Source organism: Aedes albopictus, chromosome 3, assembly GCF_035046485.1.
Source record: "Aedes albopictus strain Foshan chromosome 3, AalbF5, whole genome shotgun sequence".
NCBI classification, from domain to species: Eukaryota; Metazoa; Arthropoda; class Insecta; order Diptera; family Culicidae; genus Aedes; species Aedes albopictus.
Genome location: NC_085138.1, coordinates 10,790,373 through 10,934,551, shown reverse-complemented (window position 1 = coordinate 10,934,551; position 144,179 = coordinate 10,790,373). Strand labels below are relative to the sequence as shown.

Genomic DNA, 144,179 nt, shown 5'->3' with positions numbered 1-144,179 from the left:
CCACCAATGACCACGGTACTCAATCCTACTAGTGCGCTTGATAGCGAATCCAGCGTAGACGAGAACTGGTCTATCGGCCACCTGGAAGGAGCATAACCACTTCAGTGCGTTGGTCTTCGCTATTGCGAAGCCCTTGTGCGACGTGGAAATTATTTCCTGGACCGGAAAACGACCGGCTGTACAGATCTCCGCTAGCTTGGCCTTATCCGCTTACAGTTTCCGTTATCGGGAGTCCGAGAGTAGGGCGATTTCTGTACCTGACTCCGGGACTGACTGCTACAGCAACTGTTGTGCGGCTTCACAGTGGTTCAGGTTTAGCTGTGTAACCTGCATTATCGTCGGTTGATTCGACCTCCTCGTGTGCCTGGACATTTGGGCCCACCCGTCGTGTCACCCGTGTTCACCGTGCAAACCAGACATTTTGGTACCGAGTTGCATTCCCTGGTGATGTGGCCTTCCACTCCGCACTTCCTGTAGAGTTTGCTCCTGTCGGGTCCTTTACACGCCCATGCTTGCTCGAAGCACTTGAAATACGCCTCTGGCGGCGCGTACATGCTTAGCGGGCACACTGACCAACCAACTTTGCTTTGCCGACTCCAGTCGCCATGTTCACCTCTGCTACGGGGAGCTTGTTCGTGGCAATCTGCGTGTCGGCCGGGCATTTTCGCAGGCGGATCGATGCACTTGGTGCATCTACCTCGCACTGCTGCTTAACTGCGGTGATCTCGTCCAGGTGTTTACACTGGAGAGTCGCCTCCGCCGTTAGGGCTGGTCTTCAAGCTCGTCGCTCCGTTCGCTTGCGGGCTGGTTTCACTTTTCTCAACTTCTTCTTCTTCTTTCCAACCGTAATCCAAGGGTTATCCTTATCTTGATCCGGTTAGACCCCGTTTCTCTTAGGGTTGGCTTCTTGGGACTTGGTTTCCCTGATGCCCCTTCCTTGTTTCGCAATCGACTTGGCAGCCTGATCACTCGCGCTGCAGTTCCTTTCTTCTTCTTTGACTTTTCGCCCGCCTCTGTCGGACGCTTCTTGTGCCGCATCTCCTCGGCAGGTTTTGACCATGCAGCTCGATCCGAAGGGCGGTTTGGCCTCTCCGCTACGGTTCCGGCAAGCTTGTGCGGAGCTTCAGAAACTCTGTTTCAGATCCTTGCTGATGGTAGTCCGCCCGCTCGTATAGCCGATCAGCTCGTCCAGTTGTTCAGCAACTACCAACATCTTTGGTAGACCGCTCCAGTTGCGGTTCAGCGCCCGCGTAAGGTCCGCGCCAGTCATTTGCGCTTCCTTGGCCGGTGCTGCGCCGCCTTGTGCTCCTCCCGTTGAACCTCCTGCCGCCTGCTCGCTGGTGGGTACATCAGCTCCTCGTAGTGGTGATCTCGCCAATCCTCCTTGTGCGAACGGGGTTAACGTCGTTCCTCTGCCTTTCCACTTTCGATCACATTGCTGTTTATTCATGGATTTAGTAGTCGTCATTTCTGTTGGCCACTATCGCTCACTGCAAATGAAGTAGTCATCAATGATCCCGGTGGTAATCTATACAAGCAGGGAGGCAACTCGAGGGTTGGCCCAGGCCCTTATGAGGACTGAGTTCAGAGCCGGATCAACGTTAACCAGGAGTGTTCATCTGAACCTACTTCCACCCAATTGATTGCCCAAGCTAGGCAGTAGGCACAGGTCAGGAACGTACTTTAAAGTCACGCCACGGTTTTATGGTACGGATGACAGCGCCGACATTAGCCTATCCGCCGTTTCAAGTCAGTGTCACCCGACCTTACTAAGAGGATAGAATGCTGTCGCAACCAGCTCGCTAGTGCGTAGTTACCTAAGCGTGTACCAATTACAAAGCAAGACCAGTATGCCGTAATAAGAAATTTACTGGCGTCATTCCTAATGTGCCCGAGGCATTCCTAGCTGAGCTGTGACTGATGATGCCCAGCAGAGGCCGCCGTCACGCCTTGGCCTACTCTGCTCGAGAAATCCGTATGCCCCGGTGCTCAGTCAGCTCCCGGTGCCAAAGGTGGTAAATCCACATTGGTGTGTGGATATGGTTAGCTTAGGAAAGAATCCTAGGCTCCCATCTGACTCGCAGAAGGGGAGGGGGGCTACGTCAAGCCACTGAACGCCTGTCCCTGCTGCCCTGCTGCAATTCTGCTTTGACAGGTTTGTAAGATACTTTGCGGCCTTGAAAATGGCTCAGATTAGTACTTTACAATTCCGTTGGACGACATGACTCCAAACTATTTCAGTATTGTTTGTGCTGAGTGGCAGATCAGGTGTCAATCTGGAGCTTTACCCAACACTTGGATACCGGAATAGCTGACTTAGGGTCAATGAAGCTATGTAATGCTCCAGTGCGAGCTGACTTATCAGCCAATTCATTTCCAGCGATGGAAGAATGGCCTAGTACCCACACAAAGTGAACAGCATTTGCTGAATTCAGCTCCTCGATTTGAGTTCGACAAGTTCGGCAAGCAGGTGTGTGTTGATCTACGGTGCCCAGGAGTTTCGTCTAGTAGACCGAGTACCCGTAGACGGTAATTGCAAGAAAGAACTTCTTGTTTAAGATGAATGTGTAGTAAGGCATCGTTAAAGAGAACTTCAAAGGCTCCCATGGGAGTTGAAGAAACGCCATTAAGCACGTCCTTTGGCGATGGCCGTTATCATTTCGCCCTTTTTCCACGACATCAGACGTATCTGCTACGAGATTCCACAAAAGCGGTGACAGGACTCCCCCTTGGGGGCATCCACAAACACTCAATTTCCCAATTGCTGTGTGACGCAATGTCGAGAAGAGATGTCTGTTTTTGAGCATTTGGTATACCTAATAGGAAATCATAGGAGTTATACCATGACCCCGTGCGGCTTCCAATATGGCATCGAAAGACACGTTGTCAAAAGCACCCTTGATATCATAGAAATCAACCTGGCAAGATTGTTTTTGACTGAGTAAATGCTTTCTCAATAACTTTAGGAAAAAAAAGTCATAGTGGACTTTCCAGATTGGTAAGTTGTTGGTTCACATCATAAAGAGGCACGTTGTCTAGATAAACATCACGGATGTGGTATTTCACAATGCGTGTTAAGCATTTCAGAAGAAAAGAGTTCAAACCCGAGCAGGAGAAGAAGATACTGAAGGACTCTGTATAAGAGTTAAAAAACCAAAAATAATTATTTGGTTGCGAGCTGACCTGAAAGCCTTCGAAACAAACCCGCCGTCTCAGTCTGAATACGACCAAAGTTCCCACCAGAGTTGGTTACCCGATTTCCATAAGGTTGCTCGTATCCCGGGACAGTTCCAACTAGGAGGTAGAGTTCGGAGTTACATAACAGGGAGCTGAAGCCGGGATATCTTCGAGAAGGGGGGACCATACATGAATACGTACTCTCTTTTGGTAAGCGTTCTTCCAACTACCGCCTTAAGTAGTTCCCTCTTCACTGGAAGATTGGATTCTGGCTAGTTATACAGACTACCCGTTGGCCTCAAGCTCCTGGGTGGGAGGACCATGGAAGTAATGGATTCCTTTAACATATCCTTAAAACAGTGTTGTCCGAAGTGATGGCGCTACCTCGGGCTCTACCGCATATCTCCTGCACTCCTGAACTTTGCTTCACGCAGCGTTGGCATTCAAAGAGCACATGCTTCGTGGTCTCTTCACAACATCCGCACTCCGGACATGCGGGAGAGCCTGCATGTCCGAACCTGTTCAAATACTACCCAAAGAAGCCATGGCCTGACATTAATAGCGTAAAGTGAAAGTTCACCTCGCCTTGGGGCCTGCTCAACCTCCTCAAGCTAGCTGTAGTCATAATGACAACAGTGTCTAGAATGCGCTTCTAGCAAAGGACATAGGGGCTGTCCATAAACCACGTGGTCATTTTTTTGGGACTTCTCGACCCCCCCCCACCCCCCCCCCCCCCCCCGCGTGGTCATTAGTCCTTACAAAATTTTTTATTCGTCCATACAAAATGGTCATTGGCCGAACCCCCCCCCCCCCCCCCCCTCATGACCACGTGGTTTATGGACAGCCCCATACAGCCCATTAAGTAAGTTAACACAAAAACCAGGCTTGTTCTTAATTGGGACCTTACGCCGAGTCGTAGAAGAAGAATGTCACAAAGGAATTCATTATCTAAGCATAATTCAATCATATTTCCCATTCTACAAACCTCTATAACGACATCACATTGTTTTACTATTTCACTCTAAGAACTGGATACAACATTGCCAAATTTCAGCCCCAACATCGCATAACCACTCCATTAGAGGCACCGTATTGGATTTCATAATTTGATAAAGCATTATTCGCCATGGTACTCAACACCAGTTCTTGTTCAGTGTGTCGTCGTCGTATGTGTGCCATTATTGTTATTATCAGAGCAAATGTACATTACACATCATCGTCGTTCGTTGTCGCTTCACTCCATTCAGAAGCATCATCGTTATCCACTATACCAGTACCCTACCCACACGTTCTCTTCTCTACAGTCAACGATCCAGCCATTCCACACACCGGGGCCAGGATCCACGGAGCGGACTAATTCGCACGGGTATCGGTTTCGAGCGAGATGTATTCAACCGCGAACGCCACATTTGGAGCCAGCTGCGAGTTCGTCGGTCGTTTGGTCGGTCGGTCGGTCGTCATTGAGATGAACAGCAGCAGCGCGAAAGCGAACTGGTGCGTGTATCAATTAAGCTTCTGCCGGAAACCCATCCCTGGAGGGCCCCAACCAAAGTGCGCGTAATAAGCGAGTTTGTAAGCGATGGCGGTATTCATGCCCCTCTCTGTATCATCATCACTCACTCAACTTTCAATGATGTGTATTTCAGCATTCTGTTCGACACGGCGGCGGCGCACTCCATAAGAGTGTTTCATTGCAAGCTGGAAAATGCCCGTTCGCTTGGATGCCCGTCATCGATAATCGCTAACCGAATGTGTTCTATGTTTCCGGAGCGGACTGCGCGGTTGCCCATTGGAATCGGCTCGACGACTTCAACCAATGCAGAGGTTAATTAAAACCTTCAGTCGTGATATTCGGTACGGATATGAAATAAATTACATAAAACGTGATAAGGGGTCGTCGTGTCCACGTGCTATAACAGTTTGAAATGGAGGGGATTCGAGATCTCGAAAAGTTCAATCTTGTCCACGAAGAAGGATGGGGGTTTGTCAAAAGTCACATGGACTTGTGAATTTAAAAAAAAAGCGAACATTCGTCAACGAAGCATATCATGTTGCATCATTTATTTGAGTCTCCTACCACTTGTCGTATAGCTTTCGATAGTATAATGTCAATTGTATTTAGTTGGATTTGAGGAAAAAGTCATGACGTAACATAACAATTTTAAAATTACACTAGCTGAATTTCCTGAAAGAAATATGAAAATTCCGAAAAATCTCGTGGTTCTTTTTCTGTTTCGAAATAAAACGTTGGCCATAACAGTACTGGAGTTTCTGTCTGAATTTTCGACGATGTTCTATATAAATTTCCTAAAGTTTGAATTCTAAGAACTATTTCGAAATTTTATAATATCTTCAACTTCAGCATAATAAAAGTGACACCTCCTAGTCCAGAAGCACTGATGATGACAAGGACGCATTCTAGATGCAGCTCGAACGCGAGTACGACCGCTACCCAAGCCACGACGTCAAAATCAACACAGGAGATCCAAACGCTCAGGTAGGCCAGGAGGGTGAATTTGGACCAATTACGATTGGAAAGTTCAACGCCCACAAGCTGACGAACGAAATGGCCAACGACTTATTGATAACGCCGCTTCCAAGAAATATGGCCATGCACATTTATTCAACACAGTCTCCCTCATCGTTACAACCTGGATATCACCACAGCAGACGGAATCTCAAATCGACCACGTTTTAATTGACGGACGGCACTTCTTTGACATATCGACGTCAAGATCTATCTTGACGCTAACATCAACTCTGACCACAACATGGTGATGATCAAACTGCGTCTAAAACTCTCCGTTATCAACAATGTACGGTACCGGCGATCGCCGTGGTTCAACCTAGAACGACTGAAGCAACTGGATGTCGCCTAAGCATACGCGCAGAATTCTTGAGGAAACAATTACGCCAATGCAGCGAAGGACGAAATTGAGTAAACTCCCACGCATTTACCAGCTTGAAACCAATATTGCAGCTGGTAAGGATGGTATCGCAGCTGAACTCATTAAAATGGGCTCTGAAAAGTTGGTCACCTGTCTGCACCGATCGATAGTCAGGATCTGGGAAACCGAACAGCTACCGGAGGAGTGGAAGGAAGGGGTTATCTGCTCCATTCACAACAAAGGCTACCATTTGGAATGTGAGAACTTCTTTTTTTTCAGATCATCTTCCGTCATCTGTAACCCAAACGAACGAGTTCATGGGAAGTATTCAAACCGGCTTCATCGACGGCCAGTCAATAACGGACCCGATCTTTACTGTACGGCAGATCTTCCAGAAATGCCGTGAATATCAGGTCCAAACGCATCCCATGTTCATCGACTCCAAAGCGGCATACGACAGTATCGACTACACAGAGCTACGTAAAGTCATGGACGATCACGGCTTTTCTAGGAAGCTTACTAGACTAATTAAAGCAACGATGGATGGTATGCAAAACTACTTTGCGGACGACATGGACATTATCGCCAGAATATTTGGAATGGTGGCAGAACTGTGCACCCGGCTGACAACAATGTCAGTCGTACCATTCGAAGGCGCATCATCAGTGGAAATCATGCCTACTACAGGCTTCAGAAGAAGCGGCGATCTAAACAGATTTACCCACGCACCAAATGCACCATGTACAAATCGCTAATAAGACCGGGGGACCTCTACGGATTAGACCTGTGCGCCGCCGCGCCACGCCGCCGCCGCCGACATTTTTGTCCCACGCCGACGCCGACCAAGGTATCGGCGGTGCGCCATACGCCGCTGTTTGTCACGCCGCTGATTTTCATTTTTCGCGCCGATGATCAGTGCACAAACAAAATTAAGTTTACATCAAGTTGAGATAAAAAAAAATCTCACGATCATTATCACAAGAGTTTGATTACAATAAATGATTTCTCAACTCTCAGAACACACATTCACATCTCTCCAGAAGTTTCTTCAGAGATTTTTTCATATAGATTCAGTGGTGCCTCCAAGAGATCCTTCAGGATGATTTTTTTTTCAGAAGTTCTCTCAGGAAGATCTCGTAGTACCTTCATAAATTCTTTCAGGAGAATTCAGGGATGCCTCTTACAGATACATCAAAGATTCGTCCAGAATATTCTGTAAGGATTCTCATGGGAGGTCCTTCACAGATTAGTATGAAAGTTCCTTCATGGATTTCTTCAGAAGTTCCATAAGGAATTCCTACAGGAGTTTCTTTAGGAACTAGTCCAGGAGTTTTCTTAAAGATTCCAGGGAATCTTCCAGAAATTTTTGGAATTTGTTCAAGAATCCCTCTAGAAATTCCTTCGGGGATTCCTCTTGGAATACCTTGGGGATGCCTCAAGAAAATTTTTCAGAGTTTCTTTCAGGACTTTGTTTCAAGAATTGCTCCAGAAGTTCCTTCAGTGATCTCTGAGGAATTTCCCAGTGATTCTCTTCAGGGATTTCCCTAATAGCTCCAGGAGGATTCAGGGATGCCTCCACGTGTTCATTGGGAATACCTTCAGAAGTTCCCTAAGCTATTTCAACGGGAGTTCGTTCAGGTATCCTTCCAGAAGTCCCATTAAAGATTCGTAAATGCCACCTGAAGAAAAATTCCGTGAGTAGTTTCTTCAGAAATTCCTCCAGGAGGTCTTTAGAAATTAGTTCCTGCAGAGATTCCTTCTGAACTATCTTTAACAATTCCAACAGGAGTTCTTTCCAAGAATTCCATCAGAGATTCTTCCAGGTGTTTCAGGAATTCTTGCAGATGTTTCTTCAGAGATTCCTCCAGATTGTTTTTTAGGGAGTTCTACAGAGAAATTTATACAAAGATCCAAAGATACCTCCAGAAGAATTCAGGGATTACCCCAGTAGATTATAGAGGGACTAGCTGTCCCCGGCAAACTTGTCTAGCCTACTGCGTTTTTTGACGTTTTAAGTCTCCATCCAAGACTAAGTCCCCGGTCACAAAACGTATGTAAGATCGATTTTTAAAAACTCTCAATTTTTCCATGTTTTTTGCCTCATAAACCTTCCTTGGGTGAAAACTAACAGAACAAAACTAAGACGATTAGAATCGGACCTTCCGTTCGCAAGTTATGCACGGTCCCACGTATGCCACTGCATTTTTATATATATAGATTCCCATATAAGAGTTCTTTCCAAGATTCCTTCAGAATATTTTTAGTAGATTGCTCGAGAAGTTCCTTCGGAAATTCTTCCAGAGGTTCTTCCAGAGATCTCTCGTGGGGTTCTTTCAGATTATAGATTGAGATTGAGATTTTTCCAGGAAGACTCACGGATGTCTCCAGGAGTTACATCATTTCTCCAGAAGCACATTCAAGAAGTCCTACAGGAGTTGCTTCAGGGTTTCTTGTAGGAGCTTTTTCAAGTATTCCCTAAGGATTAAATTCAGGCACATCTTCAGGGTATTCTTGGGGGATCTTTCATGGAGTTTCTTCAATAATTCCTCAAGAATTTCCTTCTGGAATTCTTTAGAGAATACCTCCTGCAAATCCTTCCTACCGGAATTCCTTCAAAAATTCACAAGAGACGAATCAGCCAAGTCAATCAATCAATTGAGCATTCCCATGGAATCCCTGCAGGGATTTCTCCTGTAATTTCTTTGGGGATTCTTCCTAGAAAATTTTCAGAGGTTCCCCTGGACTTCCTTCGTGGATTCCTCCTGGCTTTATCCTGGAATTCTTTCAGGAATCCCTCCGGAGATTCTTCTTAGATTTTCTTTCGAGGTTTTCTCCTAGACTTCCTTCTAGGATTCCTCCTGAAATTGTTTCGGGGATTACTACTAATATTCCCTCGAATTTCTTTGGTAATTCCTATTCGAATTTTTCAGAAATTCCTCCTAGATTCCTCATGGAATTCCTCCAGGGATTTCTCCTGCACTTCATTTAGGGATTCCTCTTGGACTCTCTTCGGGGATTCCTCCTAGAATTCATTCTGGAATGTCTCCTGGATTTTTTTTTGGGAATTCCTCCTGGAATTCCTTTAGCTATTACTCCTGAACATCCTTCATGAATTTCTCCTGATCTTATTTCGGGGCTTTCTCAAGATATTTTAACGTGAATCTCTCTTGAAATTTTTTCGGAGTTTCCTCCTGGAATTTCTTTGATAATTTATCTTAGAAATCCTTCGGCTCGGAGATTCCTGTTGGATTTGCTTCAGGGATTCCTCATGAAATTCTTTCAGGAGTCCTCCTGGAACTCCTTTGGGGTTTCCTTCTGGAAGTGCTTCATAGATTTCTCATAGAATTCCTTCGGGGATTCCTCCTGGAATTCGTTCCTGGACTTCCTGTGGGGATTCCTCTTGAAAATCCTTCGAGTATTCCGCTTGGAAATCTTTCGGAGATTACTCCCAGAATTCCTTCAGGGGTCCCCTCTGGGATTCCTTCAGATATTTCTCCTGTAAATGTTTCGGGGATTTCTCCTGGAATTCCTTAAGGAATTCTTCCAGGAATTCCGTCGGGTATTCCTGCTGGACTTCTTTCGGGGATTCCTCCTGAACGTTCTTCGAGGATTGCTCCTGAACTTTTTTCCAGAATTCCTCTTAAAATTTCTTCGGCGATTCCTCCTAATACTCCGTCGGGGATTCCTCCTGAAATTTCTACGGGAATTACTCTTCGAATTTCTTCGAGGATTCCTCCTGGAATTATTTCGGATTTTGCTCTTGGAATTTCTGCGGGAAATCCTCCTAGATATATTTCAGGGGTTTCTCATGGAGTTCCTACGAGGATTTCTCCTGAATATTTTTCGTTGGTCCCTTCTAGAAACACTTAGATGATTTCTTCTCGAATTTCTTTAAAAAAAAAACCTGGAATTTCTTTGGGGATTCCTCCTGGACTCCCTTTATTAAATTCTCCTGGGATTTTTTCGAGGATTCCTGTTGATATTCCGTCGTGGATGCCTCTTGGAATACCTTCGGGGTTTCCTCCTGGGATTCTTTTGGTTATTCCTCTTAGATCTTCTTCGGATTTTCTTCATGAAATTCCTTCAAAAATTCCTCATGGAATTACTTCAGGATTCTTCCTGGAATTCCTTCGGGATTTCCTTCTTGAATGTTTTCGGTGATTTTCCTAGAATTCCTTCGGAAATTTCTCCTGATATTCGAAGATTCTTCCTAGAGTTTCTTCGAGGATTCCATCTTGAATCCATCATGAATTATTCTTTGGAAATTCCTCCTGGACTTTCTATGGGGATTCCTCTCAGTATTCCATCGGGGTTTCCTCTTTGAGGAATCCGCTTGTGATTCCTTCGGAGCTTCCTCCCGCAATTCCTTCGGAGGTGCCCTCTGGGATTTCTCCTGTAATTTCTTCGAGGATTCCTTCTAGACTTCCTTCGAAGATTCCTTCAAAAATTCATTCGGAGATTCCTCCTGATATTTTGTCGAGGATTTGCGGAATTTCCTCATAAAATTCCATTGGTGATTTCTCTTCGAATTTCTCCGAAGATTCCTCCTGAAATTCCTTTGGGAGTCCTCCTTGAATTCCTGCAGGGTTTCCTCCTGGAATTCCTTCGGTGATTTTTATCGGGGAATTTCTTCGAAGATTCCTGCTGGAGTATTTTCGGGGATTCCTCTTATTGCTTTTCGGGGGTTTCTCTTGAGGGGTTCTTCCTTCGAGCATTTTTCCTAAAATTCCTTCGGAGATTTCTCCTGATATTTCGTCGGGGATTCCTTCTGGATTTCCTTCGGAATTCCCTCTTGGGATTCCTTTGGTGAAACTTCTTCAATTTTCTTCGGAGATTCTCCTATAGTTCCTACGGGGATCTCTTACGGAATTTCTCCGGGTGTTCCTCTTAGAATTCCTCTAGGGATTCTTCCTAGAATTACTTCGGAGTTTCCTGCTGGAATATTTTATGGGATTTTTCATAGAATTCTTACGAAAATTCCTCTTAGTATTCTCTCAGGAATATCTCCTGGAATTCCTTTAGAGATTCCTTCTCGATAGTTTTTGTTGATTCGTCCTAGAAATTCTTTGGGGATTCCTTCTGGAATATCTTTAGAAATTCCCGCTGGCATTCCATCGGGGATTTCTCCTGGAATTCCTTTGTAAACTCCAGCTGTAATTCCCTTGGGATTCCTGCTTGAATTCATTTGAGGAATCCTCCTGGAATTTCTTTCGAAGTTTCATCCTGGATTTTCTTTTGAAATTCCTCGAAAACTTTAATCAGGGATTTCTTCAGAATTTTCTGCATGGATCTCTAAAAGAGATTCTTGAACCGCCAGAGACACCTGCAGAAGTTTCTTCAGGGGTTCATACAGCAGCTCCTGCAGAGATACGTCCACCATTTTCTTCATGGATTCCTTCAGTACTTTCTTCAGGAGTTCCTAAAATTCCTCCCTGAAAATATTCGGGGATTGCTTAATGAAAATAGTGTTACTTAATTATCAAGTTCGATAGCTTCTGAAGGTTTTGAGAAAACAAAATAAAAAACTGTAGTAAAATCAAAATTTTATTGCCCTTCGTTTGCAATGGAATAACGCAACATGCATTACACTGGGGATACCGGTAATGTCTCAATATTCCATTCATATTATAAATATTTGTCTGCTCCATAAACAAATATAGTATTAAGGCTGTCAAAAATTTCAAAAATGTAAACAACGTAAAAACCAAAAATCATTTCGGGTCTGTTATGCCCATATGTGACGCCTGATTTTTCCAAATAAAATAATAAGTTAAAAAAGCCTAATCACTGGTGGCAGTGCGGAGCCGAACAGAAATAAAAAAGGTATTCATTCTAATGTAATAGTTTATGTCATCAATGGTCATGAAAAAGCCCATAGAACGTAATGACAACTTTTTTGCTTTGCCAATGTTGAAATTATGGTCAAATTTTGGTCATGCCGATTCACGCCGCCGCTGCTGCCGCCGAGAGCTGCTTCCGGCGTGACGCCGATGACGCCGCCGCCGCCGGCCAAAAATGACCCTCACGCCGCCGCCGCGCAAAATATAGTCGGCGCACAGGTCTACTGCAGATACGAGACATGAACCATGCTCGAAGGAGACCTGTAAGAACGAACTTCGGCGGTGTACAGGAAAATGGGGTACGGTGAAGCAGGATGAACCACGAGCTCGCTGCATTGGGTTGCGATGCGAACTCAGCATCCAGAAGGTGATCAAAGCTGAAAAAATACTGTGGGCAGGGCATATTACAAGATTGCCGGGTAACAGCCCTGCAATGTTGGTATTTGCTACTGATTGGGTTAGCATAAGAAGGCGTGGAACACTGAGAGCACTATATGCGGACCAAGTGGGGCGTGATCTGACGAGCATTGGGCGTGACCGATTATAGCGGCAAAACAAAGTTGAACGGTTGCATTCAGCATGTAGAGTCTGATAAAAGCTGAGGAAACATGAGCCGATATGCGTAACGAATAAAACGTTGTTTGAGTCGATCAGTCACAGAGAAAAGTCAATGCAATTTAATTAGGTATGCGTGTGAGGGTCTCCAGTTGCGCTAGTGGTTAGGACTATGGATCGCCAATCCGGAGACGGTGGGTTCGATTCCCGTTCCGGTCGGGAAAATTTTCTCGACTCTCTGGGCATGTTGTATCATTGTGCTTTCCTCACAATATACTAAATCATGCAAAGCTAGCCCTCCGAATAATAACTGAGGAAGTGCTCAAAGAACACTAAGTTGGAGAGAGGCAGGCCAAGCTTCAGTGGGAACGTAGAGCCATACAGAAGAATAAGCATACATTGCGCGGTGATCACATAAGAACAGTAATCCTTAGAATAATTTGTGAGCAAATCCTGCTTCCTGGATTCCTGATGGAATTATTGGAGGAAGTCTTCAAAGAAATTCTAAAGATATTTCTGGAAAAAAAAATGAGGCGTAAGTTCCAATGAAAATCTGAGAGGAGTTTGTGAATCAACCTTTTGAAGAATTCTTGAACGGGCTTGGTGGTCTAGTGGCTACCGCTTCTTATTTATATGCAGAAGGTCCTGGGTTCAATCCCTGGCCCGCCCCTTCCTCCTACTTTGTATCTTTCTATATACTTTCTCTGCTCTCTACATATACAACTCATGTATATAAACATGTTCATAGCCGTCGCTAGAACAGAAACGGGTTGAAAAAGCCGTTTCCCTTCCTTCCAAAAAACTTTCACAGCACAGTGTCACAATCCTATTAGAAAACGCCTACAAGTTATGCAATCAAGCGAACTGTGCCGCACATCTTCAAAATAATAAAAACACACAATTCTATCACCTTCCCCTGGTATCCACACACCAATGTGTGAACCTTCTGCCAACCAATTCCCACCAACACTCCAACATCCGCATGAATTTGTGCTGGCGCAGAGGTATATTCGGCCAGATGTGGATACAAACGAATGCAATCATCACTTCCTTACCCCTTCCCCACATTGACCTGCAACCTGACGTGGCAGGCGCCATTGTCGCCTAAAAATAGAAGATCACCAACGCTCACACACTGAAGATGCCTGCTAGTCCCCGGCAGTTATCTCATTGGTCCTTGTGTGAGTGTAGCTGGTCTGGCGATACTGGAGTAGCATCCACGGGCGGTCAATCAAGCTCAAGCTCAAGCTCAAGCTCAACCTTTTGAAGAATTCTTGATTATCAGAAAGAATTCATGGCGGAATTTCATAAGGATTTTCTATGAAACTACTGAAGGTATCATGGAAAAAAAATCTGAAAGAACCCATCCAACTTCCGAACAAATCACTGAAGGAGTTGCTAAAGAAATCCTTGAAGCAATTTCAGTATGAATAATCAAAGGCCTTTCCGAAGGAATCTTTTTGAAGAAATCCTTTAAGGATTTGTTGAAGAAGCTCTATCAAAAATCATCTGTAACCTTTCAAGTAAAAATTTTTCAATAAAATCTCAAAGAAATCTGCAAGAGAAATACTTTTAAAATCTTCAGAACAATCCTTGAAAGTACTACACGGCTTGACACAATGAACGGCCTCTAAGGCATATATAAACCTTGTAGAGTAAGGTGGGGCAAAAGTTCGACCTTAGTTGAAAATTAAACTTTTTTCAAGAAATCGAAGCAGATAAAATAATTGAATACCGTGTGGTGATTCTACCATCCGTGAGCTAAAAATTTGCTGAACAAAGTTATGCCAAATGTCTTTTCAATTTTGAGTTACAACACTTTTTGTATGTGTGTGTCTAATTCGAACTCTTGCCCCACCACTGGGGCAAAAGTTCGAATCTAGTGTTTGTGGAATTCCACTAACCGTAGCACACTATTTCGACACTTTGGTAATCTGAATACCGAAAACCAATTAATATTTGATATTGGAACTGAAATACACTTTAAAGTTCGATCTGGATTTTACCCAAATCTGGGTTAAATTTACTACGCCAAAAATTATTAGTTTTCCGTCAAATTCAGATGAAACGACATTTTTTTTTCAACTTTGATCGAATTTTCCCACTAATTCCATCATTTTTAGAGATAATATATACATTTTGCAGAATTTTAGGTTTTTACCTAAAGTTGCTACATGACTCGAACTTTTGCCCCACTATGTGTAAAATATGATTTCCAAATCTTTTTTGCAAAAAGTTATACATGCTAATGCATCTTCAAAATATACCTAGTTACACCCCAAAATAAAATATCGAATTCGATTTCATAACAATTCCATTCCATACGTTGGAAGGACCATCGCATATTACAATTTTTTGATCAAAAACCAACATTTTGTCATAACTTTTCGAATTATTGATCAATTTTCATAATTTTTGGAGTGAAAGACTCTTTTTCAAAAAGACTTCGAACAACCTTGACACCCAAAAAAAATGAATTGAGCTCAAAAACTTCAAAAGAAACTCTTGCCCCACTCGAACTTTTGCCCCACTTTACTCTATTTAAAATGCCGCATCCCGGTTTAATTTCATACAAGGCTACCCTTATCTACAGGGGATAGACAATATGATTGACACAGGCAAAATTTTCACTGTTTAAAAAAATATCAACTAGCTGTAAGTTTTCCGCCACAATAGATCAAATTACTGATCGCAGTGGTACTATATCCCCAACAGAAAAAAAAACTTTTCGAAAAATGCAATAAAAAATCTCTCCAAAGTCCATACAAGTTACCTTATTTAACACACTTGCCAAATACAAGACTTCCGAGCAACCTAATTTAAGACATCAACTTTGTAGGTGATTATGACCATAAGATGCAATATCAAAAAATATCCACATCAGCGCCACGTAGTGGTGGAATTGCTACCATACTTTCCACCATTTCAGAATCTTGAGCTTTCTGTACAAATTTGCTGAAAATACATTTTTTTGGTAAACATGATCATTTAAACATGTTTTGTTTTCAAAGTTCAACAGCGCTACTCAGCGGTGAAATTGCGAACCAAACACTACCGATAAAACGTTCATTTATAAAAGGTATATTAAAAAAAAAGAAAAGAAAAAAAAAAGACACTACACCGTCTTCAGCCAGAGGCTGCACAGACTGAACACATACACGAGACACGAGACAACGGACAACACACATAACACCCAGTGGCCCAATGGAGAATTTTCCGTTCGACGAAAAATTTTCCCCGACTGGAGCGGGAATCGAACCCGCACTCCGAGGCTTACGAAACGCCTAGACGACTGACGCCGCTAACCGCACGGCCACGAAGCCCACATATTGTATTTTCAAACCTATAACTAAGTTTATTATAATGTTTGTATGGAAATGATAATAGTTATTTATGTAACGAGTCGCAAAAAGTTGATTTTTTCTGCATGAGTCCTACATTTTCCGAGTTGGATAAATACGAAGAGTGCTAAAAAAATCGAGTTTTGCAACGAGTTCCATACAAAATTTTATGCAATGATTTTTTTTTTCATTATACAACTCATTTGAGTTGCATAATGTTCATAATGCAACTCATATGAGTTGCATTATGATCATTATGCAACTATTTTTTCATTATGCAACTGATTTCTGCTGCATAATGAACCGGTACGGAAAAGTTGGTCATTATGATACTGAAACGAGTAGTAAAAAAAAGAAATAATGATGCTGAGTTGCATAAAGATACATTTAAATTTATTGCAGCTGGTCATCTTATAATTCTGGTGACATTAAAAAATGTTTTAGGAACAGTTTTATGAAATATGTATCCCGAGATTCGCTGCCTATGATGTAGCGCGCAAGCTGCGGCCGACCAACACGTGCTGCATATAACAACCGAGAGTAAACGGGGGAAGATGTCCTCATCCTGGTTTCTTTGGATAAAACCGCAACTAAATTAAGTTTTATCATGATATGGTCTTCTACAAAGTTGTTCATTAGGGTATCAACTGCTATTCTTTCAATTCTGAGTCAAATCGAACTTGTCAAACCGACGTGCTGTATGAGAGACTGCAGGGCATGCAATTTCCCATATATTTGGATTGAGAATCCCATACAAACCTTCAACTCATTTGCGCCAGCTCAGTTTTCAACCGATTGAGCTGAATCTTTCACAGATTGTTCTTCTTATCCAAAGGCACGATTCTAGAGGGTGCACCGTGGAATTTTTCGACATTTTTGTATTTGGGCCGGTCTAGGGGACACTCCCTGAAATTCCTGCTAGATTTTTTACGAAATTCTAGGGTAAATCTCCACTAGACTCCACGAGGCTACAATGGGAATCTCGTGCAGATTCCCCCTAGAATTTAGTGGAGATTCCTTCTAGAATGTCGCGAAAATTCCTCCGGAGATTTTTATTTTTTGTAATAATGTTCCACACTCACGCTATTCTGGAGGGAAAAAAGAGCATCCATCAGAGCATCATTTTTTGTACGGGAATAAGTGGTAGTCGAACGAAATTATTAATAAACTCTTGAAAAGAGTTATAAGTAATTTGTTTTGAAACCAACGCGAAAGACTAAAGTTTCGCTCGAATAATCCTTTGTACAGTAATGTATACAATTTCAATTCAGGTACAATAGCCATTATTAAGCAATAATTTAGTTAACATGCATGCTTGTTTGAAGCTTGTAATTGTTAGTTGGGACTGTTGTAGTGTTTTTGGAGAATAATTAATCGGAATCAATTGAACAACTAGATTTTTTATACTTCCACATATGATAACATGATCAAGCACCATAAATTGAATATAAATTTCCATGTAACTGTATGATGGTCCACCACAACATCTCTTCCCCGCGCTGTTAATTAACCACATGCTTGGGAAATAATTTACATCGACTCCTAAGCGAAAAACTGTTCTCGAGTGGGGCTCTCCTATGCTCTTCCGGGCTCACGTTAAACGGCAAATTGACTATAAATCATGTTAATTACGACCAATTAATTTACCACACCGTTTGTCTCTTGGGCGGGCGGGACCCACATTCACGTAGCTCTTACGCCACAAAGCAAACACAAGCAGGTAGGTTCAAGCGTACACACACGACCCCCATACAGGTTGGAAATCAGGCGGAACGGCAACCTAGGTTGGGAAGTCAAAGCTTCCTCGGAATGCCACTAGAACCATAAGAAGATTTACGTCAACCGAAAATCTGCGTCAAACGTGACCTGGCCTAGTACTAGTATGTACGCTGCTGGGGCACGTGCTTGTTCTTCTAGGATCGTGGATATATTTCATTTTAATGAAGCACATTTAGGTTTACTTTCAAGCGGTTGCCTACTTACGGTATAATCTGTGGGTTGAACAAACGTAACCATAAGAAAGATTAATATCAAAAATTCATACTTTATCGCGACCCTCAATCCGGATCATTGGCGTAGGCAATCAAAAAAAAACTAGGAGTGTGTAATGTCTGAGACATAACCGCAATGTTGACGCACGGTGTCAAAATTTTGATTATTATCGAACTTTCATGTACCTCGGATTTTTCTTCATAGAATGTTAGAATTTCGGTTATAATGTATAAATGCAAAATTTGAAAATATTCTATCGGGGAAAATTTGAGTTAGATCAGTTTTCGTCTATTTTCCATACTAAAAATCAATAATTACTATTTTAGCCCAAAAAACGTTCCATACAAAATGTATGGAAAAATTTTCGCCGATGAAATATTTTCTAGTTTTCCGATTATGAATACATAGCCCAAATACTAATCATTTTCGGAGAAAAATTCGAGGTACACGAATGTTTGATAATAATCGAAATTTTGACACCGTGTGACGTAGGACTAATTTTTAACGCATAATAAAGAATTTCTGGCTCACAGATGAAGTAAACGTGTATCTATTCAGCAAAAATAACGGCCAGAGTAAAATCACTATATGCTAAAGACTCGAAATCTGGCGATTGTTGCTGGTAATGATGATTCCCGTATCATGACGATGATGCTGCCGAGCAATGCCTTTAAAGTTGAAGGATTCGTCATTGAAATAATCGTCATCATTGAAAATTCGAAAGCAGTTTTCTCGTACAAAGCTGAAATTTCCGCAGTGAAAATGTATTCACTGTATTGCGGCTGAAGATTGGAGTACAGTGAACTTATTTTCACTGCAGAAATTTCAGTTTAGAATGAGAAAACTGCTTTCGAACTTTCAATGATGACGATTATGTCAATGACGAATCCTTCAACCTTAAAGCGCATTTGACAGGTATCCTACTCGATTGGAATGACATTGACAGCAAATTTGGAATTTCAAATACCAAATATACAGCGGTGTATATTTAGTATAAAAATTAAACTTTATCGATAAACTAAACTATAAAAATTAGAATTAGTTGAATTTTTAGAAATAATTGAATAATGCTCCAAATAACTCTTTCGGAAGCTTTGGGGCCCTTAAAAGAACCATTTTGGTATAATTCATTGCCACCCATGCCGCCACCACCGATTGATCCGAAAAGAATCGAGGCTTCATTGTACAGAGCGCGGTGCCACCCGCTTGCTCATCCGTTGAAGCGGATCTTTTTTGGGATCTTGCTGCTGCTGCCACCGAAAATCCATGAAAGAATCGGGGCCCCGGCAAACGAAAAGTGACGCCAATCGAATTTTCGTTTGCCGAGGCGGATTTTTCTTTGGATGTTGCTTCCGCTACTGCCTCCACTGCCGATGGATCCGAAAAGAATCGAGGCTTCATTGGACAGAGGGCGGTGCCACCCGCTTGCTCATCCGTTGAAGCGGATCTTTTTTGGGATCTTGCTGCCGCTCGGTGCTGTCCGTCCGCTGCTGTGTGTGCCGATGAAATGATCGAAATGAGTGTGTGCACCACTTATATAAGTTTCGTCGTGTCGCCTCACAGAACTATGCTTGATTGTGATTGGTTGGGTAAGACTGATCTCGAGCTTTTACTAATTTTCAGCTCCAGCCTCAGTCAAGGCACATCATTCAATTGAGCCCCAGCTAGGAAGCATAAATTTGTGGTGTTGTAGGTTTAAAGCTTTTACCATAGTTGATGACGTCAAACCCGACATCAACCTATCATTCACCTATTTTGATTTTAGCCACCAAACCTAACATAGACCCAATAGTTGATCGATGTTGGTCCAACAGTGGCCCAACATTCGATAAAAATTGACCCGACATTCGACATTTTTTCAGTCTGGTGGAATCCAGAAAGAAATCAGAGGGAACAGCTTTTATACCCCTAGATTAGCAGATGCAGCTCCTCCCATTCGGCTGGCTTTCCAGAATATTTCATTTGCATGGCCCGCCCCGCCTGCTTCAGACGCTTCAAACGATTAATCAACCCAGAAATGGAAAAAAAAAATTCATTAAGCGTTAAAGTAAACAAAATATTGGATGATTTAGATCATTTTAATTCGAAAATTGTTAGAGTTAAACAATGTTTTACGGAAAATAGTTCTGATAGGGTAATGCGTTGCTGAATTCTGGGTGGAACCATTAGTGGCCGGAATTCAATCATTCATTTTTCGGGTGAACCACACTTTTCTCGATTGATGGAGTAAAATTATCTGATTTACAACTCTTGAAGAATCATTTTTTGGTGATCCTGATAAGGACCGTTTGATAAAGTAACGATTTCAGGAAGAAAATGGCATGAAACCGCCTTGCCACGCAATGCGTGTTGGCTTTCTCCGTGCTAATCCTGCAGGATGCCACCGAAAATTGGTAGGCCGCTTTCTGCCGTGGATAAGATTCATGACGCTATCAGCACGATAGCCGAGAGTCGCCGATGGGTAGTGCTCAGGTGTGGAGGTGACATCCACCCTGCTTGACTGATCCAACGAAAATGACGAAAGAAATCAGAGGGAGTAGCTTTTATGCCCTAGATTAGCAGATGAAGCTCCTCCCATTCGGCTGGCTTTTCAGTATATTTTATTTGCATGACCCGCCCCGCATGCACCAGACGCTTGAAACGGTTAATCAATCGAGGAATGAGAAAATTTCCATTTAACGAATAAGGTAATCAAAATATTGTAAGGTTAAGATCATTTTAACTCGAACAACGTTATAATTTATCGATGTTTCACGAAAAATGGTTCGGATAGGGTTGATAAATTCCGGATGGAACCATTAGTGGCCGGCATCATCATTCTTGCGGGGCCACCAAGCATTCAATCTTTCACTTTTCGGTTGCACCACACTTTTACCGATCCATGATGGAATGAAATAATTATCTGATTCACAGCTCTTGATGAATAATTTTCTATGGTCCTGAAAAGAACCGATTGAATATTGAAAGATTTTAGACAAAAAATGACATGAATTTATCATGCCACGCAATGCGTGTTGGATTCCTCCGTGCTGAATGCTGAACGCCGTCGAAAATTGGCCCGCCGCTTGTTGCCCTGGATGTTCCTGATGCTATCATCAATGCGCCACCGCCAATCAATCGGCGAAAGGACCGAGCCCCGAGGACAGCGACGCAACTCGCAAATTCGTATGTCGCTGATCTTTCTGTGGATTTTGCTGCCTCTGCCACCACCGCCGAGCAATCGATGAAACGTATTCTTTCCTTCGTCTGCCGCGTTAGACGGTTAGAAGGCGAATGTGCAACAGCACCCTTGCCGACAACCACCGACGCCGAGCCAACACGGCCGTCAAAGAATAATGAGCGAAAACGCAAACGAAGAAAGTGGGCAGCTCTCGTTCGATGCGTTCACCTCGAGACGACAAAGGCAAATGAGGGAAGATGCGAAGAAGCAGTAGCTTTTATATTCGACGGGAGCATCCAAAATGTGCTCCAAAATGTGCTCGATCGTGATTGGCTGGAATAAACATGGGTTCACTTTTCCCAATTTTTCAAAAGTTTGTTATTGAAAAACAGCAAATATTATTATTGGACATAATTGGTGTAAAGATTTGCAATCGATTGGTGCCAAAATTTTGAAAATTCAACAAGAAATGGCTGAGCTATTAACGCTCAAAATCTCCACTTTAAACGTAACGCGGCTGATTTCTGAAAATTTAGAATGACACCCGGTATAGAAAAGAGAGACGTAGTCCTACGTCAAAACATTGCAAATTCATTAACCGCTCGACCCGCAAATGAAAACATACAATTAAAAAGATTATCCCGAGAAGGAAAATAAATATCATCTGCACCCCATCGCCGACTGCCCATTCCCGGTTTATTGATTGGATAAAAGGGCACCCGAATTCGCCACTCACTGATGTTGTTCATGTTCGAGTCGGGGGAAAAAATTGAAGTGAATTGCACAACAGTTATTTAATGAAATTTCCAGCTTATCGCCGGAGATAATAATAGTCGATTCAATTTACCTCATTCCTCCGGCATGCATTGCCTTTTCGGAACCAACAAAAACTGCAATGGGGAAATTATGTAACAATTGAGTGTGTGCTGTTCAATATGGGAAAATAAACCCTTTTTTGTTTTGTTGCTTTTTTATGTTGTTAGGTTATGTTTTATGAAGGCTGATGAAGTGAGTGGAAAATAACCCGAATAAATGTACAGAAAGTTGTTTTGAAAAGCACGCAAATACTGACCTCCATTTACATATTATTGAGTAAGAATAAAGGAGCTAACATCGACTTTGATGGTCGAGCTGCACGAAAAACTATCCGTCATCATCAAAATACGGTACCGGCGACCGCCACAGTACAACCTCGAGCGAATGAAGCAACCGAAAGTCGCCGCAGCAAACAAGTTTTTGACGTTTCTTTGCCTTGTTATCTACGATTCGGACTTGGTTTGGTTGGCTTCCTCGGGTGGGGTGTTTAAAATTGAAATCATTTGCATAACTGGGTGAAACCCAAATTGTGCGATTTGATCAAAGACATTTTGTTTGAAGCGTGGAATCGACTGTCGGAGGGCAAGTCACATATACCAATCAACTCAGTTCGACGAATTGAGATGATGTATGTATGTGTGTATGTATGTGTGTATGTATGTCTGTGCGCAAAAACAAGTTAACTCACTTTTGAGGCACTTCCCATCGGCCGATTTTTCGGATTATAGCTCGAATCGAACTTGAATTTCACCGTGATGTGTGCTATTAACCTTCACATACCCGCACCTTGACATCTCATTTTCAAAATGCTGGCATTTCGTCAATTTTTAGCCGATTTTTTTGAAGTCGCCCTCAATCGATCATAATTTGGTGCTAGTTTATTATACTCAAGTGGCCATGCAACATCCGGAACCATTCCGGAGATATTCCGGATTGTACTGGGGTCAGGGGGGGTGCCAAAATGGCAAAAAGTGATTATTTCGTAGGTTATTGTATTTGAATCATCAATTTTCAGCGTAATTTTTGTTGCGAGCAATAAAACACAACTGCAATAACCAGATTTTTATAAGTTGACCGATCCGGACCACCGTGACAGGTTCCGCGGGGGCCTCATTGGGGACACTTTTGGTTTTCAACCAAAACATGTCATGCGACGTATCAAACTTCATGATTTTGAGAGAATGAGACAGAAAAGTTACACTGAAGTATGTATCAACTGATATGGCCGCTCCGGAACACCTGAAACAGGTTCCGCGGCGGCCTCATTGGGGACACTTCTGTTTTTCAACCAAAACAAGTCGTGCGACGTATCAAACTTCCTGATTTCGAGAGAATGTGACAGAAAAGGTAGACTGAAGTATGTATCAACTGATATGGCCGCTCCGGAACACCTGGAACAGGTTCCGCGGGGGCCTCATTGGGGACTCTTATGTTTTTCAGCCAAAACAAGTCGTACGACGTATCAAACTTCCTGATTTCGAGAGAATGAGACAGAAAAGGTAGACTGAAGTATGTATCAACTGATATGGCTGCTCCGGAACAACTGGAGCAGGTTCCGCGGGGCCTCATTAGGGACACTTCTGGTTTTCAACCAAACCATGTCGTGCGATGTATCAAACCTCATGATTTCAATTGAATAAGCCAGAAATGATAGACTAAACCCTGTATCACCTAATATGACCACCCGGAACATCTTGCACAGGTTTTCCGGGGCCTCATTGGAGACGCTTCTTGTTTTCAATCAAAACATGTCGTGCGCCGTACCAAACTTCATGATTTAGAATGAATGAGCCAAAAATGATAGACTTAAGTCTGTGTCAACTAATATGGCCACCTCGGCATATCTAGCACAGGTTCCACGGTGGCGTCATTGATGACACTTCTGGTTTACAATCAAAACCTGCCGTGCAACATATCAAACTTCATGATTTCGAATGAATAAGCCAGAAAAGATAAAACTAAGTTAACTCGACTCGGTATCGACTTGAAAGGGCGCTCTAGAAAACTTCCCATAGGTTCCTTTTAAATTTAGATTAAGCAATCCACAAGCTGTATATTTTCTGATAAATCGGCATATGTTTGAAAAAAATAAAAGGTTTGATGTTTATTACCAAAAATACTTTTTATACTTATAATATGAGTTGATATATACTTCAGTCTACCTTTTCTGTCTCATTCTCTCGAAATCATGAAGTTTGATACGTCGCACGACTTGTTTTGGTTGAAAAACAGAAGAGTCCCCAATGAGGCCCCCACGGAACCTGTTCCAGGTGTTCCGGAGCGGCCATATGAGTTGATACATATTTCAGTCTACTTTTTCTGTCTCATTATCTCGAAATCTGGAAGTTTGATACGTCGCACGACTTGTTTTGGTTGAAAAACAGAAGAGTCCCCAATGAGGCCCCGCGGAACCTGTTCCAGGTGTTCCGGAGCAGCCATATCAGTTGATACATACTTCAGTCTACCTTTTCTGTCTCATTCTCTCGAAATCATGAAGTTTGATACGTCGCACGACTTGTTTTGGTTGAAAATCAGAAGTGTCCCCAATGAGGCCCTCGCGGAACCTGTTCCAGGTGTTCCGGAGCGGCCATATGAGTTGATACATACTTCAGTCTACTTTTTCTGGCTCATTCTCTCGAAATCAGGAAGTTTGATACGTCGCACGACTTGTTTTGGTTGAAAAACAGAAGTGTCCCCAATGAGGCCCCCGCGGAACCTGTTTCAGGTGTTCCGGAGCGGCCATATCAGTTGATACATACTTCAGTCTACCTTTTCTGTCTCATTCTATCGAAATCAGGAAGTTTGATACGTCGCATGACTTGTTTTGGCTGAAAAACAGAAGTGTCCCCAATGAGGCCCCCACGGAACCTGTTCCAGGTGTTCCGGAGCGGCCATATGAGTTGATACATACTTCAGTCTACCTTTTCTGTCTCATTCTCCCGAAATCATGAAGTTTGATACGTCGCACGATTTGTTTTGGTTGGAAAAACAGTAGTGTCCCCAATGAGGCCCCCGCGGAACCTGTTCCAGATGTTCCGGAGCGGCCATATGAGTTGATACATACTTCAGTCTACTTTTTCTGTCTCATTCTCTCGAAATCAGGAAGTTTGATACGTCGCACGACTTGTTTTGGTTGAAAAACAGAAGTGTCCCCAATGAGGCCCCCGCGGAACCTGTTTCAGGTGTTGCGGAACGGCCATATCAGTTGATACATACTTCAGTGTAACATTTCTGTCTCATTCTCTCGAAATCATGGAGTTTGATACGTCGCATGACATGTTTTGGTTGAAAACCAAAAGTGTCCCCAATGAGGCCCCCGCGGAACCTGTCACGGTGGTTCGGATCGGTCAACTTATACAAATCTGGTTATTGCAATTGTGTTTCATTGCTCGCAAGAAAAATTACGCTGAAAATTGATGATTTAAATACAATAACCCACGAAATAATCACTTTTTGCCATTTTGGCACCCCCCCCTGACCCCAGTACAATCCGGAATATCTCCGGAATGGTTCCGGATGTTGCATGGCCACTTGAGTATAATAAACTAGCACCAAATTATGATCGATTGAGGGCGACTTCAAAAAAATCGGCTGAAAATTGATGAAATGCCAGCATTTTGAAAATGAGATGTCAAGGTGCGGGTATGTGAAGGTTAAAAATGTACCGGAACGGTCAAGGCGTTCCGGAGTTATGACCAGGTCAGTGATCCGGACCGGCACCGGTAGTACTGGTTGTATAAAAAATTGAACCAAGCCCCATCATGCGACACATCAAACTGCGGCGATTTTTATAACCTTTAGCATGGTTGACGAGTTCTGTGCGGAAATCAACATTAGAGATCAGAAATTCCATGATGTCGGCCTTCAATTCAACGTGGCAGCCTAATATTCGAAATAGCGATTTCAAATTCAAGATGGCGGCTGTTTAATATAGTTTTACCCTCTCTAAAGCCATGCAATATGGGTATATTTGAAATGAGGAAGAAACCTGGACCCCACAAATGGCTACCAGAATATCCAAGATGGCGGTCTAAAATCCAAGATGGTGGCTCCAAATTCAAGATTGCGGCTGTTTAATGGAGATTTAGGCCCTAAACCTATGCAATATGGGTATATTTGGTATGGAGCAGGAGACGGGAGTTAAAAAATGGTGACCACAATATCAAAAATAGCGGCTTAAAATCCAAGATGGCTGTTAAGCAATATGTGTATATTTGGTATGGGGAAGAAGCCTGGACTCCAAAAATGGCGATCAGAATATAAAAAATAGCGGTTCCAAATTCAAGATGGCGGTTTTTTAATATAGGTAAATTTGGTATGGGGAAGATGTCCCCAGAATATCTAAGATGGCGGCTCCATATTCAAGATGGCGTCTGTTTAATGAAGCTTTAGGCCCAAAAACCTTGCAATATTTGATATGGGGAAGATGTCCAGAGTCCAAAAATGACACCCAAAACAACCAAGATGGTTTCCCAAAATCCAAGATGGCGAGTCCAAATTCAAAATGGCGTCTATTTAATGAAGTTTTAGGCTCTAAATACATGCAATATGTGCAAATTTGGTATGGGGAAGATGCCCGGAGTAAAAAAATTTCGACCAGAATATTTAAGTTGGTGGCTACAAATTCAAGATGGCGATTCTAAATTGAATATGGTGGCTGATTAATGGAGTTTTAGGCCCTGAAACCATGCAATATGGGTATATTTGGTAAAAATTGCGAAGAGAATACCCAAGATATCGGTCTAAAATGCAAGATGGCAGCCAATTAATCGTCCCATGATAAATTAAAAAAATTCCATAAATAATTCGAAAATTGCCAATAAATAAATAGGGGTGGAAGCAATAATAAACTATAAAAGTTCCATAAACAATTCAAAAAGCGCATAAACAAATCAAAACTTCCCATAAATAATTGATTTTCAAGCAATAAAAAATGTCAGAATTTCCACAAATAAATCAACAATTGCAATAAAAAAACTATATTTTTTCCAACAAAAAAAATCGAACATACTTCATCATAGAACTATGATAGAAAAACTGAAACTATTGTGCAATTTAACAGACAATCGCTTGCTGTCCGAACTCGCTAACGCTCGTCGGACTTTAAAAAAGGATAACATCTCTGTTTGCATTATACCGGGCAAATTCTTGGATCTGTGGATTGCCTAGAACCGAATCGACGCAGTTACGGCGCATCGGATTTCGGAAACTTCGGCGGCCTTCTGCCGCCTCAGTTCCTCAATCCTCTATGCGGCTTCGCCGCATGGCTCAGTCGATACTTTTACTTTGCTCATTAGTTCGTATTTATTGCTAAATTTTCAATTGCTTTTTTGATGTTTTTCAATTGGAAATTTTTAAATTATTTATGGAAAAATCAGATTTATTTATGGGAAATTTAAACGTTTTTGTTGGAAAAAATATAGTTTTTTATTGCAATTGTTGATTTATTTGTGGATTTTCTGACATTTTTTATTGCTCGAAAATCAATTATTTATGGGAAGTTTTGATTTATTTATGCAATTTTTGATTTGTTTATGGAAACTTTGTAGTTTATTATTGCTCCCACCCCTACTTTTTTATTGGCAATTTTTAATTTTGATATGGAAAATGATCACTTTTTTATGAGTCGTTTATATTTTAGCCAATGCAAGATGGCGGCTGTTCAATGGCGTTTAGGCTCTAAACATGCAATATGGGTGTACTTGGTATAGAGAAGATGTCTTAACTCCAAAAATGTCGACCAGAATATCCAAGTTGGCGGTGTTAAATCCAAGATGGCGGCTCCGAATTCAATATTTCGACAATTTAAAAGAGTTTTATGCTATAAAACCATGCAATATGGGTATATTTGGTATGGAGAAGGAGACGGGAGTTAAAAAATAGTGACCAGAATATCCAAGGTGGCTGCCTAAAATCCAACATGGCGGCTCCAAATTCAAGCTGGCGACTGTTAAACGAAAGTTTAGGCTCTAAAAGCATGAAATATGGGTATATTCGATATGTAGCTTCCCGGATAAACTGATACGATTGATCGAGGCGACGATGCATCGAGTGTTGTGCGTAGTTCGAGTATCAGGGACACTCTCGAGTCCCCTCGAATCTCGCAGATGGTTACGGCAAGATGGTCTTTCGTGCTTGCTGTTCAACATTGCGTTAGAAGGTGTAATAAGGAGAGCGGGAATAAACACGAGTGGGACGATTTTCACGAAGCCCGTTCAGCTGCTTGGTTTTGCTGATGATATTGATATTATTGCTCGTAAATTTGAGACGATGGCGGAAACGTACATCCGACTAAAGAGTGAAGCCAGACGAATCGGATTAGTCATTAATGTGTCGAAGACAAAGTACATGATGGCAAAGGGCTCCAGGGAGGAATCAGCGCGCCCGCCAACCCGAATTTATATCGACAGTGATGAAATCGAGGTGGTTGAAGAATTCGTGTACTTGGGCTCACTGATGACCGCCGACAACGACACCAGCAGAGAAATTCAGAGGCGCATTGTGGCAGGAAATCGTGCATACTTTGGACTCCGCAGAACTCTACGATAGAATAAAGTTCGCCGTAACACGAAGTTAACTATCTACAAAACGCTGATTAGACCGGTCGTCCTCTATGGACACGAAACATGGACCCTACGTGCAGAGGACCAACGCGCCCTTTTAGTTTTCGAACGGAAGGTGTTGCGTACCATCTACGGTGGAGTGCAGATGGAAGACGGGACTTGGAGAAGGCGAATGAACCACGAGCTGCATCAGCTGCTGAGAGAACCAACCATCGTCCATACCGCGAAAATCGGGAGGCTACGGTGGGCGGGTCACGTCATCAGGATGTTGGATAGCAACCCGTTCTTGAGAGTCATCCGACCGGTACAAGAAGACGTGGAGCGCAGCGAGTTAGGTGGGTCGACCAAGTGGAGGACGATTTGCGGACCCTACGCAGAGTGCGGAACTGAAGACAAACAGCCATGGACCGAGTGGAATGGAGACGGCTACTATGTACAGCAGAGGCCACCCCGGCCTTAGCCTGATCGGTAATGTAAGTAAGATTTCCTTGTGGCAAACCAACACGGTTGATGGAATTCCTTTAGGAGTTCTTGGAATAATCTCTAGATCGGATTCCTGGATTACACACTAAACTACTGTTCCGAAAATTTCTGATACAGTTAACTCCTGAATTCCCTAAAGGAATATTTGAGAATTTCCTAAAGAATCAAAAGAAATCTATTAGGGAATATAGAGGAATCCAGAGAAGGTATACAAGATAGAATCCTTAGCAAGAGTTACTGGATGAATCCAAGATTTCATCTTCTAATGAGTGTAATCAGTTTCGTACCTTTTAATTCCGCCCTACTTGCTTATCCTTATGCTTATGGGAGTTATCACTGCCATCAGAAAGAAGATTCGAGTGAATCAAGTGCGTTCAATGTGGAAAAAGGCGAAGATTTGCGATTCTACGGCACGGAAAATAGAAATGAAAGTTTGTGGGACCCTGGCTACGAACCCCACATTTTAGGGAATCCAAAAACATTTGTCGTACTGAAAATTCGTTTTGATTTATTGTATGAAATCGCTCGTTCATCTTACAAATATCATTCGTTGTGCCTGCAACGAAACAGTTCGTAAGATGACAGCGTTTACTTCTGCTTTTTCTTCGTTAAAATTCGAAATAATGGCTATAATTAAAAACACTTAAAACTGTTTTTTGCTCAACGCTTTTGTTGTACAGAAAAGCCTTCAATTCCGCTCCAGCCCCAGACCCAAGTCAACCTTAATCCAGGCCTGACCAGAGAGCAGCCATGCAAATATTCTGTTCATAAAAGATGCTGTTAGTACAAGACGGACGTAGAGCACAGCAGGTAAAATAAGTGTGGAACAGTCCTGAGGTCGAAAAAATGAAACAAATGGCCGTTATCTGTATTCTTGCTCTCGTCATTTTAGAAGCTAATAACACATTAAATCCTGCGTTGACAAAAAATCCCTTCAACATCATAATATGATTAAAATTGTATTCTTTGTATAATAAAATGTATAGTAATGTAAATGTAAAATGGGCCCATATAGCCGAGGCGGTAAACGCACGGGTATTCAGCATGACCATGCTGAGGGTGACGGGTTCGATTCCCGGTCGGTCCAGGATCTTTTCGTAAAGGAAATTTCCTTGACTTCCTTGGGCATAGAGTATCTTCGTGCCTGCCACACGATATACGCATGCAAAATGGTCATTGGCAGAGGAAGCTCTCAGTTAATAACTGTGGAAGTGCTCATAGAAAACTAAGCTGAGAAGCAGGCTTTGTCCCAATGAGGACGTTACGCCAAGAAGAGAGAGAGAGAGAGTAATGTAAAATGTATATAAAAATGTATAGTAAAATTGTATCTTTGTATAATATTATTAAAATTGTATCTTTTCTGCAGAAATTGCTTTGCCGCCATATCTTACTGAGAACCCACTGAAACGACCTATATTTACATCCAATTCAAACTTATATTCACCACGGAACTCAACGTATATGATGTGGCTTTTCGTGTGCAATTTTCTCACAAACTCACTCTTCTCACCAGATCCTTCTTCTCCATCTCACCGGGAGAGCAACTCTCAACCGATGGGAGAATTTCCCAGTTTTCTCCCGCTCTTCACCACGAGTGCATTTTCCAGTCCCCGACGGGAAAATTCCTCTCACGTCGTCGTGGTCCGGAGGACTCAACCTCACGCACGCCTCGAGCCAAGGCAAGGCTAATAGTTGCGTTCCCATCATCATCGGTTTAGCGGATGGAAACCTAGGTACATGTGTGTCCTCCAGCGAGCGAGCTCAACTCAGCTCAGTTCCAAACATCGGCATTCATATTTAATCGTCGCCAGTTTCACTCGAGTCGCAATTCGAATCGGACGCGTCCCGTTTTATCCTGAGGTGTAGCTAGCCGAACGCTCGCTGTGTCCGTGTGTGGGAAAAACTCGCAGAGTGCAATCAACGACAGGAGGGAAAAAAAGTACGTTGAAGGTGCATGTTTCTGCCACCTCGCCAGGTACAGCTACCTGCAACTAATAACATCGGACATCGTTTGGTGTGCAATAATCGTCGTCGCGGTACGGCACTAGGGAGGGTGGCTCTCGCTCTGAATGGGGAACCAGCCAGTGTTTTTTGTACCGACAAATTCCCGGATCCTGTGCGAGACGAGAAGTGTGTTTGTGGGTGTTGTGTGTGCGTCGTCGTCGTCGCCGTCGACCAACCGGGACAAAAACACAATCGAAATGAATCAATTGGCATGGCAGAGGGGTTTGAGCGCCAAGTGGAAAACTGCTCGGCAGAATAACAAATTGAAAAGTGCTTAATTGAAAGTGAAAACGGTTTCTCGGTTGGAATTCTGTTCATAAGTTGAAGGGATTATTGGATACATAAAGCAAAGTAAAAACTAAAGCTGGATGAATGTTTGTAACTACACATGTAAAAATAAATGGCATTAAATGCCGTGTAAACTTCATTTGTTTGTAAATTCACACTATTCTTTCCATCTGCGTATAGCTAACGTTTTCAAAAACAAAAATATAATTTTCAAAAAAATGTTTATGCTTTATCCTAAAATACAGTTTGACTGATAGAGCTGAAACTTGTCATGGTTCATATGAATCCCAAAACGTGCACAAATTCAAAAGAACTGATTTACTCTCTCTACCTTATAGTTGTAGCCAAGCCTGACCTGCAAAAGTGATACAAATGGATTGTGTTATTATTTCCACAAAGTTAAATTGAAAAAAGTTGAGCATGATTAACGAAAACTTTAAGAAATTTATTTTTGAGACAGTCTTGAAATTATTATTTCTGCAATTCAGAATCATACATTCAGTATCATAATGACCCACTTTTTAACTGGTTTTACTGGTTCAAATGACTTGCATAATAAACATTATGCAATCCAAATAAGTTGCATAATAAAAATTCAATGCATCAAGGTTACTATACAACTCGTTGCAATGCTCGATATATTCATCACTTGTAGTCTTAAATTTAGTCCTCCTGTTTAAGTATGAGCACCGTCGACTCTCGGCGATATCAAAACCAATGAAATTAGATATCTGTGATGCAATACACTAGTTGTAGCGTCGTTAAGGTAACCAATAACAAGTTTTAGTTTCAGTAGTTTAAATATTCTGACAGGGTATAAACTACATGCCTAAGACCGTTCGCAATGCTGTTTTATTTTGTATGGCGAGTTTTAAAAATTTTAAAACTCGCCATACAAAATAAAACAGCATTGCGAACGGCCTAAGTCTGAGGAAGCTGGAATCATCAGGGAAGTTTAATCCGGAGGCTGTTTGGTGTAGGGGTCTCCAATTAGCCTAGTGGTTAAGGCTATGGATTGCTAATCCGGAGACGGCGGGTTCGATTCCCGTTCCAGTCGGGAAAGTTTTTATGACTCCCTGGGCATAGTGTATCATTGTGCTTGCCTCACAATATACAAATTCATGCAACAGCAGGCAAAGAAAGCCCTTCAATTAATAACTGTGGAAGTGCTCAAAGAACACTAAGTTGAAGAGAGACAGGCCAAGTCCCAGTGGGGACGTAGAGCCATGCAGAAGAAGAAGAAGAAGCTATTTGGTGTATTATTTGAAGAAGATTTTCATGGATCTTACTGATTGATTTCGCATTAAGTACCAGAATAAGCAGTTGGCGAAAATGGTGCGGCATTTCTCGAAGGATTTTTTGGCCAAAAAATCGAGTAGCGAAAACTGAGATTCCTGGACATTTCAGTGGAGCTTGGAATTATTTTGGACAAGCGAGTGCCCCTAGGAAGTACCTATCAGGTATCAGAAGGCCGGCTCCAGAGGCACGTTATCCTCCATTTGGGACATTTGTGCCATCGCCAAAATAACAGCCTATTTCATCATCTACCTGAGGGAAAAGGAAGGAAAAAGGATTTGGATGGGGATAGGGACAGGTAGGGAAATAGGAAAAATACCCTGGAAGAGGGTACTAACGCACAAGCGTACCACAATGGGTTCAAACAGCGCCCTGAAAAGGGCACTGTAATTACGCATAAAGCGAAAGAGAGCCTATAGCTCTTTACCACAGCGGGTTAAGAACAACAGAATATCCTGAAGATTCAGGTTTCTGAAGTCAGTTTCACTTAATAAGTGTTTACCGAATACTCGGAAACGCAGTTGCGCGAAAACTGGACAGTTACATATCAAATGATACGAAGTTCCATAATCGGATTCACAGCTATCACAGGCAAATGAATCAGCTTGCTGAATATTCGCCATGTGATAGCTGAGTCGGCAGTGGCCAGTCAATGCTTTGACCAGCATGCTGCAATTCTGCTTAGACAGATTAGTTAGATACTTCGCCACCCGTAGAGATGGCTCAGCACTATACAATTTGGTTTGACGACATGACTCCAAACTATTCCAATATTGTCTGTGTTGAGTGACAGCCCAGGTGTGAATCTGAAGCTTAATCCAACACTTCGATATCGGAATAGCTGGCTCAGGGCCAATGAAGTCATGTGATGCTCCAGAGCGAGCTAACTCATCAGCCAATTCATTTCCAGCGATGGAAGAATGACCAGGTACCCATAGAAGGTGAACAGCGTTTGCTGAATTCAGCTCCTCGATTTGAGTTCGACAAGCGATAACTATCTTCGACCTGGAGTTGGCCGAAGCAAGTGCTTTAATAGCAGCCTGGCTATCTGAACAGAAGTATATTACTTTGCCCATTACGTGCTGCTGAAGTGCTGATTGCACTCCGCACATAAGAGCAAAGATTTCGGCCTGAAAAACGGTGCAGTGTCTACCAAGTGAATAAGACTGATACAGCCTTAGCTCACGAGAATAAACACCAGCACCTGCTCGACCTTAGGGCCCATATAGCCGAGGCGGTAAACGCACGGGTATTCAGCATGACCATGCTGAGGGTGACGGGTTCGATTCCCGGTCGGTCCAGGATCTTTTCGTAAAGGAAATTTCCTTGACTTCCTTGGGCATAGAGTATCTTCGTGCCTGCCACACGATATACACATGCAAAATGGTCATTGGCAGAGGAAGCTCTCAGTTAATAACTGTGGAAGTGCTCATAGAACACTAAGCTGGAAAGCAGGCTTTGTCCCAATGAGGACGTTACGCCAAGAAGAGAGAGAGAGACCTGCTCGACCTTCGAGAAGAGAGCCATCAGTGTAACATACGATGCCGTCTGAAATACTTCTTTCCAGATAACCAGATGTCCACTCTTCCCGGGAAGGGAATTTCGTGGAAAATGTCCTATATGGAAAATTACAAGCAATTGTAAGATCACTTGGAGCAAGGACAATTTTGTCCCAATTCACCAAAAGTGGAAACAACGAGGTGTGTGTTGAACTGCGGTTCACAGAAGTTTCCTCTAGTAGACCGAGTACCCGTAACCGGTAAGTGCAAGAAAGGGCTTCTTGTTTGAGATGAATGTGTAGTGGGGCAACGTCAAAGGGAACTTCTAGCGCTGCCGTAGGAGTTGAAGAGAACGCTCCAGACATCGCCATTAGGCACATCCTTTGGAGATGGCCTAATTTTGATTGGACCGTTCTCACTTCACCCTTTTGCCACCACACAAGACATCCATAGGCCAATATTGGCCGAACCACAGTTGTGTAAATCCATTTGATATTCTTGGGTTTTAGACCCCAAGTTGTACCAAAAGTACGCCGGCATTGCCCGAAGGCCATACAAGCTTTCTTGATTCTGAACTCAATGTGAGGTGTCCAGGAAAGCTTGGAATCAAGAATGACTCCAACGTACTTTACCTGTTCAGTCACATCGATTTCAGAATCAAAGAGACGCAAAGGTCGAACGCCATTACGGTTTCGCCTTTCCGTGAAAAGAACAATAGATGTTTTACTCGGATTAACCGAAAGGCCATATTGGCGACACCAATCCTCAACTACCTGAAGGGCGTTTTGCATCAGGTCGAAAAGGGTGCTGATGCACATACCAACTAACAATGTTAGGTAGTCGTCGGCAAAACCATAAGTAGGAAAACCGCTATTATTGAGTTGCCTCAATAGCGTATCTGCTACGAGATTCCACAAAAGCGGTGATAAGACTCCCCCTTGGGGGCATCCACAAACACTCAATTTCCTAATCCCTGCTAGACGCAATGTCGAGAAGAGATATCGGTTTTTGAGCATTTGGTGAATCCAATTGGAAATCATTGGAGATATACCATGACTCCGTGCGGCTTCCAATATGGCATCGAAAGGCACGTTGTCAAAGGCACCCTCGATATCTAAGAAAACACCCAAACAAGATTGCTTTTGAGCGAATGCTTTCTCGATATCGTAAACAACCTTGTGTAAAAGAGTCACAGTGGACTTACCAGATTGGTAGGCATGTTGGTTCACATGAAGAGGCACGTTGGCCAGATGAACATCACGGATATGATGATCCACAATGCGTTCTAAGCATTTCAGAAGAAAAGAGGTCAAACTGATAGGTCTGAAACTCTTTGCTTCTTCATACGACGCACGACCCACTTTCGGAATAAACTTTACAGTAATATCCCTCCAGGATTTGGGAATATACCCTGTAGCAAAACTGCAAACAAGTAGTTTTTTTCAAAACATGTTTGAAATAATCAAATCCCTTCTGAAGCAAAATAGGATAAATCCCATCTGCCCCAGGAGATTTGAAAGGAGCAAAGCTATTAAGAGCCCACTCAATCGATTCTATAGTTACAATACTCCGAGCCGAAGCTAAAGAATCATAACTACAAGAAAAGACATCAGGATCATCCGAAGATGTAATATCCACACATCCAGGGAAGTGTGTGCTGAATAAGCATTCCAGAACTTCCTCATCAGAGGAAGTCAGATCGCCATTTGGCAAACGAAGTTCGTTCACCCGGAAATCCTTAGATTTCGCAAGGATTTTGTTTAATCGACTGACTTCACTCAAGCTGGAAACATTTGTACAAAGGTTTTTCCAGCCGGATCGTTCAGCAGACCGGAGAGCTTTCCTGTAGGCCTTGCGAGCCGACCTGAAAGCCTCCGAACCAGCCGAACGTCGTCTGTTCCAACTCTTTCTACATTGTTTCCTGAGTTTCGCCAGATCAGAGTTCCACCAAGGGGTTCCTCTTGTGATCTTCACAGACCGTAGAGGGCATGCTTCTTCAAAAGCTTCCATGATGAAGGTCGTTGTAGTATCAACGGCATCATCTAAATCACTTGGAGTGTCAATGGATGGTGAATATCCATGAAATTTGGCTGCAACCAAATCAGTATAAAGATCCCAGTTTGTTGACCGAGGATTCCTGAAACGCAATGTTTGCGAAGTAACATTTAAATGTTCAAAAAAGATATAGCGATGGTCAGATAAAGATTCTTCATCTGACACATGCCAATTGGTCAGCTCGTGACTAATTCTGCTAGAGCAAAGCGTTATATCTAACACTTCCTCTCTAGCAGATACCATGAAGGTGGGGCGGTTGCCTATGTTAAGTAATGCAAGATCTGTACTACTTAAGTACTCCATCAAACTGGAGCCTCTCAAGTTAATGTCTGAGCTGCCCCAGATGATATGGTGAGCATTAGCATCACTGCCAACAATTAGCGGAAGGCCTTTTGAAGTGCAGTATGCGATGACTTGTTTGAAAGCATCCGTAGGGGATGGTTCATCATGTGGTAAATACACAGAACAATAGACGTATTTCCTGTTGAGGTTTCCAACAGATACATCAATTGTGATAGCACATACATCTCTGGTGGTTAGTTCAGAGATGAGTGTAGCAACTATTGCGTTGTTGACAAGCACACAGGCTCGAGGCATGACACGCGAGTTTGCCATTTCATGTTTACTGAAAGTGGCAAACACCGGGTTCACAAGGTTTCCTAGATAGAAATTTCCCTTACGAAAGTAAGGTTCTTGTACCAAGGCCACTTGGGCTGTACCATTTTGCATAAGTCTGCAAAGATTGATCGTTGCTGTTCTTTTATGCTGAAGATTGATCTGAGCTATCCTAACCGTAGCCACTACCCAAACTAGGTAAGATTAAACTCTTCGCAACAGCAGCACAACAAAGAACAGCAACAATAAAACCAAATCGGTATCGATTGGAAAACGCCAAAGGCGAGGATACATAGAATACACTGTGTAAATCGCATAATGCGAAACCATATAGGTGAAAATTTAAACTAATTAACAACATCTTCATAATCCCGCCCTTATTTAGCCTCAAGTGAGACTAAAGAAGGGCAGCTGATTGTCTCGGAGAAACACAAGGTCCACTGCACCATTGCTCCGGTTAGCGCAGTAAGGGCTACATACTGTGGAGGGCGCCCTGGTACTCCACAGGCTCCGTTAGCGGTTAGGTTTTTATTAGACCCCCCTAGCCATTCATTCCTAGGCACGGTAAGCATAAAGCCGCATCACACCATGAATTAGGGGTCACCTGTTGGTGGATTCTTACCACCGGAACAGGCGGTCCGTAGTGTTATTCTTAGCCAATTGAGACAATCGCTACCGACACTACACAGCTATCTAGGCTGATCGAGAAAAGAAGTTAATATTCCTGGACATTTCAGTGGAGCTTGGAATTATTTTGGACAAGCGAGTGCCCCTAGGAAGTACCTAACTTGTGTTAGCACTTCGACGTTCGTGAAGTAGGCTTAGGGACAAAACGTCGAAAGACAAAACGTCGAATGCCAAAACGTCGAATGCCAAAAGGTCGAATGCCAAAACGTCGAAAGGTACAAAACGTCGAAAGGACAAAACGTCGAAAACGTCGAAAACGAGTAATCTGAGCAAATAGTGAGTTCTTTATTCTTTTAAAGGATACTCATTCTTTCACTTGTATCTGCCAACTAGTTCAGAGAGGAGCCTTCCTGAGGCTGCCTGAAACAACACCTCATGGTGGGCATGTTTCTTGACCAGTTCTTCGCGGGTAGGGCATATTCGTACTGTCATATATAAAAACTCACATCACGTCACGTTAAGTGTAACATTATTTATTCCCGGACTTTCCCGGCCTTTTCTTCTCTTACTTCTTTGAAGCCCCTTCTACTGGCACCCAGTATTGCATTTGAACTAAACGCGAGCCAAAAATGAACTGAGCTTGGATGTGTCATCAAATCTTATGTGCGTCCTGACCAAGGTGCTGCCCTGGGACTTTGTGACGCATCTGCTCTGCATACATGCGTTGTTGCGTGAAAATATGCGCCACAATGAAGTGGTATATTTTGGCATCGGGCATTAAGATTCTGCACCGAAATCCGGATTTTCCACTAATTCACGGTGACCGAACCAGTTCCCCCTCTCAATAGAGGGTGAGTTTCTGAATTGAATCAGTCCAAAATTGCTAGAATTGGTGAAAAAATGGTAGAAACATGACCATTTCAGTTTGCCAGGTACCAGGGTACCATGTTGGCATGTTGGCATTCAGCGGGTGAAGTTCTTGCTCAAGTTGCGTTCACTGTCGAGCTCACGTGCGTTATGTTTGATCGCAGCGTGCCGTTTTTGAACTTCAACGCAAATTGATTGCGTTCAATGGGCCTTTTCATTTGACGTCTTAAATCAGCTGATTTTTCGGGCCTTTGACAGTTCTCCTATGAAAATGACAGTTTAGCGTTTGCGCCTTTGTTCGGCGGTTGCAAACAATGGCATACACGGACCTATCAGCTGAAAAGGCCTATCGCAACACTGCGAGTGGCACAATGTCAGTGGCACCTTCCACAAATGTTCAGCATAACGTCATAACTTGCTTCAGGGTGACTACGATGGTGGTCTCTAGCTATCGTCGGCCGGGTATCTGGCACATTTAGGGTGGCGATGGCGATCATCGGGCGCATTATTCCTTCAAGGGCGTCTGGTTTGGTTGCGGCTGTACTTCTCCGCAATTCATCCGGAATCCCAGAATATGGTACTAGCACAACAATGCCAAGCATCAACACAATAATCTTTACACAGCTGGTGGTTTCAACTCGGGTCTGAAGCATCATAGAGTGCAAAATGAGTCACTCTCTTCTCAGCGCTTGGGCAGAGACCCGAGATAATGAGACATAATGAGTGTGTCCCCGTTAATTAGTTCGTCATCCTGCCATCTTGGTGGATCTACCATATCGCCACCCCTCTCAAGCTATCAACAGGATTAACTCGATCCACACAAAATCAAAAAAATCCACACTGAACTGCGAACAGTTACACACTTTTCGACGTTTTGTCCTTTCGACGTTTTGTCCCTTCGACGTTTTGTCCTTTCGACGTTTTGGCATTCGACGTTTTGGCATTCGACGTTTTGTCTTTCGACGTTTTGTCACCCATTCAGCGTTCGTTGAAAGGCTAGTCGAATTACAATGCAGCTTTAGTATACCACACAATTTCCTGGAAAAAAGGTGTCTGATTGGTGGTTTTTGAAGTGGAGTTTCGGAAAATTGCAGGAAAAAAAGGAGGGATTTTCTTATGAATTTTCTGTTACTTGATGAATCTGTAAAGAAGTTTGTAAGGTTTATAAATGATTTCTTAAAGATAGAAAATAAATAATATTATTCTTACACACAGGAAATAATTTCAAACACAATATTGGTAAAACATGTCATGATTTATCGATGATGATGTGTTTTTATGTTATAAAAATACACCATAAAAATCAACATGATTTTATGACTTGTTCTACCATAACATAGCCTCGACCTAGGCCTCGACGTTTCTTTTTCCATATTTAGTGCTAAAAGTGATTAATTATGGCATGGAATTATATCGCATGTATTCCAGAATCATCTAAAACTATGGCCTTAATTCATGTAAGCCTTATTCATTATTATTATTGGTGAAAAGTGGTTAAGGTACACCGGGGCAAGTTGAAACGGGTGGGGCAAGATGAAACAGTGGGTTAACATGATGTTTTCTAATGATGATAAACAGTTTGATCGCCATAACACATAGTTTTTGATTCAAACAATCTTTTAGCGAAGGATAAATTTCCAAATTGTATTGAAATCTATTTCAAAACTTCGTGTTTCATCTTGCCCCACCCGTTTCAACTTGCCCCGGTGTACCTTATCTTAGTCATAAAATCATGACGTATGATAAGATTATAACACTTTGAAATAAATGTAAAAAATGGTTAAGTGTCTTACCACGAAACACCATTCATCAGAATAGACCAAATAAAATACATGGCTTCACAGATTCTACTAACGAGCATAGAGCTCACACCTGTATGTTTTGGTGTATGATTTCATGACGCTGCTTTATGATTTACGATCCAGTAGCATGGGTTTATGTATCAATGTTATAATGCTTGATGAATGAAAACAGGAATAGGTTTATCGTAACGCTTTTGGCAACCATGACTTTTATATGAAAAGTGAAAGAAATATTCATGATAACTGTCGTTGTCGTCATGACTCGTAGTCATAATACTATGAAGCAGCATATTTTATGACTTCATGACTTTTACATCTTGAGTTCAGAAACGTATTTTTGGTGTTAGGCCATTCGGCCGAAGGTCATTAGGCCGAATGGTCATTAGGATGAAACGACAGGAAAGATGTTGTAAAGGAAATTATGATGAACTTTTCATAGAAGCCATAATACAAAGCTATTGTTAAAGCTTTTGAAGAAAAGTTTATATTTTTTTTATCTGCAATAACGGGATTTTTAATCCTAGGCTAGTTCATCTTCCCTTCCGAAGGTAGAACTCACATTTTGTGATTTTGTCAAGAATTGGATTCACTTTTGAGAAAGGCCTAAGCAAAAAATAATGAAAATATTCAAAAGATTTATCTTAGAAACGGATTGATGAGCTGTCTTCGGAAATATTTTTGATATGGGCAATTTGGTTCCGGGTCGTTTTGGCCGAATGCCTTTGTTTCAGTGGCGTCAACTAATCTCTGAATGGAAGAATTAGAAACAATAGCCCATGACAGCGTTTCTCAAACTGTGGGTCGCGGATGGATTTCTAGTGGGTTGCGAAGTTTTGGACGAATTCATAGTAATCATAGAACTCATAGTATCCAAAGTTTCAGTCAAATGTTAACGTCAAATAGTGTTTTCAATACTTCTCCAAAAATGTTTTGTTAAATCAATAGATTCATGTTTAGCTATCAAACTTCATTCTACCGAAACTTTTATTCTATGAGTCGTTAACTGTGTTCTCAAGTCGCTTCTGTTCGATGAAGTTTATGTTGAAAAGTTTGTCTAAATTTAAGAACGCTTTAAAAGTAATGAAATCTGCTTACAATTTGGCTCTAAATCTAAGTTTGTTCCTAAGAACCTGTGGACTTAAGTAACTGTCTGTTGCCGCTATTATATTTTTATTCTTAAATTGGTTGTGAGAATTTAAGAAAAAATCGGAACAGTTCTGAAATAGATATAGCAGTTTATTGTATTATGGGTCATGGTGGAAAAATTGTGGACAAAAAAGTATTTTTATTTAACACCCTAATACCCAACCCCACCCTAAGATGGGGGTGCACACTTAGAAAAAATCACCGACTTCGGTAATATTTTACCGAAATCTCAACCGTTAAGTGTTTTACCGGAAAAGTTCGGTGATGTTTCCCGAACTTCGTTAAAATTTGACAGATAAACGATAACATTTTACCGGAATTTGGTAATTTTTACAGAATTTTGATAAACAACCATAACCGAACGCTCAGCAGTTGAGGACTGTTCTGCATATCTCAAAATAATTTTTGATGTCCATAACGCGTACTTACATTTTTTAATCAATAAAAAAATTATGTTTTGGTCACCTTTGAGGTTTTATTTTTTTTTGTATTGAATTGTAACAATTAAGATTTTTTTAATTTTTTTTTTAATCACTCTATTATAAAGAAAAAGTTTATGGGAGCTGAATACAAAAATTAAATTTTCCATAAAAACATATTTTGACTATAATCATGAAGTTTCAAAATTTTCTCCATCTTAGAAAATCGGTATTCCAAATAGGCTTCCAGGAAAAATTTAAAAGTGCAGGGATGTTCAAAAAATAAAATTAGAAAAATCTAAAAACAATAATCACTTTCCAAATCCTATTTACACCGATTTTAGATGACGAAAAATGATATTTAGATCAACGCTAGTTTACAAAATAAAACGAAAGTCGTGGGCTCTGATTTCGAAACCGTGCTTCGAAAAATTTAAAGTAGAACAGTTTTTGAGTTTAGCTCAATATTGGGTTTTACAACTAACTAACGGTGCTCGAAGTTGATGGCCATATTTTCAACATAGATCTTCCTTCTTTGCGCATATGTTGTTCTTTCTAGCAATACTACTGAGGAACTTTTGGGAATTCCAACTGCTAATGTGATCATCAGATATGTATCCTTCTTTCAAACATAGGCTATTCTTTCTAGTTATTCTTTCAAGGAATTTGTTAGAGTTTCAACTGGTGATACTTTTATCAGTGATTTTTTCTTCTTTTAATCAAAGGCTATTCTTTCAAGGTGTACTGTCATATAGAATAGTGACAAGACCACTAGTTTATTATTCTTATTATTCATTATTATTCTTCGATCGTATGATCTGAAACCAATAGTTCAATAATGATATTTTCCTTCTTGTGGCTTTTGGTAGTTCTTTGGTGTTCCAGGATTTGAATATACTCTTCTCTAAGTGAATCAGTTCTCTAAAAGGCAGAATGAAATATTATCAACCTAGCTAGTTCATTTCGGGGCTAACGGCATGGCTTTCCTTCATTTCAGCAAATTGAAAACTAATTATAGAGAAAAAAATATTCGGGGTAATGGGTCGTTCGGGGTAATGGAATTCGGGGATATGTCATAGAGTCTTACAACTTTCTAAAAGATGAAATTTAACAAAATTCAAATATCTTGCGTTTGGTTCAACCAATTTTAAATCTTTTTCCATAAATTAAAAACTGAATATAATACCATTCGATCATCTGAATGCAGGTTTTGCGTCAGATTGATGAAATTCAAGATATTGGCGAGTTTTGGGGTAAGGAGATCGACTTTCAGCTAGACCTGTGCGCCGCCACGCCACGCCGCCGCCGCCGACACTTTTTGCCCCACGCCGACGCCGACCGCGGTATCGGCGGCGCGCCATACGCCGATGTTTGTCACGCCGCCGATTTTCATTTTTCACGCCGGTGATCAGTAGTGCACCGGTCTCCAATTAGCCTAGTGGTTAAGGCTATGGATCGCCAATCCGGAGACGGCGGGTTATTCCCGTTCCAGTCGGGAAAATGTTTTCGACTCCCTGGGCATAGTGTATCATTGTCCTAGCCTCACAATGTACAAATTCATGCAATGGCAGGCAAAGAAAGCCCTTCAATTAATAACTGTGGAAGTGCTCAAAGAACACTAAGTTGAAGCGAGGCAGGCCAAGTCCCAGTGGGGACGTAGAGCCATAAAGAAGAAGAAGAAGAAGAAGAAGAAGAAGAAGAAGAAGAAGATCAGTAGTGCACGAACAAAATTTTGTTTACATAAAGTTAAGATAAAGTACTAATTTTCTTTCAAAGATTCCTCTAAAATTCCAATCAAAGAATTCTTCAGAAGTTCCTTCAGAGATCTCTTCAGGATATTCTTCAAAGATGTCTCCAGTAGTTCCTTCAGAGAGTCAGGGATGCCTCTAGGAGTTTCAACATGCATTTTTCTTCAGAAGATCTCTCAGGAAGATCTCGACAGAAGTACCTTCAGATTTTTTTTTCAGGAGAATTCAAGGATGTCTCCTAGAAATACATCCGAGATTCATCCAGAAGATTCATCAGGGATTCCCATAGGAGGTCGTTCAGAGATTAGTTAGAGAGTTTCTCCAGGGATTTTTTTCTGAAATTCCTTCAGGAATTCATTCAGGAGTTCCTTCAAGAAATAGTCCAGGAGTTTCATCAGAGATTCCTCTAGGAGATCTCTCAGGAATTCCTCTAGAATTCCAACAACGGGTTCCTCCTGGCGTTCTGTGTTCTTTAAAAGTTCCATAAAGCGTACCTTCAGGAAATCCCTCCTGGATTTTTTTTTTCAATATTCCCTCCTGAAAATCCTTCAGGGATTCCTCTCGGTATGCCTCATGGAAAATTTTCAGAAATTCTTTCAGCAGTTCTTTAGGGATTTATCTAGGAGTTCCTTCTGATATTCCTACAGAAGTTCTTCCATAGATTAATTCATGAACATTTTCGAGGATTCATGCAGTATATGTAGTAGTTCTTACAAGGAATCCCGAGCAGAGGAAAATATCAAAATAATAACAACGGAATCACAAGACCTGTTTTTATATCTCGGTTTGTTATTATTAACTTATCAAGTCATCATCGTTCCATAACATGTTCTGTTGGACAATCTTATTTTGTCATGATCGTGCTCTTGGTATATTTTCTTTCTTACATTTCAATAACATGTTTTGTTGTAGCACAAGTTCAGTTATTATTGAGTCATTGAGACTGTACAAACATTTGATCATTAATATTACAACATAACTAGCTTTGCAATCAAAACTACACCATTCGAGGTTTTCGTTGTTCACATCATTCCGTGAGGAACTGTAAGAGAAAATATTATTTTGTCATCATTCTTTCTGTTACGTTTTAACTGTGACAGAGCCAACTTATCAGCCTTTTGTTTTATAAGCACTTTGAAAAGTATACCTGTTTTTGTTTGTCCCAATTCCAGTTAAGTATGAATATGAATATAGAGAGTATAATAGAGTGTTAGCCATTTTATGAAACATTTTGGATCAACTGGTGGAATTCAAGGACGAACAACACTTTATCGACAAAAATGTTAAAAAATAAGTCATCAAGAAGAAGAACTCTATTGATTATTATTTTTAGACATTTTATTTTTATTGATTTCACTGCATCGATCCCACTTAGATTCACTTGGATAAATGTGTCAATCAATGAGGTAATAATGTAAATTAATCTTATAAACAATGAATCACCTAATAAAGGGCTTCTAAACGTCGGTAGTTTTTCATCTTAAGTTGTTCCTTTAGGAGTTCCTTCATGAGTTCATTTGGAATTCCTTCAGAGGTTCTCTGAGCTATTTCAACAGGAGTTCGCTCGGGTATTTTTTCAGAAGTCCCTTCAGAGATTCTTTCAGGAGGATTCATAGATACCTCCTGGAGATCCATCAAGAGTTCCGTTAGAAGTTCTTTCGGGAATTCTAACAAACGGTCCTAGAAATTAGTATAGGAGTTAAATAAAAAAGAAAATCGGGTTAAGTACGGTTCCTTTGAATTCCACTAAGAATTTGCATCCTTTTGACAAATACGTATTTCGACCTCAACTGTAAGGTCGTCTTCAGTGTCTTGTACTTGATTCGACTCAAGTCAAGTACAAGACACTGAAGACGACCTTACAGTTGAGGTCGAAATACGTATCTGTCAAAAGGATGCAAATTCTTAGTGGAATTCAAAGGAACCGTACTTAACCCGATTTTCTTTTTATTTACAGATATTCCCCTAACAAGCCCAGGTTAATCATCATCAGTATAGGAGTTCCTGCAGGGATTCCTTCTGAAGTTCATTTGACTTTGTGATGGCTTTTCCAGTCTTGACAAATTTCAAATACAGCTATTAAATCTTGTCCGACGTTTCGGTTACATTTGGTATCTTCCTCAGGAACTCGACTATTTCCGATTTTTCGTCCATTGTTGTTCTGTCGAACAATGGTTGTCGAACGGATTGAGTTTTCTCTCACAGCAGTTAACGATTTTTTCAGGGATTTCTACAGAAATCCATTCAAAAATTAGTATAAGAGTTCCTTTTAAGAATCCTTCAGGATATCCAAAAGGGTTTTCTTGGAGAAGTTCATTTAGGAATTCATCCATGTGTTCTTCGAGGTATCGCTCTTGGAGTTCTTTCTGAGATTTTTCCAGGAGGACTCACGGATGCTCCAGGAGTAAAATCAGAGATTTCCTACAGGAGTTCTTTCAGGGAATCTTGTTAAAGTTCCTTCGAGAATTTCCTTAGGAATATAATCAGGCATATCTCCAGGATATTTTTGTTGGATCTCTTATGGAGTTTCTACAAGAATTTCTCAAGCATTTCCTTCTGGAATTCCTCCAGGAATTCTTTTGGGAACTCCTCCTGACAATCTTTCGGGGACTCCTCTTGGAAATCCTGTAGGGATCCCTCTACCCAGAAAGATTCCCTCGGGAGATTCCGCTGAAAATCCTTCAAGAATTCCACCTGGAAATCGTTCGGAGATTGCTACAGACATTCTTTCGGGTATTCCCCCTGGCATTCCTGCAGCGATTTCTCCTGTAATTTCTTCTGGGATTCCTCTTGGACTTCCTTCGGAGGTTCCTCATGGAATTCCTTCGAGCATTCCTCCTGAAATTCCTACGGGAATTCCTCCTGGAATTTATTAGGAGATTCTTCAAAGAAACCATTCGGAAATCTCTCCTGGAATTATTTCGAGGATTCCTCTTGGAATTCCTACGGGGATTCTTCCTAGATTTCCTTCAGGGTTTCCTCCTAGACCTTCAAGAATTCCTCCTGATATTCTTTCAATGATTCCTCCTGATATTCCGTCGTGGATTCCTCCTGGACTTCCTTTGGGGATTCCTCCTGGAATTTCTTCGGGATTCCTTCGGGAATTCTTTCGAAGATACAACTTAAACATGCTTCTTGGAGTTCTTCCGGGGATTCCTCGTACAATTTCTTCGGGGGTCTCTGCTAGAGTTCCTTCAGGAAATCTTCCTGAAATTCCTTTGAAGATCTTTTCTGGAATTCCGTCGAGGATTCGTCCTAGACTTACTTCATGGATTCCACCAGAAATTCTTTCAGAGATTTCATTTGATACTCGGTCGTGGATTTCTCCTGGAATTTCTTTGATGATTCCTCTTAGAACTCCTTTGGATTTACTCATGGAATTCCTTCGATAATTTCCACTAAAATTCATTCGGGATTTCTCCTGGAAAAAATTTGGTAGTAAAAAAAACGTGTTAAGTACTGTTTTGTTGAATTCCACTATCGAGGATTGCGGTTTGAAATCCTTTGGAGATTCCTCCTGGAGTTCTTCGGCGATTCCTCATAGAATTCTTCCAGAGATACCTCCTAGAGTTCCTTCGGAAATTCCTCCTGGACTTTTTTCAGGGATTTCTCGTTGAATTCTTCCGGGGATTCCTCCTGGAGTTCCTTCGGAGATTCCTTCTAGAGTTGTTTCTGGGATTCCTCCTGTAATTTCTTCAGCGTTTCCTCTTGAAAATACTTTGGAGCTTTCCTTTCCAATTTCTCCGGAGAATCCTCACGGAATTCCTCCCAGAATTTCTTCGGGGTTTCCTTCTAGAATTCCTTCGGTGAGTCCTCCTTCCTGAGTTGTCCTGGAATTCTTTCGGGGATTTCTCTTGTAATTCCTTCGGTCCTATTAGATTTTCCCCCGGAATTTATACAAAGATTCCTCCTGGATGTATTTCGTTGGTTTTACCTCAAAATTCTTTGGGGATTATTTTTTGAATTCTCCTTGAAATTCCCACTGAAATTATTTTAAGGATTTTTGCTGGAGTTTCTTTGGTGTCCTGCTTGAATTCCTTTGAGATACGCGCTGGTATTCTTTCGTGATTTTCTCTTGGAATTGCTGCGGGAATTCCTCACAGAGTTCTTTCAGGGATTTCTTCAGGGATTCCTCCTCTTGAAACTCCTTCGAGGATTCCGCTTGGAGTTCCTTCGGAGATTCCTCCCGGAATTCCTTAAGGGGGTTCCCCCTGGGATTCCTGCAGGGATTTCTTCTGGAATTCCGTCGGGTATACCTCCTTCGGGGATTTCTCCTGAATTTCCTTCGAGTAATCCTCCTAAAATTCCATCGTTGATTCCTCTTGGACTTTTTTCAGGGATTCCTCCTGGACTTCAACGAGGATTCTTCCTGATTTTTTTCCAGAGATTTCTTCGGAAATTCCTTTGATGCTTCCTCCAAGAATTCCTTTTGGGGTTTCACTTCATATTTCTTCGGGGATTCCTTCTAGGATTCCTCTTGGAATTCTTTCGGTTATTCCTCCTAGAAATCCCTCAGGGACTTCTCCTGAAATTCCTTCAGAGATTCCTCTTGGATATTTTCGTTGATTCCTCCTAGAAATCCTTACGGGATTCTTTCTCGAATGCATTTTGAAATTCCCACTGGAATACTTTCGAGGATTCTTTCTGAAATTCCTGTTTGGATTTCTTTGGAGATTACTGCTGGAATTTGTTTGGAATTCTTTTGGGATTTCCTTGTGCAAATTCTGCGGGAATTTAATTTGGACTTCTTTCAGGGCTCCCTCATGGAATTCCTACGAACATTCCTCCTGGAACTCCTTCCGGGATTACTCCTAAAATTTCATTGGGGATTCCTTCTGAAATTCCTCCGGGGATTCCTGTTGGAATTCTCTTGGGGAATCCTCTAGGAATTCATTAGGGAATTCTTCATAAGTTTTTCTAGGGATCTCTCTAAGAGAAATTCTTGAACTACATGTAAGTGATTCCAGCAGAAGTTCCTTAAGGGTTTCATACAGCAGTTCTTGTAGGGATTATTCCAGAAGTTTCTTCATGGATTCCTCCAGGCTCCTTCTGGAATTCTTTTGGAGATTATTCCCGGAAATTTAAGAAAACAAAACGAAAACTGTAGCAAAACTATATTTTTGTCCTTAATTTGCAATGGAGTTATGTAACATGCACTAAAACGGATACGGGTATAGGTCTAATTACTGGCCACAGTGACGGACCCGAACAGGAATAAAAAGGTGTTCAGTTCATTCAAACGTAAGGTTATAAGTACACAGGGTCAAATATTTGACAAATGAACTGAAGAAAAAACATCTGTTTGACACTAATGAAAATTAGTTGTTCGAGTCAAACAAGATGTTTGAGCATTGGTTTCTTTTTGGTTACATACTTCATCCTGTGTACCTGTCATCAATGGTTAAGAACAAGCAAAGATTGGACTACAAATTCTACAGCGTAAAGACAACTTCTTCGTTTCGCCAATGTTGACATTACGGTCAAATTTTGGTCACGCCGACTTACGCCGCCGCCGCCGAAAGCTGCCACCGGCGTGACGCCGATGACGCCGCCGCCGCCGGCCAAAAATGGCCCTCACGCCGCCGCCGAGCAAAATAAAGTCGGCGCACAGGTCTACCAGCAAATTTTCCAAAAAAAAAAAATGATGTTGATTATCCTTCACATACCCGCCCCCCGACAACTCATTTTGAAAATGCTGGCATTTCGTCAATTTTCATCCGATTTTTTGAAGTCGCCCCTAATCGATCATAAATTGGTGCAAGTTTATTACACTCAAGTGGTCATGTAATATCCGGAACCATTCCGGAGATATTCCGGATTGTACTGGGGTCAGATGTGTGGGGGAGATGTATGTTTTGTCAAATGGCTAAAAGTGATTATTTCGTGTGTTATTGTGCTTGAGAGGCCCCCGCGGAACCTGTTTCAGGTGTTCCGGAGCGGCCACATCAGTTGATACATACATCAGTCAATTTTTTTCTGCCCCATTCTCTTGAAATCATTGATACGTCGCACGGCATGTTTTGGTTGCAAAACCAGAAATGTCCTCGATAACACCCCCGTGGAACCTGTGCTAGATGTTCCGGGGTGGCCATATTAGTTGATACAGACTTCAGTCTATCGTTTCTGACTCAGTCATTCGATATCATGAAGTTTGATATGTCGCACGACATGTTTTGGATAAAATGTCCCCAATGAGGCCCCCGCGGAACCTGTCGTTGTGATCCGGATGGACCATCTTATTCAAATCTGGTTATAGAAGTTGTGTTTTATTGTTCGCAATAAAAATTCCGCTGAAAATCGATGATTCAAACACAATAACACAGGAATTAATCACTTTCAGCCATTTCGGCACACCCCCCCTCCCAACAATACAATCCGGAATATCTCCGAGATGGTTCCGGATATTGCATGGCCTCGGGTGTAATAAACTTGCACCAAGTAATGATCGATTGAGGGCGACATCATAAAAAATTGGATGGAAATTGACGAAACGCCAGCATTTTGAAAATGAGATGTTGGGGGTCGGGTACGTGAAGGTTAAGGATTATCCTAGAATCCTGAGAGAGATTACTCCATATTTATGAGACGGATTGTCTCAGAGTCTCGAGAGGAATTCTCCCAGAATGCTGTGATAGATAGTCTCAAAATCCTAAGTGAAGCTTTCCCTTGGGATTCTCTCAAAATGTTCCAGATTCGTAATTATCCTAGAATCCTAAGATGAAGCCTCCCAAAATCATAAGAGGAATTCCAAGAGCTTTTCTTTCACATTCTTGAGAGAAATTCATCTAAAATTGTGAAAGAGATTCCCACAAACAAAAAGATTTTCGGAATTCTAAGATGAATTCCCAAACAATCTTAAAAGAAATGACCAAGAATCCTAAAAGGCGTAGCTTAGAACCCCAAGAAGGATTCCAAAATTCTGAGAAAGGTTCCCTCAAAATACTGGACGGGTTTGCCAAAGAAACCTGAGATATACTCTCAGAGAATTCTGGAAGATACGATTCCCCCAGAAACTTGAGAAGAATTCCTCCAGAAGTATTCTCCCAAAATTCCCCTAAAAATCTGGGTGGTATCCTTTAGAATGCTGCGAATAAGTCTGACATAATCCCGAAAGGTATTCTCTATAGAATGGACTTCCTGAGAAGGATGCTCTGGAGTTCTGAGAGGTAAACAGAAAAATTACCGCAGATTCCTGAAAGACATTGCCCAGAATCTTTGAAAGGACTCCCCTAAACTTCTGAAGGGATTGTTCCTGAACTCTGAGAGTGATTCCTCTAGAATACTTTAAATTATTACACCAGTATCTCAACAGAATATTCCTATAATCAAGACAGGAATTTTCCCTGATAACTAAGAGGGATTCTCCCTAAATTTTAAGGTACACCGGGGCAAGTTGAAACGGGTGGGGCAAGTTGAAACGCGAAGTTTTGAGATAGATTTCAATACAATTTGCAAATTTTTCTTTCGCCAAAAGATTGTTTGAATCAAAAATTATGTGTTATGGTGTTCAAGCTGTTTACCATCATTGGATAACATCATGTTAACCCGCTGTTTCATCTTGCCCCACCCGTTTCAACTTGCCCCGGTGTACCTTAATAGGAATTCCTGGGAGCTACTGCTCCAGCATACAGAAAACAGAATTCTATTGGAATTCTCGTAAAATGCTGAGAAGGATTTCTTCCGAAGCCTAAGAAGAATCACAATTTTTTTGCGAGGGATTCTTCAAAAACCCAATTTCTCTAGAGAACTCTGCCCAGAATCTCGTGAGAGTTTCTTCAGTAATTGATAATTCTGAAAGAAAGTGCCCTAGAATCTTGAAAAACATAGCCCCAGAATCCCAAGGATTTCTCCAAAATCATGAGACAAATTCCCCAGAATCTTGAGAGATATTTTCCCAAAATTCTGGTGGCATTACCCCAGAAAGCCGAATTTTCAGAGAATCTTGGAAAGAGTACTTAGTGATATTATCCCAGAATCTTAAAAGGAAAAAAAGAAAAGAATCCTGAAAAGAATACCACTAGAGTCCTGTGTGGGAATCCCTCAGAACCCTAGGAAATATTCCCACAGAATTCAGAGAGGTATTTCGCCACAAGTCTGAGAATGCTGAGTATGATTCAACAAGAATTCTGAGAGGAGTTCCGGAGAATGCTTAGATAAATTTCCTCTGAATTCTGAGTGGGATCCTAACTGAGGGTCTTCCAGAATCCTTAGAGGGATCAACCCAAACCATCCAGAAATTACTTATAATCCTAAAAGGGATATTGCCCTTGGTAGGGAATACCCCAAAACCCTGAAATGAACTGAGAGAGATTCCCTAGAATCACAGACAAACAGACGTAATACTCTTCGAAAGACCTTGGTACATGAATTTAACTATGAATTTAAATTTCGTTTGATTTCCGCGATCCTTCCACCGGAGGTGCTAGAGTTCGATCGCTTTGACGTTTGCTAGTGTACACGTTCTTGAATGATGCGCATGAAATTTACAGGAGATTTGTGTAGTACTATGCGTGTGTCTCGCGTGGTTCTACCAACATGGATTGCCTCAGAATCCTAAGAGAAGTTTTTCCTCGGTATTCCCCCAGAATGCTTCGACGGATATCCCTGAAACTCCCTGGCGGGTTCTTCCATAATCCTGAGAGAAATTCAACTGCAGTATTGAAAGGCATCCTCAGAGGGGATCTTCCACATTATTAAGAGAAATTTATCTAGAATACTGAGAGGGATTCTCAAAAATAAGGTTCGGAATGCTGAGACCATAAGAAGGACTACTCCAGAAATCTGAGAAAGATTCACTTAGACTCCTGGAAGGGATTGCCCAAGAAACCCGAGATATACAGGTATACCTCGATTTAGTGTACCCTCGATTTTATGTACTTTGATTTCATCTACATTCTATCTACGATTTTATGTACATTTTTTTTATTAATGGTAAAAAAAGAAATTTGATATTTTTGAATCGAAAGAAAAATCGAATGTAAAAAATCGATTCGGTCGTTTTCGTGGGGCTTCAACATCTATTCAAAAAATCGATTAATCGGAACAAAAACATCGATATTGCGAACATCGATTCAAAATTGCCCAAAGCTCCTCTCTTTTCCGTTACTGTTTAAGTATGAGCATCGTCGACTCTCGGCCATATCATAACCAATGAAATTAGGGTATTAACTACATGACTAAGACTGAGAAAGCTGGAATCATCAGGGCAATATAATCGGTAGGCAATTTGGTGTATTATTTGAAGTAGATTTCCATGGATCTTACTGATTGATTTCGCATTGAGTACCAGAATAAGTAGGCAACAAATTTGAGTAGTAAAAAATGAAATTCTTGGGCATTTCCTGAGAAAAGGTGCCTGATTGGCTCTTGAAGTTGAGTTTCTGAGAATTGCAGGAAAATTTCAGAAGGGGTTTTAATTTTCTGTTACCTAATGAATATGATGACTTCTAAACGATAGAAAATTAAAGAGTTGTTCTTACTCACGGGAAATAATTTGGAACATAAAACTGGCAAAACATGTCATGATTTTGAAATGAAAATGTGTTTTTATGTTATAAATATACACACTAAAAATCAACATGATATTATGACTCGTTTTGCCATAACATTGTCTGAAGTTTTTAGTTGCTAAAAGTGATAAATTATGTCATGAAAACATGCCGCATGTACTCTAGAACCATGACCTTAATTCATGAAAGCCTTATTCATAAAAGTATTATTCTTCATTTAAGATTATAATTCCATTGGTGAAAAGTGGTTATATGAGTCATAAAACTATGACGCATGATAAGATACACTTTGAAATAAATATAAAAAAAAAATACTTAAGTGCCTTACCACGAAACACCATTCATCAGAATGGACCTAATAAAATACATCGCTTCACAGATTCTACTAACGAGCCTAGAGCTCACACCTGTTTATTTTGGTGGATGATTTCATGACGCTGCTTTATGATTTACGATTCAACAACATGGGTCCATGTATCCCAAGCAACACACGTGGACATTAATAAGTTCCTGTAATTTGTATGTAACTATATTGAAAGTTATGCCTTTTGAACCAATCGTCTTATTAACGACTAAATTGTAACCAAAAAAGCGCAAGAGGTGGAGTCAATATGAATCATCCATTCGTGATATGAACGGTTTTAATACGCAATCGATTTATAACCGAGATACAACTTATAGTCGACTTAAAAAATGGTGACCGATTCGACAACTAGTCAGCTAGTCACCACATTCGTCACTGCCAGTAATAATGCATCAACAGTTTCGTTCATGTGATTATTAAATTGTGTGCATAAATATACCGCAAATAAGGCTGACCGAGAACGTCAATTTGTGTGCCGTTTCAGATTTATTGGTAAGTTACGCATTTTAGCTCCGTATTCTCAACGCGCCTCAGTCTACCTATCATTTTGCGAGTGAAAATTTAGGCATTTGTGGTAAAAATTAACTCGCCATATTGCTTTGACGGAGTGCATTTCAGCAGCTTATTTAATGCACCCGTAAAATGCTGAAAATTAATTTTAGAACTTAGGAAGATACTATTTGCTAAACCATGTCTATGGGAATCTGTATTGACAAAGTACAACAATGCTGCACGCGGTACACGGAACCACCAAACTACCAAAAATTGGATGCTTTTGACGCAATCCCATAGTTCGGCCCAATAAGTCAACATTTGAGTGAATCGATTAAACTCACGCAAGGTAAATTGCCTCTACCTCCAGCTAAAAATATACTCAAGAGTAGGTAAATTCAACCCAAGACCCCCTTCATTCAACCCAAATTTGGGTTAATCTGCATTTACTCAAAATTGGCTAATTGGCCTCAAAGACTCCAGTTGGATAGACGCATCTCTGTTTATTTACGACAACTTCTGTGGGAGAGAGAGGAAAAACAACCTAATTTTGGGTAACTGATCAATTTGATATACTCATTTTAGGGTAAAATCGACCCAAAATAAGGTATTTTGAATTTTCCGTGCAGAACATAAACAACCAAAAAAGCAGACATTTGGACGTGTACTTCTCATTTACGTCGACAAGAGGCTGTCCATTTATTACGTAACGAAAATTTCACGTTTTTTTGTAAAAATTGTTAACCCATTGTAAAATTTTTCATGGAAAACATCCAATATTTTTGTACGTTACGTAAGATTTCTCAAAACCCCATATATTCAAATCTTCCCTGTGGTAGATACCAGTCGTTCAGTACTGCGAAAATGAGGCAGATTTTTTTTATTGGGTCAATATTATACTTTCAATCAGATTTTTTTTTCTATTTTACCACTTTAATTTTATAATATTTGGAATATGTCGAAATATTTATGAAGAAAAGGTTACATTTTATTTGTACATAATTTCGTTATTTTTGAAACATTTTGGTTTTTTAAAGTGCATTTTATATTTTTCATGGTCACAAAAAACATTTTGCTGCACATTTTGCAACTTCTACCTCTCCTGTCAAAATTGTTCGTTATGTTCTAAATAAGTTCCAGGTGCAACATGTTTATAACAATCAGAATCAATGTTTTGGTTGATTTGGTTTGTAAACGGTTGTAACTAAGATTCGTTGAAACAATCAGATTATACTTCAGTTACAAATTGGTTTCGCAAGTTTCAACTAATGATGACGTTTGTTTTCATTTTGGTAGTTGTTATAAAACTGTTACACCTCAGTTTGGCATTAACAACAGGATTTTATTAGGTTTTAATTTTGTTTGTTTCATGAAAACTCAGTTGCAACATGTTTGCAACGATGAGCATTTCCATTTTAGTTGCAGGTGCTACTTGGGATCAATGTTATAAAAAGTTTATCGTAACGCTTTTGGCAACCATAACCTTTATATTAAAAGTGTAAGAAATATTCATGATAATTGTCGTTCTCGTCATGACTCGTAGTCATAATACTATGAATCAATCCTAAAAAACTATTATCTCAAAAACCTTTTTAATTGATTAATTTTTAATTTTTATTTTAGTGGCTGACAGGCCTTCGCCCATATAGCCGAGGCGGTAAACGCACGGGTATTCAGCATGACCATGCTGGGGGTGACGGGTTCGATTCCCGGTCGGTCCAGGATCTTTTCGTAAAGGAAATTTCCTTGACTTCCTTGGGCATAAAGTATCTTCGTGCATGCCACACGATATACGCATGCAAAATGGTCATTGGCAGAGGAAGCTCTCAGTTAATAACTGTGGAAGTGCTCATTAGAGTGGGTCAACGTTGTATGGAGAAACTTTAAATTTGATCGTATCAACCCGGAACAAAGCTTTTTCAATCTATATCAGCGCCCAAAACAACTGTGCAAAATTTGGGAGCGATTGGTTGCGTCCCCGTTTTCCGCCTTGCGATTGAAATTTGTATGGAAGTTAATATGGGAAAACGTACTTTTTTGTATTTTTCTCATAAGTTGAATTCTTTTGTCTAATACCATGTAAATAATGACGTTAAAGTATAGCCTAAGATATGCCGAAAAACTTTGCCGAAGACCGAAAAGTGATCCGATACTTGTGAAAAAAGTTATTCGCCTGGTAACTTAGGCCAAAATTTGAGATTTTATTATTGATGTTATTCCTTTACATGTTAAACGTTAAGCACCACCGGACAATCTGTACGTTATAACTTTTTTTCACGAGTGTCGAATCACTTAGCAGTCTTCGGCAAAGTTTTTCGGCATATCCTAAGCTATACTTCAACATCATTAGTTGTATTGTTTTAGAGGGAAAATTTCAATTTATGAGAAAAATGCAAAAAAGTACGTTTTCCCATACTAAATTCCATTCAAATTTCAATCGCAATGCGGAATACGGGGAAGCAACCAATCGCTCCCAAATTTTGCACAGTTGTTTTGGACGCTAAAAGGAATTGAAAATGCTTTGTTCCGAAAAATCGACTTTATTGACCCAGTCTAGTGCTCATAGAACACTAAGCTGAGATGCAGGCTTTGTCCCAATGAGGACGTTACGCCAAGAAGAGAGAAGAGAGAGAGGCCTTCGCCCCTAAATCTGCTAACCCTGCACCTAGCGACGATGATCCGATTGTCACTTTGTCCAGGTTAGCTGCTTTCTTTGGATGTCCGATGTCGTCCGGCAGTGATTGTGCTAACAGATCTATTTGTGTGCATGTACAGTAGGCTGCAGCCTGTTTTTGAAAAGTTGTTGAAACCTGGAGTTCGTAAGCGTTTCTGGATTCAAATGACATAAAACAGAGACGGATGCCCTACAGGTTAAGTCTCTCTGAACAGAAAAAAATGACATAAAAAAAGAAATGTATGAGTTTGAACCGAAAATATTAAGATTTAGAGAAGGCGCAAACGCTTTAAAGTCGGTATTTCGAGTAATGAAAATGTGCTTTCACTTTAAGTGCTTTAAATGTGCTTTAACTTTGTCAATTTTCGATCTTTTTTGTGAGTCTCTGACGAACGTGCCGGGGCTGGAATTGAACCCATGACTTATGAAGCGAACGTGTGACCACTTGCGCCACGGGCCCCGTAATCGTAATTTTTCAAAATTACACAAATGTGGAGCCGCATAGCCGTGCAGTTAGAGTCACCAAGCTTCTAATCGCACCATGCTGTGAGGTGGGGGTTCGATTACTGCTCCGGTCGATGACACTTTTCGTAACTTACGAATCGTAAGAACTGGTTTCTTTTCCAAATCCACTAGTGCATGATCTGTGTGTCGCTTGTCTAGTGTTAAGTTTCGTTTAGTCTGTACTGCCTCTGGCCGAAAACGGTGTCCGCGTCTTAAAAAAATGAGTTTTTTGAGATTTCATTTATTTTTTTTCATCCAAAAACTAATAAAAAAAATAATTGCTTGGCCAGTTTCAAAGATATTTGCTCATGACATGTGTGTTTATTCTATTGTTTCCTGGCTATCGTTCATAAGAACATATTTCTTTTCTCTGCTCGACAAACTATCACTACTAGATAGGGCAGTTCGATTGGCCAACTGCAGACAACAGGCACCCTAAATTTTAAATTTTATGTTGAGTTACCATAAGGTTTCAGAAACATGATGAACTACTTTGCTGCTGTTTTTTTGGAATTTATACATATATATCGTAAAAAGATTTTTTTGTTTGTGTTTCTTTTACTTAATTAAATTATAATATTCTTGTCCATATTTGTTTACGTTTTAGCCCATGCACAGTGAGAAAAATAGCTATAAAACGCGAATAAATTCAATATCTCTGCTCGGAGTGGATGGGTTCGAATGAATTTTTGAAACAAGCTGCCAAAATCTCTACAGGTTCATATAAGGATGGTGCCCTTTGTCGCACGGTGCTAGAAATCAGTGTATTGAGCTCGTTTTATCCCACGCTCTCTCTCTCACACATCTTTTGCAAAATGGGCTGATACACTGATATCCAGCATCGTGCGGCGAATGACACCCTCCTTACCTGAAATTGTAGAGATTTTTGCCGTTTTTGTTAAAAAATCATTCGAATCTATCCTCTCTGAGCAGATATATTGAATTCATTCGCGGTTTAAACATATTTTTCCCATTGTGCTATGGATTAAAAAATTATATAAAATATTCCCGAAATAAATCCTTATGACTTGGAAAATATTCGAAAACGACCGATAGTTGAATATTTTCAGTATATTTTTTAGTAAAATCACTGTATCTCGAAAACGGCAGCATTTCACAAAATTTAACTAAAACTTTTTCTATCACAAATTATGCGTACGTTGGGTCGAACAATATTTATGGCGCGTATTTTGACAAATAAAAAAAAAGGTGTTTTTTTTTCAATAAAAATTATTTTTTGTCCAGCGTAATAAACTGCATATAATTGAAAAAAAATCAACAACTATTTTAGGATTAATTTTAAGGTTTTATTTTTCAATCAAAATAAAAAATAATCAACTTTTTTTGTACTGTGTAAACAAACTTAAAATACCTAGTTTCATGAATTGTCTAAAATAATGTCTTCGGCATCAATCGGACATGCCGATTTTGTAATGTATTTTTATTTTTTCTTTTTTTTTTTAAACTTTCGACGACGTTTTGCTTTAGACCCTTCTCAAGAGTAACGCTACTACAGTCAAAATAGCAAACTCATGGTGAAAAAAGTTTCTTTTTATTAATTATACATGTTTATGCAAAATTTAAGATAAAAAAAAACACAAACATAAAATTTTAAAACAAATTCGACATTTTCGATTAAAAAGACTGTCTAGAGCACTCTATAATTTTATTAGGTTTGTGCAATTTGTGTATTCTATGAACCTTTTTAAAGGCTGCCAAATCGATTCGCATACACCGGATCAACCGATTTCCATACACACAATAGCCCAACGACCTACCCTAGTCGAAGCGGTGAGGTCACAAGTTTGAGGCTCTCCAGGTGCCAAACGAAAACAAAGAAAGAAAATTCAAGCAAAAAGATGTGAAAAAATTGAATTCAAAATTTATGAAAGTGCACTTTTTTCATGAAGCATGAGAACGGCCAGCGTTCGTGTGCACACGTGAACCGATCGAATCCAGTGCCGACGGCGATGATGTGATGACGTTCCAGGTATGGTAATCAACGAACGTGAGTCTTAATTGGCGTTTCGACCGACATACCTACCTTCGACTAGCCGTCGTCATCATCGTCGTCGTCAGTTCATGCCAGGAAGTAAAATCGAAGCGTTTGATTATATACCTTTCCATCCGTCTGAATACGGGAAAACTGTAAGACCAAAGTTTCTGTGTGCAGTCTGGGTAGCGTCAGCTAGGGTATCGCGCCACTTGGGCGGTGGCTTCTATATTCGTCTGTTTTCCACTATAACTCAGTCAATTTTGAACCAATTGACTTGAATTGTTGTACACGGGTGGATACTATACCTATCTCACCGCCTTCCAAAAATTGTGTCAATTGGTTCAAATTTGACTGAGTTATAGCGGAAAACAGACGAAAATAGAAGCCACCGCCCAAGTGGCGCGATTCCCTATATACATATGTAGGTAGGTTGGTGGAGACAGAAGAAAAGGTCAGAATTAATATTCAAACCGATTTCGCTCGTTAGGAAAATCGTTATCATCTGCAGGCGATGGTCGCCCTCGAGGGATGGGGATGTTGGTTTACGTGGACTTTACAAGTTCAGGGAAGATGAAGTCGAGACGTCTGATCAAAGACACAACATTTGTGAAAAGAATGAAGAAAGCCATGGCTTTATGTCATTGACTTAATCAAATCAGAGGCTTTACTTTCGCATAGTTGACTTTTGAAAGTTGCTTTAAAGTCAGTAAACATGTTTTCCGGATGTAAGATGCGGATTCACAAACATATGCAACCTTGCTACAGTTATGCTCTTAAATATCCAACATTCATAAAATATAACATTCAACGATAGGGCTATCAGTGGTCTACTATTACTTACTTTTAGGCAGCCTATTTAATGCACGCATAGATAAACGAAAATGCCCCATAGAAAAATCAAAATGCACCATAAACAATTAAGCAATGTACCGATAAAATGCACAGCATTCTCCATAAATAAATAGAAATGTTCCATAATAAATTAAAAATGTAGCGGTAAACCAAAAAAATTTCTTGTTAAAAATGAAACATTGTATCAATAAAAAAAATAAATAAAACACCATAAACAAATAAGTTTGCTCCATAAAAAATAGTATTAATATCCATAAATAATGAATATTTGCTCCATAGTTATAGCATATTTGATCCATAAAAAACTTAAATTGCACCATAAATATCATCAATTTGCACCATAAACAAATTGTAAATTTTACCACAAAGAATGTAAAAGCTACATAAATTTAATCTAATTGTACCATTGCTGCAGTGTCTAACGACATATCGTACTTTAGGATGTGGATTGGAATATGTTAATATGAAAAGTAAAAAGAGAATATACAGAAATCATATACCGAAGCACACATCTATGATAGAACGACTTAAAAGATGGAAAAACTATGGATGCATTTTACCGTATAATCGCTTGCTGTTCGAACTCGCTAACGCTTGTCGGACTTAAAAAATGGATAACATCACTGTTTGCATTATACCGGGCAAATTCTTGGATCTGTGGATTGCCTGGAACCGAATCGACACAGTTACGACGCATCCACAGGCTACGCCACATGGATTAAAAGAATCCGCATTTTGAAAAAGGGTTAACCATATTCTTGTAGTTTACATACATTTATTGATGATTCCAATTTGATCGGAAAAAATATCAAAAAGGGTTAATTCTTGTTCTCTTACTTTACATCTGCATCGATTAATAATAAATCCATGTTTTAAAATAAATATAAAATAAACTAAGTATCCTGATAACAACTGACGTTATTTCTATTAGATTCTTTTTACATTATCATGGCAGAAGGAGCAGAATATTGCCTTTTAACTTCCACATATTAACATATATTTATATATTTACATTGATACTAGTCGTTGCAATACTACTAATGATGCAGAATTTGATTAATTTTTGTAGATTTTGCATTGTTTGAGGTAAAATTTACAATTTGTTTATGGTGCAATTTCAATTTTTTATGGAGCAAATATGGTATTATTATGGAGCAAATGTTCATTATTAATGGATGTTTTTATTATTTTTTATGGAGCAATCTTGTTTGTTTATGGTGTTTTATTTAATTTTTTATTGATACAATGTTTCATTTTTAACTAGAAAATTTTTTGGTTTACCGCTACATTTTTAATTTTTTATGGAACATTTCTATTTATTTATGGAGAAAGCTATGCATTTTATCGGTACATTGCTTAATTATTTATGGTGCATTTTTATTTTCCTATGGTGCATTTTATAATTATTATGGCCGCAATAACCTTTTACCCTTACTTTTACTTACTATCCTTCCAAAGGAAGTCGTGATCGCATCATAAGTGGATAGTCATGGGTTCAATATATAGCATAGCGACCAATATCTGTTTGTCAAGGCGACACAAGACGTTAAATCCTGAAATAGATTTTAAAGTGTTACCTTAACTAAATGCAACTGTGACACCTGTAACGTTAGAAGACAGGATAAAAAGGGAGAATGGATGATGCATTCGCTCGTCCACAGAAAACAGTGAAATCCCCTGCAAATTTTGAAACAATTCGATGTCAAAATTTGTTAAATTTCCTTGTAATTCCTTGACCTTCATATTTTTTGTTGTCTTCTAGTAGAATTGTTCCTGGCATCTTTATAGATCGATCCCAAGAACCAAAAAAAAAGTCAATCCTTCCCATACTATATGCATCAAACGAAATGGGGTCATCCAAACGCAATTGGCTTCCTCGCACAACCCCAAGTGTACAACCCCCGTTTTGAATTTGACAAATTAAAGTGAATCTTAAGTGCACATAGCAGCCAGCCATAACCGTCAGCATCTCGTTAGGAAACGGCGACCAAAGTTCCCCTCGATGGCGCAAAAGTTAACCCTTTCTAATCGTGCTCCAGGTTTCTCTTTTGCAGTTTTACCTTGCCATTTCCTTGCCCTAACATGACGAGGTTGGCTGACTACTAGCATTCAAATACAGGTACTAGGTATTCAACCGGGGCAACTCCGGAAAGGGCGACGAGTGCCAAACGAAAACCATTGCACCCGGGAATAGAGGGGAGAGAAAGAGGTGAGGCCCCTGTGTGTTGACTATGATGGTGGCGTGGTGTTGACGCCGACCATGTCTGACCACTGTTGGCCTCTTCTCCGTAGAGTGTTGAATCCAAAGACCGACCTCCCGATGCGGATCTGGGCTGCGTTGCGTATGGGGGGATCAGGCATAAAATGTACTATCTTATAGTGAAAAGTATTTTTTTTTTTCGGTCAGAAAACCATATTTGACCGTAATATGCAATGAAATTGAGATTTTCGTACTTAACTGAGTTTTGGATGCTATTGGAAATTCTAAACTGTATGCTTGGCATGAGTATTCTTGATGATACACTACCAGTTCTTCCCTATGAATTCTATCAGAAGTTCATCAAGGCTTTGATTAGAATTTCTCTCAGAGAAAAACCCCCTGGAGCATCGCTGCTACTCCTTGGAACACCCCTGAAATCTTTGAAAACATCTCCTCCATTCCTGAAATCACCTGAAACATATTGGAACACCCTTGAATCCCCCTGAAACTCTATTGAACGCTCTTGAAAGATTTTAGAACACTCGTGACACTCCCTGGAACGCACCTAAAACCTCATAAAAAAAACTTTGAACGGTCATGGCACCCTCTGAAATCACTTTTAATACTCCTGGAACGCTCCTGAAAATCCTTGAAACTCGCTGAAACATCCTTAAAACCCCATGGAACCCCCCTAAAATACCCTCGAAACACCCCTAATATTCTCATAAACCCCCTGGAACACCCTTGAATGCTCATGGCACCCCTGAAACCGTTCAAAAACTCCTGAAACGGTCCTAAACTCCTTACAAATTCTCTGGAACTCCCCTCTTTGAAGCTCTCTAGAACAGGGATGAGAAATGTACTGGAAAAAACAACTACCGGCTGTACATTTGACATTTTTCCACACGAACATCATAGGCCCAGCCAAACTCAAACTGTTCGAAAAATAAATGTCATAACATTTTTTTTCCTGCAGCCTTCTTCCTCGAAACGGTTTCCAAGCGTGGGAGCGCCTGTACTCGAGCACAACGACGACAGAAATTTCTGTCTCTCCCGTTTTCGCATTTTCTGCGTTTCAAACCGCTTCTAGACAAACTTCTTTACATGCATCACAATGCTAGGAGTGTGCTCTAGAAATTTGTGCAAATCGATTTAAATTATTTATTAAAACAAGTGAGTTATTAGCAGTTGAAAATATGTGACATTTTTCGCAATCACCCGCCTCAGCATGACTGATCATAAATATTTTCGTGGGGATGCAAAAACCATCAAGCGTCTGCTTGACTGCCGTCGGCGCGGCGTCTGATGGTATTGGTGCTGCCGTTGTTTTGTTTTTATTTTACTGTCAGTATCGATGAACGGAAAAGAGAAAAAAATATTTTTGCCATCCCTGCTCTAGAATACCCATAAACCCATTGAAACCCACCAAAACATAATTTCAACCGCAAACCGCAGGAACACCCTGGAACGCCCTTGAATCCCGCTGGAACACGCTTGAAACCCCCTGAAACATCCCTGAAACTCCTTGGAACACATTTGAAACCCCTTTGAAATTTCTGGAATGCCTCTGGAACCCCCTGAAACCCCCTATGAAACGCCCATAAAACTCCCAGGAACGCTTTTTAAACCCCATAAATAGAACATCCTCGGAACGCTCGTGTCTCCTTTGAAACCTATTGAAATACCCCTGGACCGCCCCTGAAGCCGATTTACCCTCTAAAATCTTCTGAATTTGGATGAACATCCATGAAACCCCCAAAAGTCCCTCGAACGCCCCTGGAATTCCCCTAAATCGCCCTTAGGACCCCCCCCAAAACCTCCTGGAACAACCCATAGTGCACCCGAGCTTTGATTGAAATTAAAAACAAATCTGGCAGTCATGCTAACAATACAATACAATTGTTCAACAATTAGATCTCGGATGCATAAAGGTATTTTTACCGGATCATCCTGGGATTTCTTTATTGATTTCTCCCAGGGTTTCTCAAGAAACTCTTCTCAAAATTTATTTACTTATTGTTTCAAGAGATCTTCCCGGAAATCCTTTAGCGATTTCTTCTGTTTTTTTTTGAGATCTCAAGCAACCAAAAGTTCGGTATATACCATCATCGATTTCCATCGGGATTCCTTCATTGATTTCTCCCAGAATTCGTTACAAATTCTGCCAAGGATTATACCTGAGATTCCATCAGGAATTCCTACAGGATTTTTACGGGTTTTCTTCTGGGATTCGAAGATTTCTTCCCCGCTTATAAATTCCTCCCAGAATGCCATCATTGGTACCTCCCGAGACTTCGTCCATTATTTTTACCGGGATTCTTTTATTGATTCTTCTATAGATTCATTTAGGGATTCTATCACCAGTTCTTCAGGGTATTCTTTTGAAGATTTCTCCCGGATTGTTTCCGGTATTCTTCCATTTATTTCTCCCGGGATCCCTTTGGGGATTTGTTCTGGAACTCTTTCCGGCATAGACCTCTGCACCGACTATATTTTACTCGGTGGTGGTGTGAGAGCCATTTTGTGCTGGTGGAGGTGGCGGCATGAATTGGCATGATCGAAGTTTGACTATGAAGTCAACATTGACGAGGCAAAGAAGTTGTCAGCACGCTATAGAATTTGTAGTCTGAGCTTTTTCAGGAGCATTGATGACATAAACTATTACGTTTGATAACCCATTTTTTATTCCTGTTCGGGTCCGACACTACGACCAGCTAATAGATTTATTGTGACATTACTCGTATCCATAGTGTAGTACATGTCGCATTACTCCATTGCCATTGAAGGGCACTAAAGTATCGATTTTTATACAGTTTTTGTTTGGATTTCTTAGCAGCTTCAAAAACTATCAAATTTGATTACAAGGTCACACTATTTAGACTTTGGAATCACCGAAGGATTTTCAGGAGAAATCCCTGAACACATTCCAGCAAGAACATTGCAAGAAGTGCGAAAGGGATTCCTGAAAAAACTCCTGGAGAAATCTCTGAAAGAACTTGTGGAGGAATCCCTAAAAATAACTCTTGGACTCTTCCCTCAATGACTTTTTTCAGGAACCTCTGGTGGTTTAAGCATCTTTCTTAAAGAGATCTCTGCAGAAACTTCTGAAGAAATCCCTGATTAAAATTTTAAAGTTCCTAAAACCAGAGAAAATTCTAGGAAGAATCCTCTAAGAAATTCTAAGAGGAAGAAAAACTCAAGCAGGAATATCCAAAAGAGTTCGAAGAGGCATTCCCGAAGGATTTTCAGGGTGAATCTATGAAGGATTTCCAGGAGTTATCCTCGAAGGATTTACAAGGGGAGTCGGCGATGGATTTCGTGGAGGAATCCTTGAAAGATATCCAATGAAAACCTCTGCAGAATTTCCAGGAGGAATTCTCGAAGATTTTTCAGGAGTATTCTCCGTAAGACTTCCTGGAGAAATTCAGGATTACCTTAAACAAATCCTGGAGGAATTCTTGTAGAAACTCCATGGGGATATGCCTGATTATAGTCCAATAGAAATTCATGAAGAAACTCTAACAAGAATTCCTAAAGGAACTCCTGTAAAAGTTCCTGGAGAAATCCCTTATTTGTCCAGGAAAAATCTTCAAAAGAACTCCATGAGCGATCCCTGGAAGAATCCAGAAAGAACTCAAAATCTATTTAGGGGTTCCTATATAGATTCCTCCTAAATTCTTTCAAGAACACCTTAAAAAATTTCGTGTTTGATTCTTCCCGGGTTTTCTTTGGAAATTTATCCAAGTATTCCCTAGAAATTGCTCCCCGAAATCTTCTGATTATTGCATCAGGTATCCTTTCAGGATTTCATCCCAGGATTCCTCTAGAGATTTTTTTAGAAATTAGATTCCTACTTTATTTTTGTTTAAGATTCTGTTGCTGCCAGCACTGCTCCGTTCCCTAAGCGAAAGAAATTTGAAGGGTTTGTCTAAACTATTGTGTAGAATTTGGCAAATGACCACGATCGCGCAGTTGAAATACAATGGCACGGAAAAAAATGTACATTCCCACGCAAATTGTGGGATTTCAAAAAACATAGTTTTGTATGACATCGAGGAAAATTCGATGGGAATTTAATGGTGGCTCCAATGAGGATTTGTATAAGCTAATGTTGGAAAACTATAGTGGTATAATGGGAGAATTCCAGAATAAACTTCCGGAGGAATTACAAAGGAATCTGCAGAAATTGCAGAAGCAGCTCCCAGGGTAATCTTGGAAGAAATTAATTAAAGTAGCTGCTGGAGAAATTCCAGTACGAACTTCCGAAGGAATCTCGGATGAAATTCGTTGAAGAGTCCTGAAGAAATCTCGGAATGAGCTCCTGCAAAAATCCCGAGAAAAAAAACCTTGTGGATTTCCTAGAGGGATCCTAGAAGGAGCTCCTGGCTCAACCTCAGAAGAACATGGAGGAATCCCAGAAGGAACTATGTGAGGAACCTTTGAAGGAACTTCTGGAAGAATCGTTCAAGGAGACCCTGTAGGAATACCGGAAGGAGTTAATGGATCAATCCTACAAGAAGAAAGCCCGGAAAGACTTCCTGAAGAAATCCCAGAAGCAGCTCCTCAATGAATCACTGGCAGGAACTACTAGAAGAATCGAAGAAGGAACATCTATACCAAGAGGAATTCAGGAAGAAATCCCAAAAAGAATTTCTGGAGAAATCCCAGATGGAGCTCCTGGATGAATATGAGAAGGAACACCTGCAGGAAGATCAACTTCCTGAGGGAGTGGGGTCCTACATGGAACTTCTGGTTAATCTCAGAGAAAAAAATCCGAAATAATTTTGAAGAAACTCCTGGACGAATCCAAGAAAGGGAGCAAAATTTTGAATTTTCAATCCTGAATCTATTGGGTTTTCATATAGGGCTCATTTTCACATCCCATCATAACAGACGGAAATCATTGAGGAATTTCAGAAAGCATTAAAACTAGAGGAATCCAGGAAGAAATTCTAGGAGAAATTGTAACAAGAACTCTTGGTCTAGGAGAAACCTCGGAAGTATTTCCTGGATGAATCTTACAAAGATTTCCGGGAGAAATTCCAAAAGAAACTCCAGGAGTAATACATTCAATTCTGTTTTTACACAATTGATGCATCCGCGTGAAAAAGTTCGTGTAAAAAAATTCGTGTTAAAAAAGTTTGCGTACCTTCGAGAAATCACGCAAAAGAAATTAAAAGCACATTTTTTACACGATTTGCTCTTCCGCAAATTACCAAAATAGCGTCAAAAAAAAGTCGTGTTACTTCGAGAAAATCGTATAAAAAAAGTCGTGCAAAATAAAATCGCGTAGAAAAGACGTGTAAAAACAGGATTGAGTGTACAAGGTGCATTTCTTTTGAGGTGTGTAACAATTGGCGATTTACCCTACTATCTGGGGATTCCATCTAGGACCCCAGAAGAAGAAAAAAAACTTCGGAAGAACTGCTAAAGGAGCCCCTGAAGGATCTTCTATAGGAATTTTGAAAGGAATTCCTAAAGAAATCCTGGAAAACCCGCAGAAGGAATCCTGGAATGATATTTTGGAGCAGTGCTGTCATAGTAAAATCAGATAAAGAGAAGATTCTCCAGGTATTTCTTTACATTCCATTTCTTTCCATGTATTTCTTCGAACATTTCTCCAGGATTTTTTCAAAAATCCTTTCGAAAATTCCTTCAGGCATTTTCCTTGGGTCTCCTTCAGGAGTTTCTAAAGAAGGTAGTCCACGGGCTTCTTAAGATCTTTCTCCTGAGGTTACATCGGGGATTCTCTAGAATTACGGAAATTTCTTCAAGGATTGAAACAGAAGTTCATGCATATGTATGTCTTAAACAATTTTGAAGGAATTCTTCCACGAGAATAATCCTAATTTTCTCCAGGAGTAGAGATTCTTCTGGATATTCCTCGGGGGGTTTCTCCAAAAGTTTCTCCAGGTATGACTTTGGTTTAATTTGGACCTTTCTTCAGGGATACTTTCCGATTTTTTTTTCCGTAGACGCATCAAAAATGGCTCCAAAGATACTCTAGTTCTTCCAGATATTCTTTAAACTTTCTATCAGTCCTTCCTCTGCAGTTTTTTTCCGGGATATCTGCAGAAACTTTTGAAATATTTCTTCAGAATCTCCCTCAAGGATTTGCAAAGAGTTCTGCAAATTTTGTGTTGTGCAACTTTTGAAGGAACTTCTGAAAAAATCTCTGAAGAAGAACCCTTGGAAGAATTCCTAAAGGAATCTCTGGGGATTTTTTAGGAAACTTCAAGAGGAATTTCCAAAGACCTTCATGAAAAAAAACGTTTTGAAAATCTCTTGCTGAAATTCTTGAACAAATCCCTGAAGTCCAGAAAAAGTCATTTTAGATATATTTGAGAGTATCCCTAAAAGTACTTCTCATTGTACTTCAGAAGAAATACGATGAGGAATTTCTGAAAGAGTCCTTGAAGAAATATCTAAGAAAAATCCCAAAGAAATTCCTAAAGGAATCTTAGGAGGCATTTTTGAAGAAATTTTTTGAGAAATATCTGGAGAAAAGCCTTAGGAAACTCTAGGTGGAATTTCTAAAAAAAGGTGTATTGAGGACATTTAAAAAAAAAATCCTGGAGAAATCTTTTCATAAAGTTTTTAGAGTATCTTCTGAAATCCTGGAGCAATCTGTGAACGCATTTTTGAAGGATTTTTTGTAGAAATACTTAATAAGCTTCCGCAAAGATCCATAGAAACAAACTTTTAAGATATTTCTAAGGAAATTTCTGTGGTAATTCCTATGAATATGAGGGATTGTTATAATTTTATTTTTCCTACCTGGTCACGATTTATTCGAGGCACTTTTTAAGAATTTACGCCACAAACTATTCTAATAAATCTACAAATAATAAATGAAAAGTATAATTTATTTATTTTATCCCCAATGACACAATTCACCCAATTCCCCAGCCCAAAACGACGAGCAAGGACGTCTGTTGCACACATTTATATCCCGTGGGAGTGAAGTGGTATTAAATTTGCAAATCCCCTCCCTGCAGACCACCATGACCGTGAGTATTTTCTTTTCCAAAGGGTCTCTGTCTGTTGCTGGTGGCACACTAACTTGAAAGGTGGGGGAAAGGATCTTGTTGCGATATGTTTCGGTCGGTTGCGTCAGCACCTGGCTGGCTTTTTCTACCGTCTGGCCTCTGTTCCGGTTCTGGTGTGGTCAATTCGAGAAAAGGAAAAAATCCTCCTGACCGCGCGGGATAGGATTTCAGTGTGTAAATTGGGGTATCCTCTTTTTTTTGCTCGCTAGACGAGATTTTCGCTGTTTGAACAGGTGTTCATCGTCGGGAGCAGACCGAATAGAATAGGATTTTAGAGCACGACCGCTGCTGTTGCTAACCTCGCTGACAACGAGCTGCTGTTTGCATTCCTTAACATACTCTCTTTTTAGTAGGGTTAGTTGGGCTACGGAAAAAAACGTTAGATGAACTGCGTGAAAAGGTGAAAACCGCGATGTTTGCAATGAAACCTGATTGTGGTTGACAGTGATAAGTGTTAGGTAACAAAACTTTCTGTTCAACATTGGGCTTTGGCATTAACTTTAATTTCCATCACCCCATACGATCCTGGTACGTAAAATCAAAACCTTCATATCTTGGTATAACAAGTGCAGAGAGTTGTAGACCACGGAACACCATCTTTTGTGCAACTATTCGGTCGCGAATTTTCGCCTATTCTTCACTTAGCATATTATTTCTTCCCATGCTTTTTCTACCACTTTCCATCTCCCTTCCCGAAAATGCTCGGTTTGTTCGTATCCCAGAATGGATCCTGCAGGAATCCTTCCCACATAAGTAACTACCATCTCACATCGACTCTGTCTACCACCACTCTCACACACCGCACTGCACTGCACTGACTTAGATCCACAGCTCTTTATTCGAACAGCCAGCCACCACGATGACGGTGAGGGCTCAGCTCAGCGAAAGGATGTTATAACAATAAAAAGTAATCATAATATCCGCTATTTCTACGCCCGGATATATCCGCTGCTTGCTGCTGCTGCTGCTGCCACGCCGCTGTGTAGGTGGATCGGTGCTGGAACGATACCACGCGGCGAAGGCGATATCGCTTTTCCTTTTATCCTTTCACGTTGACTCGAACCACGGATGGCTTCAGCATCAGCTCAGCCAGCATTCGCTAGGTTACCCACTAGCCTAATGTCTACTGTTTAGTTCAGTTCAGATGCGCTGTAGTAGGAGGACGATGCTGGCTCTTAGGAAGGAACCCCATAAGATTCACTGTAATCTGGCTGGCCGGACCGGGATGGACAAATTCCGGTCGTGGAATGCGAGCATGTCCTACACTCTCAGCTTCAGTCTCAGCAGAGCAGAGTGTGTCTGTCTAGTGGTTGGTGTGTTCCTATACCTTTGACTGGGCAGAAGAATTTGACTCTTGAAAAAGGACTTATCAACCGGCCGGCACAGACACACGAAACGGTAGTCGTGTCGTGCGGAGTGTGGATGAGATGGCGGAAATTGCCACTTGGTGAGTAGGTTATTGCAATAGTCGGATAAGCTGCTTGCCGTTTATGTGCCGAGCCAATAAAGTTCGGAAAATTTCAATGGAATTGATATTTATTTGACATCTAGGAGTGACAATGCGGGCATTTATTTTACCAATAATTGCTACATTCAGTATTGGGTCTTTACACAGCAAATAATTTTGTAATATCCAGGCGCGTAATTTCCGGCGATGAATCCACTTTCGAACGTAATTTCATTCGGATACATCGTTTTCCAATAATTATCACACTCACCGTGTACACCCTGGTTCGTACAGGAAAGTGTCAACAAACTCGTTCCAGCAGAAACCTAGAAGCAGTATCATCCACCTTCCAACTCGGTGAAATAGTCGAGAGGTAAGGCGGATCACAATCAACCGATCCGTGTACGAATCCATGCCAATATTTTACTTATATATGATTCATCTATCGATCCGGTTCTTGCGATTGCTAGAACCACTTTCATGCTGCGGCGGCTAATTTGCTGTGTGAAAGTGATGTGATTTTTACACTACTTTTACGACGCGACTGATGTGCAGCTAAAATGCTGTGATATCACAAGAATCATTTTGCTGTGTAGCTGAGTTTTTCAGTTAGGGTGCCTGTACCAGTTATCGCACTACCTAAGGAAAACTACTTCTACATAAATAAGAAGAAGACCGACGAATATCGTCGATATGTCAAATGATAGATTTGTTTACATACTTTACAGGAAAAATATAAAATCTGAGTCAAACCCACTTTTACTATTTATTACGGCGTGTGCCAATGATAGGAACCCTGTACCAGTTATGGACATACTTTTTAATTTCTGTTCCACTTCGCACTATTTACATGCATTCCTTATGGGATTTGCCATAACTGGTACACTATGGCGAAATAGGGTGCAAGGAAGCCGAAATTTTAAGGAATATGATTTATTTCTATCATAATTTGAGCAAAATGTGAAATTTAAATGAGTGCAATCATCTTTTATGAACGTGATCTATTGTTCACATATTTTTTCTTGATGATTTGCATCGTTAAAAGTTGAAAATCAACTATTGCGAATTCGAGGTACTATAGCCATAACTGGTACAGTGAGCCTAGTTTCAAAGTTTTTTTTGTATTTGGAAAATTTTAGCCTAGTGTGGTAGAATAATCTGAGCTGGTTATCAAAGCTTATTTCGGTGAACCCCTATACTGCCACAACTCCTATGGAAATGATAAGGCAAATGAGGGGCCCAGAATCAAAGGGGTACACACTGCACAGCAATAAGATTCTTGTGATAGGGTATATGTACCATTCCTTGGCCTAATTTGCAAACCGCCTTGACAATTTACTTTATTAAGTTGAAAAGATTCGATGCGATGGTATGCAACGTTGGTCCATGGGACAAAATTTGGCCTATTAGTGGATACAACGTTGGCCTATTGCTTTCCATACACTAGAACCACTTATTATCTCATTTTTTTAATATTTCTGCTGAAGTATTATCTCTGTTTGTTCACCAATCTTACTTGTAAATTACATTTTCGGCGCCAAATTTTCAAAAAACTGTAAATGAATTACTTAAACTAAAGTTCTTTCTTAATTTATCAACGGTAACAACGCAACCCTATTATTGTGTTATATTTTTACACTCACCGTACACAAAATCTTTCTTCCTGTTCGTTCTATCTGGTTCTCACGCAAGCAATGTTGTTGACGTCACTTTATCGGTGTTGTTGACGTCACTTTAGTGATGGGCCAAGATTTGGGTACATAGTGAAAAAATGTCCACAATGTTCGGCCCACATTCTATTTGTAAAATATTTATTATTCGTTGAAAACAAATATACAAGTTTAAAATAGAGTCTTTCACCGTCGCATCAAATGTTCAGTTATTGGAAAGTCAGTTCGAAATGTTCCAGATTCATGCCATTTATGATCATGTGTATAGACTACCCACTAAGCCGGAGAATCATGGCGTCTACAAAACATAAACAAAGAGACATTTTCATCCAATTTTAATGCTCCAAAGTGCTAAAATTGAAACAAAATGTTACACTTGTTTGCCGCATAGCTTTTCCGATATCCAGTTATGCGTGTTTGTTTGAGTTTCTCGTTAACGTTGAGATAGGCCGAACGAGGGGACTATGCCAACGAAGCATCCCGATACCCTATCACATCATTTTCGCTGCACATCAGACGCGTCGTAAAAGTAATGTAAAAATCACATCACTTCCACACAGCAAATTAGCCGCCGCAGCATGAAAAGGGGTTCTAGCAATAGGTGTCCTGATGCATCACCAAGTTTTCAAACGAATCATTGATTTTTTGCTTTTCAATGATTGTTTGCCTCGCGTTTTTGAAGTGATAAAAACTGCCAGTTCTGCAGCAACGCAGCTGAAGAGGTATCATCCCGAGCAAAAGCGGATAACAAAATGATAACAAGTTCTGTTACCTGGTTATTATTCGTTTGATAATTGAGTATGTTATCATTTAGGTTGAATTAAGAGCCAACATAACAAAAATGATAACTCATATTTACTTCTCGAATACCAAAATGATAAGAAGTTAAGTTATCAATGAGTTCAAGTTGATAACTAGTTTTGTTATACAATATTTTGTTCAACATTATATTTAGTTATCAACATGAAAAAATACAGCTGATTGATAACTGGTTTTGATATCAATTAGTTATCTTCTTCTTCTTCTTCTTTTTGGCGTAATGTCCTCATTGGGACAAAGCCTGCTTCTCAGCTTAGTGTTCTATGAGCACTTCCACAGTTATTAACTGAGAGCTTCCTCTGCCAATGACCATTTTGCATGCGTATATCGTGTGGCAGGCACGAAGATACTCTATGCCCAAGGAAGTCAAGGAAATTTCCTTTACGAAAAGATCCTGGACCGACCGGGAATCGAACCCGTCACCCTCAGCATGGTCATGCTGAATACCCGTGCGTTTACCGCCTCGGCTATATGGGCCCTATCAATTAGTTATCATTCAGTGCTATTTTATCGACCAACATAGAAAAAAATCTACTTTACCGACATTGTCACCTATTGAATAAAGTTTCTTATAATTTACAACCAATAATGTTTTCAACTATTGCGCCCAGGCGGGCCTCGAACCCTGATCGAGTGATTGTCGGTCGCAGCCGATAGCCCCTATATTAACGGGACTCATTGAGAGTGAGAGTAATAAAAGAATACGCTTTCGTACTGCAGTCGCATTGAAGGTGAAAAGCGGAATCTATTTTTAGATTCGAGGTTCATCAGACTCTCAGTTTTGGGAAAGCTTTGAAATATGCGTATGGAAACAGATAACATATTTTGTTATCATTTAGTATTTTTATGTTATCGCGATGTACCAAAATGATCGATAACTAAATTGATTATCATCTGGTTATCATCAATTGAAAAAGATGGTAACAAAAATAACAAATTGATATCACCGATAACACAGTTTATTATCAAAGAGATATCACTTTGTTATCCGCCTTTGCTCGGGATCGCAATCACTGCGAGTGAGCATATAGGATGATACTTTTTCATACGAATATTCGCTTTGGTTGCAGAAAATTACCACTTTGAAATTTCGAGCCACATATCCAACATGGCTGCCGATTCTGATGATGCCGTAAAAAGCCTTAAAATGTACATACCTGAATGGAATAAAGAGAGTGTCGGTTGTTGATTGAGGTGTCTTGTGTTCTTTTTATTTAAATATTATTAAGAAACAGTCATCGACGGAGCTAGCCTCGCTAAGGCCTGCATGGCTATGGTGGACTAGCTCGAACAAAAACTGCTCAAGAATAGTGAAACACACATAATGTGATAGAGAGAGAGGGTAAAAGTTGAGAAAAAGTATTCCCTGCAATGCAATGCGGGAGGTATTTGTTAGGTTGTGAGTATATTGAAGGTACGACACTTGAGTGACTACCACTAATCTGGTCGCATCTAAATTCGCCAGTAAATCATTGTTTATGCTAGAAGAAAAATGTTTTTGATTCTGAGAAAATATGGGGGGAACAAGTCTCCCCAGGGATCAAGTCTCCTCAGTCTCCCCTATAGGAAAGTTTCATAGAAGAACGTCCGAAGAGGTCGGAAGAGGAAATATTTTTTCCGGTTTTTGTCAATTTTATAAATAAATTTATGGTAAATATCGATTTCAACTATGTAAGAATCGAACACAATCAACCAAATACAGTGATAGACATTCGTTTAGCCGAGGCTAAAAAAATTTCAAAAAAGTGCCAGGAAACTCATACAAAAGATTTTATGATAAAACTTTTTTATCGTAGTGATAGTATATCTAGTACTGTTTTATAAAAATGCGATACATCACACTTACATATACACTGAAACAAAAACGAGGGTAAAAACCCTTCATATGTCATTTTTTGCCTAGACATTCGTTTAGCCGAATTGTACAATTTTTAGAATTCCATAATAAAAAACTATCTAATTTCGAAAAATATCCAACAAAGTCATTTTGTATGGTGATCTGCATTATAGATCGATTTGTAAATCATGAATTAGATCGTTTTTGGAAGTGTTGCCATATTAATTTTACATGCATCTCATATAAGTATGTCATAATATTGTAAATGTTTCCAAATTGATATTTGATGTAGTTATTTTTATCGAAAGTGTTTCAAAAGAGTCTAATAAAAGTTTCATGACCAAAGCAGGTTGAAATTTTGCGAAAAACAACGTTTTTAACAAAAAAAAAATAACACAAACCATCAAAAAATCACGTATTTGAATATTGTTTTGATGAAATATGATGGTTTCACTTGCATAAATCACAGCGTTTACTACTATTACGTCTTCTAATAGCTCCCAATATCTTCTAGACTGTATTCTGGCTGAAATAATATACATTGGACGGCTCATATTTCGAGAAATGGCACCGAAAGTATTCAAATTTCTAGCATGAACTACTTGTTTCATAATTTAGACATTCTTTTCAAATAAATCATGTTAAAAATGAATGTGGTTCACAACTAAGACTCATTTATAATGTATTTCTTCAGATTGAATGAAATAAGCCGATTATTTAACCAAATCTTGCATTTTTGTATGAGCATCTGCTTTTGAATAAACAGGGTACCGTGATTTCGGGTGAAATTGATCAGTGGGGTGAAATTGATCGACGTGAGGGCAATTTTTATTTGTCAAAAATAAAGCTTTGAACTTAAAACAATTTGTAGAAAATGACCATCATCTGGGTCAAGGGTTATTGAATGATGAGTTTACATGTTTTACAGATAATTAGTCACATATTTCTGTATTAAATTTAATATTTTCCGAAACTGTGTGTTTGGCGATTTTCAAACACACTTTCAAACTTGTGTTACCGTAGCTGTATCGCACATGGAATAAATATTCGAATAAATGTTTATAGCTGCCAAGTGTTCGCTAAACCCGAATTCGTCATCAAAAGTTCTATAAATACTGATATATATGCATAAAATTGTATCTTTTCTAATGCAATGACTTGTCCAGTATAGTAATTGCATACTTTTAGGCGTTTTCGTTAGATTTAATAAAATTTAAATTTAAATAATTAAGAATTTACTAAACTTGTATAAGTTTTACAAAGCTTTTCGCATTCTGGGGTGGATAATTCAGATAGAAAATTTATTTCCAGCACTTACAAAGACATTTCAATGACTGATCAATTTCGCCCCGAAACTAAAATTTCTGATTTTTTATTTTAAATGATATTTATTGCAATAAAATGATTTACAGTAAAAGTTTCAACCTCGTTGACTAATGAAACCCGTGGTCGTACTTGTTTTGAAGCAATGAGTTTGACCATATCGATAACTATTCAAAAATTGGAAGGCGAAAACTGTGAAAAGTGATCAATTTCACCCGAAATCACGGTACACAAAATCTGACACTTCTTGCAGTTCTTTCACTTTGCAGTCTTCTAACTCATTTATTAATGGTAGTATCAAACAGGTATACTCCACAGGCATTAGGGCACGTATTTATTTCAATACAGAACTATTTACTTTAGCTTTTATCAATCCCATTTTAAAGTTTAACCAACCAAAAACCAATATACTTATTTTTTTCATGACATTTTATGCAATAATTTGAACATTTCTTACAATAATTCTGTGCCATATTTTCAAAACTGCTAATCTAGCTTACGTTTGAGTGTTTACAAAAATCAGTTTTCTTAAATAAATTTGTTTATCGTCGCTTCTCCTTATCTGGACATTTTTTTATAATATTTCGCTGAATTTCACAAATAAATAAACTTTTAAGGTCAAATATCTTGCTAACACGTCATAAACTAAATGCCTTGAAGTATATTCTCGAAATATATTCACGAAATTGCAAAAAATCTATTGGAAACCAATTTTTCATTTACCTCGGCTAAACGAATGTCTAGGCAAAAAATGAAATTTGATGGGTTTTTACCCTCGGTTTTGTTTCAGTGTATATGTAAGTTTAATGTATCACATTTTTATAAAACTGTACTAGATATACTATTACTACGATAAAAAAGTTTTATCATAAAATCTTTTGTATGAGTTTCCTGACACTTTTTTTGTTCTCGGCTAAACGAATGTGTATCACTGTACATGTCGAGAGGATAAGTCTTTTTAATAGAGTAGTGAATGCATAGGTCTGAAATTCGAAAAATTCAAATATAATGTCTACTCAATTACATCTTCTTTCATGAGCTCTGCGGAAAAGTTTCGGCATGCATTTGATAAAAGTAATGATTGATTTAAATATTAAACTTTATACTGTTGTAAATGCTTTGACATCCATGTGCACAACAGAACATGTGCTCGATGAACAAATTGAGAGTTGAAATTATGAAAAGAAATCCACGTACTGAGTGGTGAGACTCGAACTCACGACTCCCAATTCGCTACACGGGCGCTTCTATTCCTTCAAGCTACGAAGTCACTCGACTATCTCCGTCGCCAGCAGGCCTAGAACTGAACTCGATTCCACAATCGCACATGGTTAACTTCTTTTCACAATCCAAACCTCCTTCGGATGGGATTAGATGAACATCACATACACTGTTGTGCACATGTGTGTCAAAGCGGGAGAGGAAATTACTTTTAATTGTCAAGAGCTTCGGGCACTGCCTCCCAATCACTTATTGGTATGGCAATTAGTGTGCAGTCCGACTCTCGACGGGTCGGTCCTCGGCACATGGATGTCAAAGCATTTTCAACAGTGTAATTTCCCACATGGCTTGGTCAGCCAAAAGCAAAATCAAGAAATTGACATTAAACTTTTTGTTACCGCAACGATATCACAATTTCATTGAGGTTAATTTTTTGGATTAATGACCTACGGCGGAACCACTGTGGGGTGTAAGTGACAATTTTGGCGATTTTAAGCTGTGCATATCAAAACATTCTTCAGGTTTCAACCTTTCAGGAACTTTATTAGGATTATATTAACGATGATTAGAAAAATCACAATAAATCGTAGAAAATTGAGTCGATTTTGAAACTCCATACATTTTGTATTGGATGAAAAATTTGTCAAAAACTTTAAGGAGAAACATCAGAGAATACAAACATGGCTGACACAATGGCCGACTTGAACCCCTACTCACGTTTCTAAGTGCACTAATCTTAAAAATTCGTAAACAAATGCTCTCGATTTTAAAAAGCTGCCTCGTTTTGCAAGTGAGCAAAGCTGAGATAAAGAAGTGCGACTTGGTTCGATTTATCGTGCCTCTAAAGTTTGCATGCAAAATTGCAATTGGATTTCTTGATGTTTTACCTTAAACCTCATTTACTCGAAAGTGGGTTTTTGTCACTTACACCCCCTTGTCTCTAACCCCCTCAAATGCAATATATCCGATGTATATCTCCGAATCCACTGAGGTTTACCGCTGCAAAACTATGTGAACGTTGTGCCGAAGATCCTCATCGGTCTTGAACATTGCAAACTCACGGTTATGTGGCACGGTGCTATTTGCTGAAAGTTAGAGAAGAAGAATGGAATGACGATAGAGCGCTGCATGGAATTCTCTCCCTTCCTTTAACTCTATTTGATTTTATGTAAACAACAAGGCCAGTAAATGTCAAAATTTCTTGAAGAATCCCTTCCAGGATTTAGGGAATTCTTCCAGGATTCCTTCAGGAATTCTTTCCGGGAATTCTTTCGTTTCGAGAGTCCTTCTGAAATTCGTTCCAAGATCCCTATAGGAATTCCTTCAGAGATTCCTCCAAGAACTCCGCTCAATTGAAGACAGAAATGACAGAAGGAACTCATTAACAATCCCAGAAGAAACTTCTGGTCGATTTCAGAAAATAATGCTGGAGGAACCCCGGAGAAAACTCCGGGAGAAGTCCTCTGAAGTAATCCCAAAAAGAGGTCCTGGAGGAATCTTAGAAGGTGGAATCTTCAATCGGAGAAGTCCTGCAAGGAATTCTTTGGAGACTTCCTAAGGACATTTTTGAGGAAATCTCACGAACTGCTTGAGGAATCTCGGATGGAATTCCTGCGGGAACCTCGGAAATAATTCCTGGAGGAATCCCGGCAGATATTCCTAAAGAAACCGTTGAGGGATTCTTTGAAGGAATCTCGTAAGCTGTTCTTGGAATAACTCCAGAAAGAACTCTGGGGGGATATCAGAAGAAACCCTTTTAGGAATCCAATAAGATTTTTTTGGTTCCTATAAAACCTGAGGAGGCCTAGTAGGAAGTCCAGAATAACCCCTGGCGGAATCCTGCACGGAGTACCTGGAGGACTCTCAGATGTAATCTCTTTAGAAATTTCAGAAGAAACTTCTGAGAAAATCCCAGAGGAATCCCCTGAAAGAATTCTGAATCAACCCCTGAGGAATTCCCGGAAGAACTTCTGGAACAATCCAGGAAGCAATAACTGATGTAATCCTAGAAGAAATTCCGAGAGAAATCGAGTTCCTAGAAGAATCTCAAAAGGAATTCCTTCTGAAGTCTTGGAAGGGATTTCGGGGGCAAATTCTGGGGAAATCCCGGAATTCCTAGAAGAATATTCTCCGTGGAGAAATTTTGGAAAAAAATTCTACAAGCCAACAAGGAGGAGTTCCTAGAGGAATCTCGGAAATAACTCTTGGAGGAACCCCATGAAGAATTCATGGGGGTATTTCAAAAGGTATTCCTGGAGGAATCCCGGAAGTAACTCGTGGAGAAATTCCAGAAGGCATGCCAAGTTCCAGTAAGCACGTCAAACGACAAAGGAGAAGAAGAAGAAGAAGAAGATATTTCCGAGTGGAATCTGGCGGCTCTCTAGTAGCTCTGGTGGACGCAATACCCAAGTTAGAGCTTCAGCGGAATTTCTATGCACGGGTTACCGGTTCCACAGCGATTCCTGTGAGCCGACTCGGAAACGGTTTTGCTGTGACTTCAATCCTCAACAGCGTCGCTATCACCAATATGGGGGATTTCGAATCGGTAAAACACCTTCGAGTACAGAAGTTCGTGAGTGGAGGTGGATTTCTTCGAAATACAATGTTGTAGATGCTGCTACCAATTTGGGCCCTGGACAATCGTTCTATGTACACTATCGAAATTCCATTGCTTCAGAAGACCAGTGGAAGACCTGAAGCTTCCCATGTAGGCATATCGAAGTCAAACACCATACATAAACTGTGGCCGTGCATAGACCGGAACGGTATATTTCGTAAGCGAAGTCGTCTTAACGCAGCTTCCTGGATACCGGAGGAGATCAAGTCCTCTGTCATTCGTCCTCAGGATCGCTGAATGAGTTTACCCATTCCGTGCTGACCGGTTTCACCGCTAAAACTACGTTCGCTCACTGCAAGAGTACCTCGTAAACCTCCCTTGCCTAGCGTGCAAAATACGCCTTTTGTACACCCGCTTTCGTTCAATGGTGTAGATTATTAAAAGTTGGTCGAAACAACTGCAAAAGGTGAATAGCACTATTCACCTGTTCAACCAGCCGGGCCATGTACTTGGAGGTGATGCATAACCTAACGACCAAATCTTGTGTAATATACAGGGGATACTCAAAATAACTGGGACAGGTAAATTTTTCACTTTTCAAAAAATGTTCAACTCGCTGTAACTTTTCGAAAAGGGCATCAAATATTCTCAAATTTTGACTGTAAGTTCGTCAACTAGTTGTGTATCAGTGGTTTAATTTTGGAAAAGATCGGGCCATTCTACACGAAGTTATGAAGATTCTAGAAAAAGGTATAATTATCCGATAGCCAACTTTGAGCTGTTATATCTCCGGATTCATTGAACCGAATGCAATGAAATTTTGATCATTTATGACTTATATAATGAACTTTGAAAAACAGTTGACCTAATTCGAAATTATTAATAAGGAAAAAAGTTATAGCGATTTCATTTATTCTATGTTTTTATAGTAAATATATCTATTTTTCATATGCATCCCATTACTTTTTCAATTTAATGCCGGCTTTTTGGTTGCTTTCCTTTGAAACATAAATATATTCAAGTCAATAAGAGGGAATTTAAATTAACTATAATTACTATCTCAAATTTTGAAACGATGATGAAGTTTTGGATAAATTGGTATTATATTAGAAAAATAATCTAATCGTTATAATTTTCTTTCGTATAAAGAATTTTAAGTTTAGTCGAATGTTTTTAATAGCTCATTATATAAGTCATGAATGATCAAAACTTGATTGCATTCGGTTCATTGATTCCGGAGATATAACAAAAAAAGCTAACTCCTATTCCCTGAAGAAGGTTAAATAAATATAACCGAAACGTCGGATGTAGGAGCAAAACAGCCTTTTGCTACCCACTCAGACTGCCAGAGCCGAGAAATTCCTATAACAGCTCAAAGTTGGCTATCGAATAATTATACCTTTTTCTAGAACCTTTATAACTTCGTGTAGAATAGCCCGATCTTTTTTTAAAATTGAGCCACTAATACACAACTAGTTGATGAACTTACAGTCAAAATTTGAGAATATTTGATGCCCTTTTCGAAAAGTTACAGCTAGTTGAACATTTTTTGAAAAGTGAAAATTTTATCTGTCCCAGTTATTTTGAGTATCCCCTGTAAGTTCATCAGTTCGTTAACAGGCGTAACTATCCGGCAGAGATATATTCTGATAATGGACCAAATTTTCACGTGGCGAACAACCAGCTGAAACGCAAAATAGAGGAGCGGAATTATCATATGGCGACCGTATTCGCCCATTCCCAAACACGTTGGATGTTCAAACCTCCCGGTGCCCCGCATATGGGAGGTGTATGGGATTGGATAATGCGTTCCGTGAAAGTGGCGATCGTATTTCGACCTCAACTGTAAGATCGTCTTCAGTCTTGACTCGACTGAAGTGATCCATCGCATTCCACACGTTCTTCCACAATTCCACAATTTCTTTTTACTTGCTTAGTGGAATACCGTTCGACACTGAAAATAAACATTTCAAATTCAGCTTAAATTATCCCATAATAAACCCCACGGAGTCCATTACTGGGTTGATTGGGTCCGCTATTGGGTAGATCAGATGCTGAAATCAGTTATTTGCTAGATCATGATAAATCAGTAACAATAGTGGACGACCTAAGAGTGGTCCCCGGTGTCCGGCCATTTGGCCGAGTGTCGTTTGGCTGAATGTCATTTATTCCCGAGCAGCGGAGAATACCAAATTGATAACAACAAAATCACATAGCTTGTTTTAATATCATAGTTTGTTATTGTTAACTTTTCAAAATATATCTTTTAAATAACATATTTTGTTGGGCAATCTTATTTTGTTATGATCAAGTTAATGGGATATATCCACAAGATAACATTTCAATAATATATTTTGTTGTAAAACAAGTTCAGTTATTATTCTACTATAGAGAATGTACAAATATGCGATAAACAATAACACAACAATAACAAGTTCACAAATTTCCTGTTATTAGGTTGTGATTGATCTAACAAAACATGTTATTGGATTTGTCTTCCAGGAACATTTTTTTGTTATGATATTTGTTATTTTGCCGCTTATGACTGACAAGTTTTTATCATAATATGTTATGCTAATAACATAAAAATTACTGATTCCAGTATTCAGTTATTAGGCCTAAATAACATATTTTATTATGCTGTTGATATTTTCTTCTGCTCGGGTTCAAACTTATTCAGAACATCGAATTATCGCCTTGCAGCATAACATCCCCACTTGGAACTACTGTATAGGAATATGAGCCATCATCTCCCAGTGGAAGTGCACCGGTAGAAACAGATTTGAGCAGGAAATGTGGGAAACATTGAAGGGAATCCATTATTGGTTAAGGGTCATCTATTGGCTAAAATATGCTATTCAGTAGCAAAAGTTTTAGAAAAGTCAGCTCAAAACATACCCTTACCGATTGTTTTTAAAGAAATCCGAAGACCGATATAGCTCCTAAAAGTCCCATAAAATACCCTCGAAAGCACAGAGAGCATAAAAATATGGTAATTTCTTCATAATTCTCTAACATGATGAATTTATGTAATTACCATGCTTAACCCTCCTAAGATGTTAGGTTTTTCGCACCACGATGGCATAATACACGTTCAGCGTGTCTGTCTGGGTCATATTGACCTCAACATCATATTAGGGTGGATATCCGTAGGAATTCCCACAGGCATACTCCTTCAAGTAATCTCTGGGAGAGCCACATAACAGAATGCAAGAATCTGTAGAGGAACTTTTGAAAAAATCCCTAAAATATTTTTTTAAGAATTTTCTGGAGTTATTTCCTCAAGCATTCGTTCAAGATTTTCTGCATGAATCTTTAAAGACATTTCTAAATAAGAAGAGAAAAATTTGGAGGAATGTCCTAATAAATCACTAGGGTTATTTTAGCAAGCCTTGGAAAAAAGTCGAATGAAACTTTGGAAAAACTTTTTGATACAAGGAGGGTTCTCCTTAGGATTCCTCAAGGACAAATAAAGAAAAAAACAATCTTCGAGAGATTTTTTTTTTGGAAAAATAACTTTGAATGAATTACAAAAAGATCCTTTTAAGGAATACTTACTGGAACTGTTAAAAGCATGCCAGTATCTATGAAGAAATTACTAGAGGAATTTCTGAAAAAAGTCCTTAAAGAAGTTATGAATCTTTTTTCCATTAAAGATTTTCCGAAAGATCCCCGGATGCTTCATAAATTAGCAATCAATGGAGAATTTTTAGAGAAAATCCATGGAAGGGTTTTGAGTTGAATAGGAATTCCAGAAGAAAGTTTTGCAGAAACCTTTGGAAGAATATATCGGAAATAATCTTTGAACGAACTTCGGAAGAAATTTATGAAAAAATTTCTTAAGCAATCCATGGAAAATTTTCTAAAAATATTCATAGGGATGCGTTTAAAATGATACGTGAAATATTTCTGAAGAGGCATTCGTCGAATCTATGGAAAATTTTCTAAAGGAGTTCTTGTGGAAATCTATGAAGGAATTCTTGAAGGAAAAGCAAACCCTAGAATATTTTCTGTCGGAATTTGTGGAGAAATTTCTCGAAGTGCCCCTTCTCTGGAAGAGTTTCTTAAAGAGACTCTGGAGAAATTTTGATATGAATTTCTGAATGAATGCTTTGAGCTATTAAGGAAGGAATTCTTGGAAAAATTTCTTTAAAGGGCCGTTACGGTAGGAGGATTTCTAATGAAATCACTGCAGGAGTATCTGAAATATTTCGTGGAAGGATTTCCAATAGAAATCCGTTTTTTAGGAATTCCCCAAAATAATTCTTACGTGAATTATTTGAGGTTGTAAAATGTATGTAAGGATTTTAAATGGAATCTTGGAAAAACTTCTAAAGGAAACCCAAGAAGAATTTTTTTAAAATAATCGAAAATGATGGAAACCTTGGAGGAATTTCGTACGGAATACCTAGAGGAATTTTTAATGAAAATTATAGAAGATTTTCCAACGGAATCATTGAAGGAGGCTCTTGAAGAATCCATGAAAGATTTTCTAATGACATTATTGGAGAATTTCTGGAACAATCCTTGATCTACGTCCTGAATAAATCCTCAGAATTGTTTATGAAAACCGCTCTTGATGATTATTTTGAATAATTTTCTAATTTTCTTCCCAAGGAGGAATTTATTAAGAAACCCATAAAAAATCTTCTAAAATAATTCTTCAAAAACTTCTAAAGGAATCTCTAGAAGAACGTTCAAAGGAAAAACTTCTACCCCGCTGAGTGTAGATTAAGCAAATAGTTAAAATACATAGAAATAAAAAAAGGGAAACTCTGAATAAATATCTGGAGATATTTCTGAAGTAATCCCTGGCAGATTTTTCAAAGGAATTTCATAAATATTCAATGGAGGAGTTTTCGAAGAAAATTTTGGAGGCACATCTGGTAGAGTCCCTGGAGGAATAAAAGTTAAAAAAAACTGTAGATATTTCTGAGAGAAGCGCTGCAGGAATTTCTGGAAGATTTTGTGAAGGACTTTATGTAGTAATTTCTGAAGGAGGTAGAAGGTTTTCTTAAAGAGACCTTTGAGATTTTTTAAAGAAATCCATGGAGCAGTATTGTAAGTTACTAAAGGGAGATTTTTAAACAAAGGAATCCTAACAGAAATTCCTAGAAGAATCTCCACAGGAATTTCTGCATAAATTCCCGAAGTTTTTATTAAAGAAATTTTTGGAGTCATTTTGGGAGGAAAACAGGTAAGATTATAAGAATTTTAAGGAGAAATCTCTTGATAAACCTGGAGAAATTTCCAAAATGATTCGAGAGAGATTATTTGAAGAAACCTTTGAAAGATTTTTTTAAAAAATAAGAAAATTCACAGAAATTTAGGAAAATTCGAAGATTTTTTTTAAGAAACCTTTGAAAGATGTTCTAGCCCTTTGAAAAATTTCTGAAGAGATCCTGATTTTTTTGTTTTATAATGAAATTGCTAATTTTACTCTTTTCACCCGTAGACATTTGTATAGATCGTATACTTTGGTCAATCGTCCTTCCCTCTTAAAGTTTACGTGGATTATGAACGGAACTAAAGTGACATTATTTTTTTCAAAACTTTTTCAGAAAATTATGGCAAAAACCCCAGAGTAATACATATCTCAGATATGCGATATGTATTACTCTGCAATTACACTGAAAACAAATCAAAATTTCATGGTGTGAAATCGCTCGTTTAGCTTACAAATATCACTCGTAATTTTCTTCGTTTGTTTCGTAATAATAGTGACAAGAACTAACCTTCTTTCTACTTATTCTTTGTCAAAATGCGATAAAATTATAAAAAATATATTCACTTGCCAACTTTGATTCGACGGGATTTGAACTTGTGTTCTCCAATTTACAACTTTAAACCCTAACCACAGGCGCTTGTTGGCACTTCTTTTCACAATCCAAACATCCTTCGGATGGAAATAGATGAATATCTCACACACATTACTGCTCTGTACATGTGTGTTAAAGCGGGAGAGGAATTATTTTCTAATCGTTTTGGGCATCTAACAATTGTACATCAACATTATCAGTAAAAATCGAGAAATCAATTTGATGATTCTTTTAATCGATTTTTGTACATTTTTAACGCGAAAATATGTTCTCAGATCACAAGAAAACGCATTGGACAGGACAACGTTTACCGAGGCAGCTCTGTTGAAAAAATCTGCTAAGCCAGTGCTAATAAATGCAATATGAACATGTAAATTGCTTCCATCCCACGCTGAGAAGTATCAACCAATAATCCCAAGTGAAATCAGTTTGACATCGAAATTCCCTCTAGATCAACCATGAACGTCAATCAAATCGACCAAATCCCGACATAGGTGAGGTAGTATCTACTACCAGCAACAGAAGGACTCTCTGAACTTACACTAACTTCCAACCGCGTAGCAACATTTCTCATCGCAAAACGGTGTGTTTACCTCGTCGACAGAAGATAAATCGTTCTCCTCCATGCAGCAACAGCGCCCTGTCTGTGTAAGATTCCTACCTGCCTGACGGAGAAAGTGAGTGCTTAAACTGAGCATCGAAGAAGCAACCCCGGGACGCTCTAGGAACGTGACAGTTGGTGTGGGTGTACTGTGTGTATTTATATGAAGAACCGTGAAGAGCCTCTCGGCAGCAGCTGCGGCGGGGGTGGGGTGTGAAGTGCAAGAGTGGGTTATGGAAGTGGTGCCTCCCGAGGCGGATGCAAAATTTAATTTAATGTTGAACAAAGCGAAGCAATACCTGGTGGAGGAGGCGGATGGAGTTGGATGTGGTGGGGGTTGTGGATGTGCTAACAGTAGTAGGAGCAATAGTAGCAGTACAAGCAGACTCCAGCGAAGCCAACGATGCAAAGGAACAACAACGATGAAGAGCTTCATTGGAATGCTATTGGGATTACTTACAATATCAGGTAATTTGAGAATGCTTTTGTCTTTTGGCTGTGGTGGGGGGAGGTAGTAGGTGTAGACAGGAGGTTACGATTCATACTGTTTTATTGGGCCGCAGAAGGTGTAGAAGCCGCGCGCTGTGGGACCTTTGCTTTCGATGTCAAACAGCGTGGACACCACCATCGAGAGATGGAGAGCAAGCTGGTTATGGAAATTTGAAACACACAATAACGCTTAATATTCAAGACGACGCGACGATGGGAGGTGGTGATAAGTGTTCTAGGAAATTTCATCGAACGTGTATTGGGTCGAAAAATGAGCTTTTATCATGCAGAATATTCACAGAGACATTTACATGTAAATTTTATCGTGAAATCATGCACACGATGAACATGTAAATATTAAAGTAAAAATATACAACAAATGAATTTTACATGCCATAATTGTAATTCCACAGTATCCAGTATTATCGTCATGTGCATACTATCGGGCTGATTTATACAAGGATTTTTCTTGCTGCGTTATTAAAACAAAGATACGAATTAGGACGAAGTAATGTCATGACCAAAGTGTACTGAAATGCTATATGTTCACTTAAAACATGAATTTTCGGTAGAATGCTCGGAGGGTCAAGTCACATATACCAATCAACTCAGTTCGACGAGTTGAGATGATGTCTGTATGTGTGTATGTATGTATGTCTGTGCGCAAAAAAAAATCATCAACTTTTAAGGCACTTCCCATTGATCGATTTTTCGGATTGTAGCTCGAATCGAACCGGAATTTTGCCGCATTGTTTTCTATCAAAAATGGTCCAGATCGGTCAAGGCGTTCCGGAGCTATGGCTAATTCAGTGATCCGGACCAGCACCGGTAGAACTGGCCGTATATAAAACTGATCCAAGCCCCATCATGCGACACATCAAACTGCGGCGATTTTTGTAACCTTTAGCATGATTGACGAATTTTGTGCGGAAATCAACATTAAAGATCAGAAACTCCATGATATCGACTCAAAATTCAAGACGACAGCCTAATATTCAAGATGGCATATTTGAAATGAGGAAGAAGCCTGGACTCCACAAATGGCTTCCACAATATCCAAAATGGCGGTCCCAAATTCAAGATGGCGTCTGTATAATGGAGTTTTAAGCCAAAAAGACCATGTAATATGTGTATATTTGATATGGGGAAGATGTCCGGAGTTTAAAATTGGCGACCAGAATATTCAAGATGGCGGTATAAAATCCAAGATGGCGGCTGTTTAATTGAGTTTGAGGCCCTAAAACCGTGCAATTTGGGTATATTTGGTATGGGGATGATGTCCGGACTCCAAAAATGACGACCAAAATAACCAAGATGGCTTTCCAAAATCCAAGATGGTGGCTCCAAATTCAAAATGACGTCTATTTAATAAAGTTTTAGGGTCTAAATCTATGCAGTATGTGTATATTTGGTACGGGGAAGAAGGCTGGACTCCAAAAATAACGACCAGAATATCAAAGATGACGGCTGTTTTATGGAATTTTACGTCCTAAAACCATGCAATTTGGGTGTATTTGGTATTGAAAAGATGTCCTGAGTAAAAAAAATGGCAACCAGAACATCCAAGATGGTGGCAACAAATTCAAGATGGTGGCTATTTAATAGAGTTTTGAGCTTTAAAACCATGCAATATGGGTATATTTGGTGTGATGAAGATGTCCGAAGTCCAAAAATTGCAAACAGAATACCCAAGATGTCGGTCTAAAATCCAAGATGAGTTTCGTAAATACACATGATATTTCATGTAAATTTACATGCAACTTCAAATTTCAGTTGTGTGCATCAATATGACAGTAATGTCTCAGAAATGTTCAAGGTAAACAAAACGTGAAAGATCCAGTAAATGATCAGATCCAGAAATGACATTCGTACAAACAATGTTCGACCTTTTCACTGTATCCCCTCCTTCGATACTAGATCATATTTCACATTTTGCGCCAAAATCCTTGCGGAATTGAAATCGGAAGACTAATTTGTAAGCCTGGCGTTCATGCTGGCTGGTTGTTAGCGGGAGGTTGTAGGTACCTACCCACCAAGATGGATGCTTGTTCTCTCGAGTGGATGTTGCCGCATTTACAGCTAAGAGGCAATTGAAAGCCAGTCGCCAGCGTGGTGGTGGGGTGGGAGGTACCTTGGCACCGCCAACATCGACCAAAGAAGCCGTTGCTGTCGTCGCCCTTTGATGGCAAAACGGAAAGGAGTGCTTATCGACGAGATGGGAAATTTAATAATCGTGTATCCGTGGCGGTTAGTTGATACGCTTTTGTGAGCTCGTAAGTGTCACGGGAAACGTATTGGATGTTCGACAATTATCGTTACATTCAAGGACTAAAACTTAATAAAAGTTTTACAATGAGTATACAATTTATTGATGTTTTCAATGGCAACTGAAACTGGATTCGAATCTCATTTCAGTGTAATATAAGCACTTCCGCAAACTAACCAAAAACTTTCTTTGTCAGTCGCCCCTTTTTCGACTCGGTGAGGTACGTTCAGTATCTAGCGAAGTAGAACCATTTAAGTCAAATTTAGGTTTGAACTTCATTGAGTTATAGGGGATAAGTACCCAAAACTCCAGCCAAGTCGTTCGTGGCACCCTATAGCTTTTTTCAGCTTTTGGCGGTCTCCGACAAGCATATTACCTTAACTTAACTAATACTTAGTGTGGCCTCCCTTAGCTTCAATCACGGATCACAAGCGTCGTGGCATACTTTCCACCAAGTTCTGCGACCATGCTGTTTCTAGAGCCTCGAAAAGTTTATCACGGTTAGTCACATCGCCTTTTCCGACATTGCGATCCAAGATTGACCACAGATTCTCAATTGGGTTCAAATCTGGGCTTTGAGGTGGTCATTCCAATACTTTAATACGGAAATTTCGGAAAAACGCTTTGGTTTTGTGGGCGGTGTGTTTGGAGTCGTTTTCTTGTTGGAAAATAAACTTCTTCTCCAAACCAACTATACGCGCCGACTCCTTCAAATTCCGCTTCAGAATGCTGATATACGAATCTGCCGTCATAGTTCCATCTATTTTTACAAGTTTTCCAACACCACCCCAAGCAAAACACCCCCACACCATGATATTGCCACCTCCATGCTTCATTGTCTTCTGAAAATTCTTGTCAACCAGTTTCTCGCCAGGTTTTGTCCAAGCTCGTGTTAGCTGCTTATGCCCAAACAGCTCAAATTTTCTCTCGTCACTCCAAAGAACCAGTTTCCAGAACTCCAATGGCTTGTCGACGTATTTTCGGGCAAATTTTAGACGTTTGATCCTGCAGAAAACAAAGTCAATTCAAACTTGAAATTAAATATAAAGTAAACAAACCTGCTAACATTCCGAATCAGTGGACGTCGTTGAGCAAAACTTTTTTTATGTCCCAGCTCTTGTAGTCTCCTGGGCTGCAAAACGGTGAGTCGATAAGGAGAGCGTCCAATATAGCTCTGGTCCTCACAAGTTCCTACCTCATGCTTCCACGGGTCAAGCGATGACAAAGACCGCCAGCTAAGAGTTGTGTGCTTAGCTGGTAGTGCAGCCTGGGCACTGTTGTCCTTCTGACTTCAGCTAGATTGAGGAGGTACGATCCGAGTGTCTGTTCACCAAGGAGGTGCGGCTCAAACAGCGTCTGTTCTGGCATCCAGCGGCTGAGTAAGAAACGCTGCACCACGCCCAGCTAGATCCAAGGTGGTAGCCCCATCAGCGTGGTCGTCCCAGTGTTGGTTGGGACGTTAAACAGAACTGGCACGATGGCCCTCCGGCGAGACAGGAGAGTTGGCGTAGGCCCAATAAGCCACCCGTAAAAATCCCCATTGCGAATAACATAGGAGAAAATACGACTCGATACAATCGGCAAAGACCCACGCGACGAAATAAGGACTACGATTGGAAACTTGGAACATGGAATTGCAAGTCACTAGGTTTCGCAGGATGTGACAGGATAATCTACGACGAACTACATCCCCGCAACTTCGACATCGTGGCGTTGCAGGAACTTTGTTGGACTGGACAGAAAGTGTGGAAAAGCGGGCATCGAGCGGCTACCTTCTACCAAAGCTGTGGCACCACCAATGAACTGGGAACAGGATTTATAGTGTTGGGCAAGATGCGACAACGTGTTATCGGGTGGCAGCCGATCAACGCAAGGATGTGCATGTTGAGAGTTAAGGGCCGTTTCTTCAACTACAGCATCATCAACGTCCACTGCCCACACGAAGGGAGACCCGATGACGAGAAAGAAGCGTTCTACGCGCAGTTAGAGCAAACATACGATGGTTGCTCGCCGCGTGACGTGAAAATCGTTGTCGGCGACATGAACGCGCAGGTAGGAAGGGAGGAATTGTACAGACCGGTAATCGGGCGAAACAGCCTGCACGCCGTATCGAATGATAACGGCCAGCGATGCGTAAACTTTGCAGCCTCCCGTGGTATGGTAGTCCGAAGCACCTTCTTCCCCCGCAAAGATATCCATAAAGCCACCTGGAGATCACCCGATCAACAAACAGAAAATCAAATCGACCACGTTCTAATCGACGGTAAATTCTTCTCGGATATAACCAACGTCCGCACATACCGCAGTGCGAATATAGATTCGGATCACTACTTAGTCGCTGTATGCATGCGCTCAAAACTTTCGACAGTTATCACCACGCGTCGAAGTCGAACGCCGCGGCTCAACATCGAGCAACTTCGTAACGGAGAAGTGGCTCAAGACTACGCGCAGCAGTTAGCAGTGGCCCTACCTACGGAAGAGCAGCTTGGCGCAGCTACACTTGAAGATGGCTGGAGGGACATCCGATCCGCCATAGGTAGTACCTCGGCTACAGCACTAGGCTTCGCGACTCCGAATCACAGAAACGACTGGTACGACGGCGAATGTGAACAGTTGAAAAACAAGAAGAATGCAGCATGGGCGAGAATGCTGCAACACCGTACGAGAGCGAATGAGGCACGTTACAAACAGGCGCGGAACAGGCAGAACTCAGTCTTCCGGATGAAGAAGCGCCAGCAGGAAGAACGAGATCGCGAAGCGATGGAAGAGCTGTACCGCGCTAAGGACACACGAAAGTTCTACGAGAAGCTGAACCGCTCGCGCAGAGGCTTTGTGCCACAAGCCGACATGTGCCGAGATAATCACGGGAATATTCTCACGAGCGAGCGTGAGGTGGTCGAGAGGTGGCGGCAGCATTACGATGAGCACCTCAATGGCGACGTTGCAAGTACCGAAGGTGGCGTGGTAACAGATCTAGGAGTATGTGCACAGGACGAAAGACTTCCGGCCCCTGACCTTCAAGAGATTGAGGAGGAGGTTGGCCGGTTGAAAAACAACAAAGCCGCTGGAGCAGATCAACTACCAAGCGAGCTTCTAAAATACGGTGGAGAAGCACTGGTGAGAGCACTACACTGGGTCATTACCAAGATTTGGGAGGAGGAAGTATTACCGGAGGAATGGATGGAAGGTATCGTGTGTCCCATCTACAAAAAGGGCGACAAGTTGGATTGCGGGAACTACCGCGCGATCACACTACTGAGCGCTGCCTACAAGATACTCTCTCAAATTTTATGCCGCCGTCTATCACCGATTGCAAGAGAGTTCGTGGGGCAATATCAGGCTGGATTCATGGGTGAACGCGCTACAACGGACCAGATGTTCGCCATCCGCCAGGTGTTGCAGAAATGCCGCGAATACAACGTACCCACACATCACTTGTTCATCGATTTCAAATCGGCGTATGATACAATCGATCGAGAACAGCTATGGCAGATTATGCACGAATACGGATTCCCGGATAAACTGATACGGTTGATCAAGGCGACGATGGATCGAGTGATGTGCGTAGTTCGAGTATCAGGGACACTCTCGAGTCCCTTCGAATCTCGCAGAGGGTTGCGGCAAGGTGATGGTCTTTCGTGCTTGCTGTTCAACATTGCTTTGGAGGGTGTAATAAGAAGAACGGGGATAAACACGAGTGGGACGATTTTCACGAAGTCCGTTCAGCTGCTTGGTTTCGCCGATGATATTGATATTATTGCTCGTAAATTTGAGACGATGGCGGAAACGTACATCCGACTAAAGAGTGAAGCCAGGCGAATCGGATTAGTCATTAATGTGTCGAAGACAAAGTACATGATGGCAAAGGGCTCCAGGGAGGAATTACCGCGCCCGCCACCCCGAATTCATATCGACGGTGATGAAATCGAGGCGGTTGAAGAATTCGTGTACTTGGGCTCACTGGTGACCGACGACAACGACACCAGCAGAGAAATCCAGAGGCGCATTGTGGCAGGAAATCGTGCCTACTTTGGACTCCGCAGAACTCTACGATCGAATAAAGTTCGCCGTAACACGAAGTTAACCATCTACAAAACGCTGATTAGACCGGTGGTCCTCTATGGGCACGAAACATGGACCCTACGTGCAGAGGACCAACGCGCCCTTGGAGTTTTCGAACGGAAGGTGTTGCGCACCATCTACGGCGGAGTGCAGATGGAAGACGGGACTTGGAGAAGGCGAATGAACCACGAGCTGCATCAGCTGCTGAGAGAACCAACCATCGTCCATACCGCGAAAATCGGGAGGCTACGGTGGGCGGGTCACGTCATCAGGATGTCGGATAGCAACCCGACTAAAATGGTTCTCGAGAGTCATCCGACCGGTACAAGAAGACGTGGAGCGCAGCGAGCTAGGTGGGTCGACCAAGTGGAGGACGATCTGCGGACCCTACGCAGAGTGCGGAACTGGAGACATACAGCCATGGACCGAGTGGAATGGAGGCGGCTACTATGTACAGCAGAGGCCACCCCGGCCTTAGCCTGACCGGTAAGGTAAGTCTTGTAGTCTCCTTCGTACAGTTCGTTCAGAGATATTCAAATCTGGATTTTCTCGGATGACTCGACTGGTAGCAAACGGGTTTCTAGCAATTTCCCGAAAAATACGGCGATCATCGCTGGTTGTCGTCTTCCGCTTCCTTCCTCTGCCAGTTTGGTCGGCCACGCTTCCAAGTTTCTCGAACTTTTTTAGTAGTTTACGCACTGCTGCCTCACTTATTTGGTATCTTCGACCAATTTCTCTGTTTGACAGGCCTTCCTGGCTGTTTTTAATGATATAAGTTTCCGGATTTCTACAGAAGTTTGCTTTTTGCCATCCCGATAGATTGAAAACTGCACAAGTGAAAGTAAATAAACAACAAACGGTTTGTTTTGACATTTGCATATCTGTTAGGGGATAGGAAACAACGCACTTGCAATATGCCAGGGAGAACACCTGAGTTTTCTCCAGTGCGTACTTTATTTTGTCCAGAGGGAAATCTATATTTTTAAGATTATTTCCATTTTTTTTTCAAACTTTTTGAGCATGTTAAAGATAAGTCGGCGCAAGTTTCGATTAGTATGATGAATACCACACAATATGTTCGAGCATGTTTAATTAGCATAACTAACATTTTAAAAGTTATTGAATGTTGAGCTTTCTGACAGCGTGTGCGTACTTTATTTTGTCCAGTACTGTACAACTCCAATGAATTGTAATTATCTGCGCATCCGAGAAAATCAAGATAATGATAATTTTCGAACACAATTTAAGTATCGAAGAGACAAAGAGCAACTTATCAGTTGACCTGTATAAGATAGCATTTTTATTCAACTTTTCATTATGCTTTGACTTTTTGCAACTTTGCAAAATATCTCATTATAAAAAAAGGTCATTTTTCATAGGAAATCTAAAAAAATCTTGTAGAAACAATGATAATATGGGAACACTGTCTTCAGAAAAAAGAAGCGTAATAACATACTGAATAATAACATGACAAATAACATGAAATCCTCATCCAATAAAAACATAAAAGTTTTAGAAGTTTTTCAGTTTTTGAAGGGGTGGTTTATACTAAATTTATTATACATCGTTTATTTCAAAAGATAGAGCGAAAGTGTCTTCGGCAACATTTTTCTGTATGATATTAACTTCAACTTTGCCAGTATCAGAAAATAGAATTTATAATATTTAAGAGCCACACTTCTTATATTGGAGACCAAAGCTGAGGCGGCTCCACAAAAGCCGCTTCTGGAAAACCAGTTCATGACGTTGGCTGACACTTTTTACTATAACAATGTGCAGGTCTGCAAGGAATAGCTGTCAAAACATGAAAGTGGACGCGAATATCTTGGCGGGCATGTAGTTGTGGCGTTGACTGACACTTTTGCTTGAAGATCGTTTGTGGCTTGTCGCCTACCTTCAATGAGCCAGTGTGATGACTTTCTGGTTCTACGGACCAGAGAATCCGTACTCGTTGGTTCGGAAATGTGTATACATGGCTAGAAACTATACGGATCTCAGCATTTGACAAAAATCAAGTCAATTGGTTCAAAATTGACTGAGTTATAGCAGCCCAAAATAGGTCCTCCGTCCCAGATGGTCCACGCCCTATCGCTTGATCTAACTTGACGGAGACCAGATGGATAAGTGGCACGTTCCATTGATCAGCAGATTCGTCCTGGTTGGATAGGGTGCGAACATGATGTGAGTAATTTGTCGACCAAACTGAGGAAACGCGATCTTCAAGCAGAAGATGTCAGATCATAGATAATGCCAATAGCTAGCGAAGAAAATCTTTCGAGGCACGGCAAGGCGAGTATCGCCAAAACATATTTTAAAAACTTTACAAATATGTACGTACATATTGGTATATATCCTAAGGAAGTTCTTGAATTAATTCCAGTGTGTCAGAAATTGCTCTACGAATTAGTTTGGAATTACTCCCAAGAATTTTTCTGGAGCTTTGTTTACTGTTCTACGGACTCTTTAAACAAATGTACAATCTTCATTTTTTTTTTGTTTCAGGAATTATTTCAAAAATAATTCCAGAAACTCTTCCACAAGTTTATTCACGAAAAAAGTCAAAAATTAGTTCAAAATTTTCTCCAGGCAATTGTTTAGGAAACTATCCTGGAATTTTTATGGGAACTATTTTAGACCTCTTCTAAAAATTCAAAATTTTCTAAGGAAATATGTCAGCAAATACTGAATGAATGAATTATCAGAGCAAAATGGGCTGGCAAGTAGGGCCTTTCCAAGGTTAGAAGGCAACAGTCAACCAAATGTAGACTCATTCTCATCTTCGTTTATATCGTCGTGATGAAATGCTCATCGTGGTACAGCTCACTCTAGACTGTTTAAGTCCCATGAAAAAAAAATAGCAGAAACTGCAAATAAATTCAAAAGTTTTACTATTCCACCGGATTACCCTCTCAATCACACCACAAAGTACCACAAAACAATCATCCAACAGAGCTGGAACAAGTTCGGTAATCTAGCAAGTCGTAAATCTCGTAATGAAGCTAGTGTTCGCCGACTCGCAACTGCCACTAATGCCATATGCTGCTGCTGGTGCGCTGCCCTGGAAACAGCCTGTCCATTTCCTGCACAATGTTCCCCATTGCATCCGGACCCGGCAGAGCCGCAACCTGCAGCTCGTTAGAATCCTCCTTCCTTTAAGGACCCCTCTCCACCCAACTTCGGTCGCCGTCAGGCAGCCGAGAGCTACAGATATCCAACTCAACTGTGCCAATCTCCAAGTGCTGATCTGCTATCTCTTCGCACGCTGGTGATTTTCTCCATTTCTCACGGTTTTTTTATTTTGCTTTTCTTCACGGGTGAGACTGTTTGCTCACACGCTGCCAACGGTGTGGCACCGTGTGGTTGCTGCTTCAGTGTGCAGATTGTGCGCGAGCTCCATCAAAAGTGTCATAAAGAGACCAGCCCTTTCCACCTTACCTGTGAAGTGCCGCTATCATCTGCTGAGCTGCTCTGAGGGTAAGCCTCTTCAAAGTTTTACATTTTACTAGTGTTCGCAAAAGTGTACCAATAAATGGAGTTGAAATTTGTGAAAACATTCTAGGACGATTTTTTTGGAGTGATCTCTTTTCTTTTTTTTACTTTTTTTTCTTTCAGTTTCCACAAATTTGTTTTTTTTTTTCAAAATAATAACACCGAAGTCAATAAGAAGAAATGTTGCCTTAAATCAAAGAATAAGAATGTCTACTTTTATTCTTTGCTTAAATTTTGAGAAAATTCCCCATATTCGAAACTTGTTGACAAACCTCCTGAAGTCCTCTGAATAGTACCTGAAACACCAGGTTTCCCGTGGTTTTCCAGTGGCGGTTTAAGGGGGTTCTCAGAGGGTGTCATGGGCTTGTTGAAGAGTTTCAGATAATGGACGTTACAGGGAGCTTGATTTTTTTTTTCGGAGAGTTTCCAGAAGGTTTCTGGAGCGTTACAGGAGGTTTAATGTGCATTTTTGGAGATTTCGGAGAGCTTGAGGTGCATCACAAAGAGTCTGACAAGTTTCAGGAAGTTTTCAGTGAGCTTCACAAGGCTTTCAGTGGGTTTCAGAAGCGTGACAGGTGGGGGCGATTTGAAGAAGTTTCAAAGTATTATCAGAGAGTTTTACATGGTGTTTCAGAGGCGTTTGGGGCATTTCCGAGGACTTCAGGGCAATTATCTGGAGTTTCAGGGAAGTTAAGGAAACTTCCAGAAACCACCGAAATCTCCTCTAAAACTCCCTCTAGCCAACAAAATCACCCCATATATCCTCCTGAAATCTACCGAAATTTCCCTGAAAGTCCCTTGAAAAATCTCTGAAACCCTTCCGAATCCCCGGTAATGTTTCTGAAAACCACTGTCTTCTTAAATCTCTTTGTCGCACTTTTAATTTATTCACCTTTTATAAGCCCTGCATAAAAGGAGATATTAAGCATAAGGAAACGTAAAAATGATGATATTGGCGTTCATAAGGAGATTTCAGGGACGTTTCAGAGGATCCCAAGGGATTTTAAATCCCAAGGGATTTAAGGGGGGAATTAAACAATCAAAAGGGCTTTCAAGAGGTCCATTGGACGCTTCAGTGTAATACCTGGAGGTCTCAGAGGCATTCCAAAGGGCTTCACGAGGTACCAGACCTGCCGTTCTACGCATAGATATTCTATATCATAGCTTCCCAACCTTCGTTTCGCGACCCCCCAACCGCTTGCAGGAACGCTTCGATTGTTTTACGAAAAGCGCAGTAACGACAGACTGGGAGGTCGCGAGAGCAAAGGTTGGGAACCGTGGTTCTATACAATATGGGACACTTATTAGTAGAACAGCAGTGTAGCTTCAAGGGGGTTTCGGGGACGGCTTCAGGAGTCTCAGGGAACTCCAAAGGATACTCAGGATTACTTCAGGATCATTTCAAGGGGATCCAAAGAGGTTTCAGGCGGCACCTGGAGGTCTCATGGGGCGTTCCAGGGGGTTTCAGGGGGTATCAGAAGGATTTAGAAGCGCTGAGTGAGTCTCAGGGGCATTTCATGGCATCTCAGGCCTTTTCAGGAAGTTGCAGGGGTGTTTGCCATCCGCGGACAAAGGGAGTGGTGAGAACCACTCGGAAAACTGGCTAAGCGTCTGCATGCTACTTTAATGGACTCCCCAAAGCGAGATTTCAAGCAGGTTCCAGGGGGTCTCCGACACACTTAAAGGTGTTTTTGGGGTTTTTTTATGGACGTTCTCAGGAACGTTTCCAGCCGTTCTACACATAATTGCCCCAAGGGGTCTCAGGGTCTAAGAAGACTCCAAATGACTCTCAGGATCACTCAATGGAGTTTCAGGGGGTTTCAAGATCTCCAAGGGGTTTCCAGGGGGTAATTTGAGGTCTCATGGGGCGTTCAGGGAGGCTTCAGGAGTTCTCAGTGGCTTTTCAGGCGCTTCAAGGTGGTCTTAAGGTCTCAGGGTTGTTTTAGGGGGTTTTAGGGGATACCAGGAGCTCTGAGCGCTTCAAGGGATCTCAGGGAATCTTGCGGGCCTTTCAAGGGGTTTCAGGGGTGTTTTGGGGTCTCCAAGTGGGTTTTAGGGGTACCTGTGCGTTCCATGGGCTTTCAGGAGGTACCAGAATGACTCGAGACGTCAGTTAGGTCTCAGGAGCATTTCATGTGGTCTCCGGCCTTTTCATGGGCTTCCAGGGGCGTTTCAGGAGTGTATATGGAGGTCTCAAAGGCGATACAGGTATCAAGGCTATTTCAGAGGGTCTCAGCGAATTTTACGGGGGTTCCATGGGATGTCAGGGGAGCTTCAGGAGGTTTCAGAGGGTTTTAATGGGGTCCAAGATGGTCTCATGGGGTTATAGGGGGTACTAGGAGCTCTGGGCGCTTTAAGGGTTCTCAGTGGCTGTTCAGGTTGTCCCAGGGGGTTTCATGGGGGTCTCATGGGCGCTTAGGAAAACGCCTATGAACGCCTTCAAAGAACTACAGAAACTCCCTGCAACGCACCTCATTCAGTTGTATCCGGGAGCAACTAACATGTGATACATATGTATCATATAACGAACATTTGAAGTTGTTTCTCAAACTCTTCGTCCTGAGGAGCACTATCACCAGCAGTGTTGCCAAAATTGCTGGTTCTCAATCTTGGTTGACAGGCCACGCGTTATAGGAGTTCTAGGAGAGGGTGAGATTATATTCGGATTCTGCGTCTCAAGGAGCATGTACATTACAAGTATTATAATAAGGTGGATCCCAAGCATTAGCAAAGGGCCATGCTAATTTCCGATTAAAAAGTAAAAAAGCAATTATTATAATTTATGGCGTGGCAAAACTCAGTGGTTGTCAAGTTGGGGTCACGGGCCATGCTGATTTCGCTAGAACCGAAAGTCCGAGTAGAAAGTGTGAATGTTTTTAGGATTATGCGTAGTATTTATTACGATATACTGGTGTTGTAAACCTCAGGAGTTCCAAATCTGGGGTCAAGAGCCGTGCCAATTTCTCAAGAATCATAAGTGCGATGAAAAGTAAAAATAGTTTTTCAGATTATGCAATCGATTCTCAATCCGAGGTCACGGGCTAATTTCTTAAATGCTGAATGTCCTAGGAGTTCTCAAGGATCATTTCTAAAGGGGTGTTACAAAACTTATTGGTTTCCAAGCTGAGATGATGGTCTATTTGGCGTATAGTCATCTTCTATGGGTCTGTTCATATACCACGCAGACCACATTTTAATCATTCAGATGCTCCTCGCCCCCCTCGTCGTCTTGATAACTCCTTCAAACCCCCTGAGATCACCTGAATTAACACTGAAACGCCGCTGAGACCTCTTGAAACCCTCTTTAAACCTTTGAAACCACCTGAGACCTTCTGATAATCCCGATAAATAATATTTCGTTCTCACACTTTCGGTTCTTGAGAAACCGAATACTTTATGGCTTCTCAATAGTACATGCACGCATATGCACTATACAAAGGATATACCAAAATAAATCAAGTATTGGTCGCATTGGTTATGTTCCGAACAAATAAAAAAAAATGAAATGCAAGGGGGTCTTTGTGACGTCACAAGGGCGTTTGAGAGAGTCTCGAGGGCGTTTAGAGGGTCTCATGTATGTTTCAGGGACTTTTTTTTGTCTGTATTAACGAGATTTTTAACCCTAGGCTAGTTCATCTCGGGACCCACGTTTTACTTCCCTTCCGAAGGAAGAACCCACATTTTGTTAGTATGTCGGGAGTGGTGTTTCAGGGACTGCAAGGGATTTCAGGGAACACCTGAAGATGTCACGGGGTACCTGCAGGTCTCAGAGGCAATTCAAAGGGTCTCAGAGATTTTAAGGGTTCCATGGGGTCTCAGGGGATCGCAGTGGCATTTCAGGGGGTCCAAGGTGGTCTCAGGGGTTACCTTGAGGTTTCACGGGCGTTTCAGAAGATTTCTTGGGTCACCAGGAAATCTGGAGCTTTTCAGTGGGTCCCGGGGGTTTCACGGAGGTTCCATGAGCGCATCAAAGGGTCCCAGAGAGTAACAGAGGAGCATTTTAAGGGGTCACTGACACGCCTAAGCGAGTAAATTATGTTGAATAGAATATCGTTTATTGAGATGAAATACGCACATTGGTCTTTTCTACAGTTGTGCGAATGTGAGGTATTTTGGTAATAATATGATGAATCCATATATGATTCGTACATTTTCGTGCGAGCTCCAGTTATCTGGTTAAAATACTAGTAAAACACCATTAAATTTAGATCAGTTCCCAGCTTGTAAGGAAGGTCAGTCGTCATTTCAGGAGGATCCACCCAGTATATCTGCGCCGCAGTTACACAACGATGATGATGGTAGCGATGATAGTCGTTGCCTGCAGCACCGGTGTCGTTGTCGCTCGGTTGATAACCCGTTTAGTAGGGCAACACTAAAACGCTTCTCTCTGGGTTGCTTCGCTTGAAACGGTGCGGGCGTATCCCGGCTACAATACAATACAATGCAATGACTGGTCTGGACCTGGTGGCCGCTCTGATGGTAAGGTCTCATTCATGTAAAATTTAGTCGCGACTACTTGCTGCCAGACACTTCGCACTGCACGACGGTGTTTGATAGGCTATAGCGTGTCACTGTCATTATAAAGCGGTGTGGCATGTTGAAACAATCGAAATGATAGCAATCCCCGATGAAGTACTCGCTTGTTTGTAATATCCGTTTCCCTGATATGAAGGATTATTATTAACTCCAGTGTTCGTAATCGCATATGCCTATATCATACGTGACGGTTTTGGATGAATGCTTTTCCAGTTATGGCAGTTAAATTGATGGGAATTGTGGAAAAGGTGTTTCGAATAGTTGTGTTCCGCTAAACATAAATTAATTGACTTTTGAAATGTTGAGTAAAATTATCTTAGAAATGAATTAAAATTCATAGGCATAACTATGATTATTAGAAGGATGACGGTTGAGGGTATTCCTGGAGTCATTTCTGCACCCACTGAATTCATCTCTATCGTCTCTGCCCAACAGGATCCTTGGCCCTGCGGCTGAAAACGGTTCACATCCCTCCGTACAAGCACCGCGGTGAATCGGCCTTGCTCCAGTGTCAGTACGAACTTAAAGGCCAACAGTCGCACAATGGTCACCACAGCTACCATTCACCGAACCAGCAGCAACGGGGTCGACCTTGGAACGACTCGGCCGGAGGTTACCGGCATCACGTCTATCACGACCACGACTACTACAGCGACTCGGAAAGCGGCGGCGACGAACGGCTCTACTCCATCCAGTGGTACAAAGACAACGAAGAGTTCTACCGGTACGTTCCGTCTGCGAGCCAGCCCATCAAGAGCTACAAAATCGAAGGCATCCGGGTGGATCCGAACCACTCCGATGGCACCAAGGTGATGCTGAAGAGCCTCACGCTCAAGTCCTCTGGCGTTTATCGGTGTGAGATTTCCGCCGAGGCGCCCAACTTCGACTCGGTCCAGGGCGAGGGCCGAATGGATGTGATATGTAAGTACGATTAACCAAAAACTATGTTGAATCCCTACAGCTAAGAATATCATATCTGTATAGATCTGCCCAGAGATGGTCCCCATATCAACGGGAGCGAGAAGAAGTCCTACCACATAGGTGAAACGATGGATCTAAACTGCACCTCCGGACGGTCCTATCCGGCGTCCACCCTGCAGTGGTACCTAAATGACGACCCGGTGCTTGATCCCAGATACATCGTGCACTATCCACGGATGGTCAATCAGCATGGGCTACTCACGAGCTTCTTGGGGCTGAGTATGGTCGTGCAGCCACATCACTATATCGACGGCTCCATGAAGCTAAAGTGTGTGGCGAATTTGTCGCCGGTGCTGTGGCGAAATGGGCAGGAGAGTGTCATGCAGTGGGAGCAGCCGCCGCTGGACAATCGGGTTGCAATGTTGTTAGGTAAGATGATAGTGAATAATCTGAATCAATGGTTTTGTTTTTACAACCCGACCTATTCATAAGCTCATTATTATAGGGATGGGTGGACGAAATTCGGTCGTTAATGACGCTAGTAAACTGATTTAGACATATTTAAAAAAACTAGATGAAACATACCATCAATGCAAACATACATGCAAGTTTCCGAATTTTGCCCTCAGATGGCAATACTGATCGAAATGCAGAAAAAGTCATTTACTGTAAAACATCGTCAATCTTCTAAACATCGTCAAAAAGACTTAGCCAAATTTATGTTGATACTGTATATCAAGAAATAACACATAAATCATTGAGTAACTGGCAGCACTGCTTAGTCTCAATGATAACTAATATATCCAACATTTTTTAATATTATGGACTAGCTGTCCCGGCCAACGTCGTACTGGCCTGCCTACTGTGTTTTTTTTTTGTCATACAGATCCCTAGAGAAGTCCCCGGAACTTCATTTGTTTGGAAGCCCCCTTTTCCAGATATCGGACGAGTCTCACACTATGCTAAGAACCTTCCCCGGCCCCAAAAGTACCCACATACGAAGTTTCACGCCGAACGGGTCAGTAGTTTCCGAATGCATAAGGGTCAGACAATCAGGCAATAGACAGACAGACAGAAAATCATTTTTATATAAATGGATTAAAAAAAAACTGTTGACAAATTAATGATCTCAGAGAAATTGAAAATGAAACACTGGCAGAGCCGTAGCATGGTCCCACGGCGCCCTAGGCAAACATCCAAATGGCACCCCACGACAATTTGACATTGTTAAGCTGCAAAAGTTTGTAGCATGTAATTCGTTTTTTTTAAGTTTTTCAAAAGTTGGGTTTTGATGTTTCGAAGAAACAACTTCCCCCTGTTTTTTTATTTTATTTTCTTATATACGAATAAAAAAGTGTTTTTTTAGGAATTTCAATGAGAGTTGTCCAGAAATTTTCTAAAATTTCTTTCTTTCATGTGAGTACAAGTACGAGCACATTTAGAATCTCACGAAGATCAGCACAATAATTATAAATGACATTTACATTCGTGACATAAATAATGCATAAATTTCTTTATTATTGGCTTAAGTAGGCAGATTTTGAGCCCGCGGCTAGTTCATCTTCACATAAATTTCTTCAAGAAAACTTACAGTATTTTTTTTCTTTCCTAAACGTTTTGTTCAACTGAATTTTGTTTTCAAACATACGTAATTGAGTTTCAATTTGGTTTTTTAATTAAGAAAAATTCAATGAATTTTTATCTTTCAACAAAAGAGCACCTTTTTCTGAGCCGCTATGATTTTTTTTCGGATTTTTAGAACTTTATTTTGGTACCTAAAATCAATTTCAAACAGATTTTTTGAAATCACCTTTTGACAGGTGGGCAACTGCTTGGCTCCGCTCAGTACAAAATGCGACGAGGGGTGATTCGACAAATCGCTCCCATACAAACTTAATAGGTTCCCGGTCTCCAAAATTGATGAAAATTTGGATTTCGGCTCAGTTTGGCATACAGATTCAGAATATGAAATTATCTCAAGAAGCCAATACCAAAAATTTCCAATTGCTTCTGACAAACCATGAACATAGATAAATACCAGGAGAAATGCCTGAAAAAATCTCTATTTCAGCAGAAATTCTTGTAGTAGTTCGTGAAGAAACGCTTAAAATAAAGCCTGTCAGAATTTGTGAAGAACCACTGGAAGAATTTCTGAAAGAGTATCGTAAAACGGGGTTAAATTTATCTTCGGGTCGAAATTGATCAGACGTTTTTCCGTTAGAAAAAGCACATCTCTAATAGTTTCCTTTTAAGAATCGTGCTGTTGAAATCTGATACTTTGTATTTGTATTTGTAAGGAAACTTTAAAAAAAAAATCTTTGTCTACATGAAAAGCGACTGATCAATTTCAACCCAGAGATCAATTTGACCCCGGTTACTTACTTATTTTCAGTCCTGGGCACCCACGGTGATACAAAGAGCCGAATTGAAAGATTTCCATCCTAAGCGATTGCCAGTCATTCCCTAGATCTGTGGCTACCTCTGCTGTGATGTCCTGCTGGGTTCCAGTCTAAGGCTTGCAGATTTCGTTTTCACCCCTGCGTAGAGTGTGGCCAATCCACCTCCACTTGCGCTCCCGAATTTCTGTCGCTATCGGCTTTTGATGACATCGCACAATGGTCGGAAAAAGATAAAGTTCGGCCAAAACTCTTTTTATGTGTTTAATCGAAGTTATAGGTTGCCTAGATATGTTATATAGTATTTTTAGTGTTTAAAAAGGGGTATTCAAAAATTACGTTATTTCAATAATTTCAAAAACGGTAAAAATCAGTAAACCCCATATTTTTTGCGTTTTTTGTTAGAAAATCAATTCGAATTTAAATAAATGATCATCTTTCGATCAAATCCAATCTAGTTTGTTCAAAACGTGTGAAAAATGTGGAAAGATAAATTTTATAGCAGTAAAAAATGGAAAAATAACGTAAAATATATGAAAAAACATGACTTTTTTAAATAGCTCTAATTTGAAAAACTGCAAATTTCTGCAAAATATTTAAACGTTTTTAGGCAGCTCTAAGCATGATGTTTAAGATGTACTATTCGAAATTGCGGCGACACGTGACGACACGAACCGTTTTTTAACTTAAAAATTACCAAAATTTCTAAGGTACAATATATGAAAATTTGAAAAGTTTTGTGATATATTAATTTTGCACCATACGTGCATTCAAACAGTCCAATAACAAGCTTTCATATGCTGGATAACCTAAAACATATATTCCATTCTCAAAATACATTTATTTTACTTTTTTCGAATAATTCATTTTTCAATTTTATGACTTAGGCCACTTTGGCAGTGAAAATGTCATTGAAATACAAAAGCTGGTATACTTTTAATTAAAAATCATAAAAGTACAATACATTAACTTTGTTATAAGGTGAAATAAAGTTTAAAAATATCAATTTCGTTTTTTGAGAGTTTTGGCCGCCCCTTTGTATGGAGCCCGACCAATGTGCATCGCCAATGGAGCTCCACGTTGGACATCCAAATGTGAGGCCACCATGCACGAATTATATACGGCATCTATTGATGAAGACCTACAGCCGTTGCGTGTTCTCCACTGGTACACACCAGGTTCCCCTGGCGTATAACAGCACAGATTTCACGTTCGAGTTGAAAATTTGGATTTTGATGCGTCGACTAAACGCCCACCAGCAGACGAACGAAAACGACCTTCGACTCATTGATTTCGTCGCCATCAAAAATATAGCCATACGTAGCACCTTTTTCCAACACAGCTACCCTTATCGTTACACCTGGAGATCACTCGGAGGAGACGGATTCACAAATCGACCACGTTCTGATTGACGGACGGCACTTCTCCGATATTATCGACATCAGGACCTATCGTGGCGCCAACATCGACTCCGACCACTATCTGGTGATGGTCAAACTGCGCCCAAAACTCTCCGTCATCAACAATGTACGGTACCGGCGACCGCCACGGTACAACCTAGAGAGACTGCAACAACCGGATGTCGCATCAGCATACGCGCAGAATCTCGAGGCCGCGTTGCCAGACGAGGGCGAGCTCGATGAAGCCCCTCTAGAGGACTGCTGGAGTACAGTGAAAGCAACCATCAACGACGCAGCCGAGAGCACCATCGGGTACGTGGAACGGAATCGACGAAACGAATGGTTCGAAGAAGAGTGCCGAACGGTTTTGGAGGAGAGAACGCAGCGAGGGCGGTAATGCTGCAGCAAGGGTCCCGACAGAACGTGGAACGTTACAAACAGAAGTGAAAACAGCAGACCCGCCTCTTTCGGGAGAAAAAGTGCCGCCTGGAAGAAGCGGAGTGCGAAGAAATGGAACTGCTGTGCCGTTCCCAAGAAACACGGAAGTTCTATCAGAAGCTCAACGCATCCCGCAACGGCTTCGTGTCGGGAGCCGAAATATGCGGGGATAAGGAAGGAGGCCTCTTGACGGACGGACGTGAGGTGATCAAATGGTGGAAGCAGCATTTCGATCAGCACCTGAATGGTGTGAAAAACGTAGGCACGGGGAACCACGGCAAAGGAGGAAACGACGACGCACAGAAATGAACCAACTCCCACGTTGAGAGAAGTTAGGAATGCCATTCATCAGCTCAAAACCAACAGAGCAGCTGGTAAGGATGGTATGTATCGCAGCTGAACTCATCAAGATGGACCCAGAAAAGATGGCCACCTGTATGCATCGGCTGATAGTCACGACCTGGGAAACCGAACAGCTACTAGAGGAGTGGAAGGAAGGGGTAATCTGCCCCATTCACAAAAAAGGTGATCATTTGGAATGTAAGAACTTGGGGGCGATCACTATTTTGAATGCTGCCTACAAAGTGCTATCCCAGATCATCTTCCGTCGTCTGTCACCTAAAACGAATGAGTTCGTGGGAAGTTATCAAGCGGGCTTTTTCGACGGCCGTTCGACAACGGGCCAGATCTTCGCCGTACGGCAAATCTCCAGAAATACTGTGAATACCAGGTCCTAACGCATTACCTGTTCATCGACTTCAAGGCGGGATACGGAGAAACATGGACGTAAACGGCTTTCCTGGGAAGCTGACTAGACTGATCAAAGTAACGATGGACGGTGTGCAAAACTGCGTAAGGGTTTCGGGTGAACTACCCAGTTCATTCGAATCTTGCCGGGTACTGCGACAAGGTTATGTACTCTCATGCCTACTCTTCAACATCGCTCTGGAAGGTGTGATGTGACGAGCCGGACTCAACAGCCAGTGAACGATTTTCACAAAATCTGGTAAATTTGTGTGCTTTGCGGAGACATAGACATTATTGCCAGAACATTTGGAATGGTGGCAGAGCTGTACACCCTCCTGAAATGCGAAGCAGCATTGGTCTAGGTTACCACAAAACTCTTCAAACAGCTCTACATCCTATGATGTACAAAAAGAATCCGTGCAAATCAAGAGTCTGGTGTAATTAGAATCAGCTGCTTAACCCTCGAGCGATCGCGCTGTTGTATTTTGTACAACACGTTGAAAAAATCTCGCTTTTTGTACTCAGCATTAGCGTGGTGCTGACGCAGGTAGTCAACCGCGCGAGTTACGGAAGGTTAAACTTGTGCGTACGGTTTTTGTAATTTTCAAAACCAGCAAGGGAGTTCTTTCAATTATGTTCTTGGATGTTAATTTACGTCTTTGTTACTTGGTATTTACATTTATTTGGCTTCCCCAAGCAAAGCTTAATGGTAATACATACACATATGCCTTGGGTACTGCCACATAATCAAATTTTAACTATCGGACAACATTAATGGCAATATCGCGTTCTGCATTTGTTGGACAATTCACCCTACGCGACATATGTAGATTAGCCTCAACTTGAACAGAACATGCTAGACTGTAACAGAACTATAACTATAATAACAGAACATAAATTTCCAAGCCATGCATTGCAATTTTTGAGTTGCAATTTCTAGCTAATAAGTTTTGCATTATTGTTAAACGATCTGTCACCATCAAACAGCTCAAGCTTCACTTTAACATGATATTGTTTCCTAACCAAACCCAATGGTGGATGCTACGTTTGCGTTTTGTACAGTAAGGTTTGCAGTTTTGATATTGAATTCATAATAATTGATTGTTGAAAAGTACACAACAACTATGGCCTCCGTTTTGACGCAGACAAACATTTTCGAGATTAGCTGTCATTATCAATACAAGTTGAGACAAAGAATAACTTCTGCACTATATGTAGTTGATAAGCATTCCGATGGTTTTTATTTTCTCCTCGTCACCGGTTCATGTGCTTGAACACTAGCAGTACCATGCACACAAAAACCAGCGCAGTTGCTACAACTACGAGCGACAACAGTACACCTCGCAAGCGAGATGTCAAGAATGGATCTGCTTCCTGCCGTTTTATGCAATCTCCATATGTCATGCTATATTGCTCGTCATCTTGACACCTATCGAATGGGTTAGTGAAACTGATATTGTTTGCCGTTAGGTCAGCATAAATTTTACGCATCTGTTCTTCACCCAGGCCGCTATTATAGAGATGTGCTTCCTTGAGGTTAGGGATGGCCCGTAGCAATTCAGTAATATTGATCGTTAAAAGCTCGTTGTGTCGAATGTTCAAATATTCCAACGACGGGAGACCAATGTTCGTAAAGACTACCTCTGTAAGGCCATCTCTGTCGAAATCCAAGTGAATTATGCTTCGTGGTATATCGCTCCAGGGAATCGAGGTAATATAATAATTGCTCTGCAGATACAAATATTTGAGCTTCGTCAGTGTACTCAGTGCTGAACCGGGGATAGCTTCAATTGAGTTATGTCCCAAATGCAACACTTCTAGATTTACTAAGGGACTGACAAAGTCCACGTTTCTTATCATATTGGACGATAGATCTAGATAGGTGATAAGAAAATTCTCTCCGTTTGTAGTATTCACTGTTTCGATATGATTGCTGCTAAAGTCTCCTAGAAGCAGTTCAGTTGGCAGTATTAGCTCCTCCAATCTCGTGCTGGTCATTTCAATTCCAGTTGGTCGGTGCATTGCTTCGTAGAGCTGCTGGTCAAAGATAGTTACATTGAAACTGGATACTCTCATTGATTTTTGTTTGATGTAGTAGTGCTGGTAGCCCGCAGGAAACGAGATTTGGTCGCCAGGCTGATAGGAAATGTACTCAATTCGGCACACGGATCTCACTGAGTACGGAGCACATTCATAATGAAAGGCAATTGCAGTTGCAATTGGAAGGAAAAACCTAGTGAAATATTGTTGTCCCATTAGTAGACTTCGCAACGCAACTGAACATTGAACAACTTACCAAACTGATGTTTGCCAGCACAGCATCTTAAATCGACTACACGCTTGAAGACGACCAAAATTCAAATGATTACTTTAAACGGGGCTCCGTGAATTCGCGATAAGGCTCGTTCTAAATATGTCTTAGGAAGGGAGTCATTTGAATTTGATTGTGATAGGTTGGAAGGAGCATTCATATTACGTCATTGCTACGTGTGTATCAACTTTAGAATATGTTTAAATATTTTGCACAGCTGCTGTTATGGTAGAACTTCTTACTATGGGACAGAAACTCAAATTGAACGTCAAAAAACATATAAAAAATCAATCAATCCTTTCAGAAGCGACATAGTTGAATCTTCAATCGATTATGCACTATAAGTAAGCAACTAAACAGTCAAATTTCTGGCCCACATTCATTGGCGTATCTAGTTTTTTTTCTAGGGGATGCCAGTTTAAGTGGCTTTCAATTTGTTTTGCTTGTGTTTGGAAATACCGATCCGACCTCAATTTCTTAGTAAAATCATATATTGCGTTACGAGCAGTGTTGTCATGCTAGTATTAGATCTGATTACTCAGGGTTCCCAAATCTCGACGCCCTCTGTACTGGTACTGGTAATCTTTCAAGGGTTGCTACGAAAGTTTGTTCCTGTATTTTATCATGTATTTATTCAAAAATTTCTGAATGAATTTTCCATCAAAATTCTTCTGAAAATTTCTCAAGAATCCTATAAAACTCTCCAAGCTTTCTCAAGGAGCTTCTCCAAAAACTATTTCAAACGACGCAATTCCAGGGAAGAAAAATGACATAGAATCGGAGATTATTTCAAAGTCATACAAAAAATCCTCTAGGGTTTTTCTTTAGAAATGCAGATTTGTTTCTTAAACTCTTTCATGAATTATTTCCTTAGGTCTAATTCCATATATTCAGAGATTCTCTCAGGCATTTATCTAGAATTTTCACTAGAAAATTCATCTAGTGGTTTATCCAGAAGTTCCTCCAAGGATTGCTTAGGGTTTATTCAAATGACTTGAAGTGTTCTTTCATATTTTTTTCCGGTGATTCTTTAGAAATTTCTTCAAAGATTCTCTTAGCAATTTCCACAGAAATTACTATTCCTTGGAATTTATCAAAGAAACTATCACCCTTCTTTGAAAACCTGCACAGTGTTCTTCTGTTCTTTCAGGTATTCTTTCAAAGATTATTTCAAACAAATCAATTTCTCAAAACTTCATTCAGAAGATCCCTTAATCTTTTTTAAAGGATATTTATTGCCTATGCAGGAACTTTCCTTCAGAGATATTTATGTAATTATCCCTGAAGAAGTTGTATAGGAGTTTCTTCTATGAATTCCTCCAGAGATATCTCCAGGAGTTCTTCTAAGAACTTCTTCAAAATTCCTCAATGAATCCCTCAGAAAATGTTTGTTGGATTCATACAAGAACTCCACCATTCCATTGTTGGCACACCACATTTCTAATAGATTCCTCAAGAAATTTCTTTACGAATATCTGCAGGATCCCTCTCAAAAATACCTTAAGCAATTTTTCAAGAATTTCGTCTAGAAATCACCAAAGTTATAACAAAGAGTTATTTTTAAAGAAGGGATTCCTTCAGATAACCATTCTGAAATTTCTTCAGAGCTTCCTCCAGAGATTCTTTCAAGGATCCTTCCAGGAATTTTTGTATAATTTCTGGAAGAATTTCTGAAAAAAAAATCCCTGGAGGAATATTTGAAACAATTCCTGTATGAATCTTCTTAGGTACCCCAGGAGATATTTCTGAAGGAGTCACATGAGCAATTTCCAAAATGAAGACTTGTAGGAATTGCTGTAGGAATCTCAGAAGGAGTTTCTCATGGAATTGGAGGAACGCTTGATGAATTTTCAAGAGTCTCTGTTGGATGTTTATTAAAAAAAATATATGAGTTTCTGTAAATCTCCTTTAAACTCCGAAAATGTATCTGAAGATATTTTTGAACCAATGTGGAATACCAGAAGAAAGCCGAGCGAGTTTTTTTGAAAGAACCTCTGAAGGAATTTTTGAAGAATTCTATAGTAAAATTTCTGTAAAAATCTTGGGAAGAACTTTCGAATGAATCTCCCAGCAGGAAGTTTTAAAAAACTTCCTAGAGAAATACCCAGAGAAATTCCTCGGAAAACTCGAGATAAAACAAAAGAAATTCCTAGGAACACATTTCTAAATTATTTCTCAAAAAATCCGAAAACAAATTCTTGGAATTATCCTTTGAGAAAATGCCAGAGGAATTTATGGAGTAATCATGGAGAAATATCTGGAGCGAATTCTGAAGAAAACTCTGTATGAACTCCTGGAGGAATTCGTGCAGGAAACTTTGAAAGAATTTCTCAAGAAATCTCTGAACAAATTTACAAAGGAATCCCTGCAAAAGTTTCCTAAACGAATCCCAAGAAGAATTTCTCAAAAATTTGGAAATTTACATTAAAGTTTTCGTGAATAAATCTCTGGAGAAATTCTCAAGAGAATTTCTGAAGGAAACCCTCTGAAAACATCCATAGAGCAATGATGAAAGCAATGCATAGATAATTTCTAGATGGAATCCTTGTACAAATTCATGAAGGTATGTTATAAACACTCAAGAGAAATTTATTGAGGATTCCCTGGAAGAATTCCAGAAGAAAACTTAAAAAAGGAGTCTGTGAAAAATTTTCTAGAGAAATCCAAGAAGCAATTTCTGGAGGAATACTGATTTTTGGAAGAAATCGCTGAAAGCATTCCTGAAGATATCCGAAGATGATTTACTGAACTTTCGTACGTAATTTTGAGAGAATTGATGGAGGAATTTCTGAAGGTTCTCTAGAGGAGTTCTTGAAGATTTTTTCGGAGGATGTTCTAATTAAATACTAGAAAAATTCCTAAAGAAATCCGTGGCAGATGTACTTTCTGAAAGGGTTTTTTTTAAAGATTTTTAATGGAATCCGTTGAGCAATTCCGAAAGGAATTCAAAGAGAAAATTCCGACGGCATTCCTGGCAGTTTTTTTTTATTAAATTCCCTGAGTTTTTTTTTTTCTAAAGGAATCACTTTGGTAGTTTCTGATTATTTCTATAGGAATCCATGGAGAAATGTCTGAAGATATCCATGAATTGTTTTCCAAATTTCTAGCAGAATCTCTCAAAAAAAAAATCTGAAAGAATCACCAAAGGATTTCCAAAAAACTCATGGATGAATTTTTGTAGCATCCTTGCCAGATTTTCTAAAAATAACCTTTTCAAAAATTTCGGAGAAATTTCTAATGAAATAGCTAAATAAAGTCCACATCGTTTAAACTAAAAATGGTACAAACGTCATTCTGCTCATGGAACGGAGTGAAACGGAACGCATAATCAAAACAAAACAGCAAAAAGGGTTACCATCTGTGTGTTTTTCGATGCCCACAGGGTTACTAGAAGTTCAAATTAAAAAATAAACCCCGATGGTTTGCATGAGGTGTCGGTACTGGTAGTGGCCAAACTATTGAAGCCAGGTTAGTGCAATGTTGTGTAAAGTTTTAGTACAAAGGCATGCAAAGAAAACCTAGCAGAGCACAACTACGTGAACATAAAAATATTTTACAGAGCAATTGTGAGTACGGTTCTCAAAAACTACACAATTTCTTCAGAGTACGTAAAATGCAAGAAATTGGCATTTTCGGATAAATATTCTTTCGATAATTATTTAGGGAATTTTTAAATAATCATTTGGAAATTGTATTTCAATTTGTTACACTAATTGGAAATTTCTTCGACCTTTCCTTTGGATCGCTTTCGGAAATTTCTTTCACAATTTCTTCGGAATCAACAAATTTGGTATTTTTACAAAAAAAAACTCTTTCGGAACATTTTATCGGTTATTACTTTGAAATGTTTTTAGCAATTCTTCTAAAACTTTTAGTGACAACTTTTTAATTTAATTGTCAAATCCTTCAAAGTTTTTTTACGAGAGTTCCTCCGCCAATCTTTTCAGTAGTGTCTCGGCCGTTTTTCTTTTTTTAAATATAAGCAATTTTTTTGGTATTTTGTTTAATTTCTTCAGCAACTCCTCTGGCAATTCCTTTGGGAATGATTCTGAGAGCTTGGAGAAATGCCATCGTCTGAAGGAAGCCTGGCAGTCATATTTTACCGACGTAACCGTCTTTCTACATTCCTTTCATCTCCTAATGACACATTCTACAGTGGCGTTACAACGCTTTGACGCCTTTTTGGTCAGATTTTTATTTATAACTCAAAAATACGTACCGTAGACCGCAAATATTTTTGCATATTCGGATTTCTTGCAAAATTTGCAGTAAACATGTTCTGTTGAACATTTATTTTTCATAGGAAAAGTATTTTCAAAATGGGATTTAGTAGCGTGACGTTACAACGTCACCAAAATGAGGTCAAAACGTTGTAACGTCACGGTGGAATGTGTCTAATTTGTTTCAATGTATTTAATCCTTTAAAAAAAGATGTTACATGCATCGAATCGTTGAGTATTGAAACAAGTTGGCTTTTGATTTCATAAAGAGACTGCGATGCCGATAAAATATCACTGACTTGGAGAACTATCTCGTAAAATTCTTTTGAAAATGCCTTTCTTTTTCGGAAATGCATTTTTTTTAGATTTCCTTTGTTTTTTTCTTTTTTTTATCTTTATATTTCTTTAAGGAATCTTTCGGCAATTCCTTTGAAAACACTTTCGATCCTATGAAGGTTATTTAGATCATTTTTTTTTAGTAATGAAGCCCATACTCGCATAATCGATGTAAGCGCCATTGTAGTTTTGAAACTTGTGGGTGGGTCTCCCTAATCAAAAATTTTGGAAAAAGATGCAGCAAACAATTTCAGACAACTTCTCTGAAGACACTAAGCGTCTAAAATTAACGATATCAGAGAAAGGAAGTTCTTCCCGTAAAAATGTGGATTTGGACCATTGTGGAATTGTGTAACGTCGACTATGCGAATATGGGCAGGGAATCCCAGTTGCAGTTTCTTTCGGTATACCTTCGGCAATTCCGATAAACCTTCAAAATTGCTTTAAGAATTTCATCAGGCATTTTTTTTTTTGAAACTTCTTTGATTGTTACTTTGGAAAGTTTTTCGGCGAATACTTTGGAAACTCCTTCGATATTTTTTAAGAGATTTCCTTTGGGAATCTACATGAGAAAAATCTCAATTTTTTCGAACATTTCTTTAGAATTTGGATGACAATTTCTTTTTTTTTTTTAATTATTTTTGAAATTCCTTCAGTTGGTTTTTTTCCAACAATTCGTTTGAAAATTTCTCTGACATGTTCTTTGGAAAACAGTTCCTTAGGATAATCATCACGCAACTCTTTGGGGATTCCTTCCGAAACTCCTTCTGCTTATTATTTAAAAATTCTCTCAAAAGTTTCTTTGTAAATGGTTTTGAAAATTTGTATGGAAATTCTTCGGTAACTCCTATCGAATATTTTCCGCCGATGTTTTTTGGGGTTGTATTTGGCCAATTGCTTTGAAAATCTTTCTTCCTTTTCAGGAATTTCTTTGGCAATTCTTACAGAAATTAAAACAAAAAAAACAAAAACATCTAAAAACTTACGCAATTTTATGGGTTTCCCGTTATAGTGTATAGTGGTATGGCTATCCATCGCCAGTCAGATATTTTTTCTCGACTCTCTGGACATAATGTATCATTTTGCTTGCCTCACAATATGCAAATTCATGCAATGTCAGGCAAACAAAGCCCATCAGTTAATAACTGTGGAAGTGCTTAAGGAACACTAAGTTGAAGAGATGCAGGTCAAGTTTCCCACTGAGTTATATGCCCAAATTTCAGGCAATTTGGCCCACAAAAAACCCCATGACGTAGGGAACAAACCTGCCGATAATACCCTTAGTCCTCCTATTTCGAAAGAAAAGGATCATTCGACCTGGTGTTCCACAAGGCAGCATACTGGGACCAATCTTATACAATATTTTTATCTCCAACTTACCTGATTTGCCACAGGGATGTCAAAAATCGTTATTTGCAGATGACACAGGTATCTCAGCCAAGGGGCGAAGTTTGCGTGTCATTTGTAGTAGATTGCAAAAAAGTTTAGATATTTTTTCTTCTTATTTGCAAAAATGGAAGATTTCTCCAAATGCTTCCAAAATTCCACTTATAATATTCCCACATAAGCCAAGAGCTCTTTATTTGAAACCCTTAAGTAGACATGTTGTCACTATGAGGGGAACTCCAATAAATTGGTCGGACGAAATTAAGTATCCAGGGCTCTTACTAGATAAAAACTTAACTTTTTAAAACCACATAGAAAATATTCAAACTAAGTGCAATAAATACATTAAGTGTTTATATCCACTTATTAATGGAAAATCAAAACTTTGTCGCAAAAACAAATTTTTGATTTATAAACAAATTTTCAGACCGGCCATGTTGTACGCTGTCCCAATATGGTCGAGCTGTTGCAATACCAGAAAGAAGCAACTTCAGAGGATTCAAAATAAAATTTTGAAAATGATTCTGAAGTTGCCTCCCTGGTATAGCACTAATGAGTTGCATCAAATTTCTAATATTGAATCATTGCACAGTGGGAAAAATCGACCCAAAAAACGGATCTTTTAACGCCGCTGGTTTCGGTAAGAGAAGTTGACCATTTCTGGCGTAAAAAATTACGAGAAATCGATTGATGCTAATTTCATTCACCGCGCGGCACGGAAAGTGGTCCATTTTGCCCCAATTTCCCCTTTTTTCATACAAAAAGAGAATCAAAATGTTCTTTCAAACAACTAACACTACTGTAGATCATTGAAAATAGCTGCAGGTGTAATTGGAAGTTAATAGGAATCATGAGAATACATGAAAGATCCTTTTAAATGCTTATTTTGCCCCATATGCCCCAACAACTGTCGGATATTCACATTTTTTTCCTAATTATGAATGGATTTTTGATGTTACTGACTTGAAGTTGATTTGTTTGGCATAAACAAAAAGCGCTTGATCTTTTATCACCAGAATCATCTTCGGAAGTTGTCCAATTTGCTCCATTTTGCCCTATTTTCATGAAAAAAATAGATTTAAAATGTATTTATGAAAAACAAATACTGCTATGGAACGTTGAAATAACTTTTAGGTGCAATTGGAAGCCAACAGTTATCATGCGCATATTTGAAATATATTTTCCCTATTTTACCCTACATGCCCCTAAATCTGCTGGAAAACAGCCTATTTTGTATGGTTTTGTAATGTCGCTGGGTGTAAAACATGAAGCCCTGGATCAGTTTTGATATATACGAACGCGGTTTATCGATTAATACTAGAATCATTCTCGGAATGGTATAAATAGCTGTCCATTTCACCCCAATTTGCCCTGATTTTTGTCATGTAATGAATAAATCAATTTGCCCTGATTTTTTGTCAAATATAATGAATAAATTAATTTCCCTTATTACTATTGATACTGAAACCAATGTTATCAACAAGACATATATATGACTTTTTCTATAATTTCAGCTTTTGATGGGGAATTAGGGGCATAATGAGCATTTTATAAAATATGTAAAATATGCGCTATACTGATTAAATAGAGCGTCTCAAAGCACAAAATTATATATTTAAGATGCTTCATTTAATCAGTTGTGTGTATATTTGCCACAAATAAAGATTATGGTTAATGCTTATCGTACCCTGTATTCCCCACCAATGTAATATGTTTTAACTGTCCTTTCGATTACATTGGTTTCAGTACCATAAGTCTATCAATTCGGACATAAGCAAATGGGGGGAATTAATTCATTCATGAGGCGACAACAAATCTGGGCAAATTAGGGTAAAATGGACAGTTACTTGTACCCTCCCGTAAATGATTCTAAATTTTATCGATAAACCGTATTTGTATATATGTATAAAAATGATCTAGGATTTCATGTATTGCAACCAGAGATATTACAAAACAATTGGAAAAAATGTTATCATCCAGCAGTTTTAGGGGCATGTAGGGCAAAATAGGGAAAATATCTTTCATTTATGCGCATGATAGTTGTTAGCTTCCAATTGCAACTAAAACTAATTTCAACGTTCCATTACGGGAGCATCCATTAAGTACGTCACGCTAAAATTGGGAATTTTCGACCCCAACCCCCCCCCCACCCCCACCTCCCACTACGTACGGGTTTTTCCTATACTTAATACATACCTTGTCACAATTTCACAAATCCCCCCTCCCCCCTAGGACCGTGACGTACTTAATGGATGACCCCTACAGTATCTGTTTCTGATAAATATGGACATTTGAAAACTCATTTTTCTATGATAATAGGTCAAAATGGGGCAAATTGGACAACAACTGAAGATGATTCTGGTGATAACAGATCTAGCGCTTTTTGTAATGCAAAAAAAAAGAAATTCAAATCAGTTACATTAAAAATTCATTCATAATCATGTAAAGTTCACGATTTCCAGCAGTTGTTGGGGCATATGGGGCGAAATAAGCATTTAAAATGATCTTTCATACATGTTTATGATTTCTATTAACCTCTAATTACATCTGCAGCTATTTTCAATGATCTACAGTCGTGTTAGTTGTTTGAAAGTACATTTTGATTCTCTTTTTGTATGAAAAAAAAGGGCAAAATGGGGCAAAATGGACCACTTTCCGTACCGTGCGGTGAATGAAATTAACACCAATCGATTTCTCGTACTTTTTAACGTCAGAAATGGTCAACTTCACGTACCGAAACCAGCGACGTTAAAAGATCCGTTTTTTGGGTCGATTTTTTCCACTGTGCATTGGAACAGATATCAACTAAAATCATTGCAAACTTTCGTCAAAAATCGTTGCAGTCTTCTATTGCTACGATTAGTTCTTTGTATAATTAGTTTAAGTTAGGTTAAGGTTAGGATAAGTTAAAAAATTGTATTTCTGACACGCAGGTGAAAAATAAAGCCTGCAAAAATCTTAACTGCTACAGCAAATGAAATGTAATATGTTATTAATTAGTATATTAGTATTATTTTACCAAATTAGGATGATATAATAAAGATTATAAAAAAAAGGATCATTCGACATTTTTTCACGGATCCAAATGACTGCTTTATGGTTTTCTGGTATGATTCTATGAAATATTGGAAAGTTATCAATGGGCATTCGTGGCTTTCTATATGCATTTCTCGAAGTAGTCGTCAAAGGATTTACTAAGTCTATATCAAAGGCGTCACCACAGACATTCCCAAAGAACAAAGACGTTTCAAATGAACTTTCAAAAATATGTTTTCAAATACACACGCACAATTTCCCAAAAAAAAAATAGACGAACAATTTTCAGAAGCATTACTTAAGAAATTTACAAATCAGTTTTTGGGAATTTTTGTATTGGAGTTACTAAATAAACTCCCACAGAAATCACCGACAAAACTTTCAAATGTTTTACTGAAGGAAATTCCGAAATAATTTTCAGAGAAATTCACAATGCTTGAAATAATTTCCCATATTTCCAAGGAAATGCTTAGTTCGTTTTGATTATACAAATTTTATATGAATGTAATAAGCGATTTTTTTTTCTAAACAAAATAATCAGCTAGGATAATGGTTCAGAAAAAGCGAAAAATGACGCGTGTTCTGGCAGTTGCGATGGGGATCTCCTTCGGATTGCATTGTTCGGCGGAAAAAGCGAAAAGTGACGCGAGTTTGGGCAGGGGCACATTGTCCTTTCTCGTTTAGCATTGGAAATGGATGCACACTTGGTAGCTAACGGTATTGCAGAAAATTAAGAGAGTCAAGAAGCTGTTGCGGTCATCCAACAACATGGAACTGGGTGAGATCATTCCGATTTTTCTTTATATCCTAAAGCGAGTTAGGGTAATTTCGCCAATGCGTTTTTATGAGGACTCCTAGAGTTTGATAATTTCTGCAAATAATCTTGCAGCTCTGGTGCTGACCAAATTCTGAAGCAATTAAAATGTTAGAAGTAAGTGTTGCAGCTCACAAAAATCATTGAGAAATTTAAAAATAATTGGCTAAATTATCTCAACGGCCGCCGATTACAGATAACACATGGGACTACTCTTAGTAAAATACATGATTCGGAAATAGATATCCAAGCTTCTAAGTTTATTCTCCGAATACTCTTAATTCAATACTGTGAAAAGCGCGACTATTTTCGTGGGTCAGTCCATTTTCTCAGTAGAGAGATGAACAAATACTCCTTTCCGAGACAACTGTGGGGACGCTGTGGATTCCACGGTTTCTAGTAACGACGGTTGCCGAACTAACATTCCTTCCCCTCCCCGATGACCGTAAGGACGTGGCTGGCGCCGTTATTGACTTTAAAATATTGTACTCTCGAATTGTGCACATTGAGAGTGTGTAGCTAGTCCCAAGCACCACTCATTGATTCTCTGTTCAACTTCGATTGTTCTGGTCAATCACGGAGTAGCAACTACGATGTGTACTAGACTGGGTCAACAAAGTCGATTTTTTGGAACAAAGCTTTTTCGATTCCTTTTAGCGTCTAAAACAACTGTGCAAAATTTGGAAGCGATTGGTTGCTTCCCCGTATTCCGCATTGCGATTGAAATTTGTATAGAATTTAGTATGGGAAAAGGTGCTTTTCAGTATTTTTCTTATAAATTGAAGATCTAACTAATGATCTAACTAATGATGTTAAAGTATGCCGAAAAACTTTGCCGAAGACCGCAAAGTGATCTGACACTTGTGAAAAAAGTTATAACGTGCAGATTGCCCGGTGGTGCTTAACATTTAACATCTAAAGGAATAACATCAATAATAAGATCTCAATTTTTGGCCTAAGTTACCAAGCGAATAACTTTTTTCACAAGGGTCGGATCACTTTGCGGCCCTCAGCAAAGTTTTTCGGCATATCCTAGGCTATATTTTGACGTCATTAGTTAGATCGTTTAAGACAAAAAGTTTCAATTTACCAGAAAAATGCAAAAAAGCAAATTTTCCCATACTAACTTCCACACAAATTTCTATCGCAACCAATCGCTTTCAAATTTTGCACAGTTGTTTTGGAAGCTAATATAGCTTGAAACAGGTTTGTTCCGGGTTGATGTGATCAAATTAAAATTTTCTCCATACAACGTTGACCCACTCTAATGTGTACGGTTATATTTGCTTTACTTTGGTTTGCTTTGCAAAATAATCAGCTAGGGTAAATTCGCGCCACTTTGGTGCCTCATTTACAGAATATAAATCTGTTGTTTGTGCTTACATTTAAACATGATTATATCACAATGAGTTATAAATAGCACATTTTATTATTATTATTATTATTATTATTATAGCTTTGTTAGAAACTTCTTGTCGAGATACCAGTTGTAACAATATGTCAGACTGTTCTGGAAAAAGGTGCTACGTATTGCTATCAAACATTTCTTTAAATCTCGATTTCACAACTACTTTCAGAATCAGCTCGAGAATTCTATTTTCAGAAATCTCAACAATCATAAAAACGAAAAAACAATAGAGTATGAAAATCACATTATGACTTAATTTTCCCTCCGGACTTGCACTTTCCAAGCCGGCAAACAATGTTAAACGTAAACTGTCCAGTCCACCCAACCCTTCCGATCCACCAACATGCCACTGCACCGCCCCGGTTGAGTAGTAAATTGATTTTCTAAAACTAATCTGTGTTTCTCCCTCTCATCATGTTTTTTTCCACCCATCTTCTCTGTCACAGTACGAAGCACCAGCTCACCGTGGCCGTCGGTCAGCACCACATTGCTGCTGTGGTCCACCCTCTTGGCCATCGGAAGTTCCTTCCGGTTGCATCACCCGTAGTAGTAGCAACAGCATTCATTCGGCTGTCACCAACTCTCAGAACACCAGGACAGCCGGGGACGACGTCATTCAACTGGCCAGCCTCCCGCCCACTCGCCATTCCGATGGTGTCTTTGTGCGGTGTGTAGTTTCGTTCGACGACGAGTGGTTCCCGGCGTGCGTGGGGGGGGGGGGATCTCTGACGTCCGGTGGAGTGTAGTTTGCAGAATTAAAGCAAAACTTATGAGAAACTTCATACTCGAAGCTCTTGAGATGACCGTTAGGGCGTGACTTGTTTTATGGGATTTCTAAAATCTGATTGGTTCAGTGTTTTTATGATTTCAAAAAATATGGAAAGTAAAGCTATTGTTTTGAGACAGCTTGAAGGTAGGTTTGAATAAAAAAAACTATGAATTATTCAAAATTCTGCCATAACAACAAGCTTCACCCTACTGTCGGTCATCTCAACTGAACCGATTGCGACGACCCGGACAGCCGGAAGATTGCATCTGCGGAGCAGGGGACTACTGAAAAATGAAGAGAGCAAACCGAGAACAGGGAGGCAAGGCAAACTATATCAAAAGTAGCGAGCTAAGTTTAGCGTGAATCGAGAAAAGGACACACTCGAGAGAAAGAAAAGTATAAATATTATATTTACGAGTCGTGAGGAGGAAGGTGGTCGGGAGCCAGCCAACGAGGTAGAACCAGGTCCAGCCGAGCCAGGACAGCGTGATTTACTTGATAGCGTTTATGGCCCAGTCCGAGAGCTGACAGCGAAGGAAAATAGCTTTTTCTGAGTTTAGTTTTCCTATTAAGTTTTTGTTTCGTTTCAATTTCTTGTACAGAGTAAGTAAGGTAAACGTAGAGCAGAGAAGGGCAGAGAATTAAAGAAAATCACTCGCCCAGCTGGGCAGTCCGGCACACTTGTACAGAGAGGAAAAGTGCTGCAGACGAGTGCCAGGAGCCACTTCGAGCACTGTAATAATGAAATGGCAGAAAATAAAACGAGGAAAAAAATCCGCCATTCCAGCAAGATCAACACCGAGTGATTGTAAATTTTATGATTTTGTACATAAAAGTTAGCTGGGAATAATTATTAGAATAAAATTTCCGCTTGACCCCATAATTGAGTTTGGTTCATGTTTGCGAGGTGAATTATGGCAAAACAATCCGAAGTGTCCCTTGTTCTTGTACAGATACTCAATGTAAAATGGCGAATGTTAAAAAGAAGCTGGATACTGGAGGCTCTCTTTGTGTATTCGATGGGTTATCTCTCCCTGGTAGACGTGAACAAAAAATAACACACTTAGCAGTCATCATTTCTTTCTCCTTTCTCAAGTTATTCATGAATAACTAACTTGGCTTGGTGGTCTAATGGTTACTGTTTCTCATTCCTGTCTAATTAAGTCAGCAATCTTGGAAATTCTGGTTGCAATTTTTGGTCTCCATCTTGAATTTTGTGCTGACATCGTGGAACTTCTGGTCTGCAGTGTTGATTTCCGCACAAAATTCTTCATCCATGATAAAGGTTACAGAAATCACGCAGTTTGATGTGGGGCTTGGTTCAGATTTATGTTTGGCCAGTTCTACCGGTGCTATAGTCCGGATCATTGAAATGGCTATAACTCCAGAACGCCTTGACCGATCCGGTCCATTTTATAGCAAACAATGAGGTAAAATTCCGGTAAGATTTGAGCTATAATCCGAAAATTCGGCCGATGGGAGTGCCTTAAAAGTGAGTGACCTTTTTTGTACACAGACATACATACAGACATCATCTGAATTCTGAGTTGATTGATATATGTGAGTCGACCCTCCGAGCTTTCTATCGAAAATTCATGTTTTGAGTGAACATACAGCCTTTCAGTACACTTAGTGTATGAGAAAGGCAAAAAATGTTATAATGGCGGTCACTATGGTAACGGCTACGGAATGTTTATATGGGAAACTAGAGGAGCTTGCAAGGGCGTTCCAGTGGTCCCAAGGGATTTAAGTGGCTTACATGGAGATCCCAGAAGCAATTCAAGGGTGTTTAAAGGGTCCTATCAAAGGGCTTCAGGGGGCTTCACAGGGTCTCAGGGATGGTGGTTGCGTGAAATTGTGGGGACATTGATTTTCGGAGCAGGTTTCAGGAGCGTTTTCGGTGGTCTGAGGGTTTCGAAGGCATTGCAGAGAGTTTCAGAGGATTTTCGATGGGTTTTGAAGGCGTAACCGAGGCATTTCCGGTGGTTTCGGAGGGTCTCAGGTGCGTTACACTGTGTCCGAGGTTGTTTAGGGGATTTCGGAAGCACTTCAAGGAGTTTCAGAGGATTTTCATCGGATTTCAGAGGAGTCACGAAAGCGTTTTTGGGGGGTTTCAGAGGGTCTCAAACGCGTTACATGGGGCGCAAGGAAGTTTTAGGGAGATTCTGGGAGCATTTCAGGATGTTTTGGAGAATGTTTTGGAGGATTTTTAGAGACGGCTTCACTAAAACCCTTGAAATTGCGTTACGTTGCGTTGCGTGGTAACGGAGTAATTCGTAGATTGCATACTGAAAGTTGTCATGTTAAAACTTTAATACTTCTATTCTAACCCAAGCAACACACATGTTATAAAAGAGTTACGACAGCGCAAGTTTTGGTTGTGTAGAAGTTTATTTGACGTAATTCTAACATTGTGTTGAAATAACGTAAAATAAACTTTTATACAACCAAAACTTGCGCTGTCATAACTTTTATATAACATGTGTGTTGCTTGGGAATTGCTTATGGAATGCTGTTTGGGAAGGAACAGCTATCCAATCAGAGGTTGAAGTAAAAAAGACATGAAAACTTCCATTGCCGGCCACGCCTATCTTCTCCGTTACGAGGATAGGAAAAGATGTGATGATACGACACCTACTTTAGGTGAGGTCAGCGACTCACCGACGCCCCCATAGGTGTCAAGGAGTTGGATATTTGGGGGATTTGGTAATCACTATATGCGAGTGATGCGACAAGATTCAGATTGTGTAAGTGTATTTGAGTAAATCATGTAGATGTGTTACAGTAAGTGAAAGTGTTTCAGTATATTTAAGCACCGTGACATAGCTAAGAAATTTTGTCACTCCATGGGCTTTTTTGATTCCGGGATGGGGCACAGGCATTTACACTGTGTCCTGGCTAACAAGCCTAGGCTTAACCGCCATTGATCGGTCTCTGAAACGATAAGAAACACGTTATGTGGATAAGAAGGGATAAAGGAAGGGATAGTAGGAAAGGGATAACTATTTATCGAGATGCCAGCGATTCACCGACGCCCTCGAAAAAATAGTAAGGAAATAGGATTTTGGTACAGGAATAGTAAAGAATTCAGTATGATCAGTACATTTAATTAAGACACATAAACATGATTATAATCTATTAATATAACCATAATTACAATTGTTAAGGAAAAACAAAAAAATATGCAAATATATTAGTCTATATAGGTTGCCAAATTCATGTATATACAGGTAGCGATTCTTGTGGCAGTAGAGTTCGCAGATGTTACGCTTATTAGTGTCATTGTGAGATAGAAAAAGTGTAGCGATAGAAATCTAGCCGCAGGAATGAAAGACTCAGCCACTATCCACCGCCGCGCCCTTCTAATATGCGCTCCCTTTTCCAAATGCAATTACCTGTGCAGTGAAACTCTTCCCATAAGGGTGATGCAGGCATAGCACAGTGGTTGAAATCGCGAAAAACACGATCGTGGGCATTTTGAGTGTGATAATGGGAAAATAATAAAATGTGATGTGCTGCAAAGTTGTTACATATTTTAAGGAGCAACTTTTGATAACTTTTGATTTTTGATAAATTTACCCAAAAGTTAGATAAAAAATCTATTTTCTACAAAAGCAAAGAAAACTAAATAGTGTCTTCGGCAAAGTTATAGATAATATCATGCAGAAAAATATTGCCGAAGAGACTTTGGCTCTATCTTTTGAAATGAGCGATATATAATAAATTTAGTATAAAAACCCCTTAAAACCTTGAAAAGCCACTAAATGCTTTATATCTCTTTTAGATTAGGTTTTCGAGGCTTCCGATGTTTTGAAGACTTTTTCATTATGTTATTGTGCATCTTTTTTCTTAAGACAGTGTTGCCATATTTTCATTGTTTCTATGTGATTTTTTAATTTTGCTATAAAACATGACTGTTTTTAATAATGAGATATCTCGAAAAGTTGCAAAAAGTTGCAAAAAATTCAAAGCATGATGAAAAGTTGAATAAAATTGCTATCTCATACAGGTCAACTGAAGAGTTGCTCTCTGTCTCTTCGATGCTTAAAATCTGTTTGAAAATTGTCACTTTCACACTTTTAAATGTTGTAATAAATACATTTTCCATGTGATAATCTAAAAATTGTGCTATACAATGTTCAGCAAAGCATATTTTTAGAGCAAGCTTTTGACAAAACTACTTTTTAAAAAAAAATGCCTTAAGAAACACCGCTTGCCCTTTCCGGTCGCCGAGAAGAAGTGCGTCAATGCCTAGGCGTGCGTCAGCCATCGGACGTTCAACTTGAACTCTTCATTGCTTATCAGCTTTGGCCGCTTTTCCTCTTTGTGCCGCATCGTCTTAACAGCGCTGCTCCCGATGAACGTGGCACATTAATCTTCCTTCTCTGTCGGTCATCATTGGTCCGGGTTGATCTGAACACGCCAAAGTTCATAAACACTTGCTCTGAATCTCGGGTGTTCACAGATCTTCAATTGGATGATACGTCCTTAATATTTCTGCAGAACCACTTTACTACACTTTCAATTTCTGGTTTTCGGTTTTGATTTCAACAAAAATTTCACACTTTTATGGAACAATTTGACGCGAGCAATTTTTTTGCGTCCGTCTTGTTCCATGGCTACTACGTTTTTCGGCTTCACTAAAACCCTTGAAATCCATTGAAACTCTTCTGAAGTGCCTTGAAACACCTCTGGATCATCCATAACCCCATTTTTTTTTATTTTGTTTAGAGAGACTTTACCAAGAAGGGGCATTCGTCTCTATTGGACGTTCATAACTGCATTGTGATTAGACGTTTGCGCCGAAGCAGGTTTCACCGGCGAAATTGGCGTGATCATTTTTTTGTTTTTATTTTTCCCCCAAAAACATCAATACACAATCATTTCATTTTTGTATCCAAAGTTTATTTTCACCAACATTGTGCTAAAGGTTTGAACGTATGGAAATCAGAGGTGTCAATAAAAACTGACCAGAAAGGCTTCAGGAGCTCCTGCAGAAATCTCGTCAGAATGTATTTCTTGGCATTTATCGAGAAATATCTCTAGAAACACTTTTTGGAATTTTTACAAAGCATTCTCCAAATTTCGACGCATTACTTCAGAGATTCCTTAAAAATATTTTTCTCTTAGGAAAATGATTTCCTTCCTGATATTCAAATTTCTGCTGCTAAATTTCCCTTCCAAAACTGTTCAAGGAAATTGTGTAATAGGTTTTTGAGACTTTTGCAAGAAATTATTTCAAAAATACCTCCAGAAGCATCCCCAGTAGTTCTTCTGGGGTTTGTTTCAGATCATCCTCCATAAATCCCTTCAGAAATTTGTTCAAGAAACTATCCGGATTTCCACAGAAATTTTTTCAATGTTTTTCATAGATTTTTTCCTGAGGTTTTGTTCATAAATTTTAAAAGATGTCCCTTCAGGGCTTTTCTCTATTTTTTTCAGGATTATTAAGGGAAGTTCATTCAAAAGCTTCAAAAGCCTGGGAATTCTTCTAAAGCTATCTCAACGAGTTTCTTCCTATACTGCTCTGCTCTGCTCTGCTCTGCTCTGCTCTGCTCTGCTCTGCTCTGCTCTGCTCTGCTCTGCTCTGCTCTGCTCTGCTCTGCTCTGCTCTGCTCTGCTCTGCTCTGCTCTGCTCTGCTCTGCTCTGCTCTGCTCTGCTCTGCTCTGCTCTGCTCTGCTCTGCTCTGCTCTGCTCTGCTCTGCTCTGCTCTGCTCTGCTCTGCTCTGCTCTGCTCTGCTCTGCTCTGCTCTGCTCTGCTCTGCTCTGCTCTGCTCTGCTCTGCTCTGCTCTGCTCTGCTCTGCTCTGCTCTGCTCTGCTCTGCTCTGCTCTGCTCTGCTCTGCTCTGCTCTGCTCTGCTCTGCTCTGCTCTGCTCTGCTCTGCTCTGCTCTGCTCTGCTCTGCTCTGCTCTGCTCTGCTCTGCTCTGCTCTGCTCTGCTCTGCTCTGCTCTGCTCTGCTCTGCTCTGCTCTGCTCTGCTCTGCTCTGCTCTGCTCTGCTCTGCTCTGCTCTGCTCTGCTCTGCTCTGCTCTGCTCTGCTCTGCTCTGCTCTGCTCTGCTCTGCTCTGCTCTGCTCTGCTCTGCTCTGCTCTGCTCTGCTCTGCTCTGCTCTGCTCTGCTCTGCTCTGCTCTGCTCTGCTCTGCTCTGCTCTGCTCTGCTCTGCTCTGCTCTGCTCTGCTCTGCTCTGCTCTGCTCTGCTCTGCTCTGCTCTGCTCTGCTCTGCTCTGCTCTGCTCTGCTCTGCTCTGCTCTGCTCTGCTCTGCTCTGCTCTGCTCTGCTCTGCTCTGCTCTGCTCTGCTCTGCTCTGCTCTGCTCTGCTCTGCTCTGCTCTGCTCTGCTCTGCTCTGCTCTGCTCTGCTCTGCTCTGCTCTGCTCTGCTCTGCTCTGCTCTGCTCTGCTCTGCTCTGCTCTGCTCTGCTCTGCTCTGCTCTGCTCTGCTCTGCTCTGCTCTGCTCTGCTCTGCTCTGCTCTGCTCTGCTCTGCTCTGCTCTGCTCTGCTCTGCTCTGCTCTGCTCTGCTCTGCTCTGCTCTGCTCTGCTCTGCTCTGCTCTGCTCTGCTCTGCTCTGCTCTGCTCTGCTCTGCTCTGCTCTGCTCTGCTCTGCTCTGCTCTGCTCTGCTCTGCTCTGCTCTGCTCTGCTCTGCTCTGCTCTGCTCTGCTCTGCTCTGCTCTGCTCTGCTCTGCTCTGCTCTGCTCTGCTCTGCTCTGCTCTGCTCTGCTCTGCTCTGCTCTGCTCTGCTCTGCTCTGCTCTGCTCTGCTCTGCTCTGCTCTGCTCTGCTCTGCTCTGCTCTGCTCTGCTCTGCTCTGCTCTGCTCTGCTCTGCTCTGCTCTGCTCTGCTCTGCTCTGCTCTGCTCTGCTCTGCTCTGCTCTGCTCTGCTCTGCTCTGCTCTGCTCTGCTCTGCTCTGCTCTGCTCTGCTCTGCTCTGCTCTGCTCTGCTCTGCTCTGCTCTGCTCTGCTCTGCTCTGCTCTGCTCTGCTCTGCTCTGCTCTGCTCTGCTCTGCTCTGCTCTGCTCTGCTCTGCTCTGCTCTGCTCTGCTCTGCTCTGCTCTGCATAAATTTCTTCAACGATGATGGTAGACCATTTCCGGCGCAGGTTTTGTTGTTTTCAAGCAAGTAAGTCACAGTGTAAGTTTAAGTGAAAGTCACTTCTGTTGCACTTCTGTGCAACAAAAACCAGCGTTGCGTTGACTTTTCTGTGACAAGTGTGGGGAACAGACTGGGGGCAGATTTTCCCAGACGAAACATCAGCAATTCCTCTAGAAAGTTTTCAAGAAATTCTTCAAGAAGTTCTCTTCTCAGGGGTTTTTTAAGAAGTTCCTCAAATATTCCTCCAGGGATCCCTTTAAAGATTCTCGTAGGAATTCTGATATCACTCCCTGAATTGTTCTCGGCATTTCTCCAGGAATTACTACAAAGCATTTTCTTTATTTCCAGATATTCCTTAAGAGATACATTCGAAAACTTCGAATTCTTCAGATATATGTGTTAGTGATTCCAACATAAATGTGTCCAGATGTGTTTCAATTTTCTGTTGAGTTTCCTCCGAAAATTCAACAAGCGACTATTAGAGCAAATGTTTCAGAGATTTTTGTCCTCTTATAACTTCAGATATTCTGTATTTTTTTAACTCATCTAGAAGAATCTCCAGCAGTCTTTCAGGGTTTCTCCAAGAATGCCTTCATAAATTTATTCAGGTATTTATTCAAGAACTCCTCCAATACCATTGTTTAGGCTCGGATTCCTAAACAATTGTTTCAAGGATTCCTCCAGAAATTTATCCGGGTTAACTTTAAAAATTCCTCAATAGTGTTCTTTAGATATCTCTTAACCCTCTAATAGCCAAACTTATGATTTTGATCTAAGTATCATTTTTTTTTTTTTGATATTAATTGCTCAGTCGACAAAAATTACAAAAATGCTCAAACCCGTCTAAAGGCGGGGTAGGGTAATCGAGGGTTAAGGGACTTTTTTCAGAAACTCCTCCAGGTGTTTTGTCTTGAATTCCATTAAAAGTTTCTCATAAAATTCTTATGGGGATTTCTCTAGAACTCTAGAGTTATCTTCAGGTATTTCCCAGGTATTCCTCCAGAAATTTCTCCAAAGATTACTTGCAAAACTGCTTCAGTGAATTTAGTCCAGGATCACTTCAGGAAATTTTCAAAAAGTTTCTCGGAAGCTCCAGAAGTATTTCCAGGAATAACTTTAGAAATTACTTCAGGAAATCCTTGTTGTTCCTGAGGATTTTTTTTTGTAAAATTCGTAAAGGAATGTCTGACAGGATTCCTGGAAGAATCTCTAAAGGAATCCCAGGATATATTTCTATGGGAACCGCAGGAGCAGTATCAAAAATAAACCTTCTTGAAATTTCTTCAGTAACGCTTGGAATAAAAAAATCCGGAAGATTTTTTTTAAACTGCTCTAGATGAATTTCTGAAAAAAAAATACAAGGGTGAATTTCTGATGAAATCCGGCACTGGTAAAAGATCCTTAAACTGCAGAAGGGGGCTCTAAAAATATTTCTGGAGGAATTTTTGAATATAGGGGAACTTACGAATTCTCGGCAGTTTTGTTCTCTTCGTCAAGGGGGGTTTTTTGAAACCTTTAGGTCTCAGAGTTGGCCTCAAATTCTTCCCAACCGAGCTGAGTTATATGCCCAAATTTCAGGCAATTCGGCCCACAAAAACCCCCCATGACGAAGAGAACAAACCTACCGATAATACCCATCGTCACCCTATCTTCTTTCATATTTCTATAGATTTCTCTGGAGATTTTCGTTAAATAAATCTGAAAGAATCCCAGCGAAATCCTAGAAGGGGTTTCTGCAGAAATTCCTTGAGTATTACTTAGAAGAACTGCTTGAGAAACTCTTGGTGAAATTGCTTTAGGAATTTATTAGAAACATTAAGCGGTCCTGGAGCAATCTCTTATTAAAATTGAAAAAAAAAATCAAAAATATACCCAAAGGAAATCGTAAAAGTGTTTTAAAGGAAATCCTGGAAGAATGTCAAGGGAAACACTTAAGCTTCTTTGAAGTAAAATAGAAACATCTCATGACAAATTTCCAAAGGAGTATCTAGGAAAGATTTCTGGAAGAAGTCCTAAAGGCATCTTTGGAAGAAATATTCGATGGTTTTAAAAGAAAACGAAAGCGTACACGAAAGAACTCGTGGAAGAAGAGTTCAGGGTCATTCAGGGTAATGGAATTCGGGGTAATGTCCTGAAGCCGTTAGGATGTAATGGATGCATAATTGGACAACAGCCGTCACATTACACGAATGAAATCGTGGCCTTAATCCAACCCTTTGAAGCATGGCTTCTTCGATACCTGTGGAACAACCACAATCTCTCCGTTTATGTTACCAGCTGACCAACGTCTCCTGACGGGCCAAATGCAAAAAAAAAACTCGAAAGAGAGTCCGCTTTCTTATTATCCGGATTCGAGCAATGTGAAGGGACTCAAGCTATGGTGATGGTGTATAAACGGTTGGACAAGGACCTCAAGACTATTCCATTCAGCGTATTCTATTCATCGTGTTCCATTCATCGTGTTCCATTCAGGAACTACGAGGAGTGTTTCATCATCCGAACAGCCTCTAAGGAACTTGGGCTATTGGTAAAAATAAAGTAGTGCTCAGAAGGCCGGCTCCAGAGGCACGTTATCCTCCATTTGGGACATTTGTGCCATTACATTACATTACAGGGCTTTTGAATCATGAAGGTGACGTTATAGACGGACGCGATCCGAAGGCAAAGGTAGCGTGCTTTAGTCGCGGATTGAAAACAAAGATTACAGTATTCTACACAGCAAAAATTTCTGAAAATTACACCCAACGTAAACAGATTTGACATATAAATTTCTATTCCATTTCACAGAATTTCACATTAAACAATTTCTTGTATGAAATGTTGAACGCAAGCTGACGGGGTCCTTTTGTTTCAGGTGATATGATGTAATTTTTTTTACTGTGTATCTGTCGGTCATGGTTGCTTGGTACCAAGGATGTTTTCGATCATCTGGCAATCATTTGACTCATTTGTCTATAACCTTGTCTATAACTCAGTTCAGAAGCCTAATATTAAAATGTGATGTTCGTAGATTATTGTTTTTCCTACAATTATCACCAAGGACGCCATATTCTAACTCTAATTTCTAACTTATCGGATTTTTCGATCGTTTAGTGTGAGTAGGTGGTTCTAGCGTCTCACGCTGCATATATTTACGATATGGCGTCCTTGGTGATAATTGTAGGAAAAACACTTATCTACAAGTTTGCCGAATATCTCATTTCAATATTATGCTTCTGAACTGAGTTATAGACAAATGAGTCAAATGATTGCCAGGTGATCGAAAACATCCTTGCTTGGTACAGCAATATCAAATCTTCCGGGTGTGCTGTTGGTTATCAAGAGGTTTTGATGTATGAAACAGTTTTATTGGAAGTTTTAGGCGGTCACGGACTTCTCTTAACTTAAAATGTTACTTGGGTTGGCACGTGTGGTGACGTCTGCACAATTTTAAGTACAGAAGACTTCTAAACTGTGTCGAAAACCGAGCCTTGACTACTTCAATATGATCTTGCCGAATAGTTAAACGTTCACCAGCTGACGGGTCCCCGAATAAGACAGTCAATGGGCCTTCAGGATTATCCATCAAATCAATCAGTTATAGTTTCCATAGAAACATCAGTTCGTAGAAAATCATCACGATGAAATGAATTTCGAAATAAATTGAACAATCAATGCATTCCTCCTTCCTATTGTTTCCCAATAAAGCAATGCAACATCCAGTGTGGAGCGTTTGTACACACACATACTCCCCCACACACACACACGCTCAATTCATTCAAAGGTCGGTGCCGGCAGACAGACAGACAGCGAACAAAACGAACATCCGTACGAACAAGCAGCATCAGCACTTAAAATCAATTGCTCGGAACGCCATTCCATTTATTTTTGCACCATTCTGGAGAACCCATCCTTGCTCCCGCGTTGCCCCCCTTCACTCCACAATGCAACGTTCAAAGCATGGTCCTGGTCCTGGTCCACCCCAAACATCAATACATATAGCTGGTACCTACCTACTAGTGGCTGCTCGACTGCCTCTCGAACGTAACACTAACTATTGAAATTTGTTTGGCTGAAAGGGATTTTATTTTTTGGAAACAAAAAAAAAATCTGTGAAGAGGGATACAGTCGGCCAGCCAGCCAACAGTAGCTCACTCAACGTGTTTCGGAAAAACCAAATACCCCAAATAGGGGGAATCGGCGTGAAATGCGGCGTTAGACCGGAAAGATTCAATTCAAAAGTTGCACAATGCTGATGCTACGAATGGCTGTTTCTATCTCCTGCACTGATGGAGCTTCGGTGTTGACACGGGTAATGCGTCGAACCCTTGGCGGATCATGCTGAGGTGTTGATGGCGTGACCGACACTTGAAAAAGGTTTCCAAAGTGCTCGAACCAGCGTTTCAACTGGTCAGCCGGGTCGGTCAGTAACTGTCCAGACGTGTCTTTCATGGGCATCGTAGCATTCATCTTAGTCCCACTAAGGCGACGTGAGACATCGTAGAGGAGACGGATGCCGCCCGTCACTTCGTGCACTGGTCGATGAGGAAAGAGCGATCCCCCAATCACCATGTCATTGTTGCCACAAAACTCTGCAAACAGTTCTCCGTTTTCGCTCATTTCTCCGAGACCATGGCGTCCCCTGACATGCTCATAGTTCGAGTTGTCGGAACCAACCTTCGCGTTGAAGTCACCCATGAGGATCTTGATATCACCTTTCGGAGATTTTCGGGTTTCGGGAACAGTAGGTTGATGACCTAAGGTCCCCTATCCACCGTGGGGGGGCTGCCACCTTAGGTATAGGTGGAGGAGCATTTCATACTCAGCCGCTGGATGCCAGAACAGACGCTGTTTGAGCCGCACTTCCTTGGTGAACAGACGCTCGAGTCGTACGTCCTCAATCTAGCTGAAGTCAGAAGGACAACAGTGCCCAGGCTGCACTACCAGCTAAGCACACAACTCTTAGCTGGCAGTCTTTGTCATCGCTTGACTCGTGGAAGCATGAGGTAGGAACTTGTGAGGAATAGAGCTATGTTGGACGCTCTCCTTTTCGACTCACCGTTTTGCAACCCAAAGCTAATGAACGTTTAGAAAAAAAAAGTCTTAGACCATATTTTGGGCAACCGCTAGTGCTTTGGAACCAGCTCCGGGTGTCCCACCGGAGTTGGCAAATGTAAAAGTGAACCTAGTCAATGCGATACATCGAAACACAGTTTTTTCGATATCCTGATGAATGGTTAGCAAAAAATAGGCTTAGACCACATTAAAACAACCGGAAGTGTTCCAGAATTGGTTTAGGGTGTCCTGTAGAAAATGGCCCAATATAAAAATAAACCAAACCCATGCATACGGCACATCAAATAGCTGCTTTTCAATAGCCAAATGAAAAGAAAATAGTCTCAGACCGTATTTGAAACAACTGGCAGTGTTTCGGATCCAGTTCCGGGTGTCCCACCGGAAGTGACCAAATGTAAAAGTGAACCAGTCCCATGCGGCACATCAAACCACGGCTTGTTTGATAACCTGATGAACGGTTTGCAAGAAAATAGTCTCAGACCACAATAGTTACTCGCTAATGTTGTAGGACCAGCGTTGGGTGCTTCGCCGGAAACGCGGAAGTAAGCAAAACAACAAGAGAACAACATCTTTGGCGATTTCATCAAATCACACCTTTTCAGATTTCTAAGGTGTAACTAAGGTTGGTTCAACGAATTAAAATTCAATCGCAGAAACTCCAAACAAAGTTTTTTCAATCCTCTCTTGCGTCTAAAATAACTGCGTAAAATTTTTATTGCGACTGCTGGCACACTCGCGCTCTGTAATGTAGTTGAAATTTGAATGGCATTGAGTATAGGGAATTTCACTTGCTGTGCATAAAAAATTTGTCCAAGACCGCAAAGTGATCGGCCTCCAGTGGTAATGGAGGTGGTCATGCAGTCAACTAAGAGGTCTGATATTTTTCAGCTCTGCCTACGCGTTGACCTCGGAGTTTGTCAAGAATATGTGCCTTCAATAAGCTTCCCAAATCGATGATGGTTTTGGGAAAAAAAATCTTGCTTTCAGGAACACTTTGACTTCAGTCGGTGAAAAGATCATGGATACATGAAGACCGCCCAGAAAGTATGGACGCAGTAAGAAAATGCTGTCATTTTAAAATTATTGATGGCTTGTTCTTTTTAAAGGCTATATCCTGTTGATCAACCTATTCTCTCAGCATTTGTATAGTGGTTTACGCGATTTCAACAGTTTGTTTCAAAATACATGAGCTTACAGCGGAACATCATCGAAAAAATGTGCACAAATGCTGTACAGAGCTTGAAAGGTCACTTAGGAAATGATCAAAATATGGAGGGAGTAAATGAGAAAACCGTGCAAGCTTCAATCATAATACACGGTAGGGATAACACGTTTAAACATATGCAAAAATTGGGTCAAAAATGGAGATCCTGCTAATCTTCGTTTGAATAAACGTATAATGAAGGTATTTGAGCACAAGAAAATACCTTCTAACTTACACAGAGCAGCATATGACCTAAAAAGTTACCATTTCGAATTCCAATGATCATTGTGGCAGAAAGCGTTTGAATTATCGATCCTATAGTAAGCAGAAACTGCCAAAACAAATCCCTAAACAAGAACCATCGATCAAGCCCAGACAATTGAAGACTAGGTGCGTCCATATTTACTGGGAAAGTCTTTATTCGATGAGAAAGGCTCTACCATCACTAGGTGGATTAATAGGGGGATTCACTTAACAGCGTAAACTGATTAAACGTCAAGATCACCAAAGCAATCTTTGATTGTTTCATTTCAAATAAGCAGAAAATCATGGCATACGCAGCAATTTAATCTGTTTAATGAGTACCCCTAATATTTTTTTTTGTTTAACCGCTGTTGATTCAAATTTTTGTTTTCAGGGAAAATACGTTAAAAGGGTCAAATTGAGTTTCACTCAAAAAAATATGCAAATATATTAGTTTTTTCACGTTTTTGTGGTCTCGGGACCAAATGGGTACCCTAGTTTTATGTTCTTACCAGAAAAAAAAACTTGGCTAAACATATCATAACATCAATAATGCATGTCTTTTTAGTTTTTGAGATATGATTTTTAAAAATAGAGGGTCATATAAGTATATAATTTGATACTAGCTACCCTAAAATCGTCTGATCTTGAAAATCTCCATAAAACTATGCATTGTATGGCATTTTTGAGTGGTTTCGGGTGTTTTTTTTTAATCTATAGGTATATAAGGATTTAATATATAATCCAATTTAAAAAAGAATCCTGTATAGAAAGATGTAGCCTTTTTTTTCAGAAAATCCTATTTCAAAAACTGAAAAACCAAATGTTACGCCAAATTATCTGATAAAAATATAAAACCAGGATACCAGGGTTCCATGGTCACGAGACCATGTGAACGTGAAAAAAAAAACTTATATATTTGCATATTTGTTGCACAAAAACACAATTTGACCCCTTTAAGGTATTTTTTCTGAAAATTAGAATTCAATTCAATAGCTTTCAAACAAAAGTTATGGTTTTTAAATATTTTTAGTTTTGAAAAATATTGATCATATTAAACATGGATTCAATTTGTTTCGATAAACTACAAACGCACCAAGTATCGCGACACTTGGAGACACACCATTTCGATTTTCTATGGAATGACTTCATACATATGCTCTTAAACAAAATTGCGAAAAAAATCAGGGTCGCCTTAAAAATTTACCAGAAAACATTAGTTGAAAACGAATGATAAGTTACCACCTACACTGAAACCTCCATTTAGGTAGGATCGATTTAAGTAAAATCTATTTAGGTACCTCCATTTAGGTAACGTTATCTAAATGGAATTTGATTATATTCAGAGCAGTTGGAGTGCTCAAGATTACAGATGAAGTTGGTTTACGGGAAAAAAGCAGAATTAAGAGTTAAGGGACGTTTACGGATTGTTTAAGGGTTAAAAGTTTAAGAATATCCGAGAACAAGCGTAATCAACGATCTATTGGAGCAATATGAATGAAATGTATGCTTACACAGCCTCATGCTGATATGTGTTATAGAATGATGAGTTCGTTGTCAGTTTGAGGATCTCCAAGAAATTCCTTGCGTGTAGGTCTTTGGATCTACCAATGATTCTTTAAGGTTCTCCAATAACTCCCTTGAGTATAGGTCATCGAATCTACGAGGGCTTCTAGTTGTATCTAAGAGCATTAAGAATGAGGTTTATACTCACACTGCCCCAGGCATCTATATTCTATCAAGTTCTGGGTTTTATAATAGTATAACATATCCAAGAATACCCTAGTCTTAAGTCTATCTGATCTACAAGCGTTATCAGTGATCTATTGGAGTATTATGAATGAAATTTATGCTTGCATAGCCTCATGCAACAATGTGCTGTCAAGTGTGAGTACGATGTCAGTTTGAGGATCTCCAAGAACTTCCATGAGTATAGGTCATCGGATCTACTTGCGTATTTGGTTGTCTCTATGAGATTCACGACTAAGGTTCATACTCACACAACCTTAGGTAATCTATAAAGTTTTGAGTTCGAATAATCTTTAAGGGTCTCCAAGAACTTCTTGCGTATAGGTGATCGAATCTACGAGGGCTACTAGTTATATCAAAGAGAATTTAGAATGAGGTTTATAAGAGCCTTTAAAGCCTCTCAAATTATCCGGGAGCCTCCTGAAATGCCCTGAAAAGCGTCGAAACGCCTTGAAACTCTTCGAAACGTCTCCGAAACCCCCATGAAACATCCTCAAAGCCCATTAAATCTCCTGAAACGATCTGATACGCATCAAAACGCCCTGAAACGCCTTGAAACACCTTAACAAACCTTCGTGAAAGTCATCTGAGAGCCTCTGAAGCCCCCGAAAACCCCTGTGAAACCTCCTGCAATGCCCTGAAACACCCTGAAACGCATTGAAATGCCTTGAAACGCTTTGAAATTCACCTGCGAGCCTCTGAAGCCTCTTCAAGGCCCCCTGACCCTCCTGAAATGCCTCGACAGGCATTGAAACGCCCTGAAATGCCCTGAAACGCCTTGAAACGCTTTGAACGCCTCTAAAACCTTTTTAAAACCTCCTTGAAAGTCACCTGAGAGACTCTGAAGCCCCCTTAAACGCCTGTAAAATCTCCTGAAACGCCCTGAAACGCATTGAAACGCTTTGAAACCCCTCAGAAACCTCCGTTAAATTCACCTGCGGGCCTTTTAAGCCCCCTCAAATTCATCGGAAAAATTCTAAAATGCCCTGAAACGCATTGGAACACTTTGAAACGCTATGAAACGCCTTTGAACCCCCTATGAAACCTCCGCGAAATTCCCCTGAGAGTTTCTGAAGCCCCATAAAACCTCTTTGAAACCTCCTAAAACGCCATAATCGCCTGGAAACGCCTCCGACACCGCCCCCCCCCCCCTAAAAACTCCCTTGAAATCCCTCCCCCTTTACATCTAAAAGCCTTGACCCCCTCTCCTTTGCATCGGCAAGCGACTCTCAAACTTCTTTGCAACCTTGAAATCCATTTAGGTAATGAACTGAAGCCATTTAGGTAAAAATTTTTTTTAGGCAGTCCCGTCTCGTTACTTAAATGGAGGTTTGGGTGTACTTTGAAAAATCATAATTTAAAAAAAGGCATCGCAGACACACAGTTTTTTGTGAAACAATTAACAATTTTTTTCAGCAATCAAAAAAGTTAATTTTGTTTTCAAGAAAATTTCCTGAGCTAAAGACAATTTTGTTGGTAAAAGTCTTCATTCTGTATTTATTTATTTTTTTATTGTTGAGAAATATTGCTTATGATTTCATATACGCTGCTTTGTTTTTGAGCAGTGATTTTCAAAAAAAACGGCTTATATGGGACATCTGGATGGTGCATTTTATTCCGATCTTTCTCTATCCACACTATCACCGCAGAATATCCCTGCCCCAGCCTGATCGGAAAAGAGATAATATTTGCCGGTATGGTTCCAGCTCTTGAAAATCGCACTGCGCTCGATATGATGGTTCCGTTGCAGTTCGCCCTGCTTCCAACCAACACCGTTATATCGATATATCGAACTTCGCTGGATGGTGGTGATAAACAAAATATAATACGATAACGAGATTTGCAGTTGATGTTTATCTAAGGGAATTCTGTCGCTATCTACATCACCGGAATCCATAGTTTTCCTTCTAGGTTTCCGCACTGATTCCGGAGTGTGCGGTGCACGTTTCAGTGCTAGTTTCAGCGAAGAGAAAGGTCGGTAAGGGTTCGTGAGAGTGCTGCAGGTGCTGACTGCATGGAACAGTATGAGCCGTATGGAGCTGTATGGAGTATTATATTTCAACAAAACCAAAGTCAGCGTAAGTGGTATCCTATGATGATACGATAAATGTGAACCAGGGTTCGAAGAAAATCTAAGAATTTACATGAACAAAGGGCATACTGAAATTCAGTTTGAAACTGTGTTTACTTTTGTGCATTATCATTTGCGTATGCAAGACAATTTTGATTCAAATTCTTTCAACTTCTATCATCTATCTGCTATTTGTTTTCCACATACATTTGCACTACATTATAGCCACTCAATATTATCCCAAGTAACAATTCAAAATCATTAATAAGCATGTCAGTTCATTAAATGTGCTACAAAGGCGCCGACAGTTCTGCAAGAGTATATGTTGAACAAAATGGCGAATAAATGTTTCATGCAGTGAAACTGCACGCTTGTTAAACATATTTCTGCTCATTTAATAACCAATGGTATAAAAGTTTAAAGACGGTTGCTTAGGTATTTACATCATCTGTCCAATGGTGCTTTAATAATGATAGAATTCAAGCTGCTTCCGACGTATTAGATGCCGTTATTCCACATAAGCTCTTCAATTGAACAAGTAGCTTATTTAAAGTTTAACAACTTTTGCTTGATCATTTTATTCAACTACACTGATATAGCTTAACAAGAAGATGTTACCACGTTTCTTTAATACAAATGTTACACTTTTATTCAAGCAATGTTGATTAGCAGTGGTACTGTGTCACTTAATTATCGTTGTTCGCCATGTCCCTTTGTGTAAACACGATTGCTGATTAGGAGCCTAAAAAGAGCAACCGCGGCTACAAGCTTGAAGACCAAACAAACTTCTTGCAGCAGTTCTAAATATCACACTTTTCACACTTTTAAAAACATTCTGACTCACCTTTTATATTACACGCTCCAACGACAGCAAAATCGGCAACAAAAACACCAGAAAATGCAGCATAAGTGGATCCTGGGCGGCTCCTCTTTTTGGTATTCACAATCTACTCAATCCACTTTGGTGCCACCGGTAAAACAGGGCTCAGCTTCCTTATGTTCATATCTCATTGCTGCCTGGAGATATACACAAGTTTTACACATTATCCTCCCGGCACAAAACAGGAGCAGTGAAAATAAATAAAGTTCACTTGTTTGGACGTTGAAATAAACGAAAGTTCGAAGCGATACCAATCTCACAACACAACACCGTGAATTACTGACAGACAAACAAAATAATAATCGTGCGTGCCTTATGATTAAACGTTGCGGTTACAATTATTCAAACATTGATCAACTTCAATGTTTATGAAGACAATCAGTTGAATAAAATATTTAAGCAATGTTTAAGCAACATATGTACAGTAATGTATTCGACTCAGGGATTGAATATTTATATACTGCTCTAAATCTGCCGATTCATGTAATTCGGATTGAAGCAGAGCGGATGCAGACGAGTGTGAACCCAAAGGTCCAGAGTTCGAGTCTTTCCATTGATGTGATTTGTCGCATAAAATGTAATAAAATAAAGATATTGGGGGTACATAATCAGAGAGAGATATTCCAGACACAAATGCAGAAATGTAGAAAGTTAAATCATTTTCTCATTTTATTGTTACAATGATATTGAAGAAACGTTTAAGAATCGTTTTAGTAGCAATTATAAAACCATTTCTATAAATAGAAATAAATTTCGTAAGTTATATCACGGCTCCAGCATGTTTTGATTGTATTATGGTGGAATAAATATCGAAGAAAGCTTGTTATTATGCACTATGCTGCTAGTGCATAATAATGGTTGCTAAAACCATTCTTAAATGATTAAACAAATAGCGTCATACAACATTGTTTAATAAACGTTGAAGAAAAGTTTATGATATTTGTGTAAATTGCTGATGGTTCTAACGTTGAACAAGAGTTTCACAACCGATGTACAATCATTCGATAAACATTTATTTCATCGTGCTTATAGAACGGTTTATGTTGAATAGATTCTCATTTTTGGGCGAACAAGAGTTGAAGAACAGTTTTATTTCAAAATTATTCAAATATAATACGACTTCCAGTTTAACAACGTTGCTTTGAGAAACATTTCTTAAAGCAAAAATTGTTTCTTGGGATATTCTTGGGTATTTTCTTTATGCAATGTTTTTACAACAATGATTATTCAAGAATTCAAATCCAATCCAGTAGTAAAATTTAACTTGATCGAAACGAAATCCCATAGTTTTCTCCTAAGTCCGTTACGAGAGCGTGAATGGTGCTTTCTTTTGTTTGAGTTCGCCATGCCCAAGTGCCTAGGATTGACGTAGTGCTTTGTACACTCTCCTGGATGAAATCTGATGGTGGAGTATCGAAAATGGATTCCCACCATCATACAACAGGCGATAAGCACCACCACTATCTTGGCGTCGGAAAACTAAAGCAGTGAGGCAAAGGGATAATTCTTTTATTCCTGTCGTATTCCCACGCTGTCATGCTGTCGGGATGGTTTGTATTTCTACGCTGCTTTTTTTTTCTCTGCTCCGATATCGAGCACTCCCTATCCTGACACTGACTAGCGAGCGGCGGCGACCATCCATGGCAGGAAAAGCTCTATACTTCTGCTGACGCCACTCAAGTGAAACACTACACCGTGTTTGCCCGAGCTCAAGCCCGAGCCGGGGACGTGAAATGATGGTTTGCATTGGATATCAAATCACTCAAGTGTCATAACTGGGGAGCCCCGGGAAGCAAATCTTCAGTGAGGTGGAGCATAAGTATAGGTACCTGGAACTGGAAGTGGATGAGAAAACATGTTGCCCGCCTGCCTGCCTGCCAGTGAGCTGTGGTGAGACCCTGACGTGGCATCAATGCAATGGCGACTGACTGGGGCTGTCTGCTGAGGGGTAACAATATCATTTCATATCATTGAATCGGTTAGCTGTGTTTTGTATGGGATCATTAGAGCAGAATTTTCAATGTTGTGCATCATCGGATGCAATAAGGAGGTAGAATTACTTTCGTATCTCGAAATAGAATTCCTGCTAGGAATGGGGGAAATTTAATCACTTTTCAAAGCTTGATGTTAGAAGTATTTGATTGTTGCTTGAGGGTATAAATGGGAAGGATGGTGGAACGAGTATAGCTCGGTTCGTTCAGCACGCCAGTTCAGCAACACTAGGATGCACTTAAATTTTTCCTCCGTGATTAATAAACATCCCCTGATCAAAAACGCATCCATACCATCTACGAATATCCATTTTAATGCTATAGGTATTGTTGTCATTATCCGAAAATGTTTTCCCATAAGTCATACTCGGCTTACCATCTCCATCCCACTATCACTTTACACACAAATTCCATCAGGATCATCAGCATCGACGTGATCCACTGTGTTGAAGCCGAATCATACAACCCCGTACCCATTCCTCACGTACAACAGTCGACCATCAAAATATAAGCTCCAACCGAGCGACGACACATCAAATGCATGCATGCATATCTGTTCTACATATAGTTACATCATCCCACCTCCAGGCGGGCCCGGATGTAATTCCAGCTTGTATGAGCGAATATGAATAATAAATTGACAAGTTGGCATTTTAAAATATCGCTCAAGTTATTAAGTTTGGGATCGTCGTGTCTCCATCACACGCCGCCACGTACCATCGAACACCGCCGCCGGTAGGTGAGGGTATCTACTCTACTCATTCACCTATAACATTACTGTAACGGAAGAGCAGGGAGACCGTTTCACTCAACCAGGCAGCGAAGTCGTGCTTCAACAATCAGTGCTGCCAATTCAAAATTGTTTTTACAGTATTTTTTCCATTCTGGCTACTTAAACATTGTTCTACTGTCCTGACCGTGGAGGACACTGGTCTTTTTTAACTTTTTTTCACTTATTTGGTATAACATCACACTCAAGATAAAACTGAATCAACAGTATTTCTCCATAATACACGGTCCTCGGTCACGCCCAATGCTCGCCACGCTCCACCTGGTCCGCCCATTAAGTTCTCTGCGCTCCACGCCTTCTTGTCCCAACCGGATCAGTCGCGAACATCAACTTTACAAGGTTGTTGTCCGGCATTCTTGCAACATTCCCTGCCCACCGTATCCTTCCAGCTATGGCCACCTTCTGAATGCTGGGTTCGCCGTAGAGTGCAGCGAGCTCGTGGTTCATCCATCTCCGTTCTTCTGCACGCCACCGACGATCGTCCTTAGCACGCGTCGCTCGAAAACTCCGAGTGCTTGCTGGTCCTCCTCGAGCATGGTCCATGTCTCGTGTCCGTAGAGGACCACCAGTCTTATTAACGTTTTGTACATGGTGCATTTAATGCGAGGTGATTTTTTTTCGATCGCAGTTTCTTCTGGAGCCCGTAGTAGGCCCGACTTCCGCTGATGATGCGCCTCCATATTTCACGACTCACATTGTTATCAGCCGTCAGTAAGGATCTGAGGTAGACGAATTCCTCCACCACCTCGAAAGTATCCCCGTCTATCGTAACATTACTACCCAGACGGATCCAGTCGTGTTCGGTTCCACCTACCAGCATGTACTTTGTTTTTGAGGCATTCACCACCTCTGCTGCTTCGCGTTTCAGACGAGAGTACAGTTCTGTCACCGTTCCAACTGATCTGGCGATAATGTCCATGTCGTCCGCAAAGCACACAAATTGACAGGATTTTATGAAAATCGTACCCCGGCTGTTGGGCCCGGCTAGTCGCAAAAAACCTTCCAGAGGGATGTTGAAGATCTTCTTGAGTAGGCTTAAGAGTCCGCCACTTTGTCGCAGTACCCGGCGAGATTCAAATGAACTGGATAGTTAACCCGTAACCTACACGCAATTTTGCACACCGTCCATCGTTGATTTTATTAGTCTAGTCAGCTTCCCAGGAAAGCCGTTTTCGTCCATGATTCTCCATAGCTCTGCGCAGTCGATACTATCGTATGCCGCTTTGAAGTCGATGAACAGGTGATGCGTTGGGACCTGGGATTCACGGCATTTCTGGAGAATTTGCCGTACGGTAAAGATCTGGTCCGTTGTCGACCGGCAGTCGATGAAGCCGGCTTGATAACTTCCCACGAACTCATTCGTTTTAGGTGACAAACGACGGAAGATGATCTGGGATAGCACTTTGTAGGCAGCATTCAAAATAGTGATCGCCCAGAAGTTCTCACATTCCAAATAATCGCCTTTTTTGTGAATAGGGCAGATTACCCCTTCCTTCCACTTCTCCGGTAGCTGTTCGGTTTCCCAGATCCTGACTATCAGCCGATGCAGAAAGGTGGCCAACTTTTCTGAGCCCATCTTGATGAATTCAGCTGCGATACCATCCTTACCAGCTGCTTTGTTGGTTTTGAGCTGGTGAATGGCATCCTTAACTTCCCTCAGCGTGGGAGTTGGTTTATTTCCGACCTTCGCTGCACTGGCGTCGTCGTTTCCTCCATTGTCATGGTCTCCCGTGCCTACGTTCTCAGCGCCGTTCAGGTGCTGATCGAAGTGCTGCTTCCACCTTTCGATCACCTCACGACCGTCCGTCAAGAGGCCTCCGTCTTTATCCCTGCATATTTCGGCTCGCGGCACAAAGCCGTTGCAGGATGCGTTGTGCTTCTGATAAAACTTCCGTGTTTCTTGGGAACGGCACAGCAGTTCCATTTTCTTCCAGGCGGCGCTTTTTCTCCCGAAAGAGGCGGGTCT

The 144,179-nt window shown here is 40.3% G+C and overlaps 3 protein-coding genes across 10 annotated transcripts; 1 reads left to right on the top strand and 2 right to left on the bottom strand.

Moving 5' to 3' along the window:
* The first annotated feature begins 30,517 nt into the window (after nucleotides 1-30,517).
* On the top strand, nucleotides 30,518-122,022 carry LOC109428027 (uncharacterized). Of its 7 annotated transcripts, none has more exons than XM_062857020.1 (5): nucleotides 30,518-30,754; nucleotides 85,966-86,583; nucleotides 101,393-101,878; nucleotides 101,942-102,307; nucleotides 120,817-122,022. In XM_062857020.1, the coding sequence occupies exons 2-5, from the start codon at nucleotides 86,349-86,351 to the stop codon at nucleotides 120,915-120,917; spliced, it is 1,188 nt and encodes a 395-aa protein (XP_062713004.1). In that variant the 5' UTR covers nucleotides 30,518-30,754; nucleotides 85,966-86,348; the 3' UTR covers nucleotides 120,918-122,022. The 7 variants fall into 7 exon arrangements, with proteins under 7 accessions (XP_062713004.1, XP_062713003.1, XP_062713006.1 ...); XM_062857019.1 differs by having other exon boundaries at nucleotides 85,790-86,583; XM_062857022.1 differs by having other exon boundaries at nucleotides 30,518-30,790; nucleotides 86,145-86,583.
* Nucleotides 32,062-39,286, bottom strand: LOC134290103 (uncharacterized). 2 transcript variants are annotated; one of them, XM_062857134.1, is made up of 2 exons: nucleotides 33,913-39,286; nucleotides 32,062-33,616 (listed from the first exon to the last, which is right to left on the bottom strand). In XM_062857134.1, the coding sequence occupies exons 1-2, from the start codon at nucleotides 34,940-34,942 to the stop codon at nucleotides 32,817-32,819; spliced, it is 1,830 nt and encodes a 609-aa protein (XP_062713118.1). In that variant the 5' UTR covers nucleotides 34,943-39,286; the 3' UTR covers nucleotides 32,062-32,816. The 2 variants fall into 2 exon arrangements, with proteins under 2 accessions (XP_062713118.1, XP_062713119.1); XM_062857135.1 differs by having other exon boundaries at nucleotides 33,913-37,980.
* LOC134291099 (uncharacterized) lies at nucleotides 107,518-109,289 on the bottom strand. Its single transcript, XM_062858396.1, has 2 exons — nucleotides 109,156-109,289; nucleotides 107,518-109,092 (listed from the first exon to the last, which is right to left on the bottom strand). The coding sequence occupies exons 1-2, from the start codon at nucleotides 109,179-109,181 to the stop codon at nucleotides 108,114-108,116; spliced, it is 1,005 nt and encodes a 334-aa protein (XP_062714380.1). The 5' UTR covers nucleotides 109,182-109,289; the 3' UTR covers nucleotides 107,518-108,113.
* Nucleotides 122,023-144,179: the final 22,157 nt, after the last annotated feature.

What these genes read in the sequence shown, in the direction of transcription:
- LOC134290103 (XM_062857134.1), bottom strand. Translation starts at nt 34,942, where the DNA reads ATGATTTCCAATTGGATTCACCAAATGCTCAAAAACCGATATCTCTTC. An exon ending in TGATGGCTCTCTTCTCGAAG is followed by an intron (nt 33,617 to 33,912) that starts GTCGAGCAGGTC and finishes ATGGGCCCTAAG; the next exon opens with GTCGAGCAGGTGCTGGTGTT.
- LOC109428027 (XM_062857020.1), top strand. Translation starts at nt 86,349, where the DNA reads ATGGAAGTGGTGCCTCCCGAGGCGGATGCAAAATTTAATTTAATGTTG. An exon ending in GGGCCGAATGGATGTGATAT is followed by an intron (nt 101,879 to 101,941) that starts GTAAGTACGATT and finishes ATATCTGTATAG; the next exon opens with ATCTGCCCAGAGATGGTCCC. An exon ending in TCGGGTTGCAATGTTGTTAG is followed by an intron (nt 102,308 to 120,816) that starts GTAAGATGATAG and finishes TCTCTGTCACAG; the next exon opens with TACGAAGCACCAGCTCACCG.
- LOC134291099 (XM_062858396.1), bottom strand. Translation starts at nt 109,181, where the DNA reads ATGCTGTGCTGGCAAACATCAGTTTG. An exon ending in TGCTGGCAAACATCAGTTTG is followed by an intron (nt 109,093 to 109,155) that starts GTAAGTTGTTCA and finishes ATATTTCACTAG; the next exon opens with GTTTTTCCTTCCAATTGCAA.